Consider the following 144,179-nt stretch of genomic DNA (forward strand, 5'->3'; position numbering starts at 1 on the left):
ACAATAAAAGGATTTCTGTCAAAATGTGTACATGTGGTTATTTTTAGAGGACGAGACGACTGCAGTGGTGTGTTCACATGTCTAAGTAAGAAATCAATCTGCTGATGGTTACACCAACACAAAGACAGTGGAACACTTTACACCGCTGTTTATGTCTCTGCACTTTTGCTTCCTGTGTGTCAAAGAATACATTTTAAAATCTTATTAATTGCATATAATGCACTAAAAGGTCTTGGGTCCGAACACATCTCTGATTATTTGTCACTTTGTGTTCCCAGGATCCGAACGAAGCAAGATGAGGCAGTCTATACTTTCCTAAATACCTAACATCTGCTCAAACTATCAGCTGTTTTAATTCAGGGCTCAAATTGTTACTGCAGCTGTCCAATCAATAAGATACAAAATTACCTTTTTATTCTTTAACTTATTATAGTCTTTTCACTTTATGTTCGTACTACCATTTTATTGTCTTTTAAATGCAACTTCATTGTTTTCTTAAAGCAGCTTTGAGGAAGTTTCTTGTTGTGATGCCCCCTGATGTTTCTAGGAGGTTTATACAAAATCAAACAACTGTATTAAATAAGGTGTTGCTTTTCCTACCTTGTTTATCCAGTTTAAAATGGAGGATTGAAAATGAAGAGAATTAAAAAGTTGTGTTCCTACCTGAAGCCACAATGACAGTCAGCAGCTCTGGAGCCATCGCAGGAGTCTCTCCTTTAATCTCTCTTCAGACAGTTTCCTCGCTCTGCTTACATTATCTACAGCTTTCAAACAAATCACTGCCTTTCACTCGAGGTGGAGGAGAACAGAGACTCTTTGGCTTGATCTCAAAATCAGAACTAACTCCCAAACTCAACGTAGACACAAAATCCTCCTGGGTGAACAAGCAGCTAAATATTAACGCACTGTGTCAGGGGAGTGTTGGCAGAAGAAATCAGCACAACACAACCACAAAATACAAAGACAACACTGCAGGGTGACTCTTGGGTAAACTCTAGTGGAAGTTAATGGAGCCACACGCAAAACTAACCTGTTGAGCTTTTTAAAAACGATACAGAAGGTTCTAAACAAGTGAATCATATCACAGTAACATGACAGTAACTCTAGAGTGGGGTTTTTAAACTTTTTAACAGGATGTTCTGTTCCTGATTTGCCTGATTTGTACCTGTTCGAAGGAACACACTGTAAAAAGTAAAAGAAGAAATGACCAAACACATTTTATTACATGAATGGACTGCCATCCAAACAGCTGACTACTCATTTAAATATAAGCCTAATAGCTGTTTACAGACTTTGTATCTGGCATCTCTTTGTTTTAAAGTAATACTCTGGAAGATTAAAGATAAATGTCTGTTAAGTCTCTATCTATCGCCGAATGAGGTAACACAATGGTGATGAAAGCCTTTGCATTTGCAGACTTACAGACTGGGTGTCTTACGGAAAAAAATCACAATCGGCGCCCAGTTAGTGACGCGTTTTCCATCAGCCAGCAGTGGTTGGTCTGCCAGAGAGGGTAGGCGGAGCTAAGCGGCTGCTTTTCCGCTCTCTGCAAGTGCTGCGAGTAAACAGTAAACTACTATGGCTGAACAATGAAAAGATGAATGACTACAGATACAACTTCAACAAGAAGTGAAAATCCAAAGAAGAAGAAACAAACTCGACGCTCAGATGAAGCAAACAGTCTGAAAAGGAAAGCGACCGTCAGCCAGGAAAATCAAGAGTTACAACCGGAGCCAACCGTGGACGTCACACATGCAGCACTGTCTGGATATAGTGTGCTCCCGCAATTACCGTTTATCACCATAGGTGCCGCCAAAGAGAATGCAGCTGAGATCTTTGAGATTACAACTTTAAACATGACGACAGATATATTACTAGTAGTAGTAAGGCGTTAGGGTTGTGCTCAGTCTACCCCCTGTAAAATTAAGAAATAACAAACAATCAACATGAACTGTTCCATATTAATATATTTTATGTCGACTGGCTTTATACTTTGTTAAATTGACAAAATACAACTTGTTGCTGACTTTGTGTTTATAATGCATGTGGGGTGAGGAAACTGAACAGCAAGAATGAATGACAGTTGTAACACAGTTGTAACACAAATGGTCAAGTATGTGTGTATTTATATATAATTAATATAATAATACAATAGATAAACAACATAATGCATAATGGGAGCAGCCAAAGTAATGCCAAAGACAACCGAATGGAATCAATCTGCCCTGCTCTTCGAGCGCACCTGGAGCAATTAGGAACAAACACACAAATGGGAGCAGCAGCCCAGGGGTCCGTTTCACAAAGCAGGTTCAACAAACTCTGAGTCTAACCCTGAACTCTGAGTTGATCTACTCTGAGATAGGAAACTCTGAGTTTTCGGTTCCAGAACAGCTGATCAGAGTTAGTTCAATCAGCTCTGAGTAGGTTCACCCGGAGTTAAGTGCGTGCACGCTGACTGTAAAAAGCCAGCATTAATGGAGCCCCGACACCACGAGTCACCATGGCAACGGTACACAAAAAGAGGTCCTCCTACGTCACACCAGTGGAGATCGAAATCCTCACGCGGACGTTCAGCGAATACGAGCATGTTTTTAGAAAAATAAAGTAACACGGCTGCAGCTGCAAAAGAGAGAGAAGCGGCGTGGGAAGAAACTGCTGCTCGAGTGAACGCGCAAGTTTGAACTGGTCTATTTATTTAATACTTAATCACGACCGGAAGCTAAAATGTATATTAATTTAGGAGCAATCCAGCTGGAGAAAAAAACATACATGGAAGCACTTCAATCATATTTTAAATATTAAACAGAATAAATATCATTCAGTGGCTGTTTTAATGTGCATTAGCTTTATCCCTAACATGATGCTGACTTCACATACATTATAATTTATGTTGATTAAACTGAATGTGTTTTGAATGTGCAGGAGGTTTTAGATCAACATAAGATCAGTCTGAGGACGAGATGTGAACATGTGACTGAAGGAAGTGATGAACCAGGAAGTGGAACCCTCCTCAAAAGAATCTACACTGAGCTCTACATCACTGAGGGACAGAGTGAAGAGGTTAACACCCAACATGAGGTCAGGCAGCTTGAGACAGCTTCCAAGAAGAAGACCCTCCGTGACACTCCAATCAAGTGCCACGAAATCTTTAAAGCCTTAAAACCTGACCAACAGACACCCATCAGAGTGGTCCTGACGAACGGCGTCGCTGGTGTTGGAAAAACCTTCTCAGTGCAGAAGTTCACTCTGGACTGGGCAGAGGGCTCGGGGAACCAAGATGTCAGTCTGCTGATTCTGCTTTCCTTCAGGGAGCTGAACCTGATCAAAGACGAGCAGTCGGTCTTCTCAAGCTGCTCTATGTTTTCCATCCAACATTACAGAAGCTCACAGCAGAGACGCTCGCTGTCTGTAAACTGTTGTTCATCTTTGACGGCCTGGATGAAAGCAGGCTTTCACTGGATTTCACCAACCATCAGGTTGTGTCTGACGTCTCACAGAAGTCTTCAGTCAACATCCTGCTGATGAATCTCATCGAGGGGAAGCTGCTTCCCAAGGCTCTCGTCTGGATAACTTCCCGACCTGCAGCAGCCAATCAGATCCCTCCTACATGCGCTGACCGATTAACAGAAGTCAGAGGCTTCACTGACTCCCAGAAGGAGGAGTACTCCAGGAGGAGGTTCAGTGATGAAGAGCTGTCCAGCAAAATCATCTCACACATGAAGGAGCCTCCACATCATGTGTCTAATCCCAGTCTTCTGCTGGATCACTGCTACCGTTCTGGAGCACATGTTGACCACAGGCCAGAGAGGAGAGCTGCCCAAGACCCTGACTGACATGTCACTCACACTTCCTGCTGGTTCAGACCAAGAGGAAGAAGCAGAAGTATGATGAGGGACATCAGGTGAGTCGTCAGGAGCTGATGGAGGCTGACAGGGAAGTTCTCCTGAAGCTGGGGAGGCTGGCGTTTGAACATCTGGAGACAGGAAACATCATGTTCTACCAAGAAGACCTGGAGCGCTGTGGTCTGGATGTCACAGAGGCCTCGGTGTACTCAGGAGTTTGTACTGAGATCTGTAAAAGAGAGAGTGTGATCTTCCAGAAAACAGTCTACTGCTTTGTTCATCTGAGCGTTCAAGAGTTCCTGGCTGAAGTCTGCATGTTCCACTGTTACACCAACAGCAACACACAAGTACTGAAGGCTTTCCTTAAAGAGTACAAACACACCAACGACAGCCGTGTCACATCCCTGGATGACTTTTTGAAGAGTGTCATGATGAAATCCTTTCAAAGTAAGAATGGTCACCTGGACCTGTTTGTTCGCTTCCTTCATGGCCTCTCCCTGGAGTCCAACCAGAGACTCTTAGGAGGCCTGCTGGGCCAGACAGACAACAGTCCACAAACCATCCAGAGAGTCATCAACAACGTGAAGGAGATGAACAGTGGTAAGATCTCTCCTGACAGAAGCATCAACACCCTCCACTGTCTGTATTGTCTGTATTGTTTCATGTCAAACACAGATCAGATGAGCTGAACCCTGAGATGAACAGCACATTTAGATTGTGTTTACTTCATGACAGTTTGACACATCAGACTACATAACAAAGTGTCTCTTTCATTATACCATATCATGTAATGTATGTGTCATAACAGACTTTCTGAATGTGGACTGCCAGAAACTGGAGACTCTTCAGTAAGTTAACTGACTGTAGCATGTATATTTTGGTTTGTGTTAAGTTCATATCTCTGAGAGTTTAAAGTTTTGGTTCATGAATCTTCAGGATCGACCTGATCACAGATCTGAAGAATTGTTTTCAAAAATGTTCTGTCTTTCCAAACGGCTGAACGAGTAAAGAAAAGAAAAGAGAAATTCAATGTATGAAAGTTGCCACTCGACTCACATTGGTGTCGATCACACAGTAAAGATGATGTCAGTACTGACGAGGCTGTAGTGTGTGTGAGGGACGTGAACGATGTCGTAGATCTGATGATAGCAGATGAAAACTGCAGAAGGCTGCAGAGAGAGAGAGTCAACAGACTGAGAGACGGGGTCGATAAAGAAAACAGACATGAATGAAGAGCTCAGTAAAGGTGAAGGTAGGAACTGTGATGATCTTCATGGTATCAGAAGCTGACAGCCCACACAGCTGCTGTGGTGTGGTGTGCATCAAAGCAGAGCTAAGAGTAATAAACAGCAACACAACAGAGCAGGATTCAAGGTCTGTGTGAAGGTTTAAAAAGAACTCTGATGTAATGACCACAAAAATATCAGTCACAGTGTTTGTGATTTACAACATGAACAGACTGTAAATAGATTTTATTGAGCAAAGTTCAGTCAAACTTTAGAAGCTGGATAAAGATGAAATGACACATCAAACTCTGAACAGGTCAAAAGTGTTACAGCTGGTTAAAGCCACATGAAGTGATGATCTTGAGTGACAGCATTAAGTTTGAGTTATCTAAGGTTCTATATTATTTCCTGTTATTCTTTATAACAGATCAAAGTGTTGTTTCATATCAGCATTGAGGACTTATCTGAAGAAACAGACCTTTAGATTTCAGCTAAATGTCATCATTTGTCTTAATGCAGAGGTTCATATTGATTCAAGTCAGTCTCAATACAACACTCACATTCCCACATGCACATATATTTCTGGAGTTATTTAATGTCTGTGATCATTACTTCTGTCCATACTGTCTGTGACAAAGTCCTCTCATAACCTGACTCCAGTGTTACGAGATGGAGGACAAACATTCACAGTCTGTCACTTTACAAAAATGACTTACAGTTGAGCTGAAACTAATAAGAGGCTTCAGCAGACTGAGCGACACATATCAAGTGTTTGGTGTTTGACTGTCTGCTTGTTGAGCTGCAGTGGAGGAATAGTGACTCAAAGAGTGAATTTGGTTGTAAATAGTTTGAACCTTTGGTGGACACAGACTTGATTTGGCTGACTCAGACTGCTGAAGCTTCATATTAGTTTCACATGAACTTATGGAGTTTATCCTGCTGTGTAGTTTTGTTAGGAAGGGACCACTTCACACTCACTGGGGACAGGAGGAATCATTACTGCCACTAATGAGTCTTTAATGTGCAGAAAGCATGTGGCTGTTATTTTAAGACTTCAACAAATGTGGACATCTCCTTTTATTCCATAGACCTACTAAGCCCCAAATACAGTAAGAAGAAGGTCATTTAATAAATGAATGAATGAACAGTGTTTAGTCCAACATGTGTGATGTTTTCATGATTCTCTAATTACAGACGTGACTGAGATCAGCAGCATGTTATTAACCTGTGCTGACATGAAAAGGTGTTTGAATGTTCTGTTGACATTTGGATGATGACTGCAGAAGGCTGACGTTATGATGATCCACATAACACACTGGAAAAGTCACTCCACTTACTTTAAGGAAAATCTGCATTTTTATCTTCATTTATTCAGATTGTGGAGCTGCAGTTTGTCAGAGATGAGCTGTGCTTCTCTGGCCTCAGCTCTGAAGTCCAACCCCTCCCATCTGAGAGAGCTGCAGCTGAGCGACAACGAGCTGCAGGATTCAAGAGTGAAGCTGCTGTGTGCTTTTCTGGAGAGTCCACACTGTAGACTGGAGACTCTGAGGTCAGAAACCATGTTTTACTTCTGTGCTGAGATTAATATGATGTGAAAGTTGTGTTGACACTAAAGTGCAGACATAAGGCTGATATTATACTGATCCACACTGAGTATCTTAATGCTGAAGTCTATTTTCTTCTTCACTGCTTTAGTCCATTGACTGTAGCAGAGCAATGTTGAGTTCCACATTTAAAACCTTCATAGAACAAGAAAAATCCTACACTGTATAATTCACTGTGAACCTCTGAAACACCTGATTTCATCTTTTATTCCACATCATGTTTTTAAATCAATCAGTAATAGATACATGTATTAATTATTTCAGTTTGTACGAGCAGAAAATAACAAACATATTCATTATTTTCTTTTTGTTTTGTTTCTTCTAACGATTGAAAAGTTTAAAGTGAAGATGCTTTGAGTTTATGGCTCCACTATTTCTAAAAGAAATACTGTCCATGTCTTTGTTCACATTCCCCAAAATTCATCCTGACATGTTTGGCATCTTGGAAACTTTAGTGTTTTGAGTCGACTCTTCAGTTATTTTCTGCTGCTTTTTATTGTATTTCTTGTTTATTGTGTTTGGCTGCACAGCATGAGTTTGTATAGATGGTGCCACTGGTGCTTCTTGTGTTCCGCCCGGAAAAATGAGGAGAAATAATCCAACAGTGATTGGATGATGTTTCCTCAGAGACATCTGGACTGAAATGAGGAAAGTGCTGTGATGTCCCGGTACGAGGGTGGACACAGAATAATAATAATAAACTTTATTTGTATTGCACCTTTAAAAACATACAGCTACAAAGTGCTTTACATACACGAGGGAATGCACATGTACAATCCTGCACAGACAGACAGCACACTAGCATACATCAAACACTCATATAACAAGCATGATGCACCTAAAGAAATGAGTTTTTAGCAGCCGTTTAAATCTGACCACAGATTCACAGATGTTCTGGGGTAGACTGTTCCAGAGTGTAGGGGCCGCCACTGCAAAAGCATGATCGCCTCTGGATTTGAAGTGTGATCAAGGAACTGATCAAAGGCCCTGATCAGAGGATCGGAGAGGGCGGCCATTAGAATAAGGGCTCAATAGTTCTGCTATGTACGCAGGAGCCAGGCCGTGCAGGGCCTTGTATGTAATTAATACAATTTTAAAATTGATTCTGTTCTTTACTGGAAGCCGATGGAGGGAGGCAAGAATTGGAGTGATATGAGACTGACGAGCAGTATTTGTTAACAACCTAGCTGCTGCATTTTGGACCATTCGGAGGCATGCTGCTGAGGACTGATTAATGCCTGTGGGGAGGGAGTAACAGTAGCCTAAACGGGAAAAGATTAAGGTGTGTACTAGAAGTTTGGTGTGTTTGACTGTTAGCATAGGTTTGATTTTGGCAATATTTCTCAGCTGGAAGAAGCAAGACTGAACGACTTTAGAGATATGAGGTTCAAACTTCAAATGCTGGTCAAACGGAACACCAAGATTTTTAGAAGTGGTCTTGATATTACTGGCGAGGGGACCAATATAGTGACCTACCTCCTTATTAAAATAATCAGGGCCGATTACAAGGACCTCTGTTTCGTCGGGATTAAGATGGAGGAAATTTAGTGACAGCCAGCGAGAGAGGCTAGACATGAAGTCATGAAGGACAGTAAGGTTGTTGAGGTAGTTAGGCTTAAATGAGAAATACAGCTGCGTATCATCAGCGTAGCAATGGTAAGAGGTATTACAGACAGACTGAAGCAGATCACCCAGGGGTAATAATGAAAACAGGATAGGTCCCAGATTGACCCCTGTGGGACTCCACATAAAAGAGGAGCAGAGGAAGACACGTGGTTGTTAATATGAACATTGAGTGTCTTTTTGACAGGTATGACTTGAACCATTTGAGTGCAGTACCAGAGATGACAACCCAATTCGATAGACGATCAATTAAAATTCTGTGATCATTGGTGTCAAAGGCGGCAGGTAGGTCTAATAAAACTAAAAGGGAGAATTCACCTTTATCTGCACGCATCAGAATGTTGTTTGTAACTTTAAGGAGAGCACTTCCACTGCTATGTTTCTGGTGGAAACCGGATTTAAATTTATGAAATATATTGTTGCCTTTAACCAGTTGGAGAAGCTGATGAGTGACGACTTTTTCAAGGATCATGGAAGTTTGGAGTTGGGTCTGTAGTTAACTAAGTCGGAGGTATCCAGTGAGGGTTTTTTAAGAAGAGGAGAGACGCTGGTGATCTTGAAATGATCAGGTATTCTGCCTGAAAAGACAGACTGGTTGATGCTGGTAAGCAGGCAGGGGGAAATTACTGGTAGGACCTCTTTGAGAAATTTAGTAGGAATTATATCAGGGGCGGAAGATGGACACATGTGAGTTACTATGTTCAAAAGGTCATACTTGGAAATGGGGTTGAACTCAGGCAGTCAGACCGGGCAGGTTACTTAGTTTGCGTGATGATCTACTGGGTTGAAATTATCTTTGAGACCATTGATCTTACTAGTAAAGAAATCTAAAAACTGTGCTTGATATTGTTAATTAGGCCGGAGATATAAGCCACTCTTGCATCCTTGATGAGCTGATTCAGCCTGGTTAATAGTTCCTTCATGTGAAGGGAGTGAACAATAAGGCTTGTTTTCTTCCATCTCCGCTCAGCTTTCCTACATTCCCTTCTAAGGCGTCGAATGGAATCTTCTATCCAGGGGGATGAACTGTCCGTTGGAGATAGTCTGGTTTTGTATGGAGCTATGGTATCAAGTGCTAAAGAGCATTGATCATTAAACCAGTTAAAGGGGCTATATGTAAGATTTTACATATATTCATCAATCAAATATCATTTTTTATTGCCATGTGTGAAGGGATAGTGGAGGAACTGATAAATTGAGACCTTCCCCAACTTCCTCCATCGGCCCTAACAGCCTGTGGGCTGATTTTTATGTAAAGCACTCGGGACGGTTTTTCCACGTAACAAGAGGATGTGACGTATCTGCGCGTTCGCGAGTACCTCTGCCGAGAGCTCATTCTACGCCTATACAGTCAACAGCGTGCAACACGAGACAATGAAGGCTGTGAAATGGAGACGGATAATGCCAACAAATGACCAGCACCCACAACAACACCAACACAAAGTACACACAAGAATAAAAACAAAAATAAGTTTTATCTAGTGGAGCCCGTCTGACCAAACAGGAAGTGAACACCGTCAGGGGGAAAACTAGAGCCAACATCGGCAGGGCATGCGGATCATGGAGACCTTCGATTGCTTTTGGGGATCAAAACAGACCCACAACTTATTGTTGTCATAGAAACAAAACCAGCGTGCAGCAATCTCTCACCGGGTGCAGCGTTTTTTCTCTCACAGCACAAGAGCTTCATCGCAGCTCTCTCCAGCCGCCCTGCCCCGCCTGGTGCCGCCCTAATGTTCGCTGATGCTTGTGATGATTTCCTGGTTCACCAGCGTAATTTGCTGTTTGGCTACGAAGCACAATGCCAGAGTCATGCAGTGTATTTATGTTAGAGCTAGTTGGCTAACCTTAGCATGCTCGCTAACATTATGACTACCAAAATACTATCTGAGTGTGTATGTATGTGTATGTGTATGTGACTAAGAAAAGTAAACTGTGCCAGTGAGTTCAGAGATTGAGCATGCTCAGTTTTGTGTGTCTTCGGCAAAAACCCTGGATGCTCGTTCATGTGTGCGAGTGTCCGCGCGCACGAGCGCATACAAGAAGGTTGACTGCAGTTCCCTTAACGGCTGACCGTTTCGCCAGGAATGAGGATTTTCTGAAAGTTACATATAGCACCTTTAACAGTGTCGTTACTATTTGAAAATTTAGGAATTATTTTTGACAGATCTGAGAGGATAGCTGTGAACCTAGCTGCAGAGTGCTCATTTAAGATGCGTGACTGAATAGTTTGTTTCTGGGAAGGCATTGTGGACTGTAGAGCCGTGTCAAAAATAATACATTTATGATCAGAAACTAAGTCAGACATGAGTAATTAGTTTACAGACAGACCAAGCGTAAAAAACAGGTCTAGAGTGTGCCCACGGTTATGGGGGGCCAGAAACATGTTGCACTAGGTTAAAAGATTTAGTGTTTAAAAAAGTCAGAGCCGAGTGAATTAGAGGGGTCATCAATATGAAGGTTAAAATCACCAACCATGATGATCTTGTCAAACTTCAAAACAGTAGAAGAAAGCAGGTGTCAGAATTCATTTAAGAGAGCTGAAACAGATCTAGGAGGTGGGTTAATAACCATACAGCAAACTGAGTTCACACTCAATTTTCAAAGAAAGTCATTCAGAACTCAGGAATGACCCAGCAGTAAAAGGGGGACACACTTGAGATGGCTCTCATAAACCACTGCAATAGCCCCATCACGGCCTGTAGACCTCGGGCCGTTGAGGAAGTTATAGCAGGGCGGGCAAATCTCCACTAAAGGGCAGCAGTCCTCAGATTTTAGCCAAGTCTCGGTAAGACACAAGATGTCTTAGATGTTAGAGGTGATAAAGTTGTTAAGTATGAAGTATTTGTTTGACAGTGATCAAGAGTTGGAAAGGGCAAAGACAACAGGGGAAATGGACTTGGAAATTGGCGGTTTGGACTTGCAGGGGACAGTAGTCAAGTTATGACGCCCGGGGGCCTTATGACCGTGATTGTGAGAGTTTCTATGTCTATTTCTAATGATCACTGGAATTGTAGAAAATTGTGTAACATAGGAGATAAGACAGGAGGATAAGGCTTTGTGGGGGTATGATCGTGATTGCACATGGTAGCAGAGAGTCTACGAGTTATGAACACTGGAACATTGACAGTACCTGAATTGGAGGTGGGGCTTTAAGGGCATCAAGCAGAGTGAGCTTTGTGTGTATAATCATAAATGTTTGATCTTTTCAACCTAATCTCACATTTTAACATCATTACAGACAGAGTTTAAGAGGTAAAGTCGTAGCGTCTTTATTGAAGTAGCAGCATGTTGTCATTAATATTAATGAGAGCTCTTTTTCACTTTGTGTATTTCACACATATTAACCTGCATCCTGTTGTGTTCAGGTGTTTGGAGTTTCTGTTTTCTAAACTTTGACCTTCTTCAGCTCTGAACACATCATTAAACATTAAAGGATTTCATGCAGGAACATTGTCTTCTAAAGTCACATCATTTATTCTTTATTCAGATTGAGTTACTGCAGGTTGTCAGAGAGGGTCTGTGCTTCTCTGACCTCAGCTCTGAAGTCCAACCCCTCCCATCTAAGAGAGCTGGAGCTGAGCTACAACAACCTGCAGGATTCAGATGTGAAGCTGCTGTCTGACCTGGTGAAGAGTCCACACTGCAGACTGAAGACTCTGAGGTCAGTCCATGTTGGTCTCAGCAGTATTGTACCAAACACAGTTATTATCATTGAAAACATCCATATTGTCTGCTAAACCTCCAACCCTCCCAGTGGCTGCTGTCCTCAGTGAAGCTGTGAGAGGAGAACAGAGACAGGCTTCAGGAATGGACAGAAACACAGAGATAGAACAGACAGCCAATCAGATCAGCACAAAGCGTGTTGTGATCACATGTTTGATTTGATGTGAAGACAACTGTTGTTGTTGTGTTCATGTGTACAGGACATGAAGCTGGATCACAGCTGACAGCATCACAAGATGTTTAGAGACAGTGGTCCTCGTTCATCAAACTGTCGTACCATCAAATCTGATCTCAAAGTGTTCGTTCTCTCATTTCAGCACCAAACAACTAATCAGTTCATCTTTGTCACAGCTCTGAGATCAGTCTGCCTAAAGCATGTAAATCACTGTCTGTTATTACACAGAACCACAGTTATATTTAGTAACCATGGTCTGTGTACAGAACACAACCTCTGCTGAAGTCCAGAAATCACAGCTGATGTTTCTGCTCTTCAGTCTTTGCATGAACATGAAGGACTTTTAACATCATATATAGTTCATATATCTGTCCATGTGACGGCAGCTTGTCCAAACACTTTATGTGACATTCCACATTTTAAGTAGTTATACTGAAGTAGTTAGACTATGTTCTGGGTGATTACTTGATTCTGATTGGCTGCAGGGTGTCGATTACTTCCTGACAGTGGACACCTTTAACTAGTTCTGGATATGTATAAGCTGACTTCTTAGCATCAGCCTGTTTCTACAATGACTGACCATGGCAACAGGTACAGAGTCAAAGCCTGTGTTTACAGTTTATGCACCTTGTTAATGAGCTAACTACAACAATGAGGGACTTCAACAGTTCTTTTACCTTGGTGGGAGAATATGAGAAATTTGCTGACTGGGATGCAGCTGAGGAAAGAGAAAGGAAAAGAGAGAAACTTTTATTTACAACAGTGTAGTCCTTCAGTAGCCTACCTCTGAACGTTGGCGCCTGTAAAACACGACCTGCAGGAAGTACACAGCCCCTCTGAACTCACTCTTGGATCCAATCAGCCAGAGTCTGACGATGATATAGCGTCTCGGGACAGCGGCAAACGTGCCAGGCGTGTAGCCAGCAGTTAGCGAGAAACGACATCGACTCAAGACTTCATTTTCTGCGTGCTGCATTGTTCCCAGAAAAGAACCCGTTTTTCTTGTGATTGACTTTAATTAACGGGTCTTACCTTTGCCGAAATTTCAACATCATGATGCAGATTAGTAACAAGTCAACATGAAGCTTTGTCAGGTCTGTCCTCAAGAGGAGAAGGAAACTGATGCATTCAAGGAAGTTGGGAAATCTGAATGCTGAACAGCTTTCGTGACACAGCATCAGGGGAATTTAACTAGAACAGATTGTTAGCTGTTAGCATGCAGACGTCTGTTTAAAGAGATTAATAAGAAGCTAAATTGTTGTCAGATAGCCGCTGACGGAGCCGGGATGTCATTAAGGTGCATTACACACTGCCAAACACTGCCGATCATTTATTTGTACAAATCCTGATGTTGATGTCGGGACAATGACACAGCTGGTTAGCTTCATAGTCTATTTATTTATTATATTTACTTTATGTCAACTGTTAATCAATGTTATTGACATTTAAATCTTGCTAGCATACCGTTAGCTTTCTTGCTCATAGCTGAGCCGACAAGGAATATCTCCTGTTGCAGAGAGGTATCCAAGACCTGTTCCATTCACCGGAGGAGTGAATAACATTTCATTAGAACCTTATGGGGTGGTAATGATTGTTCCAGGTGTTAGTCAAACCCTCAGGTGTCAGGGATAACGCCCGACGAGGTGTCCATTATCTGTCAGAGAAACTGATTTGAATCCTGATACAAGTGAATCCATCTTTACATTGAGCAGTGAATATGTCTCTGTTTCTGCAGTCATGATGCCTTCAGGGTCTCTCAGCAGTTAAGTTGTACTGTGTACTTCAGTCCTGTAAAGACCTGTGGTATGAACAGACTGAAGTCTCTGCTGGTCTTTAAACTGGATGTGCTGCATCGCTGACTGACAGCTGATGAAGGGACTCTCTGTAAACACTCATATGTGACTTCTGTTGTCTGTCTTCTTCTCTTATCAGGAAGTAATGATCTCTGGCAGAGTGTGAGCGATCAGGAAGATGGGCGTGTTGTCAGAGGATCAGCTGTGTCCTGATGATCCAGAGAGAGTGGAGCAGCAGCATAAGCTTGTGTGTGTGGAGGCTCTGACTGGGCCATGTTACTGGGAGGTAGAGTGGAGAGGAGAGCTTTATCCAGCAGTGACTGACAGAGGACTCACACCCAGTGGAGGTGACTCTCGGTGCTGGAGTCTAAACTGCTCTGAGATCAGCTCCACTGTCAGACACAAAGTCCACCATCATCCCCGTGTGTTCCTCTGGGTGTGACAGAGTATCATCACAGTATGTGGACTGCTCTGCTGCTGCTCTGTCCTTCTGCACAGTCTCTGCAGACACACTGAGACTCCTCCACTCCTGCTGCTCCACCCTCCACCACCTCCTCCACCCTCCACCTGGACCTGGAGTTATGTAGTCTTTATTTCTGAACCAAAGTGACTCTGCAGGTTACTTCTTTTTAGGACACATTCATCACTCATTTAAAGTGCACACAGGTTACATGACTGTGATCTGGTGTAAAGCCTTTATCTCTGTTTTTCTCTGTGTCATACCTGCACACTGTTGAATGATGGAGAACATTATACTATATCTAACAGACTGATCACATAAGAGTGACATTATGACTCTGTATATGTTTTTCTTCTCTATGTTTACATTCTTGTTTCATATGAATAAATCGTTATATTCTGTAACAGACGGCATTATGAGCAGAAACCAGTAAGCTGACACCACAACACTGATGAAGGTGTTAGAATGGAGATAAACTTCACATCACTTTCTCTTAATGCCGCACGTTCAAATAAATGAGAAGGGCTCCAATAAGATCAGCGAGCCTCTAAAATGTCAGAGCCCCCGCCTGCATCAACATGTGAGCCGAATGTTTCCTTCCTCTGTGCTGAACAAACAATATTAAAGACAGTGTTGTCATTATTCCAGTTGATTCTTAGGCCCTGTTCACATTTGGTATCAGCATGTGGCTTGTGTGATCCGAATTCAACTGTTCACACCTGGCGTTAAGGAGCCCCTCAAATGTGTCTTCAGTGACCACTTGCGATCGGATCTTACTTTCCCGCTCTGTATGCAAATAAACACGGAGCCTCTTTTACCTTCATGAGACTTTAAAAAACTTCTTACAATAAGAAAAAATGTGATGCAGAGTCACAGCACTAAGGGAGGTGATTACCGACTGAAATGATGATGTGTTATAAAACTTTTGATCACTGTGAATGTTAACCTGTTGAATCAAATTTTTACATTTCTTTAGTGTCATAGAGTCAACACTCGTGGTATAATTAGCTTAGGTTAATATAATGATGCATATGATTATTTTAGACATAGTGTTTGTTCCTCTCCAGGGTCTTGTGCATGATTTTCTCATCTTCTATTATTCTTCAGTTAAAGACATCAAAAGACATCTTTGTTTCTCTAAGAACTTTATTGATCCCGCCATCAGAAATTGCCACCAAAATCATGAAGCCTGAAGACAGTATAAAAGGATATATACATACCCCTCCAATGTAGTCAGGAGTCAGGAGTGGACTGTAACAAAGTAAGTGTACTTGAGTACTTTTTTTCAGTATCTGAACTTTACTTGAGTGTTATTTTTTGGGGAAACTTTTTACTTTTACTCCACGACATTTGAAAGACAGATATCGTTCTTCTGACTCCACTACATTTCTATGGACGTTCTCGGACGGACTCACTACTTTTGCTCTGAAGTCGGCTGATGAATTTTCTTTTCTTTTCTAAAATCCCAAAGACAGTGAAGTGTGTTTGTGTAGTTCTGCATGTGGTTTGTCTAAGTGGTGTTGCCATACCTGTACCTCGCATGTCTCCATGATTGAACATAGAGCAAACGCAGAGCAAATGTCACTCAGATCAGGCGGTTCATTTAATGCTGGTGATAATGCTACGGCTGACATTTCCCTGGTCATCAGGTATTTTTGGTTGTTCCTATTATTATTCCTATTGTAACTATTGTTGTTCCTATTATTGTTCCTGTTATTGTTCCTATTGTTACTATTATTGTTCCTATTATTGTTCCTGTTATTGTTCCTGTTATTTTGGAGCTACAAATCTGTAAATCTGCAGCATGTGAGTTTAAAAATGTAAAAAATGTTTTCTAAATGAGTCAGAAGTGTGTAAAGTATGTGTGTTTAAGTATGTTTATTACTGAGGCCGTCGTTAAAGGTGCTGTTGTACTGAACTCAATTATATTGAGATGTGTCTCTAATTTTTTGTCCTCCCTATTGACATACATGAGGGGGCCAGAGTATTAGAAACACCTCTGAATACAATGCAGCTTAGAACAGCCCCACCACCAATTATGAGCCGGACGCTGAAATATCATTGAATTAACACCTCTCTGACAGCTTAGATAAAGGCCTGTACATTACAGGCAACATAAAAGAAAATGTTATGGCTGGTTTATTGGATTAGATTGTTCAGGTGTACCTAATGAAGTGGCCGGTAAGTGCGTATATATACATTTCACTTCAGATATTTTTTCACTCATGTCTAGCTCCATACTCTTCTGTAATTTAAACATTTAAAAGCCCTGAACAATGACAACGATAAATTAAAGTTGGAGACTTATGAATAGACTTTAGTATTTGTAACGAGGTGTTCAATAAATCCCGCTGATTCAAAGCCCTTTAATATATGAAGCAGCTTCAGTTCATCTTCTTCGCACGTCCTTCCATTCTACAAACTTCACATCATCTTTTTCCCCTTATTAGCTGCTGAGTTTCATCCTCCATCCTCTTCATTCTCCATCATCAGCCCCTCCCCCCTTTGTGCTGTATTCAGCGTGAACGATCACGACGCGCTTTGTAAATGTTAAGTGATGTAGGCAGAAGACTGTGATTCAGTCCGAAGGAGGAGCCTGAAAAGGCGCGTGGAGAGAGACAGAGAGAGAGAGAGAGAGAGAGAGAGACGTGGTTTGTCAGTTTTGATCCTCCTCACAGACTCCTCTCGTGTAAAAGCGCGCAGGGAGGACGGCAGGATGGAGCGGATGGAGTCGATGGAGCCGATCTCGGCGAACTACACCACGGCTTACCCGGAGATCCAGCCCGACAGCGGCTACGAGTCCAGAGAGACCACCGAGAACAAGGCGAAGACCCCCCCAGCCCCGACATATGATGAGGAGTTAGTGCACAAGGTATGGCGACCTGTTTACAGAATTAAAATAATGGTTTCATATCAAGAAATTGGTTCGATTTTTAAACTTTGCAACAACTAAATTAATTTGCAAGTGTGTTTTCTTTGATATTTTTTCTTGATCGTTTTATTTCATTATTTGTCACTTTGTTTCCTGAAATATTCCTTATTCATACCCCGCTCCTGCAGCCGGCTCTGCCTCCGTGCCGGACAGGTTTCTGCGCTCTCCGTGGTGCTGATCTTCATTTGGAGCGGTTTTATTTGGTCCGTTTCCAGACTTGTTGCGTGTCAAATCTGGCCAAAACACATGATTCCCTCTGTGATGTAGAGTCCGACTTTAAGAGTGCTGCTTTCCCCTCTCACGAGCGTCCTGCTTTTTGCTGCTTTAGAGATAAATAAGACTTCAGAGGTCACTTCAGTCGAAAAGCCCTGAAGGAATTAAAATGTGTAGATGTGAGCCTGTCCGTCATTATCACAACAGACTAAACATGTTTTAATGATGTTATTGAAATTAATTCTCTGTAGATTTAGGTGAGATTACATGTTGCTGTTAATTTGTTGATATAATACCCACTTCCGTTTTTAAATGAGCAATTAGATGGAGGAAGACTGGTCCAGAGGAGTGAATGTTTAAGATCCAGGAATGCTCCCCGAGCAGCGACCACCTTTACAAATCAGTATTCAGTTTATTGCCAAGTAACACATGCAAGGAACATGTCTTGTTTTGTTGCATAACCGTATACATTGAAAAGAATAGAAAATATGTAAACAGCTACTCCTGTCAGGAAACTTTCATAAAATAAAATAATAAATACAAATATTAGAGAATATGATGTACAGAGTAAGCATTGTCTCAGCTCTTTAGAAAATATTAGCATCTTTCAGCTAACTGTTTCGTTTCACCCTCCCCACTTTCATGAACTTCATTTCAGACAAAAATAGCTGCTAAGCAACATTTAGCGGACAGTAAAAGCCACCGAGCACCAGCCAAGCACAGCACAGCACGGCTGAATTAGGCAAACATCTATTGGGAATAAAAAAATTATGCTTTCAGGTCAGGAGTGCTGACCTTTGCCCTGCTGGTGATGTAGCAAAGAGGAAAGAGGAACTCCCTGTGGGCTGCAGTGCATTGTCACATTGTGTTATGAGGATGTACTACAGGAACAGCTGCATCAGTTCAGTGACAGGGAGCTGTGTCAGTCAGCATGTTTCCGTTATTATTTGTTCTATGGACCGTGAGGAATCAGTGCCTCATCTCATATGTTTTATCCTAATTCCAAATATTTAGTTAATTACATCCTATTTAAGAAATGTCCTATTTGTCTGATGCTGTTCGATCACTAGTCTTATTTTTATTTCACTTTTATTTAACCAGGAAAAAAGCATCAGGGCCAAGACAGGCAGCAGCACAGCAAACAAAGTTTCCGACATACAATGAGCAGCCAGACGTACAATAATACAGGATACATGGCGATAACAAAATTAAATAACAAGTGAAACCAGCCAAACGTTGTCCAAATCGACCACAATCATAAATATATCAGGCAGGGAGCGGCGGTTTAGCTCAGCAGTTAAATCGTGGGTCCCTTATACAGAAGCTATAGTCCTCGTTGTGGTGGCCCCGGGTTCGACTCCCACCCTTGAGTTGTCTTCCCCCACTCTCTCTTCCCCTGTTTCCGACACTATCCACCGTCCTCTGTCCTTCAATAAAGGCATAAAAGGCCAACGAATGAATAAATAAATGAATATCTACAGAACATCTACAGCCAGCTGTTCCTTCCTCCAAGTTATTCAAGATCGCCTTAAAAGCATCCAATGAGACACGTTCCTTGAGTTCCAGGTCTTTTTGTAATTCGTTCCAAGAGAGCAGCAAACTTAAACGCCTTTTCCCCCAGTGCAGTTCAGACCTTTGGGACAGACGGTATAAACATTGTAAATTCCTGTAATCCTCTGCTGTAGGATAGAAGGTACGAGGGAAGCATACCTATATTAGTCTACGTGTGGACAAGGCAGACCATCCAACACGTGCATACAGCATGATGATGAGTGAGGGCTTTAAAATTAGTGATGAACATCAATGCTCCACGATACACAGTAATAATGTCATTGCATTTGAAATAATTACATTAAAGAAGGATTTGGTTCCTCAGGACTGCTGTTAAGTGACGTTCTGTCATTAGTGTGAGTTTAGTGAGCGTTCCCTAAAGGGACATGAACCCTGATGTGGCCATTATGACCAGCTGCCTTTAATTGCCCTGGAAGCAGTGTGTGAGCTGTGTATGTGTGTGTTCATGAGTGATATGAGGCTTATTCTGTGAGAGTAGCAGGTGCTTTGCAGAGGGGCAGATTCTGACAACACAAGCTGATGCACTCTGTTCTTTTCTCTTGTCGTTCACATTGTCTCTTTTCTCTGTGGGCGAAGTAGCTTTTCTCTCTCTCTCTCTCTCTCTCTCTCTCTCTCTCTCTCTCTCTCTCTCTGTTTCCCCCCTGAGGGATCAGGTTACTTTACACAACATCGGGGGGAGGCTTCTTTGAGCGCTGGTTGGTTAGAGGAGTTATTAGACATGTAGCTGTAATGTCTCTGTGGTTTACGATGTCTACAACTCCCTGTCCTACAGTCTGATACTTTTTACATGAGCAATGGTTGCTTTGCCAGAGCTTAAAGAGGAGCAACTGTAGTGAAGGCGCAGGTAGCAGCAGGTCGGCAAACAGTGGAAAAACCATCAAAGCATCTAATCAAAGCACTTGATGCTCCAGATAAAAAAAGAACATCTGCAATCAGATGAATGACTGCAATTCAATTCAAAATAATTTATTAATCACACAAGGGTCAAATGGTTTGGAGCAGCTTGTAATGTAACGACATTAAAAAAAACACAGCGACGTACAGACAACAATAAATCATGAGAGCTATGATATGGAATACGATTTCTTTTTGCCTTTCTTGAGAGAGGAGAGTGGATAGTGTCAGAAACAGGGGAAGAGAGTGGAGATGACACACAGCAAAGGGCCGAGGGTGGGAGTTGAACCCGAGGCCACCGCACTGAGGACAGTAGCCTCTGTACATGGCTGCCAATTTAATCGCTGAGCTAAACCGGCGCCCAGGAAGATTTAAAACAAAAATAGATATTTAGGAGATCCGTCTTAATAGAACAATAAAAGGATCAGTCTTAATAAAAGGATAAAAGTCTGTAAAGAAATATAAAACCTAAGGAGCATTTAGTAACCTCATTGCAGAGGGGATGAACAAATTTGAACAGCGGTTAGTTTTACAAGCAGGTAAAACATAAGAATGTCCTCATGGCAACTGTGAAAATTCACTTAAACAGTAAAGAAAGCAGCATACGTTATACTCACCAGTTGACAGTGTTTGTACAGTTATCCTCGCTGCCTGTAGGGGGAGACAAAAGTTGCCTTGCAGGTTTTTGGTAAAATTTCTCAATCGATAGAGATGTTGGAGACGATTTTAACCACGGAATAAAGGTACTCCGTCAGCTCCTTTTTACCACTGATGACAGTGCAACGGATCCATATTATAATAAAGTTTCTCGCTTGTATCTCACTTGTGCATGAGGGAGCATGTGAAGAAGCATGGGAGCATGCTGCTGATGCTTTCACACGATTGAAGTCACTGATCAACAGATGGTAGCACTTAGAAACACAGGGTTTAACTAGTTAGTATGAGGACTAATAAGATTGCTAACTAGCATAGGATGCTATGCATTAGATGCTCACCATTTTGAAAGCAGCTTGGGAATCATTTATTTATTTACAATTGAGCTCTAATGGCTCTATCAGGAATAGGATATTTTTTATTAAGAGTGTGGGCTACCTGTTTGTCAAAAATGTACAGATCATAATATATTTTGTTGCCATGATATAAAATGACATAACATTGTAAAACACACAGACATTGCCAGCAATGTAAATGTCATCAGCCATCAGACTGATGATCTGCTGCTGTTCTATTGTTTCAAATCCCGACTCTGCAGCATAATGAAGTGTCTGAATTAGTGGCATCATGAAAACTGTCAAGCTACATTTCATGCTAGCCTGTGCGTCACAGACTTTCTACCCTCCACAATGACGCAAACCCATGGCTCAGGCTGAGGATAACCCACAACCTCACGTGTCAAAATACTGGTCCTTCTCTTTAACTGTTTCTCCAACTCCTCAAGCATTAATATCATTGTTATGACCATTATGGCCTCCATGGAAGCTCTTAGAGAAGCTCCATTACTGGTAAGAACGATGAGCTTAAACAGGAAAAAATGAATCCACCAGCACTTAATCTGCTTATGGAAGATGAATGAAGTGATATTGTCTCTCTCTCACCACACATATGAAAATATACTGTACACATCATCCGTGTTTGATTCCCGAACATCCGCAGTGCTTTCACCTAATTGCCTCCAGACTCCGGTGAGGTTTCATGAGACAGGCTAACCTCTGTTACCACGGAAACAGCGTTGCACCCTTTTCCTACCACAACATCCTCATCATCACGTGTACAGGAGCTTGTGTGATTCTACAACTGACACACACACACACACACAGATGCAGGCAGGCATTATGTTACATGCTCTCAGTGATGTCAGTAAACAGGAAACAGATGCTGTGAAGTCACAGGAGGATCAGATGAAATAATCATATTGCTTTTGGGCTGGATGATGCTGGTGCTGGTTAAAGGGGAACTCTGATGTTTTTAAATCATCATCCATATTATTTATCTATTATTGGGTCTAAATGACTAAAAGGTGCAAAGCGTTTTGTAATTGTTTCAGTGGATTACCTCAACCAGTAACTGCACGGGCTGTAATGGCTGCAACGTAATCCTTGGAAGGCAAATGTGCCCGATCAAAGTCTCAATCTTTTCCACTGACAGGCTCGGATTGTTCTTCTGAGTGTCTGAAGGAAAGGATCCCTACAGAGATAGACCTTTTTGTTACAGAGGAAGAGGATTTTTTTAACCACAAACAGACGTTACATCGCTCTCTGCAAACACACCAGACTCCATTCACAAAAACATCCATTTTACCGCAGGACACAGGAGCTGTGGCTCTACTGCTGCCTCTATTGGTCAGTTTGTTTGTGGAAATGTTTTGCTCGTGTGTTTAAAATGGCTAGTACAGATCCAACACAATATCTGTGTGACGCACAATAAAACAAAAAAATATATCAATCCAGACAAGCAATTGGCATGTTCAGGGAGAGTGAATGTTTGTTTTTATCAATGAAGTCTGGCAACTTTGAAGAGGGCGATGTAGCAGCTGTTTCTGGTTTCAGGTCCGCTGTTTGTTTCACATGTCAACCTGGGACCTCGAGCAGCATTTTGTGGTCTTCGTACTAGAACACCTTACTTCAACTGCACGTCAACAATAAGCCAGCGGTCAGAATCCAAGTCATGCTTTTAAGTGTCGGGCCACTTTCCCAGCTGCAGCTCCCAGTTTCAGAGTATGTAAATTAATTATTCATATTTTATCCACAAGAAAGATGTGACACACTTCTGAGAGTTTATAAATCCTTCTAAATGCTGAGATCAAAGTGAGGCTGTTAAACCTGTAACTGTTGAGAAAAGCTGCTTCAACTCCTCAGCTCTAATCCTTTCTTCATTCTGCCTCCTCATCTTCCTCTTTCAGCCTTTATCATTCAAAGTTCAACTGAACTGAGTTACAGCTGGAGCCCTGCCTGGTTTTTCCTGATGATTAGCTCACCCTTTCAATATTTTTGTTGCCATTTGCAACTTCAAAAACTTTTTTACTTGTTATTAAAACATTGGTCCTGAACAGATCTTTGGGTTTTGCAGAATCATAAGATATTGACGTTCTTGTCAAGTTATGCAAAAAATTCACAAGGCGGCCATTTCCTCAGAGTGGGCCGCTCACATGCTGTTAACAAAAGGACGATGTTGGACTGCTGCGTTCCTGGTGTTCAGTCGTATAAACGTTGGGAATCTGACAAGTTGTTTTCATTTCAAAGCTTCCGGACTGATCAATGTGAAACAACATATTTGATATTTGATTAGCAAATTTGTTCCACAAACTTCATTGAAACGATTACACTCTCAAATCCAAACATTAAATGTTTCATATAACATCAAAATAAATCTGATTTGACAACAAAGTAGAGATGTAGTATACATGCGCCAGATCATTAAAAACAATCTAATCTAATCTCATACAATCTACCTATCCAAGACTGAGCTCCTTGTCATCCCAGCCAGTCCCTCTATGCGACTGCAGCTTGGACAAACTGATCAAAGTCTGCCTGGAACCTGGGCGTCATAACTGACGACAAGCTAACCTCAAAGGTTCACGTGGCCTTGATTGCTCGGTCATGTTGATTTGCCCTGTACAACATCAGGAAGATCACATCAGAGCCAATGATTGTATATATAGATGGACGACGCGTCTCCATCTGCTCCCATTGTACGAAAGTGATGCCAAACTAGCCCCCGTGATAGGCGCTGCCATCTTGTGATGGTGACGTCATTTGGAGCCAGAGACTGCGCAGTAGAGATCGGCGGGTGGCGCCGCCGTAGCCACTTCCAAATAGAGAGGATTTGGGCTCACTTTTAGGGAGCTGTCATGTCGGACATCTTTTTACACAGTCTGTGGTCAGAGCATGAAATACAACTGCTGGTACAGGCTCTCGGGACATCACACATTGATTACTTCAGCTCCCTCCTGGCAGGCGTCCTGCATGCACATTCAGACCTCTGCAGATGATCCAGAACGCAGCAGCGCGACTGGTCTTCAATCAACCAAAAACAGCACACGTCACTCCACTGCTCATATCCCTCCACTGGCTCCCAGTTGCCGCTCACATCAAATTCAAACCCTGTTGCTCGCTTACAAAACAGCAACAAAAACTTACCTACTTACCTTACCCAGCTTACCTACACTCCGTCCCACCCACTACGCTCTGCCAATGAAAGGCGCCTGGTACTCCCATCACAACAGGGCGCTAAGTCTGTAACTAGACTCTTCTCCTCAGTCGTCCCCCGGCGGTGGAACGAGCTACCAAACTCCATTCGGTCCGCAGAGTCCCTTTCACCTTTAAGAAGAAGCTAAAGACCCAGCTCTTTATGACCTCTGACCTTGATGATGTTGATGCTATTGATGATGATGTTGATGATGATGATGATATTGAAGATGTTTATGTTGTTGATGATGATGTTTCTACACACCGTGTACATTGCCGTGTACATTGTGCTTGTGTTGTCTTAACTCTCAGATGTACGTCGCTTTGGACAGAAGCATCTGCTACATCAATCTTAGTTTTGGCAAATGTATCATTTTTGTAATTTTTGTATTTTTAAGATATTAAAGGAAGCTGATCTTCTACGCCAAACTGATAAGCTACTATTACACAACGGCTAAAGTTAGCATTCAACCACGTCCTAGCTAACGTTGTTATTTCTTACTATTACATGAGGCTGATTAAATCTGTCCAAGACTCTGTCCACTGACATTTCCTTTCCTACCTTGCACTATGAAATGGTTATGTTAGGTAGAGAAAGTGGTTTAATGCTAACGTGTTGTCTATCAGTAGCTATTTAGGTTCTCAAATTATGTCCTGATTTCTTTCTGAATTTCTCATCCTCTTTTATGCTGCTGCTCAAACGGGAAGCTGTGAAATGATAACGATTTGTCAGACTAGAAATGTCTTATTTGAATTTCCACCTTAAAAACGGCGGTACGTTGGTATCCTTAACAGCTTGTGAGCTTCACATCAGAGCAAAAATGGCCACAGTAAGAATTTGCTTCAGAAAGAGCTCACGGTCACTTCTGAACACGACTGAAGAGAAAAATGTCCGATTTAAGTGGTTTAGTCAAGAACACTTCTGACAAGCAGCAGAACCGACACCACTCTACTGTCACAGTTGGAGGGCAGCGTGTGTGTGTGTGTGTGTGTGTGTGTGTGTGTGGAGGTGGTGAATACCTCAGCGTGACTTCCCAAAGACAAACGGCCCTGCTGAACTAACTTTAGTGCTTTGAATGCTGCCTTTTATTCATGTGGTTGTCTTGAAGGTTGTCTGAGTGAGTCACTCTGTAATAACTGTTCACTGCCAGCCTCTTATAAAAGATCATATTAATCGTGTTGCTCGGAAGAACAAATGTCCAACATGACGCAGACGCTGACTCACAACTCAATAATAAAATGATTGTGAGCATTCAGGCAGAAAGTAATTTTCAAGGCTGACATGTTTTCATTGAAGCTGACTGTTTCCTGCAGACGATCCTGGTCGGGGACAGCGGAGTGGGGAAGACGTCTCTGTTGGTGCAGTTCGATCAGGGGAAGTTCATCCCCGGATCCTTCTCTGCTACAGTGGGCATCGGATTCACGGTATGACGACTTTCATACTTCATGTGTCCATATTTTTTTACATACAGGACATTGTCTGGTTGAAAAGATGTCAGACAACACAAGGAGAGGTCGCTCCTACTTACACAGCACATTTAAAAACAGGAAAATCAAAGTGCTTTACATCGACAAAGAAACGGCAAAGACCATAAAAACAAAGGGGAAAAGAAAACAGTAATTAATTTAAGATCTCTAAAAGCTGCTTTCTTAAATATTTTATCAGGAATCTTATTTTACATCGTAAGTTTGTGCGGCCCGGGCTGCACGGTGGTGCAGTGTTGCCTCACAGTTAGAAGGTCACTGGTTCAAACCCCAGTTTGGACAAAGTGGGCCTCTCTGTGTGGAGTCTGCATGTTCTCCCCGTGCATGCTTGGGTTCTCTCCTTGTACTCCGGCTTCCTGGGGTTTGAAGACGTGCTCGCTAGGTTCACTGGTGACTCTAAATTGCCCGTAGGTGTGAATGTGAGTGCGAAAGGTTGTCTGTCTCTCTATGTGTAAGCCCTGTGATTGACTGGTGACCAGTCCAGGGTGTACCCCACTTCTCGCCCAATGACAACTGGGACAGGCTCCAGCCCCCGCCGCAACCCTGAACAGGATAAGCGGTATAGATGATGGATGGATAGAGTTTGTGCGGCCCAGTGTCTGCTCTGCTACATGTGCTGCAGACAGTGCTGAGAGGATTGTAAGCTGTGGAGTTGATGCACTCTCTGCTGGACAAGCTATGTGATGACACCATTTCTAAATCAGCCCAAGCATTATTTTCTGCGTAGATGTTCTGTAAGTTTCATGTTGGCACATTTTAGAAGGATAAGCCGATTCTGACCTGTGAAAGGCCTTTATGGGTTGACCGATATGTTGGTCTAGTTCTCCTAAAGAGCTGTTGATCATATAGGAAGGTATCTAAAGGTGAAGATATCTACAGCATCATGCAGGCCAACCGTGGATATGCTAGCACAGTCCCAATCATACTCACTCTGAGCTAGCTAGCTTGTTAGCTTCTAAGAAGAAGAAGAGGACATGCTTTATTAATCCCCAAGGGGAAATTCAATGTTTTCACTCTGTTATTACAAACATGCTACACACACATAGACCCGAAATACACACATGCACAAACAGGACTCTGTGGACATGCATTAATGGAGAGATGTCAGAGTGAGGGGGCTGCACATGGACATGGGCCCCAAGCAGTTGCCCATTTGGTGCCTTGCTCAAGAACACCTTGACAGTGCCCGGAAGAGGAACTGGCACCTCTCCAGCAACCAGACCTAATCCCATACTTGGGCGATACCGGGTACCTGCCCCCCTCCAGTTCCTAAGCCAAGTCCCTATAGACTGAGCTGCTGGAGTTGATCCCAGCTGTCACTGGGCGAGAGGCAGAGTTTCACCTGGGCTGATCACCAGTCAATCACAGGGCTGACACATAGAGACAGACAACCTTTCACACTCACATTTACACCTACGGGCAATTCAGAGTCACCAATGAACCTAACGAGCATGTCTTTGGACTGCGGGAGGAGCCGGAGTACCCGGGGGGAACCCACGCATGCATGGAGAGAACATGCAGACTCCACACAGAAAGGCCCCCTATGTCTGAACCGGGATTCAAGCCAGGAACCTTCTGAGCTGTAATTACTGCACCACCATTTAGCCCGCCATTCAAACAAACAAAAATATTCAGTTGGCCCATACAGCAGTTCCAGAAACAGACAGACTCTGACGTCGGTAGATAAATAACAGGGACTCTATTCGTTCAAAGAGATTAAGCTGTACATTTTCAGTGTTTAAAGTGGAGGCAGAAATCTCAAAACTTTGATGAATAAAGAAAAAAACAGCCAGAAAGTTATCAAGAAAATATATTTGTTTATGTCTTTGTGATTCTAACATCATTTTCAATCTCTTTCTATTCTTCTCCTCAGAATAAAGTGGTGACTGTTGACGGTGTAAAGGTCAAACTGCAGGTCAGTAAGTGAACCAGTTCCAGAGAAAACGTGCTTTCACAACAGAAGCCTATTTTTAGAGCTCAGGCTAGCTTCCTCTGTGTGTTCTGTAACTGAAAGGAGCCAAGTGGAACCAGGCCAAGTCACCATGCACTGCTCCTTTTTTTATCTTTGTGTTTCAGATTTGGGACACAGCCGGACAGGAGAGGTTCAGGAGTGTGACACATGCGTATTACAGAGACGCACATGGTATTTATACCCGAATACACATCTGACTCTCAGCTGAGCTTTTACCCACAAGAGAAGCACGTGCTTATTTATCTTTTTTTGTTGGTTCTTTCCAAAGCTTTGCTCCTCCTGTATGACATCACCAGCAAAACCTCCTTCGACAACATCAGGGTAAGTCTGCTGGATGTCTGCAGACCGAGGAGGAGACAGCCTGAAACAAAACTAACAAAGATACAACTATAAATCACATACATGTTAATTAATTACAGCCTAATGCAAACACACTCTTCTCTCTGTTGTGCTGTGTGTGTGTGTGTGTGTGTGTGTGTGTGTGTGTGTGTGTGTGTGTGTGTGTGTGTGTGTGTGTGTGTGTGTTTCTGGTTGCAGGCATGGTTAACAGAGATCCATGAGTATGCACAAAGTGATGTAGTCATCATGTTGCTGGGAAACAAGGTGAGAGGAGACACTTTGAGAAGCTCAGCAAGAGAAAGAAAAGAGTTGTCAGGGATGTGATGTGTGGGGGAACTGGATGGATTGGCTGCTTTTGACAGAACAGAGGCACGATTCATGTTTGTACTGTATGAATAAGCTTCAGGAGGATGTTCAATACAACATATAAAGAACAACCAATCACAGTATATAATCATGCACATTCATGTTAAAGCGACACTTGTATATGTTTGTATGTCACCAATCGTTCAAATGACAATGTGTAATGTAAACAGTGTTGCTCATAGTGACAAATCCACAGGGAATAATCAGCTGACTCTGCAGTGCTCTGCTCTACAGCACGTCAGGCCTTCATAAACCTGCTGTGCGCTAACCAGCACCAAACAGCAGACAGACACAGCTGAACATCCCCCACTCTCTCCCCACAGTTCCTCTCTCTCTTCAGCTGTCCGACAAAGGCAAAAAGCATAAAACAAATCTTTAAATTGAATTTCACCATACATGCTAAACACAACATAGCTACATATTGTATCTTTACATTGCTATCATGTTTTTTGTTGCTATGAATGTAACAATGTGTCTGAAGAAATCAAAACTCACCTGGAGGACACAAATGCTTTTAGTCCTTAGAACATGAGGGAGGATGCACCTCAGCCTCTTGTGGCCGAAATGAGTATTACAACAAGTCCTGAAACACGATTTATTTTTTACCTCCCAAAACCTTTTTTTCTCTGAGTTTTTTAAACAAAGAGAAAATTAATTTAAAATAATATGGTGACAAAAAATTATTAGAACTAGAAAAATATTTGCATCAGACTTAGATCATGGATCACCAGATCTCTCTAACCTCTCGGGGCATCTGTACTTTCAAATGTCCAATGAGGAATCTGCTGGGTACAATGCAAAGATACAAAATGCTTTTTATTAGAGGTACACTTTTTACATCATGCTCATCTGTACACATTATGCTGTAAGTTTTTTTTCATGCAAAGTTAATTCAAAATATTCAAACAAGACTTGATACCCAAACTTAAAGTTCAAGATCACCACTAAGAATACAGCAGCCACACTTTTCCAAGCCTCTATCGCAGCTTGCAGGGAATGTTTCCACAACATTACCTACATGTTCTAATTATGTTTGAAAGAAAACATTTTAATCTAATATTCAAAGAATGTTCAAAGGATGTTTATGATTTCAAATAAAGTTCTTGTAACGTTAAAACTTAAACTCAGACAAAACGTTTTAACTGAAGATGTTTTCAGGATGTTATTGAGGCCTGAGACGTCAGAACACCTTATATGTCACATTTACTCAATGTGACATAAAAACAAGGGTAGAACATGCTGACTGCAACATTCTGACGATCTCTTCTGGATGTTAGTACGGCCTGAACTATCAGAACAGGATTTATAAAACGTTCCTGAAATGTGATTTGAACATTCTCACTGCAAAATGTTCTGCTGCTCTTAAAAGTAACATTCTTGGAACCAAATAAAAACTTCCTGCTCAAAACATTACCACAACATTCTCAGAACGTTCTTAGAACAAAACATTTCCAGCTGGGATAATACTTTATTTAGCTAAGTGCATTGTTTTTATTGAATCAGAAGTTAACTTGCGTCCTGTTCTAACCATGCTTTTCTGGATCTCTCTGTCAGGCTGACATGAGCAGTGACAGAGCGATCAGGAGAGATGAAGGAGAGCGGCTGGCCAGGGTGAGTTCATCATTCACAGCTGCAATGGTCTTCACTCTGCTGCTCACTGATTATTGTTCTTCACGTCTGCAGGAGTATTCAGTTCCTTTCATGGAGACGAGTGCAAAGACAGGAGTCAACGTAGATCTGGCCTTCACGGCTGTGTCCAAGTATGCCAATTACACTATTATTCCCTTCATCTGTTTGCTGTTTATTATCCAACTGCTAATACAGTCATTTATTGACATTACGTGGTCAAACATACTGTAGGTAGTCTATATGTAGACTTTACTTTATCAGCTGATCATTACTTCTGTCAAGCTCTGGTAACATTTGGCACATTTCAGGTTTCAGGTACTTTGTAAGTGGCCAAATTGAGAGCACAGCCTGTCTAGATCCACAATGTATGTGCTTTGAGATATTTGTACAGTTTGTAGTCAAGAAGTTGCTAAAGGAATTCAGTTGCAGCTCCATGCATGGGCATTGTTATTCACTGTTGAATGTTAAATACATTTTAGTCCAGGTCTTAACTATCCACAGAGACCAAGATCTTGCATGTAGACACTTTTTCTAAATGACTAATAGGTGCAAACAAATTAAGAGGCTTTTTTTAAAACCTGAAACAGCCAGAATATCTCTCTTTTCAAAGCCACCGGACTTCATGGGCAAAAGGAGTAAACACTTCTTGTTGCTTGTTTACTGCTGCTTAAAACTTTTTTTTGTTTGTGTGTTGTTGTGTGACTTTGGTGTTTTAAATGGTTAGTTTAAAGTAAGGAACACAAAACAAGACAAACAAACAAACTAGTCAAGGCAGCTTCTGCAGACCAGCATCTACTGTGTTCTGCAGGGTAAAATGACAGATTTTTAAATGGAGTCTGGTGGATTCAAAAAGAGGTTCAAACAAAGCATCCTACTCTTTAACAAAAAGGTCTATCTCTGTAGGGATCCTTTCTGTAATGTTGTCAGTGGCAATAACAAAAACTTTTAGTGATGTTCTTTGCCCCCAAGGATTACATTACAGCCATTACAGCAGAGGTAAAGTACTCTACTGGAAATGTACCTATTAGTCATTTGAACCTCAAAATGTGTAAAAAAAATATGGGCCCAGTTGGAATCCACCTTTGACGAGATATGAAGAATATTTTACGAACAAGATTAAGTCAAATCCTCGTATGTGGCTGACCGCATCAGGTCAATGTGCGCTTTGTGGGCAATATGTTACAAGGACTGTCCTTATGAGGCCAATGACAACGTGTTCGAAAGCAGGTGCACGCTGCGCACATAGGTGAGGACAGCGGAGGAGCAGCTCCGCCTACTCCCCGAGCAAAGTATCCAGAGCCATATAGACAGAGAGTCGCTGTGCAGTCACAAAGTCTGCAGCTGTTGGCAGCAAAATAAGACATGTATTATCCGCAAAAAGTTGGATATCTGTTCATGGCGTGAAATATCTTTAAAAACCTGTTTGAAAGCAGGTGCGCGCTGCAGACGTAGGTAAGGACAACAGATGAGCAGCCCCGTCTACTCCCCGAACAAAGTATCCAGAGCCGTATAGACAGAAAGTCGCATCAGTAGAGGTCCAATATGCTACATGATCCGCCATTGCGATGTCGCAACTCTCTCTCTCTACAGCTGTGAAAGTACCGTCACTCATTCAGTCAGTCAGTCAGTCAGTCAGTCACATACAGAACCGTGTGTAGGGCTGAGTGTTCAGTGCTAGTCATAGTTTTTTCCTACCACAGAGTTTAATCCTCTGAAAGTGTTCAGTGAAATCTTTGGTCAGCAGCTCAGCAATCATAATGAAGCTTACACAGCAGGCTTCACAGATGGTCGAGTAAAACTGCCCCAAACGGTCATAATTTACTTCAGAGTCCAAATACCACATCATTATTCATTGAAGGATTAAAAAAGCTGTCTGTGCTGTTTTTGAAACTGTGTGGTGTCTGGTTCTGTTCCTCAGGGAGCTGAAGCACCGAGCCGTCCAGCATCCCAATGAACCCAAGTTCCAGATCCATGAATACATCGAAGCACAGAAGGAGAAGACAGGCTGCTGCAGCTACTTCTAAATCTCATCTCTCCTCCTCCCACCGCTCCGGGTGCACAGACTGTCAGAGACACACCGAGAGCTGCTGAGTGGGAGGAAGCCCGATTCACTGCTGCTCCCAAAGTATGACTCTGCCATTCATTCAAGACTGCAGGCCAAAAGTAGATCAATGGACTGAGAGGAGGACAAACCAAGATATAGATTCACCAGGCCCACGGCTCTCCTCAGCCAAGAACAGTTTATTCAGCTTTTAAAACTGACATAATGAGCAACTGGATATATTTTTAGCAAACAGTAGGATCTGATTTTAATTTTATGAGAATGCTTCTTTAAGCTATTTGCTTTCTTTGTCAGAGTTAGATGAGAAGTCAGTGCTCTCATGTATGTTTGTTATACACCTTGGGCCTTTAGCTTGAGTTTAAGCATCCAAACATTTTAAAAGCTGTAGGTCTTTTCTTGCAAACACATCTGCATTATGATGACGTTATTCCAGTCTCTTTATTGTAATTAATTCATTAAGACAGCTGTGATTGATCCGCTCGGTAGCTTCACAAAAGCAGCCGCTTAGCTCAGCCTACCCTCTCAAACCACTGCTGGGTGATGGAAAACGCGTCACTAACTGGACGCCACTTGTGATTTTTTTTCTGCGAAAGTCGCACCAACACCCAGTCTGTATTACTGCAAATGCTAAGGCTTTCATCAGTGGGCCATAGGCTCAGTCCCCATTGTGTTACCTCATTCTGCGATAGATAGTGACTTAACAGACACTTCCTGACATTAAAGCCCTTACCTAAAGCACAAACATTAGATTTTATTGATCTTCTCATCTAACTTGTTCAAAGAAAGTGAATTAGCCTATATCCCAAATCTTTCCCAGAACTTGTTCATGGAGGAATTATATAAGGTATGTGTCATTGAACAATGAATGTCTTGCCTCATATAGATCTGACTGGAAATACTTTTTCTACCTTTTAATTTAAATCTTTGCTTATGAAAGTATGAGGATGTTACCAACACCCCAATTTGCCAAAGTTATTGTTGAAACTTAATACACCCACACAGCACTGACAGAAGCCAGAAGAAAACATAGTCTCAAGGCAGAGTTATATAAGTTTGGATCTGCTTTGAAAAAATCAACATTGCTGCAACCTTATGTATCGTACAATCTACCAACAGCTCCAGGCAAAGGCCAAACACTGTGTCATGGATGCAATTCAAAGCCAAGTACATGGACTAAAGCCCTGTCTGTCTATGACTCTGAGCGACTGGTTTATTTTTAAATAACTGTTTTGGATAAGTCACAGTCGGCAGTTGAGAAAAGCTCAGGGACACAGCTGGAGAAAATGAGCTCTGACCGCCTGGTGAGGAGGACTGCAAGACAGCTCAATTTCTGAGCATGCAGAGGAACCATCCATGTGTAAATGATAAAAAATGTTATGGTCACTTGAAGGAGGATTGCTGCACAAGACTAAACATAACATGAGCTACTTGACAGTGATCCGGCAATGCGTTTCTACTCCCAACACATCAAATACAGCTGCTCGGTGAGTGGCCCTATGCTTTGAAATATGACAATCTAGGATGGCAGGATGATTACCGCATTCATGGGCTGGCCCGAGTTCAAAAGTTTACAAGTTCTTCTTCCGACCTTGGTGTGTTCACCAGCTTTCAGTTGTAATGGGCTAAAACACATTAGGGCTGAACACCGCTGTGTTGGGAGTTTTCCTCAGAAAACGAGAGGGTTGCCTCTTTGGGACTGCAAGTTGGGAAGAGGAAGGCTCTGACGGTGGTTTGTGTTATGTACCGAATGGCAGTTCAGAGTACACGGCCTTCCTGGAGTCTCTGGGCGGAGTCCTTGAAAGGCTTCCGCCTAGGGACTCCATAGTTCTGCTGCCGGACTTTAATGCCCACGTGGGCAATGATGGAGAAACCCAGAGGAGGGTGATTGGGAGGAAGGGCCTGCCTGATCTGAACCCAAGTGGTGTTTTGTTATAGGACTTCTGTGCTAGTCATGGATTGCCATAGTAAACACCATGTTTGAGCATAGGGTGATTCATATGTGTACCTGACCACCCAAGGCCAAAGATCGATGATTGACTTTTTTTTACATCATCAGATTTGCGTCTGTATGTCTTGGACACTTGGGTAAAGAGAGGAGCACAGCTGTCAATCGATCACCACCTGGTGGTGAGTTGGATCAGATGGCAGGGGCTGCTGGACAGACCTGGTAAACATTATCGATAGTGAGGGTGAATTGGGAACATCTGGCAGGGGTCACTGGCCATGAGTTCTTCAACTCCCACCTCCAGAAGAATTTCTTGTACATCTTGTGCATCTGGGGAGGTTGGGGGCATGGAACCCAAGTGAGCCATGTTCAAAGCCTCCATTGTGAAAGCTGCTGATAGTTATGGTCAAAAGGTTGTCGGTGCCTGTCGCGGCAGCTACCTAAGAACCCCTTGATGGACAAGAGCAGTGAAGGAAGCTTTCAGGCTGAAGAAGGAGGCCTTTTGGGGTTTGTTAGCCCAGGGGTCTCCAGAAGCAGCAGGCAGGTACCCGGTGGCTAGGAAGGCTGCGGCTTCGGTGGCTGTGGAAGTAAAAACCCAGGCGTGGGAGGAGTTTGGGGAGGCTATGAACAAGGAATTTCAGTTGGCCTCAAGGAAGTTATAGCAAACTGTTAGACAACTCAGGAGGGGAAAGCGGTGCTTGGCTTAGGCTGTATTCAGCAGCGGTGGAAAGAACACTTTGAGTAACTTGAATCCATTTGCTGCAGACATTGTTAAAATGTTGGCTGAAGGCTGAAATGCCTTTTCAATGTCTCATGGAGATCTGGGACAGTGCCTGTGGAATGGAAGACCAGGGTGGTGGGTCCCATTTTTAAAAAGGGGGACCAGAGGGTGTGCTCCAACTATCAGGGTATCACACTGCTCAGCCTCCCAAGGTTAGTTTATTCCAGGGTGCTGGAAAGGAGGCTCTCGTCAAATGTTTGGGGACCTCAGAATTGAATCACTGCTTTTTGCAGATGATATGGTTCTATTGGCCTCATCAAGCTGTGACCTCCAGCAGGCATTGGGATGGTTTACAGCCGAATGTGAAGTGGTTCGGATGAGACTCAGCACCTCTAAGTCTGAGGCCATGGTTCCCTGGAGGAAAATGGTGGATTGCTTCCTCGGGCCTTGAGTCTCTGACTCAAGCGAAGGAGTTTAAGTATCTTGGGGTTTTGTTCATGTGAGGGTAAAATGGACCAGCTTTTCACAGACGGGTTGGTGCAGTGTTAAGTGGACCAGCTTTTCACAGACGGGTTGGTACACTAGTAAATGGACCTGCCTTTGACAGATGTGTTGGTCAGCAGTAATGCGGGCATTGTACCAGAATTTATTGGTGAAGAGGGAGCTAAGCCGTAATGTTTACCAGTTGATCTATGGTCCAACCCTCACTTATGGACATCAGCTCTGGGAAGTGACCGAAAGAATGTGATTGCCGGGTAAGGAGCACATTGGAGGGGAGCTCGGAGTAGAGCCGCTTCTCCTTCGCATCGAAAGGAGCCAGCTGAGGTGGTTTGGGCATCTTCTAAGTATGCCTCCTGGGCACCTCCCTGTGGAGGTTTTCCAGACATATCCAACTGGGAGTAGACCCTGGGGTAGACCTTGAGGTTGTTGGAGGGATTATGTATTCCGTCTATCCTGGAAATGCCCTGGAATCCCACAAGAAGAGCTGGAAAGCGTTGCTGGGGAGAGGGATGTCTGGATTTACTTGCCTAGCCTGCTGCCAAGGCTACCCGGCCCTGCGTAAGCAGAAGAAAATGGATGGATGGATGAGCAAACGACATGCAAACTATGAAAAGATGCATTGAATTTATTCCTCAGAACTTGACTACATAACTCTTCTGTGACCCATCCATCACCCCTAACTGCCATCCCAAGGTGACTATGGGGCTTTTATACTTTGTCACCTAACTTCAGCACCACAACAGAATCAATTTAAAGGACAGCACCAAGATATGAAGTTAGAGAGCTTCATATTTTGAAGTGTTGGGACACTGCCAAGCTGCTGTATTTCTAACTTTGGAGTGAGAACAGCTGGATTTTTGGTTGTATTACCAATTTTGTCTTTAATTTAGGAAATGTATTGTGTATTTGTGAGTGAGCGAACAGATTTTTGTAAAATGTTTTCTGACATGTTGGCTGCACTATTTTCCTCCTGTCAAAAAACTTTTTTGCTTTTGTGGAAAACATTTTGAACTTTAAAGCTCGGTTGCATGTTTGCTGGTTTGCATGTACCATATCTGTGCACAGTGCCTCTAGACCGTATGAAACTCTGTTTATATTTGCAACGAGATGAAAATATATTCAAATAAGCATTTTAACTCGGCACTCAGGGTTAAATTTTGGTTTGAAAAATTAGATTATGTGTGATTACATCCACACATTAAAGCGTAATCTATAGCAGAACAAGATGTAATCAAAACACTGACGTATTATTACCTCAAGAGAGCTGTTTTGACAACCGTTGTATCAAAGTTGACCTATTTATAACATCAAGTTTACACAGAGACGCATCATTTTGAGTTTCAAGCAATCAAACGAGAATCTTTAAGCTTGGGAATTCTTTTTAAATCATCACACAAAGTCATTTGATCCAACAAGAAATTCAAATAGCTTTAAGAAACTTACAATGTCAGAACCTCTGAGAAACCTCTGCAGGACAACAGTATGCAACGCTCTTCAGCCAATATTCGTTATTCAGAAACTATATGGATGCCTGTTTTAGTGTGGAGAAGTCAAGTAGGATTCAGTTTATAATCTAAATTTATTCAGATTTTAGCCAATAGAAATGTATATTTTGAACGGCTGTTTGTTGTCCATAACGCTGCAAAACGTTTGTCTTTGATGTAATGTATGCTGCATAACAAATAAACTATTTTTAACCAAGATTAGTTTATGTGAACAATGTGTTCCCCTACTGTCACCCACATGTGGTTGTTAGCTGTAGCCACAAGGGCGCGTTTAGTGTGTGTGAGTGTGTGTGTGTGTGTGTGCGTGTGTAATTTAAAGAAAATCAAATGACCACAAATCGCCTGACAAAAAAATGCAGATGCGGTCTGTGAATTCTCTTTACCTCGTTTCAACCATAAACCGATCACTTAAACACGTGTTATGGACCATAACTTATGGTCAACATTTAATATGGAGTAAAGCTGTATAGATATCAAAACTACCGGAAGAGCTAGAACTGTTCTAGGCAAAGATAGAGCCTTCAAAATAAAAGCTCAAGCATAGAGAGGACATGTTTCAATCTACCCAACGATAGTAACCCAGTAGGTCCCAACTGCTTACCATCTCATATTCTACTAACCGAAATAATGTTATGAGACACCTGTGTGTTTCCTGTTATCACTGGCAACTTTAGTTATTTTTGACTGAAAACACTATTTTGTGTCCTGCACATGCATCACTGTACCAAATCTCATAGCATTCACAGTGACAGTCTGGTTGGAAAACAACAATACAAGTTTTACAGAAAGCAGGAAAAGGAGTTAATAGCATTTATATAATTGTTATAGTAGACAAAGAAAAAATAAATTCCATAATCACAAGACAAAAAAGTTGAATACTGTATAACATGTAGGCCTAGTACTATAGTATACACTGCTGTTTAATTACTTACACTTACAATTACAATTTACTTACAATTATCATTTGGCTGGTTTTCTTCTTATAGCCTATGTGTACATATGTGTGTAAAAACAAAATCAGTATGGCCACAATCTCATAATATTCTACATATGTTGATCTCCAGAGAAAAGAACTAGAAAAAGCATCTAATTGCCGCCTCTTCTTCCTGAAATAATGAACTGAAGGATCTTAAATTGTAGAAGCAGATTACTACGAGGGAATTTAAGTCCATTTTAATGGTTGGAGAAAATAATTGTCCTCTCAATGTCATTTACATTTTTTCTACTGAAATCTTTTAAGAAAATTGTGCCTGTTTGGATTGCTGTCTTTGCCGTTGTATTGCATATAAATTAGATATGGGCTACCTCACTTTTAGAATTTCACAGTATTGTTTTGAGTGTTTGCCGCAACAAAGTTTATGCTGCTCTTTAGGGACCAGGTAGGTCTAACTCTTGAAAAATAGATTTTAATCTCAGTGAAACCTAAGTATATATTTGTATATGTCACTAGTCCCTGTGGTCGCTACATCCCCCAAGTTCTACCTTATTCTGAAGAATGTGATATTTTATTTTGAAAATCTAATGACGCTTGTAATCTAATTAGCTGTTAGCTTAGTGTTAGCTTGACAGTTGTTTCTCGTCTGAGGACGGGACGTTGCCGGATTGGATGTGAGAAAGAAGATTGCAACACAGCAGTTCATAGGGGAGGATCTGAGAAGCGGGCGGTAGGAGTGAAAACGCAGCATTTACGGTGGAAAGTTTACTGTGACTCAGTTCAGCGGAAGTAGAGCTGCGAGTTCGCAACAGGTGTCCGTTTTTCTGTGTGGTTGTTTTGTGACTCCTTGTTTCAAAGCTTTGAAGTGGTTTGAAGAGAGGATAAAAGTTTTAACATGTCAAACGTCCGACCGAGACTGTGTCTGCTGGAGAAAGAATCCAACGGCTACGGGTTCCACCTTCACGGGGAGAAGGGCAAGACCGGGCAGTTTATCCGGCTCGTGGAGCCCGACACTCCCGCCGCCGAAGCCGGGCTCCTCGCGGGAGATCGCCTGGTGTTCGTGAATGGAGAGAGCGTGGAGGGCGAGAGCCATCAGCAGGTGGTCGCCAGGATACGGGCCACCACCGGGGCGCTTGAGCTTATCGTGGTGGATGCCGTTACAGATGAGCTGCTGAAAAAACACGACCTGCAGTGCCGGAAAGAATTCGTCACGGAGGGGATTCCCCTGCCGGGCGGGGACAGCGACTCGGACCGCGGGGACACACAGAGCAACGGCACCCCGAGGGAGTCCACCCCCGCCCCGCTGGAGAATGGAGACGCCTCCTCAGAGAGATCCGAGAGGCTGAGTGTCAGCTCCAGTACCAAGGTAACTTCTAGGACAGAGAGAGATAACTTAGTGGAACTTATTATTAGATTATACTATAGACTAAGCATAATTAACATCATGATGAGAAAATCCTGTAATGTAATATAGTAATAACAATGTTATATTAACTATAAGTATAACAGACGATTGAGACAATATAATGGAAGTTTATTCTTTGCCTTTGGATGGATAAGTGTGTTGTAAGTCACCCTTAACTTAAAGCCCAATTACTTTGTTACTAAATGAAGGAAGTGATTTAGTTAAGTGATGTAACAGTTTTTTGACAAAATATCCAGACAAAAGTGTATATTATTGGTATGTTAGACATCTGATAAATAAAGGTAAATGGCCTTTATTAACACATAACACATATTACAACAATATTTCCTTAGCCAGTGTTGATGAAAAGCATTGTATTCAATGCCCTAATAAATCCAGAGGTTTAAAGGGATGGCTTACATAGAATAAAAAGTATGGCACTTACTGATATTCATATATTTTTTTTTTTTTACCTATTTGATAAATCCCTTTTTAGCTACAACTTCAGAAATTTAAGGTCAAAGGTCAGCTGTTCACCTGTTGCCCTGTGATTAATACTGGCCACTTTTGATAAAATCCTATTGTAGGCTATATTTTTCTAAAGGATATCAATGTATACAGCATCATAACAGTCACATTTCTGGAAAATCACTTGAGAATATTGAATGGAATTTTGTTCTTGGCCTTTGGACCAGGGTGTGTTACAAAACACACTTAACTCAAGGTCCACTTACTTTTATGTTACTTTTAAAATCAGTGTCTTTTCTAAGAAACCCTTGTTTGATAAAATATCCCAGCAGAAGTGTCTTTTTCTGGCAAATTCCACAAGTTCAATATCTGAAATTTAAAGTTAAATGACAACACGAATGCACAAATCATATAAAAACACAGTATTGCGGTGATAAAGTATTCCTGGTAATTGATTTGCTACATTAATCACCATGCCCAAACATATCCATGTTAAAGGAATGGCAATCATGGTACGAACAGTATGGCTCTCACTGTTGACACATCGCCCACCTCTACCTGTCGGTGTCATACTACAGCATAATAGGAGTCAGATTCGCTCCTCATAATTCTTAGTGAAAACATCAGTGCCCCAGGCTTATATTGTCCTAACTGATCTGAGTCGCCCTGCCTCTAAGCTGCAAAGGTTGTGTGGAAATAGATCCCCTATTAACTAGCCTCTTCCAGAGCCAGTGAAAGGCTATAAGCTCAGACAGAGATGTGACACAGCACAGTGAAATGAGCTGGGGCTCTACTCTTCTGTTGAACAGAGTCTTTGTCACACAAATGTCTGTCAGTGTCTCTGTTTCCTGTCTTGAATTCCCTGTCAGGTTTGGCTGGTAGGGCCAGAGGCTTTGTCATACTGATGCATGTCATGCATGTTGACTGATGTCAGAACATCATTTTTTATCACTGTTATCAAAGTCTGATAAGATTTTAAGATACAAATTGACACAATAGGATAAAAATAGCACTATTATTGCACACACCCAGAGCAGCTAAGGCAGTGATTCCCAAACAGGGATTTAATTATTTCACTGTGCGTGAGAAGTAGTTATTAGATAAGCACTTAAGTCACAATGCTATGGATAAATGGTTAAAAAAGTTTGATAAATGTGATGAATAAATTATTAAACACTTGAAATGGTTGGCTACAGTAATGGATAAAAAAATGGAAAATGTGAGCTCAAGTTATGTATGAAGGGTTAACTTTAAGTAGCTGATATAAGTTCAGAGCAGTTAGCTCAAGTATGGATAATGTGGTAAAAAACTTAAATGGTTCGCAATAAACAATTAAAATATGTAAACAATTTAAATGTTTGGCTTATGGATAAAGAGTTAAAAAATAATGGATAACTGAAAAATGCTGTCTAAAGTAATGATTAAAACAGTAAAAAGGATTAGGATAAACAGTTGACAGGATTAGCTGAAGAACTGATATAGTCAACTAAAGGATCTGGATAAATAGCTGAAATAGTAGCTAACAGTATTTGATTACAGTTGAAATGGTTATCTTAAGTAATGCATTAAACTGTTGAAATAGTTGGCTTAAGTAATGGATATAAAGTTAAAATTGTTAGCATAAGTAGTGGATAAACGGGTGGGAAAAGTTAGCTAAAAGTAAATTATAAATGATTGAAAATGGTTAGCTTTAGTAATGAGTAAACAATTGATATTGTAAGCTTTAGAAATTGACAAAAGGTCAAAATCGTTAGCTAAAAGTAATGGAAAATAGTTGGTTGGCTAAAAAGTTTAAAAAATAATTTTAACAGTTGAAGTGGTAAGCTAAAGAAATAAAAGGTCAAACAGTTTGTTAAAGTAACTGATAAAAGTACAAAATAGCTGGCTAAAGTAATGGCTACAAAACAGTTGAATAGTTTGGTAAAAGTAACAAAGAAAAAGTTGAAATGGTTAGCTAAAGTACTGCGCTTAAGCTAGCAAGCATGTTTGGCTTAAGGATGAAGGTTTGAAATCATTTTGCTGAAAATAATGGACAATGGTTGAAATTATTTTCTAAAGAAATGGAAAGATATTAGCTAAAGTAATGGATTTAGTGTTAAAAACTAAAAGTAATGGATACACACTTGAAGTGAAATAGTTGGCTACAGTAACAGATACATTTTTGAAATTGTAACAGTTAAAGTGGTCAGCTATAGAAAAAGATAAAAGTTCAAATAGTTAGCTAAAGTTACTGATAAAAAGTCAAAACAGGTGAAAAAGTTAGCTAAACGGAAACTAACCCGTTAGTTACCTGAAGTAGTGAATTAGTAGTAAGCTATGGAGAAGCACTTGAAATAGTTAACGGTATTGGATAAATGGTTGAAATAGTTAGCTAAGAGTAAATGATTACAGTTGAGATAGTTAGCCTTCGTAAACGGGAAAACAGGGATAAATATATGGTTGTTCTGACAGCCAAATTAATGATGAGTGATAAGGGTGACTGTAACAATAACTTATTATAATGTGTAGTGTTAAATCTATAAAACATGAATGGTGTGAATCCATAAACAGGTACGTGAATCTGATAGGGCTGTGGGGTACCATAGGTTAAAAACTTTAGCGTTTGATGAAAGTGCATTTAAATTGTTGGTTTTGTGAATCAGCTTTGTTGATGGCACCCACCACAAGAGGTGGAATAGCAACAATGGTTTGATGTGCTGTCTAGGACTCTCAGGCCCTCTTTCACCACATCCAATACTTGGAAGTACTTTGAAGTACTTGCATTCCTTTTCTTGGATTACCATAATCCTGCCTGATTGAGAGACCAGGCTGTTGTTGTCTGTTATGAAACGATATTATCAGGATATTGTTTGAAACGTTCCAAAACATGGCTGTAACTGTTTTAGCCGGTGGAAAGCCTTGGATGTAATTTTAACGTTGTGTAACAGGAATGCAAAATGGCCTCATTGTGGAGGCATTTAGCTGCTCTGTGAATGTGACGTGGTTTTTATTCAGGGATTACAGAAATAATGGGATTCTTAGTTAGCTAATGTTAGCCTCAACCTTGGTCTTTGTGCAGCCTTGTTGTTGCTCCTCCATCTCTGATCTTTGACTGCTACAGTCTTTATATCCAAATGTGACAATCGAATGTATCATCTGTGGTTTGTTTGCTAATGTGCAATTCCTTTTTCTCCTTCCCCTGCAACGTAATCGACTGCTTTCACATTGACTTAAATTATTTCTGTTGACTGGAAGTCAAAGTGAAACCAAAAGCACTTTTTGATTTTGACTTAAATCCCTGTCACATGGCACATCTTGGCTTACACCTTCATCAATCTCTAACACATCACCTGATTTTGCCTCTGTTCTGCTAGTACAAATGGCATGTCAAGGTCCCTCTCTCATTTTGTGCCCCTTCACTAAGACAAGCCAAAGCCAAGGCTGCCTAGTTGGGATGCTGCAAACCTCCAGCTACATTCCTCCCTGATGGAAAACTTGGCAGAGCCGAGCCTGACTGATACTGGCCTCTGATACCGGCCTCCCAGTGGGATACACCGGTCTGGCCAGTGATGACGTAAAACCAGCCCTTATGGTGACGCTTCAAACAATAGCTCCTTTCACGTCATCATTGTATTAAGTATTGCAGTCAAGGTCTCAGTCACCAAACTTTTTACACATTAGACTAAGCGACATTCTCATGGTGACTGTCTGAACAAAGACTTGGATATGTATCTCTTCAGAGGTTGCTTTTTCCTGGGAGATAAAAGCGTGAACTAAGTGAGCATGTCATCATATTATGGTAACATCCTGGCCTCCAGCGGCTCAGTCCTCCTCCGCACCGAGGAGCCGTCTATTGGTCACCATGGAGATCCCCAGCAGCAGAAAGAGGCTTTGTCCGCAGTGTTTGCATGGGGAGAAAGGCTTCTGGGCCAGGGAGGAAAGCAGAGAGGACTCTCACGCCTCAACAAGGAGGCCAAGCTGACCCTGAAATACCTACACCCTCACCAGACATACACTGTCAATAGTGCTGAAGTGAAGTGAGCATGTGTGGGTGTGTTGGTGTGGGTAAGAGGGGGCTGTCACCGGGATTAAACAGCAATTTGTTCTGTGCTTGTAGATGTGAAATTGTCAAAAGATGAAAGAACAGATCTGCAATGAATGGCTGTTAAATGGGAATTCGGACATTTTCAAACCCTTGCACTGTTTTTACATATTTTAGGGGTCTTACAGACTTAAAGGCACAAAACGTTTTGGACTTGCTCCAGTTAAACTCTTAAGCCAGCAGCAGTAGAACACTCTGTAATGGCTGCAAAATAATCCTTGGGGGCAGTGCTCGTTTTTGCCACTGACAGATTGTTATTCTAAGTGTGACAACATTACAGAAAGGATCCCTACAGAGATAGACCTTTTTGTTAGGGGTTAAGATGCTGTTTTGAATGCAAAAAACGCCACTGCGTCACTCTTTTCAAAGCCACCAAACTCCATTGACAAAAACTGTAAATTTACCCCACAGAACACAGGAGTTGTTAATCTACCGTGCCTCCATCAGTTAGTTTTATTGTTGAATTGATTGTTACACAAATATTGTGTTGGATCCAAACTAACAATTTAAACACAAAGTCACACAATAACACAAATAATCTAATTGATGGAGGCAGCGGTAGATCAGCAACTCCTGTATTCTGTGACGTAAAATCACTGTTTTTGTCAATGGAGTCTGGTGTGTTTGCAGAGAGTGAGAGTTTGTGGTTAAAACAATCATCTTAACAAGAAGGTCTATCTCTGTAGGGATCCTTTCTGTGATGTTGTCACACACTTAGAATAACAATCTGAGCCTGTCAGTGGAAACAACAAGAACTTTTAGTGGACGACCTTTGACCCATCAAGGATTATGTTACAGCCATTACAGCCTGTTTTACTGCTGCAGGTTGAAGAATTCAAATGGAGATATTTAAAAACATTTTTTATCCATTACTTTTAAAAGCCCTTAAAAATCAGGAACAAGGACCAAAAACATTTGACCTATGGAAATCAATCTGTTATTAATTTAGAGATGATACAGACTCATTATATTCACCCTGTTGTCTTGTAGGGATTTTTGCTTCCACTCCCTGTTAGTGAAGACTTTGATCCCGAGACTCAGCACAAAGGCCTTGAGGCAGCTCTCATCTTTCCAAGAGATAATTTCTTCTTCAGCGTTGCATAATCATCTCTTATCACTGAGCTCATATAAGCTGGGGAAAGAACAATTAATCTGGCGTGTTACTGATTCAGGGGGCAGGGAACGCTATAAATCATCAACACTGTCATGTTACTCATTATATTCCATTGATTACAATCTGTGGAGTTATGGTGGAACAACAATAGATTAGAGACAGGCTTGGATCTGCACTTTCATAACTTGTTCCATTCAGCACAGACGTTCCAGCCAAGTGTTTAGTCTTATTGTTTTATTGCGCGTGTGCAGGCGTTTTACAGGTTTTAGTGCTGAAACAATCAGCCCATTATTGGATTAGTTTCCTGAATAGCTGGACCAATGCTGGAGTTTTAACACTAATTGATATATTGACTGATTGGAGTTTATTTTGAGTACAAGCCGCTTAAGTTTCTGTTTATACGTTTGTTCTGTGAGGGACATTTTACAGACTAATGTATAAACTTGGTGCTGAGACTGTGTGATGGCAACTCTTAATTAACTCAGACTATATGTAGCATTTTTGCTCTGCAATTTACTTATCGGTAGGCATATGTACACTTTATATCTGCAATAGCTAATATGGGGCTGCATTTCATCCCACTCAACTTACCAGTCGAGTGCGAGTCAATAGACAAAAGGGTAGTTGCCTGTTTTAATAATTGATTAACTGTTTTTATTAGGAGCTTTTAACTGGCAGTAAAAAGTCCAAATTTATTACTGACGTCTCTAGAAATCCTTGAAAGCAAACCAGATCATCAGCGTCAAGATTTCTGTGAGGGCACGCAGACAAAAAGAGCCTTTGTTTACATTTTCCCAGCATGGTTTCACATTGAGCAGTATGTCAGCCAGTTAAAATGACGCAGGAGATTTTTCTTAAAAACATTCATTGCATGCACATGGGGCGGCTGTGGCTCAGTGGTAGAGTCAGTCGTCTTTCAATCGGAAGGTCGGAGGTTCGATCCCCAGCTCCCTCAGGCAAGACACTGAACCCCAAATTGCTCCCGGTGGCGTAGCCAACGGGTATGAATGTGATATCTGATTGACAGTTGGGCACTTTACGTAGCAGCCTCTGCCATCAGTGTGTGAATGTGTGTGTGTGAATGGGTGAATGTGATATGTAGTGTAAAAGCAGCTTTGAGTGGTCGCAAAGACAAGAAAAGTCCTATATAAGTACAGTCCATTTACCATTACCACATACAGGACAGGACAAGCAAAAAAATAGATAAATAAAAACAGTTAATTGGCTGAAGAACAAAAGCGATGGAGCTTGGACAAAAACACGAGTAAACGCTGGTCAGAAACTGGGCCTGGGAGAAAAAATCTCAAAAGCGGAAATGGAAGTTGATAAACATTGGACTATTTTAGTCAACATGAACGGATCAAAAAGCCTTTTACACAGCTGAAATACCGACAAACAGCCGGTTAGTCTGCATTTTTTTCCCTTGCCAGTTAAGTACATACCAGAGTAAACACCCACTTCTAACCGCAAAGGATAGTTTGAGCTTCTGGTGGAGGAAGTGGATGACTTCTGTAAGAAGGAGAACAAGGGGCAAGGAAGTGACGATGAAAGTGAACATCCACTGTCTTTTTAAAGAGGAGGAAGTTGACAAAAATGCTAAAATGACAGTAATTATGTGGACGTTAGTGGCAGCCTGGCTAGCAGCCCCTCGCTGGACGTCCACGGGGCTTTGGAGAAACACAGATTTTACCTTAAAACTCCTTTCATTTGTTTTTTTAATCTTTATTTGTATTGCACTTCTCATACATTTAAAATGCAGCACAAAGTGCTTACATGGACAAAAAATAACAACAGTCAGCGTCCCCATCCCCCCCAATTCATGCACAAGCCTAAATAAAAACATGTAAACAAAGAGCTCAATAAAAACAGGAAGTGATGAAACTGAGGAAACGCTATCATGAATTTATAATGAGGAAACACTGGAGGTACGACTAAAATGTTCACACTGAAAATAGCAGAATAAAATGGTGAACATAAATAAGATAATAAAACAAAAGGTTATCTATAAAAATAAACTAGAATACGTTAATAAAACACTAAAAATAATAATAAAGTCTGTTTGTTTTGAAAAGGAGGAGACCGTTGGTCTCAGTGAAAACCTTCATTTACTCATTTTAGCACTCAGCTTGTAAAGTTTACAGTCTGCCATGCAGTTGCTCCTGCATTGTTCAGTCAACTCGGGGCCTTCGTAGCGTTTTTTTATTGTGCAATTCATTATCCGATTAGTCGCTTAATCGTTTCAATAATCGATGACTAGTCGACAGCCCTGAATAGAAGCGTGTATGATCTTCAAATATAGTGTTTGCTATAAACGTGTTCTTTTACGGTCAGGTTTATGACACTGACTCATAGAAAGTGATAAAGAGTTTCAGAACGTTTGTGACTGAATCCTGATTGCGTTGCGTGTGGAAGCAACTTTCCATCAGATGTTTTTTGTACGGGCTGCCGTCCAAAACAAACTCCATAAAAGTCCTGTTGGCGTCATCTGACTGAGATCCTCACTGCCTCACTGTTTTCTCAGTGACGTCGTCTAAATAAACACACAGATACAAAACAGCCTGCAGGTCGTCTGAGCTTCTCACACAGTCCTTTATTGTCAGCATAGAGAACATTCATCTGTTAATTCGTTTTAGTTTTTTCTGTTGGAGTTTAACCAAGGACAGATTCTGACGGCGGACTTTGAGCCCTCGCTCTGTGAGCGCTTCGGCCCTCCGGCTCTGACTGGACCGTGAAGTTAAGCTGTCAAATGAAATCCCGCAGATCCACCAAGATTTAATCTTTGGCACGACTGGCATTATAATTACATTTGGTTCAAGCAATTAGAAAACTGTCTTTGATGATTCTTCTCTCAAACTGTGACTGCATTCATCGATGTTACATATCAGGCTTTGTCGTCAAGCTTTGGACTCAGGCTGCTTTTAACCCTAATCAGTCAACAGTTGTAAAATGGGATTTTAGCATGACCAATCAGATCAGGATGAGTATATACATGGAGACTAGTGGGTTGTGTGAGAGGGGGAGAAAATAAATGTTCTGAAATGGGAATAATTAATGCAGATAATGTCTGTCACCATTTTCTATCATGCGCTCTGATATGGTTTCAGATATAGCGTTGTGAAGCTCAGTGCAGAAAACAAAAACGAGAGTCTCTAAACCATGTATGTACAGATGCTTATAAGGGTGAAAGACGGCAGCACGCAGGAAGTCATCAAGGTAGCCCAGACATCCTGGCAGATGCACCAGCTCTTGAAAGCCTATCAGCATTCAGAATCTCCTGGCGTCCTGATGTTACATCAGAAACAAATCATGGTCTTAGGCCTTCCAGATTGTTCTGTGTCTGCTTGAGAGTCTCCCCCCAGGAGGATGTGTCTGACAAACTCCCACTATCTCAAATAACTAGAGATAGACCGATATGGTTTTTTTTTAGGGCCGATACAGATACCGATTATTAGTAGTCAAGGAGGCCGATTACCGATATTTGAAGCCGATATTCATTTGCAGTAAAAGTGAAATTATTGGCGTCAAAATTTCGAATAATACAAACTCCAACACTTAACTTTGTTTAAATGCCTTTCAGCATATGCATCAGAGCCAAAATAACCCAGTTTTAAATTGATCTCTTATCGGCAGTCGGATTGAAAAAATAAATAAATAAATGGCCGATGCCGATATGCGTCAAAATGCCGAATATCGGTCTATCCCTACAAATAACCCTCATTAGACGCCTTTTTTATGGTGGAAAAGCACAATTCTACACCAAACACCTTTTGAATCTCCGAGGTCTTTAAGGCTACGTGCTAATGGCAAGCTGATGGTCAAATCAGCCGACATATCAGTGAAACAACAAATGTAAACAACAAGTATTTTCTTTGCTAAGTTAGCCAACTCTAGCACAACACTAAAAATGGCTGCTCATTATATCCAGCATGATGTACCGAGCTCCTTCTGGGACGTCCTGATGTTATTAATCCACTTTTTGTTGCTACTGCACAACAACTTTCTTTTGTTACTTTAAAAAGCTGGTTGAGGAGGCTTTTCCCCTGTTAGTCCACTGAGTTTCATTACACATGATACATTCTCGCATGCTACTCTCTTTAAAAACATGATTGATTCCCTTCTTATCACATCGTCTGTACCTGTGTAATATATTTGTTATGAGAGATCTGGAAGAACACGGTTGAACGTGCTTCATGAGAACTCATTTTTCAGTGGCAGATTACAAATTCTCTAACCACACACACTCTCACACACACAGCACAAACCGTCACGTTACACAGTCACACGCGCAGCAGGTTCCTCTGTTAGCAGACGAGCTGGCGGACTTACTGTCAGGGTGGAGCCACTGAGGAAACCACTTCCTGTCCCTGTAGTGAGTTGCTATAGTGCCTAAAGTGCACTGTTTGTTTTTGTCTCAGCCAGTTTATGATAATCATAAAGCTGTATGCAGTGGCTCCACTGTGTAGTTTGTTTAGATTATGTAACATTATACCTTCCCTTTACATATAGTGAGACAGGTTACTCCACATAATAATGAAAAGCAATTAACAGAGAATACAACGAGGAAAAAAGGTTACAAGAGGATGATTGAGCAGAATTACATCCCAGCACTCTCTGTGTTCACAAACTTTTTACAAGAGCCTGACTGATATGAGATTTTTAAATCAATATTACATTTACAGAAAAAAAAACACATGGTGGATGTAGGGAATTTTCTGAACTGGAATGAAAATAGACGTCTTTATTGATTTTACACAGATGAAACTCTGCAAAGCAACTGTGTCTTAAAGTTAATCTCAGTGTCGTTCTCTTTGGCGGCACCTGTGGCGATAAACTGTAATTGCAGGAGCACACTTCCCAGATATCCAGACAGTGCTGCATGTGTGTCCACGGTTGGCTCCGGTTGTAACTCTTGATTTTCCTGGCTGACGGTCGCTTTCCTTTTCAGACTGTTTGCTTCATCTGAGCGTCGAGTTTGTTTCCACATGCTGACCAAATAATATCGGTCAAGCTCTACTTTACTCAACTTTATTGCTATTGCACCTTTCATACAAAAAAGCAGCCCAAAGCACTGCACAGAGACACAACGAACGGACGGAAAATAAGAACAGAAATTTACAACAATAGATACAATTTAGAAAGACTAAAAAACTACATCAGTACAAACAATAAATTGTTCGAAATCAATAAATAATAAACAGTCAAATGTTAGATAAGAAAAGAATAAATACCAGAAATAAAACTTGGAGTAAGGCTATAAAATAAGTCAATTAAAAGCCAGATTAAAGAAGGTCTCGACTCTTCTCCTCTGTCGTCCCCCGGCGGTGGAACGAGCTACCAAACTCCATTCGGTCCGCAGAGTCCCTTTCACCTTTAAGAAGAAGCTAAAGACCCAGCTCTTTATGACCTCTGACCTTAATGATAGTGATGCTATTGATGATGATATTGAAGATGTTTATGTTGTTGATGATGATGCTTCTACACACTGTGTACATTGCCTCTGTGCACTTCCTGTCAGCACCAGTGTGTGATTGCACTTAAAGCTTTTTGTTGGCTCTTAATGACTTTGTTCCCTCTTGTCTCGATCATTGCTTGTGTTCTATTAACTCTCAGATGTACGTCGCTTTAGACCAGTGGTTCTCAAACTTTCTGTCATACCCCCCTTTGGAGAAAGAAAGATTTCCAGGCCCCCCGCCCCAACAAAATAGTCACAATAAAGTCCAATCAGTGCCGAGAAAAACAACAAACAGATTTTTGCTGCAGCTGCCAGACTTTTCAGACATATAACACAGACAGGTCTCTCTTCATCTCTGATCATATTCGCTGTAAATCCAAGAGCAAGATCAGCGTCGTCGTATTTTCTTGACTTCTTGGATTTTGACCGTTGGTCAGCGTTAACGTCAGCTGACGCCGTGTTGTTGGTAACTGACACGTAAGCTACTACTGTTACATAGTTCCGTCTGCTACATTTTCCAAACAAAAAAAAAGCCACACAGGAGGGGTGACGCCACGTTTCCATTTTTAGTCTGAGTGGTTTTGACAAGTCAGGAGTGAGCAGGCTTTGGTTGAATGCAGGAACACAGTCCATGTGGAGGGCAGTGGAAGTGGAATACATTGGCCAAAATGTGGGTATCTTCTGCTGACAAAAAGCTTTTTATGTATCTCTATTAACAGATATCTGCATATAATTATAGATTGCAATCTGGTTATAGATGTTGTGTTTCAACACCAACTTCTTCTTAACTCTCTAGTCTCTAGTCAGACTCTGAAAGGGACAAAGGTTTTGATTCAAATAAAAACATTTGATCAGACAAGGTCACACATCTGATCAGATATTAAACTTTCAGCTTAAGCCAGCTGTGTGCACGCAGCCACACTTTGGTTTCGTACCATAAACACAACAGAAGTTCAGTAACCAGCCCTCATTTGACTTTACTGTTACAACAGTTGAGGTCCATTGTGCAACCCTTCCTGTCAAGGTGCACTGCGGACTGTCGTAATTCTTTCAAAGGAGTTTCAAGAGGTTGTTGTGAAGGTGGCGGCTGCACTCCGACAAACCTGTGTGTAACTGTGTCAGAGGTGATCATGAAGGCTTCACATCACACATTGTTTAGTGTTTCACCCTCAGTTCAAGGTCCTTGAACAACAATCAGTCCACATTATGGTACACTTTGTTGGAGCACAGGACCTGATGTTTAACTACAACAAGCTGTAAAACCATTAACCTTTGCTTTCCAACAAGCTCAGGGGGTGTTTACGACGCCCGCCTGCTGCCTCGCATTAAAACGAGGCTCAACCTGCATCGGCTCCGACGCTGTGTGTGACAAAGCAGCTGTTAGTTCTATGTCTGTACAAAGTGTCGTCCACTGAGCGACTGGCTGATCGCTGCAACAGAAACATCTTTCTCTGGCTTCACTGTGGTGCAAGTACAACAACAGAACAGCACCTGCAGCGTGGTGAACAAAGCATAAAAGTTTAATTTGTGGCTTTATGAAGCAAGATCATAATTGCTACTGTTGCTTTATTGTTTGTTTTTTAAGCAGTTGCTTCTACTGTCTCTTGGTATACTTCCTGATCCATACAGGTAGCTGTCACTGTTAAGCTTATATCTTAATGATAGTCAAGTTAACTGAGCTAGCTGTAGTTAGCTTACTGTTTACTAAAGCCTCACTGATATTTTAAGAGCAATAATTTAACCAATTTAAGAGTGGAAAAATTCACAAATTATCAATATGGTGGCCGATAAAGTGAATATGGACCTAGTGTGGATTATGCACAGATTTTGCATCAATATGACTCTGCCAACTTTCTCAGAAGCTGCTCTCTGAAACTAAAAAAACTCTAATAAATATGTGTCAGTATTATATATTGTGAACCAATGCTAGTGCAGACCACCGTCTGTTCATCTGTAATGCTCTGCCACATGTGCTGCAGGCGGTGCTGAGAGGATTGTAAACTATACAGCTGGAGCACAAAATGGTGCACAAACCAAGGTTGAATTTGAAATTGTGTCATCATGTATTGTTTTCTGCGCTTTGTTTTTTTAAAATTAAGCTTTTATTTCGTTGCATACCAGAAAACATAGACACTGTAGGGATATAGCTGAGATAGAACCATCGGCCCGATAATATCGGCCTACCAATATATCGATCAAACCCGAGGCTTAAAGAGTTTTCTAGTTGTCAACAAATCCAATTACTACATCTTCCCTGTCCTGTTTGTTATACTCAAGATGGTTCCTACTAAAGTTGTAAGCCATATAACAAATGTAAAGTAATTTTTCTCAGTAATTTACTAAAACAGCTGCAAACTTTAGTACTTAAACTTCACACAAACAGGAGGAGGATGTGCATTTTTTGGGGACTGTTTTTAGCGGCGGATTAATCACAAGTGGTTTCCAGGCTTTTTAAGGCCATGGTACTCTTTAAAGAAAAAATGTGTACACAGATTCTTATCGGTTTTTGTAGTATTATCTACTATTGTAAAGTATTTTATTAAGTTGACTCATTTTGGCCCATTGTCAATCACTCAGGAATAATGCACTGTCGCTCTGCACATTTACACATGAATATCAAACTGAAAAACAAAGAAATACAATAAAAAACTACAAATACCATTAAATGTATTTCTTTTATCATCTTCAAAATGAACATAAGCTTACATGTTGGGTGTTCAGGGACAGACAGACAAACAGGTGACGGTTGCAGGCTAATGGGACATGTTGGGACATGCCGCTGACTCACTGACAGGTGCTTTTTACTCTTGTTGGAAACGAGCCTTATCACTGTGACATAATCATGATCACAGTGATCACATAACTGAACAATCATTCTGCACTGCGACCACTGTCTTCACTGCTGGGATCATAAGGGCATCACATCCTCATAATTGAGCAGTCACGTGTCATTGCTGAGATATTTCAGATGCAGGAGATGTGTTTGAATGTTGTTTATCTTCAGCAACTTCTCTTTAGCAACAAGCGTTGTAAATTGTGTCTAAGGCAGCACGTTAAAGAGCCTCTCTGGACTTTACCCAGCGCTGTCGTTAGCATTTAGCTCCTGCTGTCACTGCACTGCTGCTGTGGGCCGCTCTGCTGATACTGTGGTTTCCTGTGCAGACCGAGACAGAGAGAGAAACAATCAGAAAGAAGTGCTCTAATGTGACTTGATCGCACGCATTATGATGCGTGTGATGTTTGTGTCTCTCTGCCACACACTTCAACAGAGACAGCTCAGTGATCTGTCTGTTGCAAACACTTTAGCACTGAGAGGCAGAATTTCACCTCCCCTGAGGGGCAGGAAATAGTTTTTATGCAGGTTGGATTGTTTACATGACTAGATCAAATATCATTCAGTAGTCATGCTGTATCTGTGAGCTTTAAACAAAGTGTTAGTAACATTGTCTGATGTCTTAACTCCTCTTTTCGTTGGAATTGGTTGAAAAGTTCTACAGAAGGGCCCATATCAGTTCACCTGCATGCTCTATATTTGCACATGGTAGAGTCTTAGATGTTGTTGATAGTCAGACTAAACAGACTATATTTTTGCTGAAAACAGGCTGCTGCTGAAACAGCACAATGAGGCAGGTGAGAGCAAACAAACAGCAGTAAACATGTGGGACGTAAAACCAAAACAAGACGCTGAAAGGAGCTAATTATACCCTGTAAAGACAGGTGATGTACTTACATGTAATGTGGCTCAGGAGGTAGGGCGGGTCGTCCACTGATCGGAATATCAGCAGGTTGGTCCTCCCGCCCACCTGTCATGGTGTCAGATATTGAACTTAGAATTGCTTCTAAAGGCTATGCCAGAGGTGTGTGTGTCTGTGTGTGAATGTTTATTAATATTAGATTGTCATCAGTGCACAAGTGTGTGTGCGAATGGGTGAATGTAAGCATGGAGTTTGAGCGGTCAGACAAATATCCAACATCCTGTGCTTCGGTTGCATATTTCTGTTTAAATGAGTCCAGAGAGAAAACCATAGCAGCGAGGGCGTTCTTTTTATTACCTGCAGAAATCTAGCACGTCTGTCTTTTGCTTCATCACATTGTAGTTTCTGATGAAGTCATTGTTTGCTATGTGGTTTAAAACTTGGTGACATCTCGCCTGCAGTGAACTGCCTCTGGGATGCTGTTTGTTTGTATAATCATGTTTCATTTGATCTGAACTAAGAAACATGAAGATGAACTAGAACTTCCAAAACTTCCATCACCTTTAGGTTGAACGTATTTTAGGGTTATGGAGCATACGAAGATACTCAGAACAGGAAATGACATCACGAAATATAAAAGTATGCACTCTTTTAATATTGCAGATGAAACTATCAAAACATCTTTCCTCTCTTCATAAAAATAGCTCAAATAGGGCTGAAATAAACAGCTAATTTAATACTCGGTTTTATTTATAATGCACCTCTCCAAACTTAAGTTACAAGGTGCCTCACAGGCAAACATTAAAATACGGGAGTACGCGGAGTAAAAACAGTTAAAATAACCTTAATAGAAATAAATAAATAAAGAAGAACACCAGTTAATTTTAAAGAGGACAATGACTCAGCTTATCTGAGGTTCCAAAGCTCAGGGCCTCGAACAGAGAAGGCCCGGTCATCTTAAGTCACAAGGCGAGATTCAGGAACGGACAGAAAGTTCCCACCAGAGGATCTCAGACGGCGATCTGGCACGTAAAACATGAAAAGATCACAGATTTAAGGTGGTGACCATGTGAGGCTTTAAAAACACTAAAAAAGCACTCAAAGTTCTAAAATGAACTGGTAACCAGTGAAGATCTGCAAGAATTGGAGTTATGTGCTCACTTCTGTTTGAGCGAGTTAAAAGCTAATGGACTTATCTGATAATTATTAGCTTATTCGGCTCTCTTTAAATGTAGTTGGAGGTTCCTTTAAGTGCTAGCCAACAATAAAGACAATAAATATGAGATCTTCATTCAAAAATTATTTTTTTTAAAACTTTGCTGCTCATTTGGCTCCGACTGATACACAAGAGAAATAAAAAATCCAACATCAAGTTTCCGTTAGTTTAAAACCAACAACAGACCAAAATACATTAAATCAACTCGATCGTGGCTTCTCTCTGCTCGCTCATCACCGACGTGCTCCCGTGATAAACAAGCTCCGCTTTACAGACCCTGCAGGCGCTCCGTTTCTCTGCAGCGTTGAAACTCTCAGCAGAGATAGTAAAGATGTGAGACGGCTCTCTTCAGCAACAGTACCAATGACTGAACACTTTGTAGGCTCAGTCACTGGTACTTGTTTATTCATAAAGCTGTTCTGGGTAAACTTCCATCTTACATTTGCAAGTTGAGCACGTTGTGCAGAGATCTGACTGTAATTTTCGTCTGGGAACTCAGGATGTGTCTTGATGTCTGTTCCGAGTGCAAGGACTGATTTGGGAAAGAAAGCTTTTATGTTCTCTGCTCCGCTCACTTGCTAGCCTTCAAGTCTTGACACGTGCATGTACAGCCTATCCTCTGTGTTTCAACGTTGTGGATGTGTAGTGTCTGTAACTTTTATGCTGCTGTCTTGGCCAGGTCTCCTTTGAAAATGAGATCATTCAGCTAGGGGCGGCTGTGGCTCAGTGGTAGGGAAGGTCGGAGGTTCGATCCCTAGCTCCCTCATTGTACATGTCCGAGTGTCCTTGGGCAAGACACTGAACCCCAAATTGCATCCGGTGGCGTAGCCAACGGGTATGAATGTGATAAGTGACAGTTGGGCACTTCATCATCATCGATTTTTCTTTCCTCTCGTCAATTACTATGGTTTATTCACTTACAGAACCTTATGGCTAAGGTTGCACAGATTCTGGAGATACTTGAAAATACATCAAGAAATTAAATCACAACTAGACCAATGTAGGCACTTGTAGAGCGTTTCTATTGCAGAACTTTGAGGGTGCAGAGCCATGCTTGGCACCATTTTAGGGTGGGTGCATGTTGTTTGACCGGCAGCAGTGCCTTCAGGCTAAAGTGAGGGGAATAAACGTTTCATAAGCAGCTGAATCCACAGTAGTGTGTATATGGTAAATCCCCTGGCTCAGAAGGAGGTACATGACTGAGATAAGATTAATTGCCGTGTAAAGTGTTCCTGGAGTGAACTCTGCACCTCCCCTGTTATATCACCTTCATCATCTTTACTGCAGCTGCTGGTTCTGTGGACTCTGTTATGAATGTGTGATTCCATCCAAAGGTTCAACCTCACCTGAAGATATTCAGCAATCATCAACCCAGCTGATTTCATATAAACCTCTGGATTAATGCGTAATCCTCTGTGAGAGGGTGTGTCTGCTGAGGCTGCACTGCCTCATCTTAAACAGTCACCTTTCACAGAATCAGTTACAGAGAGCCGCTGATAGCTCAGGATGTCTCAGAGATAGCTGCAGGTTATCAGGTGTCAGCTGGGTGTGGAACATTTTTATCTAAGGACATGTTACATACAGCTGTGTAAAATACGGGCTTTGCTCTGAAGTCGATGATTTGACTCATCAGACGAGAAGACCTTCAGTCAAATCAAACTTTAACTGCCTCCCAGAGCTGCAGGAACAGCAGCAGGACAGGACTGAGTCTCTCAATGACCCTTCAGTGTTCATCGTTCACAAGGTTTTTACTGTGAGATGAATTATCCTCAGAGATCTCCTCCTCTCAAGACAATCAGACCGAGTGATTTAAATCACTTAACATAACGAATAAAGCAGATTCACCTTTTAAAATCTGTGTTTCTCCGAAGCTTCTAAGCACACACATGACATCAGGAGGGGCTGTGAGTAGAGCTGCTGCTTGCTTAGGTAGCTCAGCCTTTCTAAGGGAGGTTAGGATTTCTTCAGTGAAAGGGGAGGAAAAAGACAACGAAACTGTATAGAGCCACTACAGGCTTCCTTAATGAAATAAAGCACTAAAATGATTAACTAAATCACTGCTGCCAAGCAGCTGACTCAAAACCAAAATTGTCCAGGAGACCCAGAAAAGTCGAAGCTAAAGGCAAAGGCTGCTCGGGAGGCCTTTGATTACCCAAAAGGCTGGAGTCACACAAACTCTCCAGCACCCCAAATGATTCCCTGGGAAACAGGCGATTGACCACAAATACACACAGAGTTCTGAGTTGGTGTTTGAAGATACACCGACAACTAGAGACGCCACATGGAGAACCTTTCACTACCTCTGAAGGTGAGATAATGAGTCAGCACAGGGCACTGGAGACTCAGGGTATATGAAGACTTCCCACACCTGGGCTTAATCAAAGCCAATCAGTGCCACACACACCTGATTGCAGTGAGTTGATTCTTTCAACACTCTCACAGGGCCGAAAGGTTGAGTGCCCTCACAATACGATGTGCAATTACATATTTCAATACTGCGTTACAACATGAAGTGCACTAGCAAAAGATAAAAGACTGCTTTGACGGAGGCTGCTTCAAGCACACATCAAGCTGAACAGAGCAGATCGTTCCAAACAGGAAGTCACACGAAAACAGCATACAGCATCGGCTCATTTCAAAATAAAACACCATGTACAGACCGGTACAGGCTCTCGTTTTTTTTCAGTTTTCATAACAACAACACACTGAAATCTTGAAAAAAGAACACTTTTAATTAAGTAGTCTCCTCAGCCATGGTAGAAGCACAAAAATCACAGAATGATCTCCAGATGAGCAGATAATCAACCTCGGAGGGGCAAACTGAACTGTTGTTTGTGTGTTGCTCTGTTTAACGTTGATGTTTTTGCGTGATTACGCATTTCTCCCGCGATCTTGTGATCTCGTGAATCCAGCTGCTTGGGCCAGCGCTCCGCTGCGCTGCGGACCAGACACGCTTCCTGTGGGGCGAGGGCTCGCGCCGTCTGACAGACCAGAACCGCGGCACAGATGGAACGCGCCGGACACAGATCCTGTGGGATCCAGGCGTAACTCATGATATGATATGCGATACGTGGCCCACGATAATACAACGATACAGTAGTTCAGCAATAATTGATACATTGCAAGGCAATCATATAACAATAGATCGCGATATCTGATTAACTGAAGAAGATAAAATGTAATTTGGAGTCAGTTTCACAGAATTTAACACAAACTGAGATGAAACAATGCACCTGCTTAGAGACTGTAAACAGATTTACATTATAGACTAGAAGTAGTGACACGGTGAATAAAAATCGCTGAGAAATATGTTTCGAGCGCCGTATATTTATAAATTAGAATATAGATATTTGGTGTCAGCCTATCGATAATTGTATTGCATGAGTCAGGACGATGACATTTTTCTGTATTGATATTTTGTTCCATCAGAATCAGAAATACTTTATTAATTCCCAGGGGGAAATTCGGGTGTTACAGTTGCTCTGACAAGAAGCATAGAGAAATACTGTATATGGCATAGAAGTAAGAAAAATGTCAAATATGTGCATTAAAAATACAGTAGATAAGAGATAACGATTAAATGCTTAGAAGTGGATCTATGGTGATTGAAAAGCCAGAATAAAAGGAAATGGAAAAATAAAGTTAAATGCAAAATAAGAGTTACGATGCAAAAAGTTAAATGTCTGTGCACTATTATAACAACATATTGCACAATCATCCAGCTTATGTCCAGTGAGAGTTCAGTTCAGCGCACAGTTTAAAACAGGTGTCTGTGCGTCTTCCTGGGGCTTTCTATGGTGCATCATGGGGGAATGAGTCTTTGACTGAACCTTCTCCTGTGCTTAACCAGCACATCATGGAGCGGGTGGGAGACATTGTCCAAGATAACCCGTAACTTGGACAGCATCCTCCTGTCTGACACCACCGTCAGAGAGTCCAGCTCCACCCCCACCACGTCACTGGCCTTGTGGATCAGCTTGTTCAGTCTGTTGGCGTCAGCGACCCTCAGCCTGCTGCACAACAGCAAACAGGAGAGCACTAGCCACCACATCCTCAGCGTCCTCCTGCAGATGTTAAAAGACCTCAGCCTCCTCAGGAAGTAGAGGCCCTTCTTGTAGACGGCGTCAGTGTTCTTGGCCCAGTCCAGTTTATTATCCATTTACACCCCAAAGTATTTATAATCCTCCACAGTGTCCACATTGACCCCCTGGATGGAAACAGGGGTCACCGGTGCCTTAGCCCTCACCAGATCCACAAGTAGCACCCACCCCTACTCCTGAACATGAAATAGGCCTATTTTAAAAAGCAGCAATTGTCGAATCTTTATATTGAACAGCAAAAGCAGATTTAACTGACTCTCTTGCAGCCACAAAGTCAAGAGTCAAGAAGCTCACAATGATTAGACAAGAAAAATAGATGAAATTCTATTTTGAGTATTTCACTTTCTTTACTTAAAATATTTACCTTTAACTTAAAATTCTTCATTATCACATAATAAAGCTGCAGTATCTTAATTATGACTTAAACGTATTCGTATTTTTCCGTTTGTAACTTTTTATTCATTCATTATTTTTTGGCAGAAATGAGCCTCCATACTATCCTAGAAATTAAGGACCCAATCGTGAACGTGACTTATTAATTTTCAAATGACAGGTTACAGTTTACACGTCCCTGACCTTCACATGGGATTATCAGACACTTAACCAGGAGGCCACAGTGGGATTAGCCCCTGCACGAGAGGAGACTCCTGCCACTGTTTCATTCACTTAGTAGTGCAGCCTACTTAACTATTATGGTATAGTTTTATTATGTGCAGGAACATCTGTCTAAGGTCCACATGGCTCATGTTGTAACATCTTTCCTGCCTATGCATGTTTTTGACCTCATGATTTGTTCTGTTCTGTGAATCTGACTCTGATTATTTGTCCAAATGATCACCGCAGCACACGTGCAGAATGTAAATAAATTACATGACGTGCAGACTCTGTAATTTAGAACAAACGCAATGATTGTACTGATGTGGAATCTCTGATCGATGTAAACCAGGGCTGGACGTGGACTGTAACGGAGGAATATAACATTAAATACATTAAGAACTGGATGAAGCATCGATATTTATCACAATACATAATTAGATGATGCTGCCTGTTTGAAGATTACCATGATGATGACTGGAGCCAAAAGAAACAAAGAGGTTCTTAAATAGGGCTGGGTATCGATTAGAATTTCTCAATCCGATTCAATATCGATTTTTGTTAGGGGTATTTCAGATACAATATCAATGCACCTCTTACCTGGTGCATTATCAAAACATAAACATCAGTGCAAAACTAACTTACATATTCATGGACGCGCACACGAGAAAAAGAGTCCGTCGGCGATCACTGATGTCTCTGTAGTTGGTGTACTAAACAAGTCCAGGCATGTCGCCCTCACTGCCGTGTTTCGGGGAGTGCGCTGAGTCATGCTGGGTTCAGTAGCGCTCAGAAACGTGAGTAATCAGACACGTTTTTACACATTTTACACAGATCGATCTTAGGATTTTTTCATCGATATTGGGTCATTCAAATGAGAATCGATTAGAATGGGGAAAAATGTATCTGAATAATCTCTTGTAACTGAATAAATGATTAGGGCCTTATAACAAAAACAATATAACAGTCCTGATTCGTAAATAAGTCAGAGTCCTCCTCTCTGTCTGAAAGCAGTAAATGCTAAAGTCCGAGTCCGAGTCATCAGTGCTGAAGTCCAAATTGAGTCACGAGTCCTGAAAATCAGGACTCGAGTCGAGTACTACAACACTGGTATTAAGTATCAGATGGAGGAAGCAGTAGGCCGACACCTCCCGTGTTTTGTCAATGGAGTCTGGTTGGATTGATTAGAGTGATGTAAATTCTGTTTCTAAGTAAAAAATAAGAAAAAATAAACCTTTTGTGAAAGACAAAGATTTTTTTTTTTAAATCAGAAACATGTTAAAACAGTCTCTTCAAAGGTACCAGACTCCATTGACAAAAACACTCATTTTACCGTGACACACTCAGTGGTTGCTGTCCTATGGCTGCTTTGATCAGTTAGTTTGTTTGTATCGTTGTGTGACGTCTGTAGGGATGTACGATATTATTGGCACGTTATCGGTATGGGCCGATATTGGCTTAAAAATGAACTAGCGGATATCCGCCGATGCAATGACTGCTCAGCTTAGGTGATGCGAGGAGGAGCCAAGGCAAAGTCTTTCAACACTACAGACTTGATTAACCATCTCAAGACCATCTCACCCTGACCGTTGTAACAAATGTGTTAAGAGTACTACCATTATACTGTAGGCTAATTCCAATACAGAAGAGAGTTGATGATCTCTGCAATTAGGTGTGCGGGAAATAAATATCGGTATCGGTAATCGGCTAAATGAGTTGTAAAATATCGGCATATCGGATATCGGCAAAATATCCAATATCCTGCATCCCTAGACGTTTGTGTTTCTTTCTTTTTTTTCCTTCTTTTTGTTTTGTTCCAAAATATCACACAATGACACAAAATCATCTTCCTCTGTAACAAAAAGGTCTATCTCTGTAGGGATCCTTTCTGTAATGTTGTCACACACTTAGAATAACAATCTGAGCTCTTATTGAACGCACTTTGATGAGTACATTTGCCCCCACGGATAACTTTGCAGCCATTACAAACTTTAAATATTTTAAACTTATTAGTCATGAAGGCCCCAAAATCTTTTAAATACAGGGCTCAAAGAATACTAGACTTTATGCGAGATAAGGTAAATACATTCTTGCAAATTTTCAATAAGAAAAAAGAAATGTGAATGTAGTTTTTGTTTTGGTATTATCTCAGAATTGTCACAACCCTAATAAGTGATTGCACCCTTTAATGAACCATATTTCTGCTCTTGTGTGTGTGCAGGAGGAGAGAGGCGGGCTGAGACCTCGTCTCTGCCAACTGAGGAAAGGACCCAGCGGATACGGCTTCAACCTGCACAGTGAGAAGACCAAACCGGGTCAGTTCATTCGAGCTGTGGACGAAGACTCTCCAGCAGAGAGGGCCGGACTCAGACCGAAAGACAAGATCATCCAGGTACACAACACACACTCGCACACACTCTTCACATTGTGCCTGAGACTGTGGGAGTGTGGGTTTCATTTTGTTTGTATGTGTATCAGCTGTAATCCTATTACACGAGTGGGCAAACTGAAATCCCAGGAGGTATTAGGTTATTATTAGAAGCAGAGTCCATGCAGCTGTAATGTGGGTGTGTTTTTGCTTGTGTGCAGGTGTCTTCATCCGTGTGCCCCTGTGTGTGTCTGTGTTGTGCACAGAGTGTCAGTGTGTGCTTGAAGCACAAATAAGACTTTTCCTCCCTCGCTCTGCGGGTGACATCCGGGCCTGCTGGCCTCGTAGAACATGGCAGGGTCACAGTTTAATCCACTTACTGCGTCTGAGGGCTGAATTACAGGCTGCTCAAAACGTCTGCAAGGCCTCTTGCATGCAGGAGAGACATGGGGGTGCAGGGGTGATGTAAATGAGGTAAACCCACAACAGTACATACTGAATCCACATCAAGAAAGACGCTTCACACAGGATATTGTGGAGGTTTAAATGTGAAATCTGCTATGGTCCATAAAACCTTGTCCCTATTTTACATATGTTCTAATTAACTACGCAAAGTGTGGGAGCAGCTCCAATAGATAGCTTCAGCCGGCTGTAAGGGCTGCAACATAATCCTTGGGTGGAAATGCGTCCAACAAAAGTGTGTCCACCAAAAGTTCCTCCACTGACAGGCTCAGATTGTTATTCTAAGTGTGTGACAACATTACAGAAAGGATCCCTACAGAGATAGACCTTTTTGTTACAGAGGAAGATGATTGTTTTAACCACAAACAGACGTTACATCGATCTCTTCAAAGCCACCAGACTCCATTGACAAAAACGCTAATTTTACCATGAAAAACACGTTGCTGCTCTGTGGCTGCTTTGATCGGTAAGTTTATTTGTGTCACTGTGTGAGGTTTGTGTTTTAAACGGTTTGTCCTGATCCAACACATCACACAATGACACAAAAAGACCTAACAAACTGAAGCAGTGGACAACCGGCAGCTCCCGTGTTCTGAAAGATAAAATCACTGCTTTTGTCAATGGAGTTTGGTTGCTTTTAAGAGAGTGACGTAACAGCTGTTTCTGGTGTTAAAAATCCTCTTCCTCTTTAACAAAAAGGTCTATCTCTGTAGGGATCCTTTCTGTAATGTTGTCATAACAAACATGGCAAAAACAAGAAGTTTCAGTGGTCATTATTTTATTGGGTGCATTAAGCCTTTAAGATTACGTTGCAGCCATTACAGCCTGTTATGCAACTGCTGGCTGAAGCAACCTACTGGTTTTATTACATTACATTAGTCATTTAGACCTTAAGATATGTAAAACAAATAAGGCCCGGGTTTAGAAATACTGGAACTTCCCTGTAATATTTTAACTGCCTGAACTCCTGGTCATTAAATTCTGTTGCTCAGGAAAAGGTCACTGCAGAGGACCATAACACAGTGTTCTCTACCACCTGTCCCATGTCCACAGTCCGTGTGGGAGTTGGTGAGATTCCTGAGGGTATCCGAACGTCGGGTTTTCCTCCCACAGGAATTCCTCAGTGCCTTATCACACTGGATGCTTGATTAGTTCCAGCTCTGGGAGTTTGCTTGTGTACCACGGCCTGTAACAACAGTGTTACCAAATGTTTCACATCACTGGTACCAGTACTCTTCTGCTGGGTATCACTCAAGTCATTACTTTTCTGTACAGCCACAAAATTCCCACCTACATCTTTACAATAACAAATAATTAGCAATGAGATGATTGATAAAGAGAATTGATAAATAAACTCCTCCTCCTTCTCTCCTCTCTCCTCTCAGGTGAACGGATTGTCGGTGATTGGCATGCAGCACTCGGAGGTGGTGGCGGCCATCAAAGCAGGAGGAGACGAGAGCCGGCTGCTGGTGGTCGATGCCGAGACTGAAGAATTCTTTACACGCTGCAACGTCCTGCCCACCGAGAAGCATGTCACGGGTACGACACACGGAAACACCCACATGACAATAAAAGCACAATCATCAGAAACTTCTTTATTCTGACTGTTTAATAATTTAATGTAAATCTGGAAGAAGTGAGGCTGAAACGTCTTTTTGTCTCCTGCAGGACCTCTTCCTGAGCCACTCTCAGAGAGGGCATCAGAGGAGGAGGAGGTGAGGACACACACACGCACACACACACACACACACACACACCAAACAGATAGTGAGCTGGGAAAGCCCCACTGATCCTCTGGACATTCCTGGTAGCAGATTACAGGTTCTGGACAGTGTTTCCTGTCAGAACTGAACTGTAAAACTCTGAGTCACAGCAAAAATATACAAACCTGAGTCTGACTGATAACAATTTGAAGGGACGATGCAGCCGAGCCGTGGGTTGGTGACAGCCCAGAACACGGTGAAATGTCCTCCAAAGAAATCCCAGCTTAAAAGACAGCTCAATATTACAAATAAAAACAACATTAAACACTAAACAAAAACAAAGAACTAATGTATTTTTATTTTTAAATTTTACGTTTGTGATTTTAATCAATTTAATCCATAATGTTTTGTTAATAAAGCCCAAAATAACAACAAAAGTGATCTCATGACACTTTACACACAGAGCAGCTGTAGACCGTACTCTTTAAAGTAATTTATTTGGACTGCTTTGCATATAAGAAAAAAGTGGGACCAAAAAGTTTTGAACTGCTCCCGTAAACTGCTTCGATTGACGGCTGTGAAGTTGGCTGCAATGGCTGCAACTGTATCGGTCTAAAAAACCCGAAATAGGTGGGACTCTACCTGAAGCAGCTATGGCTGAGATATCTGACTTCAAGGGTAAAGCAATACACTTCCCATAATGCACCTCACTAGTGTACAACAGCATATTAGCACCATTGTAAAATAAATAAATGAATAAATGAATAACAGAGCTGGAGGAGAAGATAAATATTCAGAGAAAAAAATGGAAAATTCCGATTAAAGTCATACATTTGCAGAAAAAGTAGGCAGTGGTTCACGGCCCCCTCCCTCTGATTCACCTGTCTCTCTTCTCTGCCCTGTTGGCTCTGCTGCTCACACAGGCGAGCATGGCACGGAGCTCGGAGCAGATTCAGCCTCTCTGCACACAAGAAGCAGACTTCACAGAGGAGAAAGACTGAGCGACCCTCTGCTGCAGAAACACCTTTCTATGCTCCTTCTGCCCCAGGGGTTACATCACACATGCCAGTTACCCTACGACCTCATGACGGAGACTGAGAGGAAACAAACCTGCATTACAGACAAACAATATACAAAGCTACTTTAAACACTCTGATAAACACGATTTTACTAGAGATTATAAACTCGAATTTCCGTTTTCCAGTTTTTTCTCTGAATATTACTCTTCTTCTCCGGCTAATACGCTGTCCCTTTAGTGTCAGTCATTAGTTAGTAAATCTGTACCATCTTATTCTCAAAGCTCCCAGTTTGTAGCAATGACATCATCAGGGTCACTTCCTCCACTGAAAGTATCACACAACTGTTTTTCCAAAAGTCCTTCTCATGATGCTGTTGTGTTAAATCAGTGGGATGCCCCTTTAATTAGTGGGCAGTGTCAGCGCCATGTTGTCGGTGTGACATTCCAACGACGCGGCAGGGCCAGTTTATCAAAAGTAAATAACGCGCACACACACACACGCATGCACGCACACACACGCACACACGCACACACGCACACACACACACACACACACACACACACACACACACACACACACACACACACACTGTGACAACATGGGAAAAGTGGATTGGCCTCTCTGGTGACACTGTGGCTGACCCTTCACCATGGCAACAACAGCTCACCAGAGTGTGTTTCCCCTCTCTCTCTCTCTCTCTCGCGCTCATGTCCCAGAGGATCATGGGATTGAAGTGGCTTTAACTCTCAGAGGGAGTTGGGGATTATGTTAATGAGAAGACTAGCGAGTGCTGTTCACACACTCTCACATGCAGACAGATTCTCCTGCTGCAGCAACAACAACAACAACAATCACTCATTCACATGAAATTATGTAACACAGAGCTGGTATACATGCTGGTGACCAGCTGTGACCTTAACGTGTGTGTGTGTGTGTGTGTGTGTGTGCGCGCGCGCAGTCACTCTGTTTTATCTCAGATTATTTATATGACTGCATTTTAGAAAATGTCTTCTACCTTATGCAGAGAGAAGTACGGTAGCCCTGAGGGGCCAGAGATCAATAGACTATTCTGGAGATCCTTTTTCTAAACTGATTAAAAAAGTTTTCTAAACGTATTTAAGATTTAAGAACAGGTAAAAAAAATGGCCAGGCTAATCATTTTCTAAATCAGTTACATTTTCATAGTTATGTGACGCACGCATTGTTCTATGAACGATTTTGAATAAATAAAGTGAGTAAAGAGTGAGTTATTAATCTGTGCAAAAGGTGGAAAACAGGTTTTTCCAGAATTATTTTTATTAGTATTTTTTATCATCCTTGGAAACAGGTGTGAACACAGATTAAATTAAAAGTAGGTGAAAACAGAATTTCCAGGATGATTTTAATACTTCTTTATTATTTTCCTTGAAAATTGGGGAGTTAAAACCTGTGAAAACACTTGGGAAAAATAGCATAAAATACGTAAACATTTTATTTATAAAATCGAGAAGAATAAAGTAAAACTTTCAGTATTAGTCTTTGGATTTTTTTGTTTTTATGTTTATGTAGGCCAAAATATAAATTAAAAAAAAATCTTCCTTCTCTGATTCATTTTCCATAACCTGCCACTAATATTCCTTGTTGCTCGGCCCTAATACTCTTCCCTAAATATTAGGGAGTCCCGGGGGGGTCACATCAAGAATTTTTTGGAAGGATACTTCTGCGTTCCCTCGAAATACTTTTGTTCTTCTTATCCCTCTCCCGCTGAGCAATATATGTTTTCTGCCCAGCTGGGGTTCGTTTCAGAAAGCGGGTTTAGTGAAAACCCCGGGTTTGTTAAACCTGCGTCTCTGTGCTGCTCTGACCGCTTTGCAAAAGTCTTTATAATTATAATAAAATAATCAAAAGACAAATCTGTGTACAAACCACAGAGACATTTGTAGATTTTCCACCACCACTGTCGAGAGCGCTCAGATAAGACAAATGATCATTTGCTTGGTCCTCTTCATTTCCTACCAATACAAAAGCAGCCGTTTATAATGGAACAATATTAGATTAATTAATGAGCCTGTTCTGCCTGAGCTGTACCTTTTGAATGACGTTCTGGTGTTTTATTTTTAGCTGCTTCCATGTACGTTTTTGTCCCGCTGGATTGCTCCTAAATTAATATCAATGTTAGCTTCCGGTCCTGATTAAGTATTAAATAAAAAGACCAGTTCAAACTTACGTGTTCCCTCAAGCCGCAGTTTCTTCCCACTTTATTTTTCTAAAAACATGCTCGTATTCGCTGAACGTCCGCGTGAGGATTTCGAGCTCCACTGGTGAATCGTGGTATCGGGGCTCCATTAATGCTGGCTTTTATAGTCAGCGTGCACGCACTTAGCTGAACCTAGTCAGAGTTGATTGAACTGACTCTGATCAGCTGTTCTGAAACCAGAAAGTGACTTTCAGCTCAGAGTAAGTCAAACCACAGTCCGGGGTGAGACTGAGGGTTTGTTGAACCTCCTTTCTGAAACGAACCCCTGCTCCCTTAAAAAAGATCTCACAGTGATCCCCTGGGGGCTCCGTAAAAAAATGCTCTTCCATAAAGACAAAAAGTTGATTATTTTCTCAATTTCTTGGTCACCTGTTAAAGCTTTTTATTTTTAAAAAACCTTTATTTAAATACCTGTTTTAAAGTCATAATCTACAGACAGCATTTGTCAGCAGAAGAAAAATAAATCGGATGACAAAGCTTTTTGGGTTTGTTTTACACTTTGAAATTACAGTTAAAATTCTTCTAATGCAAAAAAACCCTATTCTGATTTATTATTTTGGTACAGCTGGCACTGATACTGTTCTGTACATACATACAGGAGAGAAAACAAACTTAGATCAGACTCAGGAAATTGATCATCAGGATTTGTTCTTTCATTGTCCTCTCAGGGCATCCGTAGATAAAACACAAAGATAGAAATAAACAGCTGAAAAACACTCAACATCTAAAGAGGTTATTAAGTTGCATTAGTGGAAACAAAGGCCATTAGGAGAGGAGCGTCTGAGTTAAACTGAGTGTGTGCATGTGCTGACAGCCTCCTCTTGTGTTATGCAGCATTTTGTAGCGTTTGTCCAAAGCCACTTCCAGAGTTTATTTTTAGCCAAGCAGCTGCTAACGAATCATCTCATACATGAAGGGAGTCACGTGAGGTCGCAGAGTGCAGCTTAACATGTGTTAATATTTCATCCAGTGTAACATCCTGCTCACAGATTAGTGCTGACGCTGAGCCGCTGCTTTAATAAGTGAGTGATGAGAACAAGATTAAGACCTGCTGTGTGTGTGATTCCTGACAGAGGGCTCTGCTGCCCCCTGCTGGACACCACATACGCCTACATGTATTCTCCTACTCGTCGTGTCCAGCTGCCATACAGTTTTGTTTTATTGGTGCAGGTTTTACAGGAACTGTCTCTGACATTTAAACCTTAAAATATATCAGAGGTGAATATGATTCAGTTTGAGGCGATCAAAGCAGTGAAGATTTATATGTTCAAAGTTAAATGAGACAACGTAGATACACAACATCCACAAGTAGTTTTAGGGGAGGGAGTATGGACACATGGAGTATGGATGATATGTACTCTGATTTGTGAAGTTTTATTTTATGATATATATATTTTTAATATTTTCTTGTTTTGAATGTGTTGCAGGCAGCAGAAGAGATTAAGCGCAGCGTGTCTGTGAGCTCGTCCAGTGCCTCTTCCAACGCCTCCCTGCCAGCAGCCAGCAGCCCCCCACCTGCAGAGGTACTGTGTGAACACATATGAAACATTAAATATTATAGAGCTTTACACTGACAAAGAGGAGCAGTGGAGAAACATGGGAACATTGAGGTGCTGATGTCTGAGACAGCTTCAGATTAACAGGTGTTATTTCAATGAAACGTTACAGCAGGTGAGGACAAACTCAGGTCTGTCAGGCGTGCTGGAGCTTCTGCGGCTTGTGCCGCTGCATCAGGAGGTTTTTTTCTAAATTATGGATTCAGTGAAAGACTTGAAGTTGCATCTATGATTGTAGAAACCCATAATTAATGTAGGATACTTTGTTTCCTAGTTTGTTTTCTACAAGGTCACAAACACGTTATGTTTGACATCATTTTAATGTCTAATAAAGTAGTAGCTTATTTCAGTCAGTATCTGACAATTTCTCCTCACCAAAAAACACACGGAAGTTATATAAATGACAAATAAAATACATTGAGGCATTGTTAAGTTAAACACAACATACTTAATGATAAGGATCAGCGCTCAGTGAAACCCCTCACCTTGTGCCCAACATCCCAACGCACCTAGGCACCGTTCACGCGAGCTCCAGGTATTGACAACGCTGATACTACAATAATGTTTTAAACACAAAAGTGTAATAGAGAGAGAAGGATAGAGAGAAGAGTTTGTAGAGAGAGGTGTGTTAGAAAGAAGACGAGAGGGCAGAGCCAGGGTGAGGAGCCCTGTCCGGGGCGAACACTTACCCCCGCCGGATCGAGCTGTACGCTCTACCTCCTGTACTCCCTCACTTTCATGAGAGAAGAGAGGAGAGAAGAGAGAGTAAGGAAGATGGGGGATTTAGGCTAGGGTAGAGGGTGACCCTACCCCTAAGCCGAGACTACCTACCCTACCGCATGGCTTTTCACTGCCCCCACAACTTACACTTGTAGTTTAAAGGGGCAGCTCATCAACAGGTTAACAAGTGGGCGCCTCCCTTCACCGGTGTGTTGCGTCAAGTTAGGTCCATGACACCTCAGGGAGACCTCAAGGAATTCTTTTTTATCTTTTGCATATTTGCTTAACAAATTATCAAAGTTAGGCAGTCGATGCTTAAACCCTTAGATCCTTAATCGTTTAGTAATGCCTGATTCTATCCAACAAGAGAGTCTTGGTAACACATGTAGATATGCAGTTTACATGTCCAGAACAGTCTCGATGTCCCGCATGGGCAAGAATAACTTCTAATCTGTGCATGTCTGTGTGTCTGCAGCTGGACAGAGCCCCCGAGCCAGCCCCCGCAGCCGACGGTCTGGGTCTGGGTCTGTCCCTCGCTCAGGCCAGAGAACGAGCCCACCAGAAACGAGGCGCCAAGAAAGCCCCGTCCATGGACTGGAGCAAGAGGAACGAACTGTTCAGCAACCTATAAACATCCTCCTCTTCATCATCATCATCATCATCATTACCACCTGACCGCCCTGTGTCCTGTGTCTCTCTGGATTCTATTTCTCACACACCAAAAACAGACATGTTTTAAACTCCCCTTTTAAACAGTATTATGATGATTTTATTTGTTTTAATTGAGGGTTTTTGCCACTTTCCTGTCGTGTTTTAATAACCGTTAAAAATTCCACACAGGAATGAATGTTAATATATTAAGATGAATGTTTAAAGGAGGAAATAAAGAGTGATGTACAGCTCTCACATGAAAGGAGTGTGTGAGGAAGAGCGGGGAAATTACGGGCAGATTTTGAGTTAAAGTTTAAATGAATGTCACGTTTTCATGTCTGTAATCAGCATCAAGAATGAAAGATTTTCTGTCTTCATTAAGTGTGAATGATAAGCACCGAATAACAGAAGCATTCCATGACAATCTGTCTGAGTCTTAAGATGTTTGAGGGACTGAAAGCTCCGGAAACACTTCTCCACGTCTCGTCTTTCCGTCAGGGTTCATGATTCAAAGAAATCCCAGATTATTTTTTCATGTAGCTCTTTATAGATTTGTACATACATGAATAAATGATTTATTTTGACTGACTCGAGAGAAATGAAGCTCCTCGTTAAGTTGTGTTGATTCTGCTGCAGTTGGTCTGAATGTCGACGACACTGAAGACTCTTCTCATCATCGTGAAAATATAAAGTATGAACAGATGTTTGGTCTGTGCTGTAGAATGTATCGAGCATTGACAAATATAACATTTGGATCAAATAAACTCGAGTCTGTTTTGTGATGTTAAAAAACATCTGAAAGCTGCACTCATCACGCAAATGTATTTGGTTTTCTGACCTGAAATATCTGCTCTTAGCCCAGCAACGAACAATCTTCATAGACTGTGTATAAGAAGTGGAATTAGCAACTGTGCCATCCCCCAGTGGTTTGTCGTCTGATGTTTAGATTTTTTACCGTCACCATCTTGTTTTTCTGGAGCAGGAAGTGACCATATTTGGACGAGAGGGAGGAGCTGGAGAGGAAAGAGAGGTTAGCAAAAACTAAGACATCACATAAAGCTAGTGCTAGCTTGGTTAGCAAAGTGAATAAAGAAAAGATGGCCGACATGACAGCTCCCTAAAAGTGAGTCCAAACCCTCTCTGTCGCCCCCTGCTGACTGGCTGCAGTATAGCTCATAAAGCCCGCCTCCTCCATGTTAACAGATGGGACATGAGTCAAACTATAAAATCAAAATACACGTCAAATACATTTTTCTCAGACAAGGTTTCTGTCATTATAGTTAGTTCTTATCATGCTGATTTATGTCCAAGTGTTCATTTTTCTCACACATTTACTTTTAATTAGTTATTTGATGCTGTAAAAAGGGGGCGTGGCCTCATGATTGACATGGGGGTCCTGCAGCGTTCTGTTCCCGAGTAGCAGAGTAGAGGAGAAATGGCGAGAGGAGACGTAACTAACACTAACACTACAGTCGTTGAACTTTCCATAAGCGTGAATATCTGCTTCAGACCGCCACAAGAAGCTGTTCTGCTGTTAAACACGCTGTCGTGCCGGATCTTTGACGTTTTTTTTGATCATTCAAATGTGTGTTTGGTTAGCGGACGGGGCGGGACATCTCTGGGTCCAAATAATGTCACCAGTGTAAGGCTGATGGCAGCACCCGCCTTGGGGGTGTTTTATTCAAATAAGTACAGCGAGAGGCGGTGGAGACGTGTGGTCCATATTTTAAGTGTATGTTTGAATCCAATATTAGCGGCAGCTGTTTCAATGCTAACTGTTGGCAAGCGCAAAACAGGCTTAAAGACAATTTACTGTAACCAAACGCTGAACAAGATGTATTACATGTAACCATGGTAGTAATTGTCACTCACAGGTAGCCCCGCCCTAAACCCTCCCCTCTTTCTGGTCTGTGTGACTCTAAATGGGAGCATCAAATGAACATCATGCTGTGTTGAAGAAGACTTGAAACTAGAGATTGAGACCATAAACTCATTAGGAAAATGTTAACTGAGGGAACAATTTAATTGGGAATTAGGAAAATTATGCAACAGTTGATGTCGCCCCCTGCTGGCCATTAGAAAGAATGCAGTTTTGAGGCACTTTGAATGGGCTGCACTTCCCAGACTGAGAGGCAACATCCACTTCTTACAAACAATGAATTGAGTTAAGAGCAGGTGGAGACCAAAACAGAGCAAGAAACGTGACTTTAATTCAATGTTGCTTTATGTCTGCTTGATGTGTAAATAAGCTTCTACCTAATATCCAGTTTACTATAACCTCTTCTCCCGTTTTCTCCCCTCTCTGTATGTTAATATAAATTCATAAAGCCCCAGGCACTAATTTTTAGTTTTAATTTGTACCACCCAGGGTCAATTACCCTGAAGTAAAGATTCACCTTGTTTTCTTCAGTACAAATTCTCCTTTTAATGTTTTCCATGGGACACAGAAGTCAGTAGTGACATGAATAAAAGTCCATCGAAGTAAAACAGAGGAACCAACAGTGCTCGTACTAAATGTCTTGATGCCAAACGTCTCAGAAACATAAAAACATGTCAAATGTTAGAGTGCATCAAATCTTCTACTTGATTGGTGCTGTACTAAAACATCAGAGTGTAATTGTTGGACTTGTGCAGATGATGGCTTTTCTTTACAGGAATCATTTAAAAAGGTATTCCACCGCACTGTAAGTGTCAATGAATGTCAGTAGAGTCAGATGAATTATTTATAAAAACATCTATTTGTGCAGTAAAAACTCACACACAAAGGGAGAGACAGGTTAAAAGGAAACGTAGGAGAGTAAAGGAGTAACGTGTAATAAAAAGAAACAACAGTTCAAAAGGTCACCAACACTAAATTCAACTTTTGATCCCGCTGAGATATCCGGCTTCAAGCTTGTGCACAAGAACGAGGTGATGTTTGTGATAAAACATCAGCAACAGAACCAAAGTCGCATATTCAATTAGAGAGGATGAAATGATTTCCTTGCTGCCATAAAAAGTAACTTTTTAATGAGGTTAAAAAAGTAGAGGCTTTGTGAGCGGTCCCTACTCTTAAGCTGAGTCTGGAGTGATCTGAAATCATTTAAAGGATAAAATCAATGTGAATTAAACATAATGGGCAAAATATTTTCTTTTATTCTGTCTGTAACTGATGATTTAATGAAAAAATCCTGTGGCTGAACGCTTGCAGAAGTTTGCCTATTGGTGCTCCTGTTGTGGCGTTGTTGGTTTAAAAGGTGAATTCTGGTATTTTTAAACTTGACCCTATTTTTTAAATATCTTGGAGTCTAAATAAGTAATAGGAATATAATGTTTTAGTCTCCAGTAGATGTGTTCAGCCTGCAGCAGTGAAACAGGGCTGCAACATAATCCTTGATGGATCAAAGGTCGTCCACTAAAAGTTCTTGTTGTTTCCACTGACAGGCTCAGATTGTTATTCTAAGTGTGTGACAACAGCACAGAAAGGATCCCTACAGAGATAGACCTTTTTGTTACAGAGGAAGATGATTGTTCTGACCACAAACAGACGTCACATCGCTCTCTGCAAACACACCAGACTCCATTGATAAAAACAGCAATTTTATCTCGTAGAATACAGGAGGTCCTGGCCTACTGTGGCCTCCATGAGTTTGTGTTTTTGTGTTAAACACAAATTTTGTGCTGGATCTAAAGTCAACATTTAAATCAACAAAGACAGAATAACACAAACAGACAGACAGATCGAGGCAGCAGGAAACCAGCGACTCCTTTTTTCATGTAGGGAAAAATTACTGTTTTTATCAATGGAGTCTGGTGGCTTTGAAGAGAGCAATGAAACAGGAGTTTTTCGTTTAAAAAAATCATCTTCCTCTCAAACAACCAGGTTTATCTCTGTAGGGATCATTGTCATTATCAGATTAACAATCTGAGCCTGTCCTGACTCAGGTTTAAAAACACCAGAATTACTATCTAAACCAAATCGATCACAAAATAGAAACTGTTAATGTTAAAACAGGACGGCCACATTTCCTCTGGACTGCTCCCAATAATTTATGTGTACGTACTCCTGCAGGTAAGTTGCCTTTGATCTCAGCACTGTGGTGGTGCTGTGCGTCAGTCTACAAAAACCTACAGCAAATATTAAACCTGTAGAAAACAAGACTCCTTTATTTACAGTAAACAGAACCTCTTACAGTGTTCAGTCACGTTAAAGTAATAAACATCTTTAAGGATGTGAAACTTTCATGAAATGCTTTGTAACAGACGTCTGCTCCCGCTTACAGTAAATTCACTTCATAGCACCCTGAGGCGAGCTGTCAAACCTTTAGACTGTCTGTGTGCGGTGCAACAAGCTCCACAGTCGCACCTGATCACACGTCTGTTCACTGACAGTGAAGCTTTAATGAAGGATGTTTCCTCTGTTCATGAGGAGTATAAAAAACTTTGGTAAAAACATGTTAAATCAAATCTACACATGGAATACTCTGCTCTTAATACAACAAATACAATATTTTCCCCGTTATAGACAATAAGCAGCAAAATATTTATAACACAGAAATGCTAATATACAGTCGATAGGAACTCCTTTAGTTAAAAAACAAGGTTTATAAATATATTCATTATAAAGATATCTGACTACACACATACACAGTGCCACCATAGACTTATCTTTACATTTACAGGTAACAGGTGAATTAAATGGACCCTCTTTCCCTTTAGTGATAATATTCTGCACACATACAAACATCTGGACTCTTATCTCTCAGCGCCTGTTTGTTGTCGCTCCAATAACATTCCCAGGTGTGCGTCCTGAGGCGAAGTGCTCGCGTTGAAAAACTTTGTAATACTGAGGAGACGATGTGCAGGAAATCCTCAGATGTGAACTTATTGATTCATCCAGAGTCAAGAACACGCTCTCTGTTCGTTTTGATCTCCTGTCTGCCCTCCAGTTTTTGGCTTCATTGCTCTCTTAAGAAAGAAACTCTGTCGCTGTGGGGCACAGGTCGCGGGATGTCACTCCAACATGGCGTCCAGCTGGTCGGCCAGGTCGTCAAACATGCTGCCGATGTCGTCCAGAATATTCCCCGCTGCCTTCACTGTGCTGCCGCCGCTGTGAAACAGACAGGACTGTGTTAAAAGACTACTGATACAGGATGTAATGACGCTGAAAAACAAGCTATGTAGCACTCTTTCAACTGATATTGGATTACATTTAAATAATACTCCCAGTTTATACATCCTTTGTCCCATTAAAGCAGTTGTTCTCTACAGTAGCTTTTTAAGAGCAATGATTTAAGAGGGGTACAATTCACTGATTACCTAATGTAGTGATTATTATAGTTGAGCTGCAATAAAAATAGATCTTTAATATTCTGATTGTGCATCGTTTTGCACCTCATGAAATATTAAATTATGGTCCTCAGAAGGCTACTTTCTTTAACAAATAACTATCAAAGAATCCATCCATTCATCCTGTCGAAGGAAGCCAAAGTACCCAGAGGGAACCCACACATGCACGGGGAGAACATGCAAACTCCACACAGAAAGACCCCCTACGTTTGAACTGGGATTCGAACCAGAAACCTCCTAGCTGTGAAGCAACAGCGCTAACCACTGCACCACTGTGCACCGTGTTTATCAAAGACACAAATTGTCCACAAATTGTAGTGTGGACCGTTGATTGTTAAGTGTGCTGCGGACGGTGCAAAGAGGATTGTATGTACATGCAATACAAAAAATGTTGTTCACATGTTGAAATGATGTGATAAAATCTCTGTTGGTACCCGCCCTCTTAAGCAAAGGATTAGTGAACACAAAAGTTCCATAAGATATGAACTATCGTGTAGCCTGTCACTTTAATAACCACTCACATCCCATCTCCTCCCTTAGGTTCCAGGGCAGAGGGCAGATTACTCTTCATAGAGAGGGTGATGTTGACAGGAGGTGATGCCAGAGAGAGGTCTTTTGGATCCACTCCTTAGGAACACTGCAACCTCTGGGTCTTAATGCGGATTTCGAGTGTTTTGTTATGAATAAGCTGTAATAGATTTGATATGTTCTATGTCTTATGACAGCGGTAGCCTGATGTCTACATAGCATATATCTCTATTGTTGCATGTTCAATCTTGTATGTATGTATTATGAATGGTGAATTTTCGATATAGTGAGAGTTTCTTGACTGTCTCTATAGACACTGTGTCTTTAACGTGTAGTCCATTATGCTTAGGACTACAATCCCCCTGATGCTTAGCCACACAAGCTCAACTGATTGACACAAGTGATGTTATCTTACCTTGTACCCTGCTGTATTCACTTGTTACCTGTTCATGCCTTGAAGAAGGTCTCTGACTGAAAGCTTGCTAATTAAATACGATGTTTGCACAGATTTGAGTGTGCGGACGTTTTTTTCATTCGCTTTTAGCTCCAGCACCTCGGTCAAGTTTGATACCGGGTGAGCGGTGTGTACTGCATCATATGTTCTTAAAATAAGAATCTGTCTGAAAACATACACAGGCACTGATATACCTGTGATAGAACATCAAAACAAAAGCAAAGTAATAACCCCAGCATTATGTAACAAGGAATAATGTTTTTATTTTATTACTTTTATCATTGTCATATTTGTTATCCTTTTATTGCCCCCTGTACTTTTTGTCTTCATCACTTGAACACTTTATTTAATTTGCCTCTTTTGTGAGCTGCTGTAACAGGATCAATAAATCTTATCTTATCATGTTCACACGTTTGGTGACAGGATGTAAAGAAAATTAATGTCAGAAGAAATACTGATTCACTTCTTTGACCAATTAAGGACATATTGGGTTTTTTTTTAAGCCTACTTGTAATCTTTTTCTTTATGCTGGTGATCTACATTCAGAGCTGTCAGACTTTAGACCTACAAGACAAATGTACAACTTCACTCTATTTCTTTGTGTCCAAAATGCAACCACAAGATTCATTGTTATTCTCTGTAAATTCCAGTTATTTCAATTAAAGCCCGATATATGGATCAGATGCTCTTTTTTTAACTTTCACTGAAACGTTCCAACATGATTATGATACAGGTCTCATAAACTCCCATATTGGTCCAAGTTCCATTGTTCTGGATGTCCCTGAAACGCTTTGTAGAGCACACAACCACCCTGCCAACATGTGGATCAGCTGTACTCACCCGTCCACGCAGCTCCCCTGAGCCAGTCTGTTCTCCACCACTTTGAGTGCAGCCTCCAGTGACGTACTGGTGTGCTCCAGCCTCTTCTGAGCCAACACCTCCAGACCGGCCACACCTGTCAGGGGTGTCACTGCCCTCCCTGGAGAAGGGGGGTATGAAGGTGTCGTAACTGGGGAGGACGGAGCAACGAATGCAACACACTGGACCATGGTGAGGTTCGGTCCTGTGGGGAAAGAAGTGAGTCATTCTATTGATCTGCCAAAACAAATGTAATCTCTACTCTTTTTAAATGATGCATACAGGTTGAAGTTGATGGTTGTTCTTACCTGCTGGTGATGTGGACACCATGCCGGGCTGAGGGAGTCTGCAAACAGAGAAACCAGAAGCTTTCTGTGGACTCTCTGGTTTTGGGTTCACTGTCTGTTTTGCAGGTTTGGGACTCTGTATGCTTGTGTGTGTGTGCACGCTGCCGCCCAGCTTCGGGGAGACTGTGTGAATCTGTATGCTTGTCAGTTTAGGAATGGCTGTTGGTGCATTAGGTTGCACTGTTTTCTGGGGGGTTGCTGGTCTGCTGTTGGGGGGTAGCTTGAGAGGACTGGAAGGTTTTGAGGACACGGGAGGCTTTGGACCTTTCCCCATTGAGCCCACCCTCTGGAACACCCTCCCCGGCCTCTGAGACTCATCGTCACTCAGCGCACTGACATCATTGTGTGTGTGGAAGCTCCTGGTTGGAGGGTGGTTGTCGTCTCTGATGGGGGTCGTAGCCTCCTCAGGTGACAGTGAGTCTTTAGGTTTGTGTCGTCGTTTCACCGTGTCGGACTCTTTCAGATTGAACTCTGGGAGCTCCAGGCTGTTGGGGGTCTGGACTGGACCCTCTGGAGGAGGCTTGACTTCAGCATCTGGCTGGTTGACAACTGCTATCCTGGGCCGCTGTTTGATGGTGAGGTTTCCTTCTTCAGCGAAAGGGAGGTGTTCAGCTGAGATGTGCTTTGGAGATGCTGAAGCGCTCTTTGACGTTCTTTCACTTTTCCTCGCTTTGTCTTTATCATCGATTGTCCCTTCTGTCCTCTCGCTTCCTGTCCTCCGCAGACCTCCCACGCCCAGAGCTGGGACTGGTTTAGAGTGCTGAAGGATCATATGAGGAGTTATTGCGTGTGAAATCGGAGAGGAAACAGGGCTGAAAACAGGTGAAATGGGGACATGAGTTGGTGGTATGTCTATCCTCCTGGACGAACTGCTGCTGCTGCTGCTTCCCTCCAGCCGGGCTGCGATGCTCCTCACGCTGCCTGTGCTCTCTGTCTCCACCCCACCCTTCACCTCTGCCTCCACAACGTTCCCGTTTCCTGGTTGGCGTGCTGGGCTGCCGCTCACTGAGCTCATCCTCTTGGGCGGTGGAGGAGGTGGGCCTTTGCGTCGGGATCGCACAGCGAACGAGTGGCTGCGGTTGATCTGCCGTTGGGTCCCTGTTGCACTTGTGTGTCCGCGTCCCGGCCTGCGTGACAGGGTGGCATACGAGGGCATCACTGCATTGGAAGCAGAGGTACAGTTGGGGGCAAGGTCGTCGTCTTCGTCTGGCTCGCCGTCAGACATAGCATAGCGAGTCAGGCTTTGGGCACGCTTCTTGTGCAGGCCCCTCTGGGCGTCTTCAGCTGGGACCTGTCCAGGCCGGGGTCCCAGCACAGGGACAGCTCCAGACAGAGGCTTGGAGAGCCCCCATGGACCCCCGTTGATGCCTCCTGCCTGGGTCTGGAGGTAACTGAAGGCCTTCTGTGTGGGAGAAGGCTGCGGGGAAGGTGATAAAGGGGAGGAGGGCGGGTGGTGCTGAGGCTGGTAGAGGCGGTTTGGAGACTGGAAGTGTTTGGCTTTGGGTGGGATAGCTGGGTAGGCAAAGCGAGGCATCTTGCTGGGGGTAAGAGGAGGTGTCAGGGGCGAGAAGGGCAGTTTGTTGGGGATGGCAGATCGACTCTGTTGGTCCCACATCTCTGTGGGTCTCTGTCTGCTTCTGCCTCCAGGACTGCTTCCTCCACACTTGTCCTCCTCCCCTGCTCCACTCCCCAGACTCTCCTCTGACCGGCTGCACATCGTGGCTGACGGTGCTGCTTGGTGATCTTTAGAACACCCTGAATTTGAGTTTCCAGAATTTCCGGAATTCCCAGAATTCCCTGATCCCCGTGACCGCATGCTGATGCTCTCCTGACTAACGGACATGGCAGAGATAGCTGCAGCAGAGGTCACACCCCTGATGCCAAATGCTTCTGCAGATCCACCTCCAGCTCTGCCCATCATAGCACTCTGCAACTCGGCACTCAACTCGCTGTCCTGGAAGGAGAGGAGGGTCTTTGGGGTGCGAGGGGAGGGGCAGCAGTCTTCAGAAGGACCGTCAGAGCGAGCGTGCACGATGTGTGTCGGTGTGTGTTCAATGGCCACCAGTTCCAGGGCGGCGGGGGGCTTCCGTCGGAGGGTCCCACCTCCAGCCCTGTCGGGGTGGTTACGAGAGCGCTGCAGGTCACAGAGTCTCTTCACCGCTAACATCAGCTTCTTCTGATGGCCTGGAACAGAAACAAGGCACAATCACTACAACCTAGTAAGTAAAACAGTCACAGCTGACTTCACAGAAAAGCGGTCCGATTCCTCACCCAGTTTGGTGATGCCTATCTCCTGCAGGTCCTCCCAGGTGATGTCTTTGACGATGGTGATGGTGTCATAGCCGTTGTCACACAATCTCTTCTGGTACTGAGGCAGACCAATCACACTCAGCCATTCCCCCAGGTCGGACTGAGCAGCAACAATCAAGTCAAAGTCAAAGTCAACCTGGATGTTGTGCTCTGCTGATTTTAGCTCAATCCACAAGGCAGAGGTAAATTTCATGAATGATAAAAGATGCTGGCGGGACATTGGGGTTGTTAACTCACAGGAATGTAGTCAGGCAGCCACTCGGGGATGCTCAGCTTGCCGATCTCCATTGAGATCTTCTTTCGGTGGCCTGGTTTGGTCACTCCGATGGCTGTCAGGTCCTAAAACCCAAAACACATGTAAGCAGCTGTGATTTAACAACTAAGAACAACAAGGAAGAACGTTTCATCGCTCAAATACTGGCAATCGTCGGCTACAGTACAATAAATATTCACAAATATCTAAGATGAGGAACTAATGTGTTGGCTAATGCTAAATAGAGCTGGAACGACATGGAGACAAAGCACACTCTGTTGGACAAACACAACAAAAACGTTGCTAAATCACTTGCATTGTTTTCTGCATTATACCTTCTGTTTCCATATTGGCACATATCAGAATATACAAATACTGAGACAGATATATCTGTGATATATCAGTCAGATAATTTCAGTTGAAAATTTCAGTTTCTGTTTTTGTCCATGGAGTCTGGTGTGTTTGCAGAGAGTGATGTAACGTCTGTTTGTGGTTAAAACAATCCTCTTCCTCTGTAACAAAAAGGTCTCTCTCTGTAGGGATCCTTTCTGTAATGTTCTCACACACTTAGAATAACAATCTGAGCCTGTCAGTGGAAACAAACAGAACTTTTAGTGGACGACCTTTGACCCATCAAGGATTATGTTGCAGCCATTACAGCCTGTTTCACTGCTGCAGGATGAACACAATATGAAACTTTTTTGCACCTTTTAGTCATTTGGACCTCAAAATCTAAAAAAACAGGACCCAGTTTTAAATATTTAATAAAACACACCTCAGGGGTCATCCTGCTGATGGTGGGCACATCATATCCTGCACTGATGAAGTTGGATGTGTACTGCTCCAACTGGAACTCACAGAGCCACTGGTAGATGGCCTCAGCGTCCTAACATCAGAGAGGGAAAGATTTATGAGGCTTCTCTCTCTGTCAGCCACACACACACACCCACACCCACACCCACACCCACACCCACACACACCTTGAAGTACTGAACTCACCTTGCCCTCCAGAAGCTGCTGTGGCCTCACAAAGCCTTTCTGAGGAGTGCCGTTGACCTGCCGACGGGAACCACCTAGAAAACACACACAATTAATCGTACAGGACGACAACCTCCACCACACTGTACAGTGAGGGACGTCATAACCTCGGCCAGGTCAAACCCTGTAAGTGAAGTCATGTTGAATCTTCTCCCTGCAGCTGTCTGGGTAAGGGGAGGGCAGGGGGGTTGTTTTTGGGTCTCTCCAGGTGAGTGAAGGTGTGTTATCTACCTGATCTGAAAACCCAGTGAACACACTCCTGACTCATCCCCCTTTAAGTCGAGACACATCGCCACAGGTCACTGAGGAATGCACCTCTCCTCCAGTTTTCCCGTCTTTGCCTCTCTTTCGCCCCAGGCGGACAGTTTGATCGCTGCCTCCTGACAGGATCCATCCCCCTCTGAATGATCACTTTTAACAATAATCTATAAAGTTTCTAAACAAACAGATAAACTTTGTAAGGTTAGAGTGAGTAACGGTAGAGATCCAGAATTTTAAAGGTCAGTTCACCCAACTGAGTGATACGACAGGATTGTCGAGAGGTTGCCAAAGTCCCTGGTTTTTGTTCACCTAAAAACAATCCATTGCATTGCAACACCTGAAACTAAATACTGCTGTTTTTACATTTCAGTTTTGCATGGACTAAACAAACAAGGTATATAGTGTTTATAAGTTAAAGTTTTAATTGCAAAGACCTCAGTTTCGTTCTCTTTGGCGGCACCTATGAAGATAAACAGTAATTGCAGGAGCACACTTCCCAGATATCCAGACAGTGCTGCATGTGTGACGTCCACGGTTGGCTCCGGTTGTAACTCTTGATTTTCCTGGCTGACGGTCGCTTTCCTTTTCAGACTGTTTGCTTCATCTGAGCGTCGAGTTTGTTTCTTCTTCTTTGGATTTTCACTTCTTGTTGAAGTTGTATCTGTAGTCATCCATCTTTTCTTTGTTTGTTCAGCCATAGTAGATTACTGTTTACTCGCAACACTTGCAGAGAGCGGAAAAGCAGCCGCTTAGCTCCGCCTACCCTCTCTGGCAGACCAACCACTGCTGGCTGATGGAAAACGCGTCACTAACTGGGCGCCGCTTGGGATTTTTTCGGGTGAGTCACCACAGACACCCAGTCTGTAATAATACTATATAGTGCAAATACAAAGGCTTTCATCAGTGGGCCATAGGCTCAATCACCATTGTGTTACCTCATTCAGAGATAGATAGAGACTTAACAGACATTTATTTACATGAAAATCTTAGAGATTATATCTTTAATTGATGGGAGCTGCAGGGGATCTTTTTAATTTTGGAAACGAGCCAGGGTAGCTGTTTCCCTTTACTGTCAATCTCTATGCTAAGCTAGGCTAACTGTATGATGATTTGATCTCCATAACTGATGTATAGCCATCAAATCCATCCAACATTCGTTCCACTATTCTTTTTAGAATTAGCAAAGACTTAAAACTACAATAACTGATTTTCTGCTTACTTGGGGGCAGTGTAAACAACTATAGCCAAGCTACGCTAACCCTTTCTTAACGTCAGTTCTTTACTTTACAGAGAGAGGCTGATATCAACCTGCTCACCTAACCCTAGAAGAGAAGTGCATTAGTTAACAAGTATTAATTGAGGTTGGTCCAAAAGGTTAGATTCCCAGAGGGAAAGAACTTTATAAATCCAGCCACATTCCTGTTTTTTGTTGATCTTCTTTCAGTATTTTTCATTTGTTCTGTTTTTGGAGTTTTGTTTTTCTCCACTTTGTTGTGAAGATCAGGGGCCCTGCACTCCTGACAGAGCTAAACACACCTAGCAGAAAGGTATTTGTCCTCAGGGCATAAGAGAAAACTTCATCAACTCTTGGTCGACTGTGTTCACTCCACCAAACATCTGAGATTTGTCAAAACAAGTCTGGACTGGACGTCATTACAGAGCTCACTGCGTGTTACATACATTTTCTTTACATCTAAATAACTTTAGGGAGAAAACAGGACTAATGTTACAGTTTTGTCCAAGAAAATGTGACTTTCAAGCTGATTTCAGTGTGAATCCACGAGGGACTGTCTCAAAGAACAAACACTGACTTAAGCAGAAACATTTAATACCTGAATCTAGCGACTCAAATTACATCAAATGTGAAGAAAAGATTGATCCCCTGCAGCCAGAACAAAACATCACACATCCCATCATGACGTCTTACCCCTCAGGAGGAACAGGAGCGACAAGGCTCCTGATGTTTGGCACTTCATCTTCACTCCTCTCTATCCTTCATGCAGAGGAGACGTTTCTTTAACTACTCTGTCTCTCTGCGTCTGTCTCCTTCATTTAACAGATGTTTTTCTCTTTCTGCTTCTGCGCCTGTCTCCTCCCTCTGACCCCTCCCTCCCACTCCTCATGTCTCTTCTACTTCCCTCTGACACTCCTTCCTATTCAGCCGGAGGTCAACAGAGATCCTAAACATTTTCAAAGCCTCGTCCTTCTGATCAGAAAAAGCTTCAGAGAGAACCTGCAACATGTGAGATTTTTGTGCACCTGCTGCTCAGATCTAACAGCGGGCACACACACAGAGACACATTCTGCTATCTTTCAGTGTGTCCTCAGGGAGGTGATCGGGTGCTTTTATAGGTCGTGCGGTTCAGAGAAGCTTGTGGTTTTATTGGTTTCTGTGGTCAGGTGAGGTAAGCCTTTTCTCTCTCCTTCCATCTCATTTCCTTTCTGACTGAACACAATAACAGCTCAACCTGCAGAACAAAAGCACCACTTCATACTGCACCTATCTTTAATAGCATTCCTCAGGTAGTACAGGTACAGTAATGTTCTAAATGTCACAAGAAAAGTTTTTCAAAGGGCTTTACAACAACGATACACCAATCAGCCATAACATTACGACCACCTGCCTAATATTGTGTAGGTCCCCTTTTGCCCTGACCCGTCGAGGCATAGACTCCACGAGACCTCTGCAGGTGTGCTGAGGTATCTGGCACCAAGACGTGAGCAGCAGATCCTTTAAGTCCTGTAAGTTGCGAGGTGGGGCCTCCATGAATCGGACTTGTTTGTCCAGCACATCCCACAGATGCTCGATCGGAGTGAGATCTGGGGAGTTTAGAGGCCAAATCAACACCTTGAACTCGTCGTGTTCCTCAAACCATTCCTGAACCGTGTCTGTAGTGTGGCAGGGCGCATTATTCTGCTGACAGAGGCCAATTAAGGAATACTGTCTCCATGAAGGGGTGTACTTGGTCTGCAACAGTGTTTAGGTAGGTGGTACTTGTTAAAGTAACATCCACATGAACGGCAGGACCCAAGGTTTCCCAGCAGTACATTACCCAAAGCATCACACTGCCTCCGCCGGCTCGCCTTCTTCTCATAGTGCATCCTGGTGCCAAGTCTTCTCCAGGTAAGAGACGCACACGCACCCGACCACCCACATGATGTAAAAGAAAACGTGATTCATCAGACCAGGCCACCTTCTTCCATCGCTCCGTGGTCCAGTTCTGATGCTCACGTGCCCATTGTAGGAGCTTTCAGTGATGGACAGGGGTCAGCATGGGCACCCTGACCGGTCTGCAGCTACGCGGCCTCATACACAACAAACTGTGCTGCAACTTTTTCAGCAGTTTGAGCAGTTTGACCACACGGGCCAGCCCTCACTCCCAAGAGCTGCAGTTTTGGAGGCGCTCTGACCCAGTTGTCTAGCCATCACAATTTGGCCCTTGTCAAAGTTGCTCATATCCTTACACTTGCCCACTTTTCCTACTTCCATCACGTCAACATCGAGGACAAAATGTTCAAAAACAAAAATGAATCTGTAACAAAAAAGGTAATTTATGAAAAAAAGGGAAAAATGAGATTTCAATACTTTAAAAATGAGTGAACCATTGGGAGCAGACTTCCGGGGGATGTTGATGACCAGAACTTAAAGGGTTTCGTGAATAAGCATCTTATTACCATAAAGCACAGCAGGGAACTGAACACAAGCTCACGGAGAACAGGATTAAAGCTCAGACTTCATGACTCCCCGAAAAACTGAAAGGGAGGCAGGAGCTATAGGAGGTCTGTCTCTGGATGAGACGGCTCTGAGCTGCAGTTTATCTGAGGAGGTGGGAAAGTAAACCAACCACTGTCATCATCTTTAAAGCCTTCCCCACCTCTGTAAATGTGCAGCCCACAGCTTCTTTGCTAAGCTTCTCAGTGGATAAGACACCGACAATACTGATGCAGAGTAAGACTTCTGTGGGTAACCAGAGTCAGCAGCCTGCAGAAACACACCAGCTAACAGTTCACAGGATTCATACTAAAACTGTACGTGCAGACATCACGGAAGCTGTCACCTCCCTCTAACAGGATTTGCATCAGAATGTTGCACTGCTCGCTTTAACAAGTCAGCCCATTGTTAGAGCTAATACTGCACCCAAAAGTGTTTAATAATGGTGCAATTATTTATGACAAGCTCAACTGGAAAAAAACATATCTTGTTCGTGTCCAATAAAGTAGCAAAAAGTACGGTGAGTAAGACACACATGTCAATGTCTTATTACTGTATGTATTACCCTTTTCATATCTAATGGCAATATAGAAGGGACAACAGTCACTAACCAGCTGGAATGCTCATAATGCCCCATTATTTCAAAGCCTTTAGACAGACACTTTTATAATCAGTTTCTGAATAATTCCCTTCCATCCATCCGTCATCTATACCACTTATATTGTTCAGGGTCACAGGGCAGCTGGATCCTGTCCTCATTGGGCGAGAGGCGGGGTTACACCTGGACTGGTCGCCAGTCAATCACAGAGCTGACACACAAAGACAGACAACCTTAACCAACAAATTTAGAGTCACCAATGAACCTACGAGCATGTCTTTGGACATAGGTACAGAGGTCCAGTTCCTTATCAACAGTTTGATTTTAAAAAAAGACCTTAAAGTTCTCTTGAACGATTGTATTTGAATGGCATGTTACAGTGTATAAAAACTATTGATTGTTTGTGTATTGTAAGTGTATTTTCTTCCCTCTTTCAGGCATTCTAAAATATCAACATTTGTGCAGATGCTTTAAATTTCAATGTTAGGTGGGTTCCATTTACAAGCCATCAGAGTTTTTTTTTCCACCTGTGCATTTTTAGTTGCAAATATTTCTGTTGCATTTTAATCTTGTCTAGGATTGAAGAGGCCAATGGGCGCAAAAGGGCCAAATATGCAGAGCTTGTAACAGGATGCTGGAGCAAAGGCTGGAGAGCCCGCTGAGAGCCAGCTGAAGTTGGATGCCAGGGCTTCGCTGGCCGCTCACTCCAGCATAGTGCAGTGCAGAAGAGCCACAAAAAACATCCCGGAGGCCGCAGAAAAGGCCTCGCGGTGCGGAGGGGGGATCCGTGGATAAGTGCGCCGCTTGGACACAAGTCGGGGACTAATCACCCCCGGCTGGGTCGCCCGGGTGAGGGTGTCTGATGATCTAAGACCCGAAACACCCAATGACCCCGGGACTCATCGCTGAGGATGTGTCCAAGTAGCACCAGCAGGTGTATATGTAGAGCTGTCTCTTTGCACACATAAGAAATGAGAAACAGTGTGTTTAATCCACAGAAGAGCCATCAACAATCTGCAGTCAAAAACTGAAGACATAACGATAAAGTTACTCAGGTCCAAAACCAAACACCTCGAGTTTAGAAACTTAACAACTCCAGAATAACAGGCAAACCACAAAATGAAGCCGCCATTTACTAAAAAAAGTCCCAACAGTTTAAAATTGTGTGAGCAAACACCTGCACGGGCGCAAATACCTAAATCACAATCCACCTGGAAATATGCGCATGTAGATCAGCTTCTAATCCTTCCCTCTACATGCACAACTTCTACAATAACTGGTCAATACAATGCACCTCATGAAGGTCGGTGGCAACAACTGAGAGACTTATGCTATTATTAAAAGAGGTTTTAGACAGGTAAGTAAATATAATACATTGGTAACTATTTTCAAACACACACCTGTTGGCTAGTTCAAACAGAAACCCCCCAAAGGTTAGTACCTGTATTTGTACCAGTATGGCTCAGTATCATTTGTACTCTGAATATCAATATATCATAAAAATATAATTATAACATTAATATACTATTAAACAGAAGACATCAGGACTCACCTGTGCTTCCGTCTGCCTGTTTGCTGTGGTCTGCTCCTGAAGTGTGGAGGTGGTCTCCTGATTCACCAGCAGAGGGAGCCAGCTGCACAAAGAAACACATGAAGGAAGATGCAATGAAGAAAACCATTAAAACTCTACAGTTAGTGAGGCGCGACGCAGAAAATATCCAGTAAGTGAATTAAGTACATGTATGAGCATCAAAATGGAGAAGAAATCTGCTGTGTTCTGACAGGTTGCTCTTTTTGGCAGCAGTCTTCCTGAGCAGATCTCACCTTGCCATTGTCAGTGTTGTGGCGACTTTGAGTCCCGTTCTGTTTGTGTCCGCTCTCTGAGCTCTGGCCGCTGCCAGCGCTGCGGCTGCTGCCCACACTGCCGCTGCTGCCAACACTGTTTCTGTCACCTTAGGGAGAAACAAATGAAGAAGAGGAACGGAGAGACGCTCAGAGGAAGATTACAGAGTGAAATGATCCTTAAAGAGAAAAACAGGGAGTCAGGACAGAAAGCAAGATTGTAGAGTGTAAGTTGAAGGTAAAGTATGTGATCTGAGTGCACTGCATAAAAAACAAAAAACTACTTCTACAAGTCATCAGAAGAACGATTTCAGTAAAAGGACTAATGAGATACTGTGTGAAAGAGGAGGATCTATACCACTCACATATCTGTGTACAAGTGTGAAGCTCTGGCTGAGAGGCCTTTGCCTTAGCTTTAGCAACTACTTGTTTCAAAGCTTTTTGAAAGTTTTGCTACATTTATGCCTATAAACCACTCTTCTCTGCCCCTCAGACTCCAAATACTGCAGACCTCCACATAAGCTCCGTGATTATGTCCATCAGTCAAGATGTGTCCTTCTTTGATTCATCACATCCCTGTCATGTGACCCTTTTCCAGGAGAAAAAACTGTATAAAAAGATGGCCGACAATACAGCTCCCAAACCCTCTCTATCGCCCCCTGCTGACTGGCTGCAGTATAGGTCATAAAGCCCACCTCCTCCATGTTAACAGGTGGGACATGAGTTAAACTATAAAATCAAAATACACGTCAAATACATTTTTTCTCAAACATAGTTTCCGTCATTATAGTTAGTTCTTATTATGCTGATTTATGTCCAAGTGTTCATTTTTCTCACAAGTTTACTTTTAATTAGTTATTTGATGCTGTAAAAAGGGGGTGTAACATCATGATTGACAGCTCTGTTGACAAATGGGGCTCCTGCAGCGTTCTGTTCCCGAGTAGCAGAGTAGAGGAGGAACGGAACATCTTTATATACAGTCATTGGGCTTGACTAGCTGACTGTCATCCTTGTCTATGCTAGCTGCTGTTGTGCAGTTAAATTCAGCATTATATAATGCTACTTCTGCCAACATGTACAGGAGAGAAGCTATCCGCTCAGTATTGAGTGTTTTTTTGTGTGAGAAAACCATATGTATTAGTAAAGAGAGTTCTAAAATGATGCTAAACTGCTTGATTGACATCTTTTTTGTTTTAAAACAAGGTTAGAAATTAAAGTATACTTGGATTTAGCATACAGATTGGATGCAGTGGTTAACAGCTAGTCTGGATCTGTTTATAGTTATAAAATACATCACTATCAAGTCTTTGGAGCACAAAATGTATATGTTTTATCCATCGCAGGGAAAATAATTATATTTACATTTTTGGAGGGATTAAAAAAAACATGATAAGATGTGTTAATGTGTGAGCTTTTATGCTAAGCTAAGCTAATAACCTCTCATCTCAAGCTTCATACTTAACAGGCAGACATGAGATTGATAATGGTCGTCCAATTTTCAACAATATGTGAAATTGTTCGTTTAAAATGTTGCTTATTTCAGAAAAGGAATGAGAAATGTCATTATCTGTTTGCTGATTAAAAAATCTCCACATTTCTTAACCCAACACTCGACTTCTAAAGATAGTTGTTTTCATATTTTTGCAGGCTTTCAGGATGAAGGCAGCTGCACCAGCACAATGCAGAAAAACAGGAGTTCAAGAGAGGCTGTAACGCACTGCTGCTCACTTACCATTGCATCCTGCTGCGAGACAACTATGGTTATACTGGTGGATTATTGGGGTGGCAGGAGGGGAGTGGTGGGATTTGCAGGGTGGCATGGAAAGGTCAAGACGTTGGGATATAAAGATGTAGGGAGGTAAGCTTCCTAAAAGAGGCCTGGTTTATCAGCAGGGCTGGGATGGGGTCTAGTCTACAGGTTCACACAGGGTTTTGGGCTGGTGGGGGTTTTTAGGGACCACACACCCTTACCAGTGGGGGAGCTCCTGAGGACCCAAATGTCCTGAGTGGGGCTAGCAGGACTAGCTGGGGCTGAATGCTGACTGTCAGGTGGAGCACCTAACAAACACACACACTTTAGACACACACTCACTGTTTACTCCACATACTGCAGCTGGGAGCAGACCTATGAAGCTGAGCACCAGAGGGCTCATGGAGAGGAGGCTGGGATCAGGGTGCTGTTTGGGAGGGAAACGTTAAACCTGGGAACATCAACGGATTATAAGAGAAGGGTCCCTTTAGCACGGCCGTTTAAAGGGCCCCAAATCCTCCTACATATGAACAACCCCCCAGGGCTAAAAGAGTTATGAAGCAAACAACGAGGCTGCATCACTTGTATTCAGTTCTCTTTTGTGTCTCTTTATGGTTGTTGAGTCTCCCTGTGGTTTTCTTGGAAGTTGTTTTGTGGTTAAGAAATGAGTGTTTGTCAGTGTTGGGGGTAACGCATCACAAAGTCATCCGTACTCTGATTACTTTTTTGTTGTAACGAGTGACATAACACGTTCGTTCTGCAAGTCAAGTCATCTGTTACTGTAAAATAAATCACCGTATTTCTCTTTTCCTTTTGTCTCCACAGACACAGAAACTCCCTGAAGCTCTGTTTCTGTTTGTCTCCTCCTTCTTGGCAGGTAGCTGCATACCAGCAGAAGGTAAACACAGCCGTGTCAGTGCGCATGTGTAGCTAGCTAACTCAGCTAGCGAACTGTCAGAGAGGACAGCGTTTACTTTGTGGAAATATTCACATTATTCTGAATGTTTGGGTGAAAGGGACGAGAACAACATGACGGGGAAATGTTAGCTGTGTCTGGAGGAGAAGTGCTCGTCAGCTGTGAAGAGCTCGACTTCAAATGTGAAGAAGCATCTGCAGCTAAACACAGCTCCACAACACTGGTGGGACTAAGAGCCTGTGATGTATTGTTGTCATGGAAACAGCTGGGCCTAATACTGTATGCCTCTGCCCAGTTCACTGTCAGACTGTTAGCATGATAAAGAGGCGAGCTGTAAAGGTTATACTGCATCTGTCAGTCCTGTTATCAGGCTGCAGAGTTACAGATTATGGGCTGTAAACGAGACGATGCAGAGACAGTAGAGTCGAAACATTCAAAGGTAGACGTACAGCAGGCTACATGCCGTCCTGACAATATAACAGACAGGCAAAAGTAATATAATGTGTTACTTTACTCAGGAGGTAATGCAGGAACGTAACGAGTTATGAACCAACACTGGCTGTAGTTTACTTTGTAGTCATTTTGTCTTTTTGTGGTCATAGTTAGTGGTTACTTTTTGTAATTATTTAGGATTTCTTGGTGGTACGTTTTGATTCTCCTTGCATAGTCATTTTGTGGTTGCTGTGTCTCTTTGTGCTCACTCAGTTTGACGTTGAGGTTGTTTGATGTCTTTCTGTAGTTGTTGCATTGTTGGTTTGTTTCTCTTAGTGGTTGTTGTGTCTTTTTGTAGCTGTATTACCTTACTTGGTTGTTTGATTCACTCTGTGGCATTTTGGTGGTTCTTGTGCTTTTCTTCGTGGCTCTGTTGTATCTTTTAGTGGTTGTGTCTTTTTGTTATCGTTTTGTGTCTTATTGTTTGCATCTCTTTGTCGTTGTTTTGACACTTCATGTAGTTTTTTGTGTCTTTGTGGTCTTCATGACTTTTGTGGTTTGCTGTTGTCTTGCAATATTCTGTATTAATTGTATCAACTTTCCAACATTAACTTTTATCCTTAAACACGTCAAACACTCTTGTCCAGGACCCCCCTGACCCCTTGTACCCTCTGCCTGTTCACATTACCTCTGTTCAGTAATCCGTCATTTTCTTGGAAGCCTTGAACGTGTCACAGGGGGAGAACAGAAAACAAACAGATGGAGAGATGTCGGTCATGTGTGTGTGTGTGTGTGTGTGTGTTTTTCTACCTGCGGGATCATAGCCAAGTGAGTCTTCAGTCTGAGGGGCGGGGCCGCTGCTTGAGGAAGGAGCTCTGGATGCAAAGTGTTGTCGTTGGCAAGGTTTGGAGGCTTTGCGGGAGAGAGTGCCCCCTAGTGTCAGGGAGACAGGGTGGAGGTGAGGCGGGCATGCATGAGTGAGGGACAGAAGTTCATGTACATGCATGTGTGGTTGTCAGTTTGAGCAGCATGCACAGGAATGAGAACACGCTTCAAGACTGCAAAAAAAACCTTTTGGAAGTCATGTGAGCACATTATGAACTTTATCATGTTTGGTTGTTTGTTGAGTCTAAAGAACAACAACTAAAAAAGGACAGATTCAGTGTGAATCCGCTCCTCTGTTACATAACAGGCTGCTGAATGGGAATGTAAGATCACCAGTGACGCCGAGAGGGCTTACTCTCCTTTGTGTGTTGTTGGTCCCCAGTTGCTGACACCATTGACATTATCACACAGCACAGGCACAGACATAAGCAAAGAGCCTGTCAACGACTTAAAGTCAAACTCTCTTTCTCTTGTCTCTTCTCCCTCAAGCACACACACACACACACACACACACACACACACACACACACACACACACACACACACACACACACACACACACACACACACACACACACACACACACACACACACACACACACACACACACACAATCCCGACGTAGACTGTGAGGGTTTTAGCACTGAGCTGACACTTTGCAATCTGGCCATACTAATCCTATTAATGTGTGTCTGTGTGTGTGAGTATCTGGGTTTCTGTGTGTATTGCTCGGCTTGTTGAGGAAGTAGAAATGTTTTAGCGTGTGTGTGTGTGTCTCTGTCCGTTTCTGTTATTGGACCCCTCACTGTGGGAGCTTGTCTCGCTGTTTGAATGTCAATGGCTTTACAGCTGCAAAACAAGCGCGGGGATCATATTCCTTTTATTCGCAGGGATTAAATCTGATGATTTACTGAAGCGTCCGGTGATCATGCATGCCAACATGACAGATCCTGCTCGTGTACGAGGGTCGAGTGATATTCTTAGCCCCGTTGGGTTCAGTTAGCCCTTTAACAGCACTCTGTCAGCTCAAACCCCCAGTATGGAGGTCTAATCTGACCCCGGGACACAGTTACCACAGTCAGAGTGTGAGACTGAAAACATTTACTCTGCTGTGATCTCAAAAATCTTTTATAAACGACACAGGGGAAAGGTTCTGTTTTAATTGTGTACATTTCCTTTTCTTAACAAAATGAATACAAATATAGAATATATAGAATATAGATTACTATACAACGTATGTAATGCACAGCTACTTTATTCATGTAGAATAATACCATGGCAGTATATACTTTCCTTCAGGGGACCACAAGGCAAAAATCTTCAAAATACTTCAACCTAACATTGTGTGCATACTCGAGCTGCAGAGTCCATTTAAGTTCATTTAAAGTTAATCATAAGAAAGACTATTTTGATAACCAATTAATTGATTTTAATTATTTGATAAGCAATAACGTCAAACATTTGCTGGTTCCAGCTATTTAACTGTAAAGATATGATGCTTTTCTTTGTCATTTCTGACCGCAAATAAGAAGTTTTTTTGGTGTTTGACGTCTTTTTCGGCACACAACAATTAATTGTGAAAAGAAATCTGCAAATTAATCGATAATCTTAATAACAGCAGTCCCTCCGAGAAGTTCCATTCCTGCGAATTCATGCAAATTCAACCAATTGCCGCAACTTTCCAGGAACTTTAGCCGATCATCCTGTTTCCCTCAGCGCGTGAAGTCACTTATGTCATCAAACTCACGTCTTTGATATTCAAAATATGAACCCCCTGAGGTCTGCAATGTTGTATAAACATCATCTACATTTACTGCATTACTGCATTACTAATAACTGATGTTTGTGTCACTGTACAGTGAAACAGTGATCACCCTGTCTCTTATTCATCCATGTGTAATTTCTTAAGCGCAATCAGGCGTTTTAGGCCGCAGCAATGATAGAAAAAGCTGCAAGGTCCTGGAGGGACTGTTAACGGGGCAGCCCTAGTTTTAACCCTAAATCGTTGGTAAGTTACTGAAAGTTCAGTGCACACAAAAAAGTGGCAGAAAAAGGAACTCCTCATGTTAAGTAAAAATGTACTTGAGTAAATGCACTTATCTACTTTTGACCACTGTGTTTCAGATGTTTGTTTGTTTACCTGCTCGTCTGCTGAGGACCTCCACCACTGAGGGGGGGAAGAAGCCCACCCGGTCGGTCCCCCGCTGGGTGTCATGGATGTGACCCTTCCAGCGCCCGTCTGAGTGCTGCTCCAGGACCTGACAGCAACAAATCGTCAGCACGCTTCAGCTGAAATGTTTGCTTTAAATAGCATCGGCCTCACAACAGTTCACAATCACATAAGACTAAACTAAACATAAACACATAACTTATTAATTATTCAAGGTTTTAAAGACTCACACGTTTGATTAAAGAGAAGAAAAGGTTGCTGGAAGTCTTGAACATCTTTGGCTTTGCTTTCCAAACATTCTCTCCTGTCAGCCTTACATCACCTCTAAGTATGCATGTCATGTGTGTGAGTCCTGCAGGCATGTTTTTAAGACTATAATGAGGGAGCCAATGAGCTGGAAATACACAGCCTATTCATCGGGAGTGTTAACAAAATGCCCAGAGAGGACGAAAACAAACACCTCTGCTATCTGCCAGGAAACCACACAACAACAGACGAGTCCATACAGGATTATGGAGCGTCACATAGACTTGTATAAAGATATCAAAATACACAGCAGGGAGCATAAACACACAAAAATCTGCACACACATGAATTAGAGCAAACAAAGTTAGTAATGAGAGAGTAACAGCAGCAGGTTTGTGCCTGTTCCTCTGCTGTGGTCTCCTGTGCAGGGAACACCAAATTACACTGCAACATCCCAAACAAATCCTAACAACAAGAGTTCACTCAGGAAAGGTGTCATCACGTAATCATCACTGTGCCTGTGACTTCCTGCCTATTAACAGGAAGACTAAAGCAGCAGGAACAAAACTAATTTGAGAACAGAAGCTTCTTTCTATCGAGGTTAAAGCCAATATGTTTGGAAATGGAACCAAACCACCAATCTTCCATTTTTAACAAGGTTTAAGTGATAATCTTGAAGATTTTCATGTAAATAAATGTCTGTTAAGTCACTATCTATCACCGAATGAGATAACACAATGGTGATTGAGCCTATGGCCCGCTGATGAAAGCCTTTACATTTGCAGTATATTAATGGGTGTCCGCTCTCTGCAAGTGTTGCGAGTAAACAGTAATCTACTATGGCTGAACAAACAAAGAAAAGATGGATGACTACAGATACAACTTCAAAAAGAAGTGAAAATCCAAAGAAGAAGAAACAAACTCGACGGTCAGATGAAGCAAACAGTCGAAAGCGACCGTCAGCCAGGAAAATCAAGAGTTACAACCGGAGCCAACCGTGGACGTCTGGTTAAATTGGGAAGTGTGCTCCTGCAATTACCATTTATTGCCACTCGGGGGCGCCAAAGAGAACAAAACTGAAATCTTCGAGATTCTTAGTTTAATTTAACATGTTCTTCAAATGAACATGCTTCACACACAAGGCATGAAATACAGACATGCACAAACATGACCCCATGCACTAATGGAGAGATGTCAGAGTGAGGGGGCTGCACGTGGACAGCCGCCCAAGAGCCGGCACCTCTCCAGATACCAGCCCCAATTCCACGCTCAGTTGGTACTGGGACTTGAACCAGCCACCCTCCATTTCCCAAGCCACATCCTTACATACTGAGCAACTGTCTACCCCATGATACCATCCAAAAATCACATAAAACAGAATGTCTTTAAAGCAGCATATTAATTAATACCTGCATTACAAAGCCTAGACTGTAAGTAGGAAGTGTACATAGCCACTGAGACATTATCCACTAGTTTGTGGATAAATGTTTTAAGCCTTCAGTTTGTCATTGGAGGTCACCATGTTGCTTTTTTGGACCATATCTGGATGAGAGGGTTAAGCTGGAGAGGGTACGCTAAGCTACCACTCATAAATCAGCTAACGCTAGCCACAGCTTGGTTAGCAAGTTGTATGATTAATTCAAGGAAACAGTGATATGAATGGGGGTGCTAATTTTTGCTAGAGAAGAACAAGCATGAAAAAAAAGACATTTGTCAACAACCTGTCAATCACAGGTAGCCCCGCCCTAAACCTTGCCCTGCTTTATGGTCTGTGTGACTCTAAATGGGAGAATCAGTGACTAAGTGAACATCATGCTGTGTTGAAGAAGACTTGAAACTAGAGATTGAGACCATTAACTCGTACGGAAAATGTTTACTGAGGGAATAAAGGCTCTCTTTCCATTCGCCCCCTGCTGGCCATTAGAAAGAACACAGGCTTACAACTACCAAGAGTCTCCTGAGGCTAAACAACTCAAACTCAGCAAAAACAGAAGCACTGCTGAGAGAAACTGTGTCTTACTATAGAAGACAAGAGACAGAAAAAAGTACCATAACAAGTTCTCCAGCTCTGAGGTTGAGAGCGGTGGGGTCATGGAGGTTCCAGTAGTCCTTCACCGCTCTGACCTGGAGAGAACTGGACGCCTCTGCACAGAGAAGGAAAGACACAGACACAACATCAGGTCCAAAGGCTCCTTTAACTCCATTGATTTGATCGTGACCTCTCTCTACACCTTCTTCTCCACTGTTTCCTGCCTCTCAACCGAACATCCAGATTCCATAAAAGCGTAAATTAACTTTATTTTGAAGGGCTACTGACCTCTGAGCAGCTGCTTGATTTCCCTGCTGGCTGTGGAGGTGGTGAACTGGTTGACGATGTCTAGAGCTGTCTGGTTGTACGTGTTGCGCATGTTCACATTGATGCCCGCCTAGACACACACACACACACACACACACACACACACACACACACACACACACACACACACACACACACACACACACACACACACACACACACACACACACACACACACACACACACACACACACACACACACACATTTTATTACTGTGGTGCACTATTAAAACAAATCCTCCCTTAAAAGCCTCCCTGCGTTATTAAAGAATAACACTGGGAATTGCAGAGTGAAGTCTGGATAGTTTAACACATCCTCTTTCTATCAATATAACAGAGATGTTAGAAAATATCTGAGAATTGAAATATTTTGTTTTGTGATACTGAAATTATTCTAAAAAACACTGGAACACTTTAATCAACCCTCAGAACTCTGCAATAGAAATGGCCAGTGGATACATTGGTAATTTTGCTTATTATGACATAATTTCTTATCTTTTCATTTAATGTTTAATATCCCTTAATTCTGTAAAAACTAAGCTAAAAGGTTTTGTTAGTCAATAAACCATAATATTTGACGAAAGTATTGAAATTGAGTCATAATTATAACATGTTTTTTCATCGGATTTTGGCTTAAAAAAACACATCAAACATATTGAAGCAAAATAATTCTGAATGTAGAAACCTAAAAAGAATACTTCGTCACACCTTAGAAGTTATTTTAACTCTGTAATTCATGACATTTCTAAGATATTCTCCTTTAAAGAAGCAGAGTGCAAACGTGTTTTTATAAAATTCGCATTATTCGCTACAGAAATACGATGCCTTCATCTCTATTGTTTCTAGAATCTGCACAACCCAAGCAAACCAGCTCTTGCTATGTATTTTATTTAAGAGATATTTAAACAGGATTAGGCAAACAAGGATCTCCTGCAGCCGGGTAACACAAGTAACCGGCCACAAGTAACGCAACTACTTCATTAATGAGCGAACATCATGATGACACAAAAGATTAAAGCCTCAGTCTTAGATAACTATTATAGCTTTCATTTTTAATCGATTCTAACAGGATCATATTAACAATAATCTCTCATTTGCCCACAGGAAGTCAGTTATCAGAGGGTTAATCATTCACATGAAAAAAGGTTTCAATTTCTGTTTTTAACCAACAAAGACAAATGCCTAATTCCTTTGCACAAACAGTTATTTCATAATGCTGGATGTGACACAGACTGTGATGATTCCACTGTATTAATTGCTTAAAGGAAGTGAAATAAGGTTGTGTGATCTTTAAACTATACTTTACTATACTAGTACTTAGTGAATAAATAAACACAATTGACGGTGATATAGACGTTTAAAATGCTCCGCCCGTAGAAAACTCTGCTGCATATCAAATCAAGCGCTCCCTAAACTAACAGCCCTTCCCCCAGGGGGCGATGGAGAGGTTTGCGTTTCACTTTTGGGGGCGCTGGCATGTCATTGTGATGAGTGTCTACCTCACAGCAGAAGTTTAGAGTGGAAGAGTAAACAACAGAGACGGTTGGAAAAAGTCAAACGTCTGGAACAGAAGACAAAGAGCTGGTCCCCTGAAACGGCTCGTCATCGCTTGTTCCTGAATTTCCCCTCCGGATTTATAAAGGATTTCTAATTCTGATTCTGATTTCAGTTTTAGGGCGAGTGATGTTAAGAAGAAACAATAATCAGCAAAGAGGTCATGAAACCTGCGTCTGCACCGCAACGCAACACGACTAACTTGTTGAAGCAGCTGAAAAAACAGCACAAAGTGCAGCATGATGAGTGTGTGAAGGGCAAGAGGAAGAACGGGCTGCTCCCCGTCCTCCAGCCTCAAGTCAGACATCCAGAACAGAGACGCTGCACAGAGACATCCCATCCACCCAGCTCCCAAAGACACACTGAAATTACTTAAATTATTTATTATTTAATCGTGATACGTATCATAACCACAGTCTCTTGCTAATGCACAGCCTTATTCAAAACAGTGTCATTCTCTACAATCCCATACCAGCTAAACTAAAATTATATGTATGTTTTCTCTGCTTACATCAAGCAACAGTCGCACAACTTCAGTTTTTCCGTAGAGGGCGGCCTCGTGCAGAGACGTCCCCGCTTTGGTGGATCTGTTGATGTCGATGCCGGCTTTGAGCAGCAACCTAAGAAATGGAAGCAGAAACAGTCGTGTGAGGCCGCGAGCAACAACTCTCAAACATCATCCTCTCAACTGTTACAGACATCTGCAACATGTCATTAAGCCATGTACCCCCACTCATCCTCCCACACACACACACACACACACACACACACACACACACACACACACACACACACACACACACACAAGATAACAAATATGACTCTGGTTCTATCAGAGGCACAGATGTAGGAATGCTGATGGCGTCGCAACCAGAGAGGAGTGCACGAGTAGGAGGAGGAGGAGGAGGTGTGTGAAGGTTCTGGAGATGTAAACAACACCGCAGCACTGCTGTAGGACATCAACTGGATTCATGCGCACGGTGTTTTCTGAATGGTAACTCAGTCCAAACACATTCTTTCCACCAGTGTGTCTGATCATTTCTACACACTCTGCTCTGTTTGTTGTTACAGGATGTTTCCATTCATCTGCCACACAAGACGCCAAAATAAAAGTCTGCAGTGTTAACATGACTTTTTCTTGTCAGGTTCATTATTTTCCTGCATGAGAAGCTTTTAAATGTAAGATTTTATTCTTCAAATATTGTTTGTTGGTAAGATGCACCATTAAAGTAAGCGAGACAACTATCATGTCATATTATTTTAACTTCTTTAAATAGATTTTGTCTTGTAGTACTAAAACATTTTTTTGGACAGCAGAAATACTCAATTGTGCTGTGTAATGAAAAAAGAAGTGAACCTAAAACCTGCACCTTCCTCCTTCACTCAGCAGCAACACTTTTAATCTCACTTTGAAAACCTTGAGACGGCTCAATGTCTGAACACTGCAGTAAACCCGAGACTTCCTCCTGTCAGTCCTGCAGATAAGCTGCTCGTCTGCTCTCATAAACTGTGCTGCATGTAATCATTGAGTAAAGAATATTCTAGGGCTCCAAGTTTGTGGAAAAAAATTGAAAAGGAGGGAAATTTAAATATTCACGAGGGCTGGAGAATATCTTAATCAAGATTAAGTTCAACTAGCTCCACTTAATGGGGACAATTCTACTGGAATAATATTGTACCATAATGGCAAGAAATTCATAAACGGATGAAGAATATATCTGGAGTTCACAATTCTTGTCTCATGTCATAGAGCAAACATTAGGCCTGCAGGATATAAGGCAACACTGGGATGTGTGATTATGTTGTTCAATATTGTGTTAACGATATAAGGCGCGATAAATAGACAAATACTAAACAGTGCATGTTAGCTATAACGCTTAGTTTCTATGTCTGTCTGCTGTTCTGCATGTTTTCTGTTTGCAACATTTCCCTCCTGAATCAAAAAAAATTCAAAACTGAATTGACACATTAATCTGAGAGTAGCTGATAGCTGCTTGTTCTTCATCTGATCGCATCAAAATGGTGTGAGAGCACGGCCATTATACTCAGGGCTCCAATAGGTAACATTTACGCATGCTGAGTGAGAAAGCACGGCTTGTTTGTTTTTTAGGAATATTTTGTTTTTTTGCCTTTATTTATAGGACAGCTGAAGAGAGACAGGAAATGTGGGGGGGAAAGAGTGGGGGATGACATGCACCAAATGAACAGCAGACCGGGAGTTCAACATGCGATCAGTGCGTCGAGGACTGAAGCCTCTGTTAAGGGGCCGCCTGATCTACCAACTGAGCTAAAATAGCGCCCCAAGCACGGCTTGTTCACATCAAATATTTTTTCTTGTTCATTGCCATAAATTCAGACTTTTGCAATGTGTTTATTGCAAATGCACACATTGCGATAACAATGAAATAGCTATTAATTACGCAGTTGTGTAAACATGGGTAACATACAGTATTAAGTGATGTATGGAATATAAATGATAACAAACTGGTCATGAAAAGTCGTCATTTTCCCTCAAAGGTAAGAATAAACGTTAATCCTGTAAGGCCAGACTTTATCTGACTAAACAGAACAAAAGAGTGAGAACATAATGTGATTGTAGTAAATAATTAAAGCTAATGTTACAAAAGGATTCAGAGGAGCCAGCCTGTGAAGTAGTAATTCACTTCGTTAAATTATTGCTAATCCTTAATGAAAATAAAATACAAAAGAATAAAGATTTTTACACTGGGTCTCTTGGGGTTTTGAAGTTCAAATATGATGATGAATAATTCCAACATTTCTGTTGTCTTCCCACATAAATAGAGTTTATACTTAATCAACTAAAAACTATAAAACTAAATGTTCCAGCTGCAGTTCTAACCAGGCCTTAAAGCTCATCCAGCCATACATAAAGTAGGTAACAGAAGACGTCTGCAGTGTAAGTGTGGCAGCCTTTGAAGAGGCATAAATCCCTCAGTGAGAGATGACAGCCAAATTCTGCTGAGTAAACTCTGAATAAACTTGTGCGCTAATGCAGTCGATTTTTTCTCTTTATTCCTGTTTGTGTCGAGGCTCGCCGTTTCTCCTCTCGTGTTTACCAGTTAACCCTCCTGTTCAGCAGGAGGAGAGGGAGGAGTAGGAGAGGGTGTTGCTAAAGAGATGTGATAATTTAGGATGGGAATCATTAGCAGCGTGTCTGAGAGGCAGGGTGGGGTGACTTGGCTGAGTACACACATATTTACACACATATGCTGGCATAATAAACACGCCAAACCCCTCCAGGGTATCTGGAGTATGATATTAAATATCAGATCAGCACAGAGAGAGCTCTTTCTCTCTAAGTGTTCAGGCTTTTACCGGGTTGTTTTCTGGAGCTACCTGAGGGGGAATATTTAACACCTGTAGCTGTGAATAAAGGACTGACATACAAATGATATTCTGTATAGTATAACTGTAACACAGTGGTAACTGTACCAGAAGTAGAACCTGTGGTGGTGCTAGTAAAGTAGAAATAAAGCAGCAGGAGTAACACTGACAACTTTGGTAACGACAATTATAGTAGCGGTATTTAAAATGGTTGTTGTAGTAGAACTAGTGATGACATTTGTTGCAGTTGTTGTAGCTGTTGACATTATTTTAGGTGCAATAACAACACATTTTGTACAGCACTTTACCAGCATTACAAAGTGCTTTAGAAAAAAAACACAATATTACAATATTAATCCAGGAGGAAATAAAGCATGATTCAGAGTTTTGTGTTATTAAAAACTTGAATTTAATCGTATCCTAGCAGTATTTCTCAAGTGGTAGTAGCTTGACTGGATAACCTTTTTAGGGTGTCTCAAACGTGAGGTTAGGTTCAAAGATAACACTCAGGTTCTGCTAATCAGTACCTGTGAAAATGATCTTAATCTTTTAAAAATGTAATTTAAGAAAATTAGCTGACATCCCAGCAGAGTGTCGTCAGCGTAGCAGTTGACTGAAATTTGATGTGTATGTATAATTTCACAATGTGGGAGCATAAATTGTGTTTCTGAAGTTTGTGTAGTAGAAATAGAAACAGTACATGTTATGTAGCAACATTAGCAGTGGTTGTAGCAGCAGTAGTGGTAGAAAAAGACTTGTAGTCGTAGCTTTACTACGTGCAGAGTTAGCAGCAACAGTTGCTTTTTTTCAAGTAGACAGAAAGAAAAGAATAAATGTAAGAAATAAACACGCCGGTTGTTGTGATCTTACTTGATGATGTCTTTGTGTCCATTCCTGGCAGCCAGGTGGAGGGGTGTGATGGTTGGAGCGTCCATGTTGTCGTCCCCTCCCTCCCCTTCTAACAGCGCTGCCACCATGTTACTGCTCAGCAGCAACTGAGCCACCTGAGGAGAAATAAAGACACAGAAATGAAGCTGAAGTGTGAGCTGTGAGGACAGAAGAGTGGCAGAATCAGAGCAAGAATTACAGCATTAACAGAGACCTTCAAAATACATGCAAGGCCAAGCTACCTAAGGCTGTTTGGCAAAAATATATGGATTGAAATAACATATAATGTGACTAATATATAGGGTCAAGCTCATTCACAGAGGCTTATCCACCACTCAGCAGCTGTCTAAAGAAACTGCAGCATCCACTCACTCAGAAAAACTCAAAAACAGCCCAAAGCCTACAGCTATTTCACAGCTAAACTGCAAACTCGAACCAGACCAGAGAACATTTCACAGGCACAGAAGTGTGTGTGTCTAATTCTGAATTACAGGGCTAATCCGCTGATGTGACAGAGAGACGGTTAAATATACTGCAAAATGCAATCCATTAAATGTTACAGTGTGTGTCCTTAAAGAGCCACTGTAGCCTCTTTTCCTTTCGCTCAAACAAGCTTAATTTAGCTAGGTCACTTCATGTAAGCTATGGTTCATGTTTGACACAGGCCATCCCTATACAAAAAGGGCAAAAAAGGCTGTTTTCAAATGCAAATAATTGGATTAGACGGATACATGAATGAAGCAAATCACTACAAGGAGGTTAAGTCTCTCAGTCCCTCAGTGAAAGATTTCACCACATCACTAAGTCCTCCAAAAGCACCAGAACACAGATCATTACATAGAGTATTTTAGCTTATAATAGATATGTGTATCAGTATGTCACTTAACAAGTAACAAGGAATTGTAGGACAAACTGTGTCACATGGAAAAATTCACCAACAGTTTCCAGCCCTTAAATACTTTGCGGAGTAACTGCTATTCACAGTTCTTTAATAACCTAATTCGACGGGATCCTTAATAAAAATCTTTTCAAATTGAATGTGTTCATATTGAAAATCATTTCAAGTGTCTAAAACATAAGGAAAAGGAGATAGACCTTTTTGTTAGTAGAAACTGTCATTACGTACCTCTCTTCAAAGCCACCAGACTCCATTGACAAAGTCAGGAATTTTACCTCACAGAACATGGGAGTTGCTCGTCTCCCTCTGCCTCAATCGGTTAGTTTTTGTGTTATTATATGTTGCCCAAATATTGTGTTGGATCTGAACCAATCTCGGAACCCATCGGCTATCATCTGAAGACGATATAGCCTCTGGGAGCAACGGTTAACATGGTTATGTTTATGGTTATGATGTTTGTGCTGAGTCTCAGTTTCACTGTAAACAGTAAGTTACACAGAGGCTGCACTCTGGCTTACTTCAGCGGGATGAAGCCCAAACAGAAACAGATTTTCTTGTGATCGACTTTAATTAACGGCTCTTCAGTTTGCTGAAATAACAACATCATGATGCAGATTAGGAACAAGTCAACATGAAGCTTTGTCAGGTCTGTCCTCAAGAGGAGAAGAAAACTACTTTAAGATAAGATAAGCTTTATTGATCTCCCAAAGGGTAAATTTACTCGTTACAGCAGCTCACAAAACAGACAAATTAAATAAAGCACTCAAGTAATAAAGAAGACAAAAAGTAGGTGGCAATAAAAAGATGACAAAGAAAATATGACAATATAAATAATAGAAACAAAATCATTTAAAATGAGAAGTTTGTTGAACGGAGGTCAGAGCCATCATTTCTGATGCATTCAAGGGAGTCAGGAAATCTGAACGCTGATCGGCTTTCACAACACAGCATCAATTAGATTTGTCTCAAGTTGAATTTTAGATCTAGAGCAGATTGTTAGCTGAACTTGCTGCAGATGTCTGTTTATAGAGATTAATAAGAAGCAAAATCGTCAGATGATTTTGCTCTCCACACGGACTGTTTTTCCTGCTTATGCCGCGGCCTGCTACAAACGGAAACCAGAACATACCGTACTAAAATCCGGCCTACAGATTCTAAATTTTTATCTAGAATCTGTAAATAAAGACTAGATCCGAACGAATCATTTTAAACACCCAAGTCACAAAGCAGTGGTATATAAGCAACTCCTTTGTTCTGTGAGGTAAAATTTACGTTTTTCTCAATGGAGTCTGGTGTGTTTGCAGAGAGCGATGTAACGTCTGTTTGTGGTTAAAACAATCATCTTCCTCTGTAACAAAAAGGTCTATTTCTGTAGGGATCCTTTCTGTAATGTTGTAATGTAAACAACAAGAACTTTTAGTGGACGCACTTTGATCCATCAAGGATTATGTTGCAGCCATTACAGCCTGTTTCACTGCTGCAGGCTGAAGCAAAAGTTTTTATTTACACACTTTAAAATGCTGAGTCAAATTTTTGCACAAAGTGAAAACTAGCTACTACAAGTTTGAAATAAAAGCTGAGAATCCATAGGCATATTGGTTACACACACATACACAAAAACTACACACATATATCCTCATACCTTTAGTCTCCCGAACTCGCAGGCCAGATCTAGAGGTGTCTTCTTGGCCTTGTTCATCAGGCAGGGGTTAGACTGGTGCTGCAGCAGCATCTCAGACTGAGAGAGAAAGGGATAATGTAAGTGATATCCCCTCATGTATTATGCACACACACTCACATGTCAGTCAACCCAACACTTTCTGCGTGTGTGTGTTGATGTTTTGTCTTTGAACAGAGGAGAGGAACACATGATCCTCTGTTTGGGATTGTCAGTATTGTGTTTGATGGTGTTACACTGAAGAGGTCAGGGCTCTGGATGGGTTATATGACAGGATGAGGTGTGTGTGTGTCCATGACGTGTGTTTCTGTCCATTAAGACATTCCAGCAGCCGAACTGAAGAGGCTGTAGGAGAGGAATGTGTGCGTTCACCACCTTCAGACTCTTGTGAGAAACCTGTGTCGTGGCATTAATGGTATTACTGGTATTGTTGGTGAACAATGCAGGCTGAGACACACAGAGGGTGGATTTCAGTGAAATGTGAGGACTGGTTATGCCTTGGAACTTTGCCTTTGGCGGCTGAGCATCAACTTCAACTTTATTTTGTCTCCTGAGGGCAACTAGTGTTTTAGCGAGGTGAAGTACAAAACATAAAAGAATATGAACATCAAGGGGAGGAGAGCTGCACTAAATACAGTCCAAAAACTCTGCACAATGGTGCAGATCAAAGAACCAGCAAAGCACAGGGTGTAATTTAAAGTCCGTCGTAACTTTCAGCTTTAAGTCTGACGTAAGGTTATGACCAGGCGTACGCCCAGCTGGTGCACTCGGCTCCAGGACTTTGCTTACTTACTTACTATTGTTAGCCTAATACAGTCCCTGAGCAGTGAGTTGTTAAAACACAAAAGTTTTAGAAAGATAGCGTTGCTCTCTCAAGGTCGTAATAAAAGACCACAGATCTGTGCTGGGTAGTGAAACCCAGGATAAGACATTTAGAAGTTGTTATTTTGCTGGGGGAAAAAACACCTGTAAGGCCGTTTTCATTAGTATGGAGGAGGCTGACTACAACAGAGTCATGAGCAGACTTTTAAATGTATTTGTTGTCGTGCGGAAGCAGGCGTCGGTGTATCAGCCCTGAGGGTAACCTGTGGGTGAGAACAATCACCTATTCACCCTCACTCTCCTGAGCTGTCCATGTATTTGTGTGTACAGTGTTTGAGTACTCACCACCTCATAGTGTCCATACTGAGCAGAGAGATGCAACGGTATCTGTCCATCATGTGAAGGGGAGTTGACTGCAGCTCCGGCTCTCAGCAGTAATAACACAGAGTCTGCTTTGCCCTGCCACGCTGCGTAGTGGAGAGGACGCATGCCTGGAGACAGTAACACGAGTGAGACACGGGGCCGATGAGATGGGAAGGAAAGTGAAGTGAGAAGTTTAACAGATTTAACATTTCAAAGTCTATTTAACAGTCGTGGAGAGGACTGCTCAGTCTGTGAAAACAGCTGTAAAATGTCTTCTGCTGCTCTGGAAATCTCTGCTTGAGTCTGGGAATGAGACCTGATTAAATCAGAGTGATGTCTTAAAAAACTGCCATGAAAATACCAATCCTTCTTTCTTCCATCACTTTCCTGACCTCGGCCTCAAGTTCCTAGGGCTTCTACTAACATCAAACTAAGCAGGATAAATTATTATTTAGGCCACTTAAGGCTGTGAATCAAGGACTGTATATAAGAAGTGGACGTAGCCATGGTTTGTGGACTCGTGCTTTGAAGCCTCGATTTTGAAGCCATCTTGCTTCCTTGAAGACAAAAGTGACAGTGTTCTGTTTGACAGGCCGCCGTGATAGTCACCTGTCATCTGATGCTATATAGCAAAGTTTCAGGATCAGGATCACACCTCAACCGTGCCTCTTCTGGCTTTCCCATGAATTCAAACCTAACCCTTTTTTGCTCTTGCATTTTGTAGCCCTCCCTTCCACCCATTGCTATTTCTCCGTTTCCTTCTGTCCTGAGGGGGTTCATTGTGCCCGTGTGTCATGGGCGGATTCCCAGTGCAGCTTCCCCAAAACACTAACTGCAAGAAGTGTGAGCTCCAAGTCAAAGCATCTTCATCAATCTCATTATTCAATAAATTGTTAGATCACATCCTGTTGACGGTGTGCTCCTTGCTCGTGATTGGCAAAGGTAGCCCCTCCCCTCCTTTCTGGTCTGTGTGTCTCTAAATGGGAGCATCGGTGACTAAATGAACATCATGCTGTGTTGAAGAAGACTTGAAACTAGAGACTGAGACCATAAAGTCATTAGGAAAATGTTTACCGAGGGAATAAATCAAGAGAGAAGTTGGCTATTAAAAAGAATACAATCAAGGTAAGGCTTTACTTTTGAAACCAAGAGGCTACATCCTATGACTTTACCCGGGCTGTACCCAACTCAGGTTGGACTATTCGTTCCTCTTCTTCAGAAGAGCTTCAGGACACACTTCTTTATCAGACTACACCAGACGACACACCCAGGCTGTTGGCCAGACATTAAAACACTTCCAGCAAACTACTTTCTGATCAATCAATCATCAATGTTGCTTTTATCTATATCATTCAACAAGATGAATGATTTCAGTCAGCTAATTAGCTAAAGTTAGCAGCAGATGTGCTCGCATTCTCCGCAGCCTCATCACAGAGCATATACACACTGAATTTAACCTTAAACTGCTGTTTTTTGCTGCAGGCAGAAGCCCTACTTGAAACATCTAGTAACTCTTTGAGCGGCCTTCAGCTTCTTTACACTCAAAAATTAATGAGCAATGATACGTCGGGAGGATTTTCCATCGTCTTTTTCCCTGAATTGACTCTAAAACATCCACTCTGTACATCTGGAATACCTTCACTAGTTCTTCTGTCTGTAGCGTGAGCGGGCTACGGATAGGACTACAAATTAGGATTATTTTTGTTCTTATTTAATCTGCACGTCTTTTTGGTAAATCCATGTACCTTTAATTTAACTTTAAATTGACCTTAATTTGTTTCCTATTGCATTTCTTTTTTTCTTACTTTGTCTTTCCTAAAATCAGCCTCATCCAGTTTCATATGACATTAAACTAAGATAAATAGAAGAAAGAAATACATGTCTGCCATTTTTGCATGAAAATTACTTTGACAATTATTTGTGTTGCAGCTCTAATGTTTGGGGTCAAATGCTGTGACTTGAAGATGCCGCCCATGTATGAGACCCTGAACAATTTCTACTGTATCTGTTCCGCTGTGAGTCTGCAGATATTCGCTGCAGCCCTGCTGTCACTGCACGACAGAGAGACTTCAAAGTGAATCATATTTATTCATGTGGGTCAAACTTATTTCTCAGCTGAGTGTCAGAGAGCTGGGGAGGAAGTTTTTTTAAGCACAATTTAACCCAAGCTGACTTCCTGAGTGTGAACAGTTTTTTCCTGTACTGTGGGTCTGTCTTGTGACACGGTTCAAGCTGTTTAATGTGTTCTGCCATCATGATACCGTTGATGTCCTTGATATCCACCGTGGCCTGGGCCTCCAGCAGCAGAGACAGCAGCTCCGTGGTGCCCGTCAGAGCGGCGTGGTGCAGCGCTGAGAAGCTGAGAGGGAGAGAGAGGAGGGGGTCAAGGGACAAGACGAGGAGATGAGAGGAGTCATAAATCATACTGAGCATTTTACAGCAGGTGAGCCCTTTTCAGAACTCCTGTGTGTGTGTGTGTGTGTGTGTGTGTGTGTGTGTGTGTGTGTGTACAAACGGCAGCCTCAGATGAGAATTTATGTGTTTTATGAGAGGATCCCTCTCCAACAATCAACACTTCAGACTTCAGCGTGTGTTCACCGAAGCTGCACAGATGAAATGTGTGTGTTTGTGTCAGGTTGTGTATCCTCCTCAGAGGGAGACGTTTTAACACTTACATTCTTAGCAACAAGTTTTGCTTTCCGCTCAGAGCGACACCAATACAATGAGAAGGTGACCCTCTGAGGGATGACACACGCTCGAAGCTCAGGCTTGAAAACTCGCCCCTCATGTGGGGATAAAATGACAACTACAGCCAGAAGGCTTTCAGCTGATTTCACACAGCCTCAGGCAGTCATAGTGGAACAAGCAAGCCTCCGGTGGCAGCAGTGATGATGCATTTGGAAAGGAAACCTACTGTAGGTTTTTCAACACATGCCAGAAACAGAAAGAAAGTAGCATGTGGAGTTATCAGTTTTTTACAGGGTAGATTTCGCTAAAAACTACTGATGCTGAATGACTCAAATGCTCTCAAAGACATTTACACATAAATAGGTTTGTTCATCTTCATAAAATTCAACACATGCCCCTGTAAATCCATTTCCTTGCTCCAGAAATACGAATTCTAGCTTTTGCCGTTAAATTACGGAATTAGGGAAATTAGCTTATTATATACTTTTACGCTCCCTGTATGATAGTGTTTCCACAAGTTAAATAATATATTCATCACTTTCCTCTGCGTGAATAATGAAACCTCGGGTGACAGAACCTTGGAGAACAAGTCGCACTTGAGTCCAAAACTATACCTGGCAACTCCTCTGAAGCTCACTGATTAATATGTTTCTCATTGTTTAATACATACATAAGAAAAGAGAAAAAACAAGTGATCCAGGATGGAAACTGTCATACAAAAGTCGCATTTCTACAGCAGGGAACACAAACCTTAGAAGGAACTCAGTGTGTGTGCACTGCAGGGACCAGGGTTTAAATGAAGTTCCAGGAACATTATTTAACCCCCCAAAAAAGTCCCTGATCAAGGGGTAGTGCTTTCACGGAGTAAAGGAACTTTGGGACTGGGGCTTGCAACATTGACAACATTTTATTTCAGCATCGGCATCACACTGGTTGTAAAGCCTTACTTATAACCAAACAGACTAATTTACCTCCTGACGAGTCCAAGACGAGGCAAACTGCTCCATAGAAGACCTGCAGACAACAACTGGCTTTTCAGTAAGTAGTTCAGGGGCCAACATTTCTGGCACTTCTTACTAAGGTGAATGTGTTCTGCGATGCTCTGTCAGGCCAGACGAGTTAGAGATTTTGAAGTTAAGATGTCAGTCTGCTCTGAATGAAATCTGAGGGATCTCCAGACTGTGAAGTGGCTAATCTTATCAGTCAGTCAATGTTAAGGCCTCTCTGCCCCTAACACACACACTCACACACACTCGCACGTTTATTTATCCATCCATCTTCTCTTCTAGCAGACCATAACTCGTCCGTTTCCTCAGTCACTGACAGACACACACACACACACACACACACACACACACACACACACACACACACACCCACCCACCCACACACCCACACACCCACACACACACACACACACACACACACACACACACACACACACACACACACACACAGTGTGAATCTCTCCCTGGTGTTGACTCAGTGACAAGCGACTGTTTGCTTATCCTCCCCTCCCCTCTTTAATCCCTCAGCACTGATCTCAAATATCACAGGTAACCCCTTCCTCTGCACCACACACACACACACACACACACACACACACACAATCATGTTTAATTTCAGCACCCCTATTATGTGTCACCTCCCACACACTGCACTGAGCCTGCATGTAGACACATGCAGCAGACGTGAGTCAACACACACACTGTGTGTAGGCTAACACTTAAAGAGGGGTTTCTCTGCATGTCTGATGGCCTACTTTGATAGATCTGAGAAACATTTTGATGCCTACAAACAAAGACTAAACACCATGAACAAAGTGAAACACAAGAGATCTACATCGAGGGAGGGCCCAAAGTGAAGCAGTCACAAGAGGGTGGAGAAGCCAAAAAGTAAAATTACTAATACTTAATAATGTCGAGTAGTAGGGCTGGACGATACTGGAAAAAAGTGACGTTAGGATAACTTTTTCTTCTGCGATATTTATTGAAATACAGGAAATTAAACCAGATAAATGAAATGTGCTTTCATGTACATATACAATTAATGTTCATACTTTTTATTATTTTGGACTGTTTCCTCTTACTAAACAAACCCCCCTCCTACTTCTATCACTCTTGGTTCAGAGACTATGAAAAAGTGGAGAGAGTTCAGCTGGAGCGACGCATGTGTAAAAATAAATACAGACAGACTTGTGGTCTGCAGCTGTGTTAATTTGCTGTTTACCATCTACCATTTCTAACTGTGTTTAAATGTATGTTTTATCAGCGTGATCAACCCGGTCACGGTAACTTTTGGAAACGGTAACTCACGCCATCCTACTTTCTGTCGGCAAACACAACCTCACGCCGTGTGTGCGCTGCAGGTGTAGCCGCTAAACGTAAACACTCCACGGCACGTTACCAGCCCGTATATGTGGCCACAGCGTTAACCAGCACCGATATGAGGTGCTGCTGATAACGGCAATACACACACTGAAAAGCCGCCATGCATAATTAAAATCCTGCATGGATCATCCCGCCGACAAGATCTGTGACAGCAGCAACGTCGCATGCTTGTTTACAGTTTACAGGCAGGTCAGACACAGACTCTGCACCTCAGCGTCAGTTCACTCTGTGCTCTGATGAAGAGCTGCACTCATGTGATGTCAGACGGACTTTTGTTTTTGATCAGTGATGGAAAACAAAAAAATGAGTGTGCATTTTGCACCAAGCAGCAATTAAGTAGCAGCTTTACGTGTTGCAGTTAATCTGCCTCACAATCGCACATCCTGCAATGTTACTATTGCACACCATGCAGCCCTACAAAGTAAATACTCGCAAAAACAGTGAAGAATGACTTAAAAAGTGAGTAACTTCAGGGATGAACAAGGGAGAAATGCACTAAACTCAAGTAGGAGTGACACTAGTTCCTATCTGGAAGCAAGGTGAACATCATGATAGTTTCAGTTCATCCCAATAATGTAGTTAGAGTAAATGTCCTCACCTTCTCTGTTTGTCATAGAACAGGCTAAGCTACACTGTTGTTTTATAAAGCGCTTACACTGCTTCTATTACGGCTACAATTTGGGTACTTGCACACGCACACTTGCTCGTAGTTTATCTGGACAGTAAGCTGTAAGTTAGGACGAGTGATAGACTGAATCGTGCCTTGCGTTACTCGTAAGCTTGACTACTGGATCATTTGTGCTTATTTATGTTAGTAAAAGCAACCCAAGAATTTCTAACTTGTAGATACTTAAGAAAACCAAACACTGGTGTGTCTTGGATCTTAACATCGCCTGAGGAACACACAGCTCGGTTAATGTTCTCTCCTTCTCCAGGAGCTGTGTGTGGATTAACTTTCCTGCTGCTTCCAGCTACTGGAGGCTGACAGGTGCTCAGATTTATGTCCCCGGTGAGTTGCAGCTTCACTGTATTTAGCAAGTCACAAGTTGGCTGATATCTAGTTTTCTACGGCGCGATGAGACAGATTTGCTGTGATTGAGTTAAATAAACAATGCCGAAATAACTACATCATGTTGAATCTTAAGAAAGTAAGAATTCATGGTTTGTCAGGTTTCTCTGAAAGATGCAACAAGCAGAATCTAAAAACAGTTTGACAATTTGTGATGCTAGGACACTAGGACGTCAGGAGAATCTCAACGCTGACAGGCTTTTGTGATAAAGTGTCACATGAATGTCTGAAAAAAAAAAAATGAGCTGAAAAAAGTCTTTGCATTGACTTTAGCATGTTTGAACACACCTTAAAGGTGAGGTAATACCTCTGAAGTGCCCTATATGTCAGAACATGTATGTGATTTAGTTGTGAGTCACACTGAAGACAAAGAGGCAGCCACAGGTAGGGCTGTGTTTTCTAATCTGCATGTCAATCAAAGCACAGTGACTCTTCCATTGCATTCTTGTGACTCAACTTCTTGACACACACAAACAAGCACACTGACACTCTCTTCTTACCCGTCTGAGTCCTGGTAGTTGATGTTGAGTCTCTTGGTGGAGCCCAGCAGCTCTGGAGAGACAGAGAGGGAGGGAGGGGATGGGAAAAGACCATTATTACTCAGTGACATATTTTTCCTTTCATCACAGCGCTCTCCAGAAATCCCGCCATCCCTGCAGGACCCTGCGTGTGTGTTTGGACTGTGTTTTTTTTCTCTCTCCCGTCATCACTCCTTCCTTCCAACAACCTGACAGCCCCGACAGGATGGGGAGCTTTCCTCACCTCCTTGCTGCCTCACCCTTCCCTCTCTCAGCGCTCCTGACACCCTCATAGCAGCAGAGTGATTCATAAACGAATGATTGTGCTGTGATGAGAAAGCAGTGTAATTGTACATTTCTGGGAGGCACAAAATGACAAGCATAAAACAAACCTGTATTTATTTCTCCATAGAAGCAAAAATAGTCACTTAGCAAGACTGAACAAGTTATTTTCACTCACCTTGAAGCAGACAGACTGCTACTTGTCCCATGTCTTACTCATGCACTCTGCACATACTTTACTTATCTATTCTCCTTCTCTGCTTCTCTTCCACAGCAAATAAACACATAAATTCACTATTTTCTATTGACTTTAAAAGATCACTGTCTGTTTTTGAATAACACTTGTTTAAACTTGTCACAGCTGTTGCATAATGGAAATAATAGCCTCAGGAACCTCCAAAGACACGTACAAATCCGTCCAAAGTTTGCAAAAGAAGCAAAACTTTTATTTTGAAAACACTAACTTCCTCTTCCACATGCATAATCCTACGACCGTCTTCTTACTCCACTCCACCCTGAAGCCTCATTCTACATTATATCTAACCACAAATATCATGCATCTGTCTTCATCTCATACGTCTATCTGCAGCCTCTAATGAGGGCTATAAACTCTCCTAACGAGGCTAAATATCCTCAGACGTCCTACAGCACAGAGCGACTGTAAAGGCCCTACTGTCCACCAAGACCCACACAGGAACCAGCCTGCCAGGCCTCTGAATACAGAGCCATTCATCACGCTCAATCTCCCTCACTGTTTTCTCCCACTTAGGTGTGGAAAATCTCATAATGTGTGTGTGTGTGTGTGTGTGTGTGTGTGTGTGCGTGTGTGTGTGTGCGTGCGTGCGTGCGTGCGTGCGTGTGCGTGTGTGCGTGTGTGTGTGTGCGTGTGTGTGCGTGTGTGTGTGCGTGTGTGTGTGTGTCTGTGGGAAAGAAAGAGGGAGACAGGAAGAGAAGTAGAGGTGGCGAGAGGTTTAAAGTTTGAGGTCTAAGTCCAGGGTTTGATCAGGAACTTCTATCACTTCTAATGTTCATATATTTTTATATATATATCTTTTTATACATTTATTGCGTCATTTAAAAAAAAAAAGAAGAAAAATCTGGTGCATACATTCAAAAAAAGGACTCTAAATAAGGTTAAGGAAGTGAATTTTAAATTGATTCATTGCTTTGATCCCTCCAAGGTATTTCTACAAAGACGTAAAAATGTCATGGATGTGGGCTGCTCATTTTATCATCTGGTTCCAGAAGATTTATGACGTTTATTTTGGTCTCTTGTATTTTTGGCAGGATGACTGTACTTTTATTCCCAATATATTCACTCCGTAATTTCCCTCTCTTTTAAAAGAAAATGCATGCACCTTGAATTATATTTTTAGGAGGTGATTTTGATTTGATTTGTTGATTTGACACTTTTGTCCTTAAACGTGGTCAATTAAGGAAAGTTAACGAGAGAAGGAAGTTTGTTTTTAATCATTTTGCATTAGCAGAAAAAATGTTTTAAATAAGGTTTTTTCTTGCAATGGTATTTCAGCTTTATTCTTAACATGTTCTCTTTATCCTGAAAATGTCACCTTTATTTTAACATTTCAACTTCAATATAGTTTCAGCTTTATAACCAACACTTTGGTTTTATTTCAACATTGTGTTGTTCTTGACATATGAAAGGAATTGTGTCCTGGCCTTAGCAGCAGCTTTACACATGGAAATTGTACCCTCAAAAAAAACAACAAAGGATTAGCTTCTCCTCTGCTATTGTTGTTGACAAAGTTAATATCGGAAGTCCCGCCCCTTCTTGATTTTGATTGGTCAGTGAGGGAGAAGTGACATTCACAAGAGTAGCAGTGTTCCAAAAGCGGAACGATTTTCAAATGAGAGCGCAGCGACAAAAAAGGGGGCGTTTTTGCCTGAGGATGCTGAGCTGTTTTGGTTTTGTAAAGAAAAAAGGCACCGCCAGCACAGAAACACTGTTATTGGACACAGGCCCTTAAAACCTGTATTCTCAACAGCTCTACTTCATTATGAATATTCAAACCTCGTTCTCAGAATCCAAAAATCTTCCATCTCTGATGTACAGTATAATTTCTTAAGTCTGGGACGCTTCAACACAACAATGCAAAGCAGCATAAACATACGTATGTTGGGTCAGAGTTGAGCCACATAGTTCAGCCTTCTTCTGCTGCTTTCCAGATCACAGATACTGACTTTGTAAAGCAATATCCAAAACTGATAGAAATATATCCATCAGTGTGATGGTGAAAACTATGAAATGAGACTCTATTTGAATAAATCTTCTTTCAGTAGAAAAACAAGAATAAAACTTGTGCAAAAGAAAAATGATTGCATCATCAAACGACATGCTTCACAGCAGTTGTCACAGAAAAGTTGTAGTGGAAAGAGAGTGTGGCAACTATTACGATAAATGTACCATAAAAAACAGAAGAACACTAAGAGAATCTTGTGCATTCATAACATATAAATCGCTTCCCACTGGAGCACTGGTTCAATATTTAATTCTGTCTTTTCTTCTGGTTTATTGATGTAATTTCTCAGCTCAGAAAAAGAGGAAAATATTCTAAATTACAGAGCAATTGGGATATCTTCATATATGGATAAAAAACTCAATAAAAGCACAGATAGTTTAATAAAACACTTTTCTGCACTGTTATGTAACCAATTTGTAAAATATATTCCTAAATTCCCAAAAATGACAGACTCCATGTAGAAAATTATACCCGCCATCCGGCCGTTCTCACCTCCATGGTTTGGGGATAATTTCCACACATGTCAGAAATGCACAAATTCAGAACTCTGCAGAGTTTCTGGGGGAAATGCTTTCCCAAATGTCGACCTTGATGTGCATGAACTGAATACAGTCATGCTTTATGTTTAAATGTCATCATTTTACAGCCAGCTTCTCACTCCAAACTTGTCTAATAGAGCAGCTTGGTCAGTTGCCTTACAGAATATGACGCTGTAGGTAGTATGTACCCCTCTATCATCATTTCTGGACACTGACCTCTAGGTTATTGTTTAGATTTGCTTTTGAGGTGACACAGTATGAGGAGCGTGAAGTTTCTCTTGTGGCAGGGTCGAGTGAGACTTAAAATCAGGTTCTTTACCTGAATGTGGTGCATCATGGGTAACTTCAGTGTGTCTTTGGAAGTATCTGTACAGCGTCTCTGTTCTGGATGTCTGACTTGACGCTGGAGGACGGGGAGTAGCTGATTCTTCCTCTCTGCCTTCATACACTCATCATGCTGCACTTTGTCGTGTTGCTTTGTGGCGCAGACGCAGGTTTCATGACCTCTTGGCTGATTATTGTTTCTCATCACTTGCCTTAAACCCGAAACACCTCCAAACAAGTGATGACGAGCCGTTTCGGTTTAACGAATGACTCGAACGCTCTCTTCCTGTTTTATCGTAACAACAAGCAGCGATCAAATCGTGACTGAGCGTTAGTCACCTACATGACATGTTTGCACAAACAGGCGTCACAGAGGTAACAGACTTTCTTTTAAACCTATCTAATCAGACTTGGTACCTACACATATCCAGACTTAAGTAGTTTTACAGCAAGTCGTAAAATGTTTAATATTTCTCAGTAAAGATTATTTGTACGGTCTAACCTAACATTGCATATTAGTAACTGCTAACGTGTCAGCTTTATGTTGAAAGACTTACCAGAAATGACATATTCATTTTTGCTAACTTGACTGCAGAGCCCTGCAAGTGCAAAACTGCTTCATGAAGGGTACATAGATCACCATATTTCAAAGCGTAGGGCCGCTGAACAAGCTGCTGTATTAGATTATTGTGAATGAGAGAGTGCTGTTGTTACAGTAGTCCTGTGACGTTTACATGCAGATACTGTGGAGCCATTTCTGCAGAAGACTCAGAAGCATAAAAACAAGAGCCTGCAGGCACAAAAAGTCACATTGATAATGAGACAGATAGAGGGGTTGGGCGTTGGGCTGCGTGCCAAAACGGGGTCTAAAGTGTCCCAGCGGTATGGAAAGAACAGGGCCTTTCAGGAGTTCTAGTTACAACATGAGCCGGCATTCCTCACATAGCACACCCACCACGCTACCCCACTCGCTCGCTGTCTCTCTGCCTCTGTATCTGCAGAGCTGTCAACTCCTTCTCTCCCCTCTGCTCTGCACCCCTCCCTCCTTCTCGCCTCGCACAAAAGTAGTAGGGGGCTCCTTCTGGCAATCAATTAAAGAACCAGCATGTTGAATCCATGACAGTGTGTGTGTGTGTGTGTGTGTGTGTTTGTGTGTGTGTGTGTGTGTGTGTGTGTGTGTGTGCGCGTGCCCCCCGTCCCTCGCCCCTTGGAGCTGTTGCAAACAGATGTGTAGTAAATCTCCAGCATTTGTTTTCTTGCAGAGACGGGGAAATTACAGGCTTTGCTCCCCGCTGAAGGCTGAAGTCCACGGAAACACAAATTATTGCAAAGAGCAGAAGAGCTGTCAGGGTTGAATCTCTCTATTGTTTTCAATGGTTACAACGAACAAAGACAAGAAACCACGTGATGCTGTATTTTGATAACCTTATCAGACGCACACACACAATGCAATCTGTGGCTTTCCCTCCGCACCGTTCTCAGAACAGCTGAAGCATCCTGGACAGAAGAAAGGAATCCTTCTGCTTTGATGTGAAGTTCACAGAGAAGCAAAGGAAGGTTTAAGAGAAGAGGCAAAAAAGAGAGGAGGAGGAGATGAGGAAAGGTCGGGATGAGTCTATTCTGTTATTTCAGGGTGCGTCTCAGGTGCGTAAAGAAGAAAACATGCAAAGGACATTCACAACTCTTGCTGCAAGATCAGACGAGAGTTTGCAAACAGCTCAGAGCGCGAGCTCAGGGGGGAGAAAAGCTGGAAAACATAAATAAAAAATAAAAGCTGGCTTGCTTGTGTTGTTTTCCTTTAACCAGACTGCAGCTGGCAGAGGCGCCTGATGCCTTGGCTGTGAAACACATTTTAAAATGTCTTTGATTGTGGTCCATGCATGGGAAAATCTGGAAGGCAAATGCATTAAAAAGAAGGGGACCAGAAGCAACTCAACTATGTGATACTCAGTTTGGACGATTAATAATGCCACGGTGCATCGCCGATGGCTGACAGTCGTCGACCACTGAGCCCTCTACCACTGTAAGATGTGATTTGAATATAACAATATTGTACCGTGTGATTCAAATGTGGCTTAGCTAACTTCACTGACAGTCGTCACTGGAGCAGAGAGCGTCGGAGCAGCCGGCAGACTGGAGCCATGCTGCCCTGCATCCTGCTGTCCGCATCATTTCCCCTCCGTTTCTATCAACCTTCTCTTCTTCCATCACAATCAGTTTTGTGGTTTGTGGTTATTTCAGACTCAGTTCCTAAGTTGTTGTGACAGCATTGCATCGTGTACAATGATACAGTAAGAAATCAAAGACAAAAGCACCACCACCGTCGCTTCTGCTGCAACCCCCTACCCCTCTCTGCAACCACTACAAAAAGTAAGTGTCGTCCTATATGGTGATGTTTCACTCTGGAAATCCTCTTCTGGAAATCGCCCAACACTAATACTCAGGACTCTACTAACTCTGGGATCAGACTACACAACATCAGCCCAATGATGGCCAAAAGTGGGTCATCAAGAACAAAAATGAGTGCCAGCCTTTAGATGGCTCATTTTATCTTGTTTAGAGTGTCACAGAGGAACACAACTGACAGCCTGCTGCCTTAACAACTTCCCAAAGACTGCAGCATGTCAGAAGCTTTGCCTTCTCTACTGCAGTTAGACACCAAATTGTCCCAGCAGGTTCACCATCTTTGAACTCATGATTAGATTAGATAAAGTATAGTCGCAGCTGAAATGTAACACAATTATACTTGCTCAGTGTACACAGTTTAAGTCCAGGAGAAAAACATGTCTCTGTGTCAGCATGAAGGGAAGGATTTTATCATGGAATTGTTTAGAGCATCCTCCATGGAGACAAATGTTACTTTACAATGAGCTTGATGGTGATTATGCTAGCTGCACCTCTAGCACTGTCTTGGCTCTTTTTAGCCGTGACAGAGTAAAGAGAGTTTCTTCAACGTTATACCCTAAAAGCTGTAGTGTAAATTATAATTTAGCAAATAATTTAGATTACCAGGGTGGCTGTTCACACAACCTGGCAGGTCGGAAAAACACAGCCAAGCTCTGTAACATTAGAGAATTCACCTGTGGACATATTTGGGACTCAGATAGATAACAAAGCAGAGCCACCAGAGCAGTTCATGTCTGTCGTGGAACCTCTTGCATTTTATTTTGGCAATCAAGTTTAAAGCAGCCAAACAACTCACGCTGCTGCAGCACCAACAATCGAGGAAATAAGAGACTGGCTTATTGTACCGCAAGTTGTTATCAGCCAAACAGGACCAGGAAAATAATATGTGGATAGTGGAATCCAGCGATAATAATCTTTCTGCACTTTTACCATCTAATGCAACGTTCATCATCTTACAGCATTTTATTTGCTGCATTTACATGTGACATATAAATGTATGAATGTCAAACGGCTACACTTGCGGGAGCTGTGACAAATGTGTATTTAACTTTTCTTTTCTACTTTAACTTTATTTTCATTGGGAAAGGGTTGCCTCCATAAGTATATGTTGTGTTAAAGGATATTATGAGCAAAAGTCAGTATTTATTTATTCCTTCTACTTTAATCCCTCATTGTAATGTATTTATTTGTATGTGTATTCATTTTAGAAAAAGATCACATTTTTACTACTTTTATTACAACTAACTTGGAAATAGAAGCAATTCTAAAATGGACTATGCCAGAGTGAAGACTGAACTCTCTATTTCAAGGCTTAAGAAGGAACAAGAAACTTAATTTCACTGGTTTCCGTCTAACCTATAGGCTAGCTGGAAAATATTCTTTGGAGTAGTTATGCTGCAGGGAATTCAAACCCACTTCCGCCCACCCTGGCGTCTCATTAACAAAAGCAGAACAGGACACTTGATTCAAGAGCTGAGAGCTGGGACGAGCCTCCGCACCATGGCGAGCAGGCCAGCACACAAACAGTGCAGCCACAGAGGCCCGAGGCGAGACCAAAATACAGGGGAGCGAGGAGAGGGGGTAATTTAAGGTCATCATCTGTCTGTGGAGATAAATGGGTTGTGGTCAGGTAAAGACCTCATCAAGGGCAACACTTATCTGAGGAACACATCCATCTAACTGCACTGATTACTGAGAGGGTAAACACAGACCCTCAAACCAAACCACAGAGGCTGGGACCTGGCTGCACTCCCACCGGCCCACACACAACTCCTAATAAGGCTCCAACACATGATTGGGAATGAGTTTGGTTCTGCGAGCAGCATGCTGCTGTTGTTTATCACAATCAAGTCTGCAGTGACATGTTTACTATTACATATACAGTAAATGATTTTAAATGTAGGAAATAGAGAAGAAGAACAGGTGAGTGACCCATCAAGGTGTCTGAAAAGTTAACTGTCAAATCAAAACAGTGTCTCCAGGGTTGAGGTTTGGCTGTCATCAAATGCCTTTAGGAGTGTATTTATGTATTTGTGCTTGTGGGAAGAGTGTAAAACAATATGATTAAACTGGTATGTTAAGTCTCAACCGGTGAAGTCGTCTTTTAGCCGAGGAGGAGAGACGAGGAGCACTTTACTGCAAAAGCTTTCCCTAAGAATCACTTCATTAAATAAAATCACCTGGATGGGACTGTGACAAAATCCATGCTGGTAATGAAAATATACTTTGGACATATTTTTACTTGGATAAATCCAACAGCCTATCACACAGCATCAAAACATGAAGGTGTCATGTGAATATAACAGGTATCACTGTAAAGAAGCCTGCACTCATCTAATAAATAAAGAGGTGAGTTCTTCTTCTCTGTTTATCATTCATTAAATTCCTGTTGCCTTCTGAAGACACTGTGTTTACTGTGATAAAAAGACATGCTGTGGAAATCTGTTAAACTCTGACGCAATACATTACAGAAGCTCATCGAGCATGTGCGTAATGGTCTCCTTCACAAATATTCTTTCTTTTAAATGCATGGACTATAAAGACGAAGTGCACGCAGCCTCTGTGTCTTACAGGGCCTTAAACTTGCTTTTTTTTTTTTTTTACTAATGGCCAACAATTCAGTATTTGCAAAAAGAAGTCTGATTGTATAGAAGTTTATGAGAAAATAAATCTACTTTTGTTAGATCAGTAAAAATTTTCCTAATGAGTCTCAATCTCTAGTTTCAAGTCTTCTTCAATACAGCACAGGGTGTCCCACACGTACAATTTATTTGGGTGGGCCGTCCACATAATAACAGCTGCCAAAGTATATCTGGCGACCTATTTTAGCTTATTTTTTTGTCCATCCGAGAGAATGACGCCACCCGCGGTCGATTGAATTGTGGCACTGGGTAATTTAGCCCCTCCTCTTCCTGTTCGTTCTGATATAGCGGGAAGGTTTCACCTCCTGAAAGTCACACATGCTCTGCAAAGAGAGAGAGAGACACACACACATGTATTGCGTTGGTGATGGTCAAATGGTGAATATGTGTTTAGGGCTGACCCAAAACTTCAATCGTTGCCATGGTAATCGACGGCAAAATTCAGGATTCCATTTTTTTTTTTCTCTTTTTAACTACAGACGTTGCAGACGAGCAGATAGAACCCAGACCTGTGTGTTTCTCGTGCTCTGTACCTGCTCAATAACGTCACAATCTGTCCGTGTTTCCACGCACAGTTACTATGAAGTATAAACTACGTCTCCACATGCTGTGAACAACACGAGCAGGAGCTGTGACCTGTGATCAGTTCATCATAGTTTATAATAACACACTGCGCAGAGGACACAGACATTTAGTAACGTGGATCTGTGTGTTAATCACGCAGATCTTCATGTTTGTCTGTCACTGTTAACACAGACTCCAGTCTGCAGGTAGTTTGTATATTTCACACAGAGCTGTAGAGGAGCATCAGGCTTCATGATCAAACTCAGTCTTATATCACATCATCACTTCAGTCCGCGATGACCCGCTCCCTTCCTCCCTCTGTGCCTGTGCTCTCCCCCTCTCAGCGCTGAGTCTGCATCACAGTTTTTTATCAGGCTATATGATGTTAGAATATCATGTATATGATGCATAACGTCTAATGAAGGTGAATGAGGCTCTTTGTATATTCACAGGGCTTAAGGCTGTAATATATTTAATCAGAGTACCCCCTCTCCCCTCAAAGCCTTGATCATCCCGTTGACATTGCGTGTGACACTAGCAGCAGCGTTGCGTGCATGTTTACAGTTTACAGGCAGGTGATACACAGACTCTACAGCTCAGCAGCCAGTTCACTCTGTGCTCTGTTGAAGAGCTGCACTAGCACCTCCTGTGATGAGACGATTGCACATACGCATATTGCAGTTGTGATGGTTAAACAATTTATCGTTGAGCTGTACACCATTAGGCTAACTCCGACGTGTTTGCTTCTTGTGTCTTTATACTGATGTCCATCAACATGCTCTGTCCCTATCAAATAAACAAATGAAAATAAAAAATACATTTAAAAACCTTGCTAACAAAGCCAAAACCAGAGTCTTAAAAAAGGGCAAGCTACACACCAATGGCTGACATCACGGTGGCTACATCTATTTGTCATACGTAGTCTATGGTTTGAACCAAATACGTTATAGCGGCTGCTGTTGGGTGTAGCTGTCAATGGTTGCAGCCTTCATCACTAAAGGTAAAGTAAAGATTTCAAAACCATTTCCAAACTTTTCTGTAAAGTTCTGTGACACCTACCACAAAGTATTGTTTTATCACCTACTCCGTAACATAAGTTTGACTCAAATCTCCCTGTCTTTCAAACAAGCTTAGGAGAGACATCTGATTGTCGGCTGTTATCAGGTGTAATTATGCTAAGTCACAGACCCACACAGCCTGATATGAGATGAATGTTAAAGCTGCTGGGTGAAGGGAGGACCAGCAGAGACAAACATGCCCTGCAGCAGCATCAGTCTTTCACCTTTTGTTTTACCTCTGGCTGTACAGAGAGACTCGGACTTACTCTGACTGTTAATGGGAACTGGTTTGGTTGCCTGAATGCGCGAGTGTGTGTTCATAAATGCGTGTGAGCTAACACACTGTACTGTTGATGCAGCTGGAGTGTACTGACGGAGTTTCCTAACACCACAGAGGAGAGAGAGGACAGTATAAACAGTGCACGCCACACTCGAGGGCATTCACATACACTACCTCTGCAAAGTGACACACTTTAGCTTCATCAATTGTTCATCAGTGGCTCCATCGCTGCATCTTTGCCATGAGAATAAACGCTGGAACTGGGTCTTGAAAAAAAGCCTTCACATCAAAACAGCTCCAGGCCGCATTATCCAATAAATTTGCTCCATTGTTAAAAATGTAGAGAGTAATTTCCCGTGGTGCCGCCGGCAACTAGGTCAGACTCATTCAATATTCTCTGACAATGAGCCATGTGGAAATGAAACAGATCATCTGTACTATTGTGTTGTGTATATCAGTGTGTGTGCATGTGAACCAGTGTTGCTACATGTGTTTGTTTCATCCTAAACAACTGGAGATTAAACACACCTGCAGGCTTCATATTACATAACATGTCTCGACCCTGCACCTGAGGGACAATACACTTTACATACTATTCAAATCACCTGTTTACTCAACTTAGTCACCTCAATGGAGAGCTCCTCCTGTATTTCCATCCACTCTTCCTACAACTAGCCGTCATGAAGCTCAGGGTTAGACCAGTTTACAACATCAAAATAAGGTTGGGAGTATGAGGTTATACTAGACAAATGAACCAGCATTTCTTTCCCTGGTAGGACGAAGAGCATAATAATGACTCTGTACACGTTAGCATATCAGCCTGGGAGGATGAAAAAAACATGTCCTGGGATGGACAGCTCTACAAGTCTGTGCAGCCAGACAGACACACACTGACAACAGGTTACAGGATGTTAATTTCTCTGCTGAATCCTCTGGCCTTACTAATAGTCCATTAAGTTGTGTTCAGACCTTGAATCATAAGTGTTCACTCGTATAGGTTAAAAACATTTGCCCTTCCAGATTCATCTGAAACCAAAACGTATTTGCATTTTTGTGTACGTAATCGCACAATGCAAAATAATGGTCCGAAAATCCAAATACACCTGTTGTTGCAAATAATCCACAATCTTTTATGATTTTGGCCTCCAAAATCCCACATTAGTCAGGCTACAATCTTGGAACCCATCAGCTATTCTCTAAAGTCTGGCCCTCAATAAAACATTTTTTAAATCTGACCAGATGTGTAAAATGTGAGAGAGCCACACATGTCGACAGATGATGACAGACTGATCAGTTTGCTCCTGTAGTGTGTGGTGAGCAACGATATGACCCAAACAGCACAATGCTAACAGATTCACTCACCAACAACCAGTCCGACTCTCACAGCTGGTAAGCTCACTTAATCTCTCGCGGTCAAACAAGACTTTAAAGTAAACAAACATGGCGGACGACGGGCAGGAAGAATTGGTGATGATAGTTTTGGGACTTTTCACTGAACATCCAGGAAGAAAGAACAAACTGTGGATGAAGTGGCAGCGTGAGCATGAGCTGTACATGTTACTTCACGTTTGCTTTTGTCGCCATGGCTGCGGTTGTCGTGCCTCCGTCTTCAGTCAGCTTGCTTCCTGATCGGCTATCGTTTTGTTCCATGTGTCAATCCACAGAGTGCGTGCTCGGCAGTTCAAACATGTTTAATATTTTAAATTGGTGCGTCCACAACGTTCTCCCGAGCAGATCTGGAGAAGTAAAATCACTCTTAACATCCCTCACACCACAGGAACATGTGGAGAGATCATCTTTAGAACCATCAACAAATCGGCACTTTGTTTACTTTTGGCGGGAAGGAGGAATCTGGCCCAAAATTGGCTTGATTATATGTAGTGTGTACCCCGCTCCACATTGATATAGCCTCTGGAGCGACAGCCAACTTTTTGGGGGCTTCCAGTGTAGCCAGCGGTTATAGACAAAGGACTTGAGGCTAAAATGGCCTTTGCTGTGGGCTGCATTGTTTACAATCAAACCAGCAACTTATGAAGTGAGAATTGGTTTCGAGTTGAGAGACGACGTCTAGGAGCGGACTGTTGGCTGCAGATGTGTTTTTATAGAGATAAATAAAAACCTAAATCCTTGTGGGATGACTGCCACTGGGAGCAAGGATTGCATTCAGCCCCTTTTGCTCTCCACACAGACTGTTTTATCTTACATGCAACCAAAGCCTGCTAAAACCTGATTAGTTACTACTACTTGGACTACAAATGCACTACAAACATAAATCAGAACACTTCCTGTACTAAAATCCGGTCTCACGCCTACAGTTGGCCTGTTGTCCAAACCCCAAAACAATACAATGGTGTTAACTGACAGGAAAACAGAGACTCCTAAAATTCAAACACTTTTAAAACACATTTTTACCCCCAAAAAGATACTACACCAACATCAAACATTTATCATGCAGAAGGTTCAACCAGAGGGACACATGCGATGACCTTTCAATGTGTTTATGAAAAGAAACGCAGCTCAACTCAAATATAAAATAAGAGTGAGAGACTCAATGATTATCCTAAAACACATTCAAACACACAAAGTAGAAGTACTCCGTCCGTCCATTTTAGCCTAATGAGATATTCCCTGTCCCTTTCTTCTTCTTTGCTGCAGCAAGACGGCCGAGAAATGACAGAAACCAATCCCTGTCCCAGAACCATGGTTATTATTGAAGAGGACTGGGGTGTAATGAGAGGAAATATGACACAGGTTCATGCAGAGTTCACCTGCCTGCTAGTGGAAAAACTTCTGTTCACAAAGCCAAGACTTTCCAATCTCTCTCATAATAGTGGTTTTCTTTCCAAGAGGCTTGGTTTGCACTCATAATGTGGAAAATAAAGTCACGCTCAAGCTGGAATAGAATCACAATCATCCAACAACTTTTCCCTGATTAACATTTTAAAGTTTATGGTGCTGAGGTCAAAATAACAAACTATAAAACGTATTTCCCAGAGGCTACAGAGCTCAGTGACCCCCTCCAGCTGGTTAGTAAACCGTTGCGATTATTGGACACCAGCATGAGGTCACACATTCCCATGGATGGAAAAGTCATTACATTTCTCATTTAGGCTAAGAGGCCAGGATCAATACGCTGTGGTCACAACATAATATGGAAATGTGGGTGAATGAGATGCCAACTTATGTTATTTGAATGTTTGTTTAGGGCATAAGATGAAAGACTTGTCTGATCAAACACTTAAACTTGCAATTTATGGCAGTTATAGATCGACTAAGCATATCCATCATTGGCCCCTCAGCGTATTACAGCTGGGGATTAAAGCTTAACATTTCTTTGCTGATTAATTAAATACCTTTGTGCTTTGGACTGGTGGTTAGACATAAGAAGATTGTTTGTGTACGTCAATATTGCCTGACCAATATTGTTGTTTTCATTGTTAACATCTATTATTAGGGTAATTCATAAGGTCCTAATGCTTTTAAAAATGGAAACACGGGAAAATGACTTGTGCTTTTCCATAAAGTGAAAGATATGCGACTTACAGGACAGGGCTGCAAGATCTTGGAAAAAAAGGGATATAGCGATAACTTTTTGTTCTGCGATATCAAAAAATACAGGAATTATACCAGATAGATGCAGTGTGCTTATTAACGATCATACTGTTTATTATTTGGGACTTTAAAGGGCCCGATCAGACAGAGCGCATTTTAGCAGCTGGGGGCGGCTTTTTTGTAGTTGTTTTCAATGAGAGGGACGCATTTTGCGTGCTGCTTTTGCGATGCGGAGCGCCTCGCGTTTTACAGCCTGCAAAACACAATCCGTCTGATCGGGCCCAAAGTCTATTTTATTCTTAAAAAATAACAGAACTCTTTTCCTACTTTTACCAAATGTATGTTTAATCAGCGTGAACAGCCCGGTGACAGGACCGAAAGCTCACAGTATCTTACTTCCCGTCAACACATCCCACACGGTGCTGCAGGTGTAGCCGCTACATGAAACACTCGACACCAGCATGTCCGCTCCGTTACTAGCCCGTATGTAGCCACAGCATTAACGAGCACCGGGACAAAGTGCCGCTGATAACGGCAATATACACACTGAAAAGCCGCCTCACATAACTAAAGCTTACCTCGATCTACTGCTAATATGATCTGTGACAGCAGCAGCGACGCGTGCATGTTTACAGGTTACAGGCAGGTGACACACAGACTCTGCAGCTCAGTGGTCAGTTCACTCTGTGCTCTGATGAAGAGCTGCACTCATGTGATATCAGACAGACATTTGTAGATTATATATATATGTTTAATTCTGACATTTATATTTAAATCAGCATAGAGCCCATTTCTCAGCCTTTTTATATTCTACCTTTGTTTCTTATTATTGTATATATACTGTACATTATATTATCTACTTCTATTCATATTTCCCATTTCTTCATGCTTCTCTCTGTGTCAGAGCAACAGTAACACCTGAATTCCCCCCCCCCCCCCCGGATAAATAAAGTATTTCTGATTCTGAAATGGCGAGTACTCCTTTTGCACCGAGCTACAATAAAGTAGCAGCTTGACGTGTTGCAGTTAATTTGCCTCACAATCGCATGATGTGACTACTGCACATGCGCACATTGCAATTGCGATGGTTAAACGATTTATTGTGCAGCCCTATTACAGGGTATGAAATAAAGGGACTACAAAAGCCACAGTAAAGACATTTTCTTGGCAACAGTGGTGTTTTACGAATAATACTGGACAATCAATCTAACAAGAAAGATATTGATAAATAAAGATTATTTACTTTGATTTTTAATGTTGGAAACTTTGCCGGTATTGTCAGTCAACTGTCTCTAGGAATAGACTTACTTGTCAACCAATAATTGAAAATATTGCCGGTTCAGGGAGGCGGGCCAAATAGTGATAAAGTTCCTTGCAGAAACATTTTGTATAATAGTCCAAAGACACTTTAATTTTCTTTTACATTACTCTGGTCTGACGTCATCACATTCTTCCAGCAATTGTGGTGGTGTTGCAGTTGTCAGCTGAGGGTGCCTTGATTGCTTATATCCTCCATTATCAAAGCAATCAACATGACATTAATTTACTAATAGGTCTATAGGAACTGCAAGAAGGCAAGCTGGTGTATTTCTTTAAGCACCCTCTGCTAGATCAAAAGGCAAACTTTCTTTTGTGCTTCTAGACTGAACATTTTGAATTCAATATGAACTTTTCCCCCGTAGTTTCACTGTCACAGTCATAGGTCTAATAAGAAGTGACAGCCTTTAATAATACTATTATTGAAGTGACAGCAATGATGAGAAGTGACTTGACATTTATATTTTTGCAATGGATATGTGTCTCACTCCCTGCACACACCCTGTCCTGGTCTGCAGGGAAACCACATGATGCAAAACAAGTTGCATAAATGTTGCACTAAAACCTGAACACATCAGTGGAGCAATCTCTGATTTCACTTGTTCCTCCCATTTCAGAGAGTTGCCAGACACAGAGCCACTGATCTCTTTGACTAAAATCATCCACCAAGACGCTTCTCATTACATGAATACTATCTTATTCTAAGGCTTATCAAACAACTACAAAGCCTGAAGATCTGATCAGTCAGCACAGATTTCTCTTTGCTTCCAATTCGGGTTAAGAGGTGGGAAGAACCGGGGGATGAAATTCAAGTATAAAGAAGGGGGGAAAAAACAAAACAGTGTGATAACGTAGAGGATCAAAGCCACATCAACCCCTCCTGCTGATTCTCATTATCACTACCAGATACTCAGATGGCCCAATTCCCTTTGGGGAACACATGCACAGAGTAAAGCTGCACATCCATGTAAACACACACGCGACGAGACATCACATCTTCCTTCTCTGCTTGTCTGTACGAGCACAAAAACAACTCCATGAACGCAGAATACTCCGCCTGCAGATTTGTTTTGTTTTATCCAAACATTTGAGCACAGTTGCAGGGCATGTAGAGGCAGAGCAGAAACCAGTGACACTGCGCCTGCCGCTCTGAATGCTGCATTCAGGCACCTGCCTGAGTGACGGCTTGTTTTTTAGTAACAAGAGAGAAGCTCAATGATGATGACTGCCAGACGCAACTATGTGCAGCCTGGAGCGAGTCGTAAAAAAAGGCTAGTTATGCTGGATTAAATGACACTGTCTGTTTCAATCACACACACGCACACACACACACACAATTCTTAATTCCTTTGGTAAATTCCTCAGCAATCCTAGACAGGCTACCCCATCTGTCAGGGGAGGAAAGGGCTCAGGATTAATGTGTGTGTGCTACTACAGTATGTCCATGTGTGTGTGTGCGTGCGTGTGTGTGTCTGATCACTGCAAGAGTAGCTGAACTCAATAGCCATTCACACACTACTTGGCTGCAACCCAACTGTCTGGCCAATAAAGTAGAAGACTGATTAGCCCAGTTAGCTGGTTAGCTAATGGGCTAACTACAACAACCTGCTGCTACCAAACTCTACAGACGAGATGAGACAAAAGAGTTGAAATCGTGTTGGGGTGTATGCAGAGGAGACAACACATGCTTTAATCCACACAAGCATGCGTACTTATTCACTAATGCAGAGATACACTTTTTCCTACACACTCTTAAGTCTAACAGACTAATCTGACGCTGGCACAGATTAGTTAGCCCTAATTCATGGTACAGGGATGAAGGAAGGAGGAAGATAAAGGATGGCGGTGGTGGAGGTGGAGGTGGAGGTTGTTGAGAAAAGACAGTTGTTGATCTGCTTCAGCAAGAGCCAAAACTTTATCAAAAGGTGTCACAATTAGATTAAATATGAGCTTTCAGTTTTAAACATTGAAACAAAAGCAGAACCCATCCAAGTATATTTTTCTCTTCATCCATCTTACTTTCTCACGTCCTCGCTCAGCAGTAGCCTGCAGCTGTTTTTTTGAAGACACTATGGTCACTGCCAAACACTACCGAGAAACAACAGAAACAAGTTAAACAGAACTGAAAATCCTGCTGCTTCCCTGAAGTCTCTGATGTGGCAACATTTTGTCTTCCTTGTATGACAACAATAATCTAATATATTCCTTTTTCAGGCCTTTATTCTGAAAAAGACTAATGAAGCTGTATGCATGTCAAAAAAAAGGAATGTTCCACTTAAATGTAAGTTTGCATGCAGCCATTAGTATTGCAAATAAGACCTGACCTTAAACATGCATGAGGATGTTGCAAACTGGGGTAACAACCCGACTGAGATTCAGAATCTAAATGTCTGTATTTTTCCAGAGAATGCTCCAAGTGTTAATTAGAAAAAGCTTCATTTACACGGCCTAATTAAGGATATCCAAACGCAAAATGCTGTTTGCATGCTGGTGATTGTTTTTCTACTTTTTTTTGATTCTGTTGCTCTTTTTTTGGCATATTTACAGTAATGTTTATAATATGCACAGTCCCTCAGAAATAAACTCAACAATTTAATGCTTAAATTTAAACATGGATTTGTCAGCCCATGTGCAAGGTTATTGCAGTTTGTATGGCTGCATGGAAACAGGGATAGTCGATCATTTTCAGCAGTAAACAGCTAAGTAAGAATATTGTCTTTTTCAGAATAAGAAGAAAACATTTGTGCACATAAGCCTAGTCATTATAATGTTACTGTAAGATTATGGAGTCACAATGGGAAAACGACACGTTTCCATGACAGTGACCTCAGGGAGGCAGGAGGAATTTCCAGTTCCTGTTCTCGTTGTTTCTCTGTCATCTCCGACTCGGGCAGTGACCGTGGCGTCTCCAAAACACTAGCTGCAGGCTACAGGCATGCTACACTGTGTTCAGTTCAGTTTTTCCTTTGGACGTGCACAGAGAGGGGGGGTGAAGAGAAAACATACCGAGAGAATCTTCTAGCCTGCATTTGATTTGATGATTGTATTTCTGAGCTCATTTTGTGTTGTCAAAGAACCTCGTGGTAGTGATGCAGTGTGAGGTCCTCTGAGCAGGTCCTGACAGTGGAGTCAATGTCAAGTAGTTCCATAATGTGTCAAATTCACTGTAGGAAGTCCAATCAGAACAAAAAAAAATTATCTAAGCAGAATTATTTCATGATTAGTACGAGCAGAGATTCGACTTTAAAAAAATTCAAATAAGGGGAAATAACTGCAAAATATAATTGTGAAAACAAAAATGCTTACAAAGAACAGAACTCAAGTTGGCAAACGGAAGAAAGAAAGCACATAAATGATTAATGAATGGGAAAACACCAACAGTTTGATTGGGAAATTCTGTTTTTGAAGATTGAACAGAAACTTTTATGTTGAGAGGAAACAAGCAGCATCATAACAACAATTATCAGCATAACTCTCAATAATACATCAACTCTTTCCCAACTATAAGTCTAGTACTGGAGGGATCAATTAGTTGATTGGTAGAAAAAACTGTTGGTCTGATAAAAAATGTCTGAATGTTGGATGGCTGGTTTGTCGACCACTTTACTTCCCAGAGGATGAATGCCGTGGATTTTGTGCTCTTGACTTTTTTAGTACCATCCTTGGGTAAAACTTCTGATCTGATAACATATTAATGATGATAAAATAGGGACTATAATTGATCATAAAACCAGATTTTCTTAACAATTCAGAGATGACTTTGAACGTCTTTGCTTTTTAAAGATGTAGTTTTGTTGAATTCATCTGACAACGACCTTCAGCACGCACTTGGTTCGTTTTTAGCACCCTCCAAGTTGAAGTGAGTTATTGCCCCAAGCGTAGGAGTTCCAAGTATCTCAGGATCTCGTTCCCCGGTCAGGATAAGATGTAGCGTGAACAGCCAGAATTATTCAGCTCATATGCTGTTGTTTTACCAGACCGTTGTGGTGGAAAAGGGGCTGTGTCGGAGGGCAAAGCTTTTCATTTACCAGTCGATCTGTGTTCAAATCTTCAGCTATGGTCTTTGGGTAGTGAGAGAAAGAATGCTATTGTGGATACAAGTGGTCAAAATGAGTTTCCTCCACAGGGTGTCTGAGCTCAATCTTTGAGAAAGGGTAAGGAGTTCAGGCTGCTGAGGGAGCTTGGAACCGAGGAGGTTAGAGCATCGAACAAGGATGCCTCCTGGGTGCCTCTCTTTGGAAGTTTTCCTGGCTCATCTAACTGGTAGGTGACACAAAGGAAGGACCACAAAACATTGGAGGGATTATATATCCCACCTGGCCTGGGAATGTCACGGGGTCCCCCAGGAGGAGTCAGGAAATGATGCTGGGCAGAGGAAGCACTGGACTACCTTGCTAAGCATGCCAACGCAACCCAGACATAGATAAACTGAAGAAAATGGATGAATAGATGGATTGGATGAATGGAATTTTTAATTGGTACTACCTTATATACTTAATATTTGGAAGCCTCCAAAATGTGTTGCTCTGAGAGTCTACGATCCATTATGCCTCGTGTGGTTGATCATGGTAGGACGTCAACATCTAACTTTTGTTTCTAACACATCAGTTTTTCCCCTCCAGATGGTCTCATGTAGAATTGTGGTTTAACGTTGAAGCAGTGATGTGATTATAATGAGCTAATCACAAGTACTTCATGAAACAGCTGTCTGACAGGCTTCAGCTTGTGTGTTTGTTGAAAAAGTGCCTCAGACTTGTGAAGGTCTGAGTCATCAATGCATTAAGTACAGATCAAATGGCGAACACAATAGATGTTTAAATATGATCTTCTGGCTTTGTGTATTGGATGTTTGTCCATCTGTCCGTTGGGAATCACCTAAAGGGCTCGTATTTACCATGACAGAGAGGAGGGCTGGGCTGTGGGTCGACATGAAAGCAAGCATGTGTTGCAACAAAAGACATTGTAATCATTGAAGCCTTTGAAGAACCTCTGGTCTCTAATGGTCCCCATTCAGGGAGGGGCAACAATTCCCACTTCAGTCAAGTACTCCAGAGTATATGACAGGGAAGACTTTACGAGTCAAACTGTCACTCTGAATGCATCACAATGTGAGTATGTGGACAGAGGCAGCAGCCCTCTGTGCCACCACTTTATCTATCTACAATGAGCCCACCTGATGTGTCAGCTCCCAACAGCTAAGCAAAAACAGGGAGGCCGTGTAAGTCCACTTAAATTGACTGAGCACCCAACCTGATGTCAGCAGATGGCTGATCGGAGGAGAAACCTCCCATCTCAGCTCCCTGTCCATCAGAGCTGCACTTAATCCCCTCAGGACAGCACAAGTCTGCTCCACCTCCCACCTCCCACCTCCCAGCAAGCTCGACCATCAGGTCCCTTCACCGAGCATCACAACAGCTACTGCAGGAACAACAGTGTTTAAAGGCTGATGCTGGTTTATTATATTCCTATTTAGCTATGGTGTGTGCTGGAATTCACACTTCTGGTCCCATCTGTAATGACCAGGTGCGTCTTCAATACATAATCTTTGGTGGGATAGAAACACATCTTAAACAGCCTGGGCAATATGGGGCAACATTAGCATGTTAATATAGTTTATTAACATGTGCATAAGTAGTCTATTGGACATTTTGAAGGCTTTACCTTTGTTTAAGTAAGGATAATAAAAACAATGACACTTAACAAAGCAGTTCAACTTTAAAAGTTTTCCCAAATGTCCACATGAGGGCTGTGTGCTGAGCTGCCGCTAATAATAGCACAGCTAGTGCTAGGTTCCGATTCCCTTTGAGGTGACTGTTGATAAGGTTTTCAACAGGAGCTGAATTATAGGCAGAAGTGTCCTCTTTAAAACGAAATGACAGTAAGTAAACCCAGTAAAAACTGGACATATTCATAATTAAATCAGTGTTTTTCCAACACTCTGCTGTGGACACAGCATGTCCGAAAGGAGGCTGCAAGCTGAGCTGCAATAAACATCCATATAACTGACATAATGTTACAATTTATGTCCCCATCTTTGGAGCATAACAGGAGTTAAGTTTGCTTTTGGAATCCATTGATAGTTGTCAGTAAATCTATAATAACGCTGCAAAGATGAACTTCTGTCAGCTAATTGTGGATACTTCGATTGCTGTAAGTTTGTATAAATTGTATAAAAATATAGACTTCAGCATGGTTCGAGTTGTTGCCAACAGTCCAACTCAGTGAATCCGTTACAACAATATATTTCCCGTTTATAGGGGGCATTGGGGCCACAGCTGTTTCAATTTTGCCTGAGGAGGGGCCACAGTGTCAGACTTTGATTTAAACAAACACAATTAGCTGTTTATGACCAATTAATGCCAGTAACTAAGGAGCCCCAGGAACTAAGCTCGGGAACTTAAAGGCCTCTTTGTGCATTTGTTTGGAAGAAACTGGAGAATGCATTTTGTAAAGAAAGAAAAATTCTTCTCAGTTACATAGTGAACATAGAAACAAAACAACAAGGCATTTAAGTCTGAGACTACTGCCTCTCCCACACCACGGGCTGAATCTTTAATCCACCATCTGAAACACTGGACAAATTAACTAAATACAGGAACAGGGAGCGACCTCAAGCACAGTTACAAACTAGAAAAACACAAACCAACCCTTTGCCCTAATATTGTACAACACAACATGTGAGGTCCTGTTATTTAACTCTACACCTTGTGTGTCAGTTTTGTATTACATAGCAGGAAAACACACACCCATACATTCAGCCTGACCAGCTGACCAGACGCAATCTCCACTAAGCCTTTGTGTTTTTGTCCAACACATGCATGCTCTCTCCCTGACCCCAGGCCCCCTCTCCTCTCCCTCTGGCTATAGTGTTCAGTCCATGTGCAGGTGCCTCCCTCCTCCGCCTGAACCCAGCCTGGGCCCGAGGTTCAGCCTCGAGGCCCAGGGAATGTCCAGCATGTTAGTCTGACAACAACATAACAGCTCAAAAAGCACCTGACCGTTCATAGGGGCTTTGCACAATGGATAACTTGCCTTTTTATCAGATTAAGTGGGATATGACGGGGTGATAAAAAGCTAATTAGAGGAGATAAAAGTCCAAATGTCAAGTATAAAGAAAAATCAAAGGAAGAGGATATTTTGACATTTAACTGTTTACTCAAAAATAAAAAATAAAACAATTCAAGGGTCAGAGGTTAAATAAGCATAATCAATTATCTACTAGTTTATTTTACAACTCTATTATTAGGTTGGCTGTTTTAAAAGCAAACTGAAGCAAGTCACTGCTAACAGATCAATCAGCCTTATTGACAGGGTTGCTCCGTAAATGTGAGACAGTGGAGGTCATCTGCAGAGGCCTCTCTGCCAGCTGCAGCATCTGCGGAGCTGCTGTCAGACGCTGCAGGCTACCACTGACGTGACAAATGACTACAGTGTTGACGTCACCGTGTGAGGGTCCTCGAGGATCAGCGGTGGTGAAAGCAGCGTGTGCATGACAGTGGGATTGAGTGTGACAGAGGGACATTAAGACAGAGACACAATCCCTTTTTCTGTCCACCCTATGGCACTTTCTATCACACATTTCAGCAGCATCTTTATCTATAGATCATCTTTTTAGCACCTGCACACTAAGAGCACTAAAGGTTTAAAGTATACAACTGCACTTATATCATTATACGTGTGATCTGCTGCTTTGTTTGAATATAAAGAACCAACTATTAATAAGTCCAGGACAGTCAACTGAGGTCTTTTTGAAGATCCACCCCCCACCCGAAGTATAAAAGTCTTGCAGTATAAAATCGGCATCAGTATTGGTCACAAAGGTCCTATATTAGTAGAGCTAGTAGGGATGCACCTATCCAGTATCGGGTATCGGAGCTTGAGTACTTGTACTCGTAAAACAACAATGAGTACTGTACCCGAATACCTCTTAATGGCTTGACGTTAGCCTTCCGTTAGTTAAGCAGGTCGGCGGAGACGCAAAGTTCAGTGTTAAAATGTCAGCAACAGTTGCAGTTGCATTATTTCAGCAATTTACTTTGTTACAGTCAGAAAGTGAGGAACATCTGATGAAATGAAACATGCTTTTAAAGTCATTATGAGAACTGTATTATTAAGTACTCATATCGGTACTCGGTATCAGCAAGTACCCAAATGTAAGTACTTGTCCTTGGTCTGAAAAAAAGTGGTATCAGTGCATCCCTAAGAGCTAGTGTGGCTGGAGTCCAAATATCGTATATACGGCATATCCCACCTTTAACTTCACTCAGTTGCTTCCTCTTAAACTGACACTTTAGCTTCTTTCAGTATTTGTAGTTTTACTTCCACTTCCTACATATTTATCTGTTTCTGTATTTCAACAATTTCTAATGTTACAACTGCAAGATTTCAGCAGCAAACTCACGCGCCTTCTTCATGTACTAATGGGTTTCTCTTTTATGAACATATTCCTTATTTATTGAATCATATATTTATATGTTTATATTTTTTGCAAATGTATTTCTTTATTTTATTCTGTTGTCTATTAATGACTAAGCTATACCTTTGTTTCCATAATTCTCCTCTGCCTCCCCAGTACAGCGGGTTATTCCTATTTGGAAACTGAGCTGCTCTGCAAAAACAGAAGTAGTGCCTTGCTCAAAGGCATCTTCATGGGAGTTTATGAAACAGTACAAAACATAACTAATTCTCTTTCCCCGGCTGCCACTTTGGCAGTCATTGGTCGTCCCCAAACAGAAGAACTAAAACAGACAATATCACTTTTAATATTGTCTGCCAGGCAGCGCTGGCTGTCTGTGTAATGTTCAAAGTGTGTAACAGGCTTTTTCCTGACAGCCTCAGCTTTGTTCCCAGAGCTCGTCACTGAGCAGCCAGGCTCTCTGATGAAAGCCCGGAGCAGATAACGCCACAAAGAGACGCTTCAACTTCACAGCCTGCGTGGCCTTAACTTTCCCCAGGCTGGGATGAGGGAGAACCCTGTCATTTGCAACAATGCTTCTGTAAAGTGAGCTTGCTGTCGCCTGACTGGGAATCTACTCAGATAAGGAACTCTGGGAGAAGAAGAAAGCCTCCTACAACCCACACAGGGAGATGCACGAGCAGCAGGAGTCTGCGCTCAGGAGATTAGCTTGTGCTGCAGTTTGAAACCGCTTAGTATCAAATTATCCTTAACCTGACTTCCGGAGGGGGCTGTGTTTGTGGTCGATAGCAGAACCCGATCCTGTAGTTATCAAGGCAAGGAAACGACAACATCATCCAAAGCAGCAGCTCTGGCTCTGCTATCTAAGCTCTGACACATGCTGGAAACAATTACACTCACGAAAAACCCACAAATTCACTTAGTAAAAACACAAAGCCTCAGTTAGCTCAATACTCACTGGTTTTGTTGCACTTGACTTTGGAGAGGAGTTTGTGCGCCAGAAGAAGATCTCCACTCTTCACAGCCACCAGCAGATCCTGCTCCTTCCCCATGATTACAGATCCAACCACAGACACACACAAGTCCAAATCCAAGGTTGCTTTTTTCACCCTTTTTCAGAGCTCCTTCAGACGGAAGGTTTCAGCAAACATGTGTCAGAGAGTTAACAGGCAGCTGCTGAATGCCAGCCATGAGACAAAAGTGCAGTAACTAGAGTGAAGGAGCCTCAGGTGAACTGGTCCAGGAGGTGGTTTTCCTCTCGTTGTAGGAGTTTAAGTCCATTTTCTCTGATGGTGATCATGTATATGGAGTTACAGCCAAGTTGTCTGCAGGGATGAGTGTGTGTTTATAGTCCAACCTGCCATCACACTGCAAAGGGAATGCTAGAAATAAAGAGATAATAATAAATATCAAAATTACAGAATACATAATACAATACAGAAAACAATTCTTGTAGTGATTTAAGAAGGGTGTCATCATGTAGTTTGTCCAACAAATCGCTCCATCGTTTACAATCCTCTCAGCACTGTCTGCAGCACATGTAGCAGAGCATCACAGCTCAGTAGACGCTGGTCTGCATTACAAATGAGTACCTTTGCAGAGTCATTTGTGTATAATCCTGATAGAAAAAGGTCTGTTGTTCGTTGCTGCTCAAAAATTAATCACATTGACCACGTCATCTGTAATTTGTGAATTTTTACCTTTCTAATTTGTACTGCTCGCAAAAATCCCATATCAATCCGGCTCAACAGCAATTGGTTTTTTTTACTTGATAAATGACAATTGATAAAAATCTATTTAGTGCAGCGCTACTTGTGCCAAGCATGGGTGCCAAGGTGAAGTTTTACGCCTTGCTGGCATCAACAGAAGCGTTTTTGACAGATGGCAGCTGTCAGGATTAGACATGTGACACAAACTTGACCCAACTTCTGTTTGTTTTCTCAGATTCAGGAAGCTCGGTCCCTCAGGAGCGTGCAGCTAATCTGTTACTCTTCCCGTCCATTGATAACATTTTCCAAACTTTAAGGAAGCATCATTTCAGTCAAAGCTCTGTCTGGTGCTCTGCCAGCTTAAGTCTTTGGGAAATAAAATCTGTATTTTTCTCTCTAAGAAGGAAAGTGAGGCGTTGCTGACTGCAGCTTTGAAACCAATTTAAATGAAATCTCAATTTAGTGAAGAAACAACTATACAGGGACACAAAATAAAAACAGCCCCCCTCTCTGTACTACTGAGGCAAACAGACTAACTTTAATACAGAACCTCCAATTAGGCCTACAACAGGAGTCAATTCTGTGCGCAAAACAAAACCATAATTATGACTCCTAATGAAGCAATCTAGGAGGAGGTTACACTCCAGTTTTTGCAACCTATATCCAACCTTTACATATTTGGGGTCTTAATGACAAATAGGTACAAACAGTTTTGGAATTGGAACAGTATATTGCTTCAGCCGGCAGTCATGAAACTGGCTATTACAGCTGCAAAGTAAGTATCGTTAAAGGCAAAGTCCATCCTCTAGAAACTTTTTTTTCCACTGACAGGCTCAGATTGTTATCCAAAGTGTGTGACAACATACAGAAAGGATCCCTACAGAGATAGACCTTTTTGTTAAAGAGGAAGATGGTTTTTATAACCAATAACAGCTGTTTAATCGCTCTCTTCAAAGACACCTGACTCCTGATAAAAACTGTAATTTTACCTTGCAGAACTGGAGTTGTGTGTCTACCGTTATTGTGTTATTTTGTGTTACACAAATATAGTGCTGGAATCAAGCATTTAGAACAACAAATTAACACAACAATATAATACAAACCAACTTCTTGGTCAAGCAAGCAGTAGACCAGCAACTCCTGTGTTCTGCAAGATAAAATTACTGTTTTTATCAATGGAGTCTGGTTGCTTTAAAGAATATGATTTAATAGCTGTTTCTGATTAAAAAGCATCTTTCTCTTTGATAAGCAGGTCTATCCTTTCAGGGATCCTTTCTGTAATGTTGTCAAGCATATTTATCATTAACCTTCACTTGCAGGGATTATGTCGCAGCCATTACAGCCTGCTTCTGAGCTGCTGGATTAAGAAATCACCCGGAGCAACTGGACAAAATCTTTGTACCTACAATTCCTTAAAAAATATGGCCAATATTTCAAAATAGAAATCCCCTTTAAAGAGAAACCAGATGTTTTGAGAGCAATAATTTTCTTGCCAACATAAGTATCAGAATCAGAACTACTTTATTTATCCCCGGGGGGAACTTCGGGAAATCAGACCCACTCAAACTAATATTCTCTCATTGCAACAGTCTTTTGTCTTCGCTTGAGTTTGGAATGATAATCCCTGTTGCGCCCAATGAACACTTTGCAAGTCAAAAACATGAATACGCTATCTTGACTTTCAGCCTATTTAGGGCTATGGTGCATAGCCTATAGTTCAGTGTTTCCTCTGGATAACTAGTTGATCAGGCAGCAGTGTTCCCAGCAGCAGACGCCAATACAAGTCTTTGCTCTGACACATGATCTAAAACTAGCCAGGCACCTTGCCAGGCTGTAAACAACTGCACAGCCCGCTGCTGATGTGTGCCAGGATGTAAACAAGGATTCCAAAATTGGCCTGTTAGCCTACATGCCAATGAATGGAAAGGCAGTCAAATGAGGTTTGATGCTCATTGGTGACTTTCACATGGGGTGACAGGTGGCACACATGCAAGACAGACCGCAGTCTCCTGTTCTGTTACTAGCCTATATAAAGTGACATTTTATTTCATTCTTTATGGAAGCAACCTTAAGCATCTTAGTTAAGTGTAATTGTTCAGACTTCTTAAAAACTGGATTTAAAGTCTTTATGTGTGGTTAAAAGACCTCAATAATATAGTTTAGAGCAAATATTTCCTTGTAACACACCATTCAATAGTATGCAGACAATTTTAGACCAAACCCCATTGTCAACTCTAGCATTTTAAGCCTATTTTTATTGTCAGCAAAGTTATAGATTCATTCTAACATCTAGAAAGATGAATGAGAAATTATTAGGTTTGCTTGTAAATTCGGCATACATCTAATCCACAAATCGTTAATAACACCTCATTTTTTTCTGACTGGCTCACCTGTTATCATAAACCAAAATATAAGGATTGTTACACGACAATAATGAAACAGTTGCTCGAAGTTGATAAGGTATGTTGGTATAAGCCAAATATAAGTCAAAACACTAACTGATCGTTAAAAGTCATTGCACATGTTCCACTGTTTGCTTACAAGTAAATTAAAATGAGACTTTTCTCAGCGCTGGAATAGTTCAATGTGAAGAGTAACTATGGAATCAACAGCGAAATTCTGCCGTTATGTCCAGGTGAAGAGACTGTTTTAAAATCCGGGCGGCCAGGCTGTGTTTTCCGACACATTCATAGGGTTTGTCCGCTTCTACACATCCTATTACTCATCCGTACGTTTGGTTTAGCCTCTCCTAGTTAAGCTAACTTGTCAGTCTCAACTGTCCAGGTGTTCGTCTCTAGGTCACGCAAAGTCCCAAAACACACGTCTCTATATATTAAAACGCGGTCATTCTTGAAGTTATTCGTTTTGACGTTTAAGTTCGCTTTTCTTAATAAAGAAGTTTCTAAAAAGAAAAGTGTTCTCACCTGTTGTAGACTGTAAACTGCAGGTGGTGACAGACAATTTCACAGCAGAGTAACTGCCTGAGGAGCGCTGGGCAGCACGAGACGGAGTGAAGGAGTCTGCGTCAAGCTACTAACACGAAACGGACAACTTCCGATTGTCTCTTTCAAAGTAAAGCTCTTGATGCTTAAGTCGCCACAAATATTGAAACACAGGTTTTCAAATTGCCTGTTTTTGTTGTTTGAAATATGCTTTGCTACTGAGTGTTAACAGGGTTTGTATCAAGGGGAAATTCTTCAGTATATTTCCGAAACTACTGAGCAGCAGCCTTTTTGTAGCTCATTCCGCAATTGTTTGGTTTTATTTTGAAGGCATAATTACATAACTTTTGCTATTATAACACCTATTATCCTTCTTAACTCCGCCTAATTTAACAGCGTTTTGTGGTTGTTCAAGCTATTCCTGGATAACCGGGATCCCACAGAGTATAACATAGGTTCTAACCATGGAAGACTGCAATCAGGGTGTGGATGCTGCTTAAAACAAGCCCAAATATATATTACACAAAAAACATATAGTGTTATCTATTTCTTTGTATATATTTTAATTTTTTTAAATGTTTTTTTTAATTTTTCCCTAGTTTAATTGATCAACAAAGTGCAAACTGTCATTCTTTTGTCTTTGGGCGGGTCTTCATGCCTAGGCTTTCAATTATATTATATAGAAATAATTCATCAAATAAAAAATCTAAGAGAATATAAAGAAAAACTAGGCGTATTTACATAGATAGATATCTCCAGATTTATTATGTTTATTCCTTTACAGCTGTATTGTTTTCTATGGCTCTCCTATAATTCCATACATCAAAGATACCCATCGATTTAAGGAGACTCACGACAAAGTTTGGTTGTACAGTGGCGACATCTGCTGGCTAAATACTGGTATTGTCATTAGTCATCATCAAACTTGAAACCATCTCTTTCTTTATTTTCATATATAATAAAAAATAAAATAAACTTTACATTGAGGGAAAAACAAAAGCGACCCCAGAAAGGTGTATTTTTTCAGAGCTTTGAATCTTTATGAGAATCATCCAGATTTTCTTATCTTCTTTCTCATAATCCAGGCTCAAGTGGATTTTGCTAATTCTGAACTGTTATTCTTTAAGATGTCAGGACTTAGGTTTTACAATATGTAGCTGGATGTGTAATCCTTAAATAGACTTGTACCTTAAAATGAATATATATACATATTATTAGGTGAATAAATTATTCAATTTCTGTGGAGTTGCTGTCAAACTTATCTGCTTGCTTAAAATATAATGTAAACAATAAATACTCATTTTAATGTACCTGTTTTAAACGTCTCCTCTTCCTTAAATTGACATTATTTTTAGCATCAAAGTTGAGTACCTCAGTACTGAAAAACGCAATATTAATCCTTATTGAACAGTAGAACTGCCTTTTATTCATCTGTTTTTTATGTGCACTGAACCAGTTTGATCACTTAGACATTACAAAAGACGTGGACAGAGGCTGTAGTATTTTAAGATAATATTTTCAACCTTTTTAAATTCATAAAAATTAACTCTAGAAGATATTTGAAGCTTTGATTAGGCCTTTTTTAAGGAAAATGTAAGAAATTCACTTTAAAAAAAAAAAGATTGTTTTGGGGCAAAAAGGCTCAACAAAGACACTGTACTTCGTTTTGGGGTTTTTTTATCCTAAAGCCCAGTCCTGATTCCTCTAGGGCTTACTTACTTTTGATAACTATTTTATTATACGTTTTCCTTTTACTGCAAATATCCCACACTAAGAAACGTAAACCGTAGGATCTGGGAGGAACTATTTTAACCACTCTTTCTATTACATCCTTTTTTAAGATGACAGTGTGTCTGTATCCCTTCCTACAGTGACACATGAGCAGAAAACATTTCATACACAAGCTAAGTGTATAAAAGTATTATGTAGTACACCCAGCTGGGCATAAAAATCCCAGTTAAGTCTGTTCAGAAGAAACATTACAGAAATCCTTGAGCAGTTAATGAATGTAAAAAGTACCTGTTGGTGTAATGTGGACTAAGCGTGTGACTATTTAACTTCACTTCAGTTGTGAAAACAAATTTGAAAATCAGGTTGACTCTGTTGTTGTCAATTCATATTTAAACTTTACTTTACCGTCGTCCTGATGTACGGAAACCCAAGGACCCTACGGCATGCACTAGTGTAGAGATGTCAGAGTGAGGGGGCGGCACATGGACATGTTTTTGGTCTGTACCGGGACTTGAGCTGGCCACGCTCTAGTTCCCAAACCAAGTCCCTACATACTGAGCTACCGTCGATACCCCCTAGTAAACAGAACAACAGGCTGATCTCTTTGATATTACAGAGCAGGACATGTCACGCTGCCATCGCCCACACTGATGAGGTAAGTTAAGCCTGTTTCTATGTTTGTTTGGTGCTTCTGCAGCTCTGGGGATACGAGTTATGATCATCTAGTGGTGCAGCGTTGTTATCTTGAGATAACAGGATCAATAAGTCGAGATCTTGAGAAAACAACCAGAAATTACTCGTGATCAAAGGAAAACGCAATAAATAAAATGTATGGACGCATGTCCGCTTAGGGCTTCCGTACTGTTGTACTACCTGCCTTCTGACTTTGTTATAAATGTCGTCCTTGTGGGTCATTTGAATGTCTATTTGCATCAAATGCAAATCATTTCCCCTCCCTGATTTTACAGGAGCGCCATGCTCAGTGAATGAGGTAGTCTTTAACCTTGTTTTAACCACAGCATTTAGACAAATGTTTCCCATAAAGTCTTAGTTGTGGTGGAAAGATTACTCAAATACTCTGGCAAGGAATTAAAGATTTAAACTTGAAATAATCTG

The 144,179-nt window shown here is 41.8% G+C and overlaps 3 protein-coding genes and 1 pseudogene across 3 annotated transcripts; 3 read left to right on the forward strand and 1 right to left on the reverse strand.

The window, feature by feature from the left end:
* The first annotated feature begins 2,174 nt into the window (after nt 1-2,174).
* LOC138593595 (protein NLRC3-like) lies at nt 2,175-14,055 on the forward strand (annotated as a pseudogene).
* A 3,105-nt stretch (nt 14,056-17,160) lies between these two features.
* LOC138593781 (ras-related protein Rab-37-like) lies at nt 17,161-36,967 on the forward strand. The gene is made up of 9 exons (XM_069664868.1): nt 17,161-17,321; nt 25,559-25,669; nt 27,603-27,644; nt 27,806-27,872; nt 27,970-28,022; nt 28,239-28,304; nt 29,961-30,017; nt 30,090-30,166; nt 31,954-36,967. The coding sequence occupies exons 1-9, from the start codon at nt 17,166-17,168 to the stop codon at nt 32,057-32,059; spliced, it is 735 nt and encodes a 244-aa protein (XP_069520969.1). The 5' UTR covers nt 17,161-17,165; the 3' UTR covers nt 32,060-36,967.
* A 1,435-nt stretch (nt 36,968-38,402) lies between these two features.
* nherf1a (NHERF family PDZ scaffold protein 1a) lies at nt 38,403-71,132 on the forward strand. The gene is made up of 6 exons (XM_069664488.1): nt 38,403-39,069; nt 62,050-62,220; nt 64,044-64,197; nt 64,327-64,373; nt 69,044-69,139; nt 70,368-71,132. Exons 1-6 carry the CDS (start codon nt 38,599-38,601, stop codon nt 70,521-70,523), a joined length of 1,095 nt encoding a protein of 364 aa, XP_069520589.1. The 5' UTR covers nt 38,403-38,598; the 3' UTR covers nt 70,524-71,132.
* A 3,546-nt stretch (nt 71,133-74,678) lies between these two features.
* LOC138593394 (caskin-2-like) lies at nt 74,679-108,662 on the reverse strand. The gene is made up of 18 exons (XM_069664391.1): nt 108,637-108,662; nt 106,358-106,503; nt 105,155-105,250; nt 102,597-102,730; nt 98,893-99,001; nt 96,789-96,897; nt 96,521-96,615; nt 94,196-94,313; nt 91,981-92,103; nt 88,055-88,182; nt 87,783-87,864; nt 81,621-81,694; nt 81,397-81,507; nt 80,606-80,707; nt 80,330-80,468; nt 78,020-80,242; nt 77,694-77,916; nt 74,679-75,632 (listed from the first exon to the last, which is right to left on the reverse strand). Exons 2-18 carry the CDS (start codon nt 106,499-106,501, stop codon nt 75,536-75,538), a joined length of 4,107 nt encoding a protein of 1,368 aa, XP_069520492.1. The 5' UTR covers nt 106,502-106,503; nt 108,637-108,662; the 3' UTR covers nt 74,679-75,535.
* Nucleotides 108,663-144,179: the final 35,517 nt, after the last annotated feature.

The sequence above is a fragment of the Semicossyphus pulcher genome, unplaced genomic scaffold (assembly GCF_022749685.1).
Source record: "Semicossyphus pulcher isolate SPU_LCO1_2020_fin unplaced genomic scaffold, fSemPul1.0.p SCAF_16, whole genome shotgun sequence".
Classification (NCBI taxonomy): domain Eukaryota; kingdom Metazoa; phylum Chordata; class Actinopteri; order Labriformes; family Labridae; genus Semicossyphus; species Semicossyphus pulcher.

What these genes read in the sequence shown, in the direction of transcription:
- LOC138593781 (XM_069664868.1), top strand. Translation starts at nt 17,166, where the DNA reads ATGGAGCGGATGGAGTCGATGGAGCCGATCTCGGCGAACTACACCACG. An exon ending in ATGAGGAGTTAGTGCACAAG is followed by an intron (nt 17,322 to 25,558) that starts GTATGGCGACCT and finishes TGTTTCCTGCAG; the next exon opens with ACGATCCTGGTCGGGGACAG. An exon ending in TCATGTTGCTGGGAAACAAG is followed by an intron (nt 28,305 to 29,960) that starts GTGAGAGGAGAC and finishes TCTCTCTGTCAG; the next exon opens with GCTGACATGAGCAGTGACAG.
- nherf1a (XM_069664488.1), top strand. Translation starts at nt 38,599, where the DNA reads ATGTCAAACGTCCGACCGAGACTGTGTCTGCTGGAGAAAGAATCCAAC. An exon ending in GTGTCAGCTCCAGTACCAAG is followed by an intron (nt 39,070 to 62,049) that starts GTAACTTCTAGG and finishes GTGTGTGTGCAG; the next exon opens with GAGGAGAGAGGCGGGCTGAG. An exon ending in GGGCATCAGAGGAGGAGGAG is followed by an intron (nt 64,374 to 69,043) that starts GTGAGGACACAC and finishes AATGTGTTGCAG; the next exon opens with GCAGCAGAAGAGATTAAGCG.
- LOC138593394 (XM_069664391.1), bottom strand. Translation starts at nt 106,501, where the DNA reads ATGCGTCCTCTCCACTACGCAGCGTGGCAGGGCAAAGCAGACTCTGTG. An exon ending in GGTCCTCAGCAGACGAGCAG is followed by an intron (nt 92,104 to 94,195) that starts GTAAACAAACAA and finishes CCCTGACACTAG; the next exon opens with GGGGCACTCTCTCCCGCAAA. An exon ending in CAGGGGAGCTGCGTGGACGG is followed by an intron (nt 75,633 to 77,693) that starts GTGAGTACAGCT and finishes TCTGTTTCACAG; the next exon opens with CGGCGGCAGCACAGTGAAGG.